This window comes from Macrosteles quadrilineatus, unplaced genomic scaffold, assembly GCF_028750875.1.
Source record: "Macrosteles quadrilineatus isolate MER2022 unplaced genomic scaffold, UCM_ALF_1.0 Scaffold_6__1_contigs__length_79288215, whole genome shotgun sequence".
Classification (NCBI taxonomy): domain Eukaryota; kingdom Metazoa; phylum Arthropoda; class Insecta; order Hemiptera; family Cicadellidae; genus Macrosteles; species Macrosteles quadrilineatus.
Window position 1 is genome coordinate 58,419,639 of NW_026542599.1, and position 144,179 is coordinate 58,563,817.

Sequence of the window (144,179 nt, forward strand, 5' to 3'; positions counted from 1 at the left end):
ATGGGGTGAAAATAGGACTTTTTTTACTTTTTCGCAAATACCTCAAAAACGGTGCGTTTTTCTTAAAATATAATGAATTACAAAAATAATCTACATTAAATTTCGAACAAAATGATGCCATACAATACCTATCTACTATGAACGGTTCAGGTAATATTGAGGGGTAAATGTAATTTTTTTCTTAAAATTCTAAAAAAGTTGTTTTTTAAATGGAGGAAACCCATGGACACCCATAAAAAAAGTTTCTAATGAGTGCCAAATTGTTCAATTAACCTCCCTTAATATGTATAAAAAAGTTACACGGATTTGAGTGTCGGATTTGGGAAGGAGGGTTAAAAGAAAAGGGGGGGAATGGGACTTTTTTTGCTATTTTCCAAATATCTCGAAAACGGTGCGTTTTTCTTAAAATATAATGAATTACCAAAATAATCTATATTAAATTTCAAACAAGATGATGCCATACAATACCTATCTACCATGAACGTGTTAGGAGATATTGAGGGGTAAATGTGATTTTTCTTTTTAATTCTAAAAAGTTGTTTTTTAAATGCAGGAAAACCATGGATACCCATAAAAAAGTTTTTGTTCTTTGCATTTTCTCTATTAACTTACTCGTTTATGAGCTACAGGATGCGGAATGTACACAACAAGCCTTTTTCCATAAGTGTAACATGCTGTAACTCCTAAACGAGTACCTTTTAAGAGAAAATGTCAAAATTAAAAATGTTTTTAAATTGGATTTATATACTAAAACAATCATAAACTACAGGGTGTTCCATAAGAAATAACAAAGTTGTCGGCCATATTGGAAAATGGCGAATATATTTTTAAAATTGGGAACCATTCCAAATCATCTAAAAAAATAAAGGGGAGTGTCCCATAAGAAGTCAACTAACTGTATAACCCATGATAAAAAAGTTAGCTATTGGTTCACTTTAGGTGAGACATCTTGTATACAGGGAGTCCTGTAAGTAAACAGCCAAACCCCAGGAAATGGTTCTATGGGTGAAAATAAAAAGAAAATCAAGAGTATTTTTTTCCAAAATCGCTTCGTTAACCAGATATTTGCCATTTTGTTTTTTTCACAAAAACATTATTTCATCTCTGAATTTTTTAACCGATCATTAACAAACTTGGTATGTATGTTGAGGTAAAATAGACCCACGTTAGAAAAAAATATCTTAATCCAATAAAAATTTTAAAATGGCGGACATTTAATTTTTTAAAATTGAAATTGCTAGAAATGGCTAATTTTATGAAAAAATGTCTGTAACACTTTTATTTAGCTTTTAAAATAATAAAAAATAAATAAATATTACGATTTTTATTTGTAAAATGAGGCAACCCTGAATAGCGTAGCCTTAATCACAATAATTTTACAACTAAAAATCGTTGTAACTTCAGTTATTTTTTATTCCATCTTCTTAAGAATTCAAACGGTAGAAATTTCACCGTGTTCCCGTATCTAGGTAGGTTTGTCTTTTTTAGGTAGGTAAGTCATATTTATTTATATTGTAGTTATATTTGTGATAAAATGAAAAATAAAAAGTGTTACTTAACAAAATTTACAAAATTACTTATGAATAAAATTTCCAACCCCGTTTTCACACCCTCCTACACAAGACCGGCACGAAAATCAGTGTAACTTTTTTACACATATTAAGGGAGGGTTATTGGACAATTTGGCACTTGTTAGAAACTTTTTTATGGGTGTCCATGGGTTTCCTCCACATAAAAAACAACTTTTTTTTAGAATTTTAAGAAAAAAATCACATTTACCCCTCAATATTACCTGAACCGTTCATAGTAGATAGGTATTGTATGGCATCATCTTGTTTGAAATTTAATATAGATTAGTTTTGTAATTCATTATATTTTAAGAAAAACGCACCGTTTTTGAGATATTTGGAAAATAGCAAAAAAAGTCCCATTCCCCCCCCCCCCTTTTTCTTTTAACCCTCCTTCCCAAATCCGTGTAACTTTTTTATACATATTAAGGGAGGTTTATTGAACAATTTGGCACTCATTAGAAACTTTTTTTATGGGTGTCCATGGGTTTCCTCCATTTAAAAAACAACTTTTTTAGAATTTTAAGAAAAAAATCACATTTACCCCTCAATATTACCTGAACCGTTCATAGTAGATAGGTATTGTATGGTATCTTTTTGTTCGAAATTTAATGTAGATTATATTTGCAATTTGTTATATTTAGAGAAAAACTCACCGTTTTTGAGGTATTTGCAAAAAAGTAAAAAAAGGCCCATCCACCCCCCCCCCCCTTTTCTTTTAACCCTCCTTCCCAAATCCGACACTCAAATCCATGTAACTTTTTTATACATACTAAGGGAGGTTTATTGAACAATTTTGCACTCATTAGAAACTTTTTTTATGGGTGTCCATGGGTTTCCTCCATTTAAAAAACAACTTTTTTAGAATTTTAAGAAAAAAATCACATTTACCCCTCAATATTACCTGAACCGTTCATAGTAGATAGGTATTGTATGGTATCATTTTGTTTGAAATTTAATGTAGATTATATTTGTAATTTGTTGTATTCAGAGAAAAACTCACCGTTTTTGAGGTATTTGCAATAAAGTAAAAAGTCCCATCCACCCCCCCTTTTCTTTTAACCCTCCTTCCCAAATCCGACACTCAAATCCGTGTAACTTTTTTATACATATTAAGGGAGGTTAATTGAACAATTTGGCACTCATTAGAAACTTTGTTTATGGGTGTCCATGGGTTTCCTCCATTTAAAAAACAACTTTTTTAGAATTTTAAGAAAAAAATTACATTTACCCCTCAATATTACCTGAACCGTTCATAGTAGATAGGTATTGTATGGTATCATTTTGTTCGAAATTTAATGTAGATTATTTTTGTAATTCATTATATTCTAAGAAAAACGCACCGTTTTTGAGGTATTTGTGAAAAAGTAAAAAAAGTCCTATTTTCACCCCATTTTTACCCCCTCCCCCCCAAACCCGACACTCAAATCAGTGTAACTTTTTTTTACATATTGAGGGAAGTGTACTCAACAATTTGGCACTGGTTTGAAACTTTTTTTTTGATGTCCCGGTTTAGGTCTAATTGCACCGTACTATAAGGGAGGATGTTTAATCCATGTTACAGGTTTGTAAGTCATTGGTTAATATTTTCCCAGTGTTGAAATAGTATATTTAATCACTAGGGCTTAAAATGACTCTTTTCGGCCCGAGCTCAAGTCATACGATCGAGGAGAAGCTGAGGATTGAAAAGGCACTTTTTGTCCGTATGTATAACTATATTTTTCGTCATACTGTATCATTAAACTAAGATAGAAAACGAAAATACTTTCATGAAAAGAAATCCTCTCAAGACGTTTTCCGGCTTGTTTTAAATTCTGCTAATGTAATGGTTTTAAATAAGCAGCTGTTTAGTAATGGGTTCATTCATACCTATACTGATTTGCCTTCCACCGTAATACCGATTGTGTAACTGTTACATCGATATATTGAACTACTAGCTGTTTGCCCGTTCTACGTACGGAAATCTTGTAGTAAGGTGAAACCTTCTTATATTCAGAACAGGAGTTAGTTTGCATATGAATATTTCCTGATATGCTGGCAAAACTATTACTGTACCGCATAGGAATACATATAAACCTTCGCAAATACAATATCAGACAGTGTCAAAGCCAAAACGAATGTTTCACAATTATATGTCACCCGATCGTGTTAGTCCATATTTTATATCTAATGATAAAAGGAATTGCTTTATAGATCTATGAGGCATAGAACTAAGGTAGGCCTGTAATTGAAAGTTACGTTTCACACTGGTTAAAAGTAGTTAAAATACTACCTCAACCTCACTACTGCACACATTATTCGGGTTAAAATTTTCATTAACAAAGGTGCTTAATGTTAATGCTTAAAACATCTTGTCTTTTCCACGAAACACTGAGAAATAATGACATTAATGCGTTTCCAACAGACAGCATACACACACAAATACAGAATTGAATTAGGGGATTTCATACGCTTGAACATTACAAACAAAACAATTATTTGAAAGTTTTTATAGTGTCATCAAATTTTATGATTATCGTTTTTAGGCCTAATCAAACTGAAAAATTGGTGTAAATCGGTTTGCGAATATATAAATAAGAAAATAAATACACAGTCCACAAAACATTTATACGTTAATAACGCCAAGCTTTTAAAACTCATGATGGTTTGCTAAAAAAATCTTTCAATAATGTTTTATCATTTTCATAGCATAAACTAACATTTTGGAGTCCAGACAAAAACGCAAAAATTATACAGTAAGACATCAATTAAATTTAATAAGAAATAAGGTGCAGCACTAACGACAACTATAGCCTAGGCTAGTTGTAAATAGTGATGTGTTTGTACGTAAAAATGATTTTTGCTGCTACCACCGGTTCTAGGGAAAAGTAGCAGTACCAAAAACCAGCGTTTACATTTAATAAAATAACTATAGTACTTACAACCAATTCAAACTGTCCTTCTAATCAAACTGTATTATAGGTGTTAATCCGTTGGCAAATATATAAATAAATAAATAAACAGGCCACAAAACATGTAACATGTAACGTTAACAACGTAAAGCTGTAAATAATCACTATGGTTTGCTCAAAAAACTGTCACTTGATGGTGCAGTACCGAAGTTATTAACCTCCCTTGGTTTTAATTTTCTTTTTAATTTTTCGAAAATCAAAGTTATTTCCCATTAATAGCATTATTTGTAAGCAACTTTTAATGTTAACATATTAATGACAATTTGAAGAAACCACCTTTATACAAACAAAGGTTTCTTATTTAAAATATTACGTAGTCTCTAAACGATAATCGGTACATATTATATCTAGCAAACATTCGGAGGAAATGTTACAAATCGCACAAATCTGGGGTTTTGGACGTTTTTAGTTTTACTTCCTAGGTTGGAAAAGTACCGATATCGTTGTCGAAATGTAAGTAGAAACCAAAAGTGACACATTGGAAAAGCGAGTTTAGCTACATCTGTAAGTTAAACTTCTGTTACGATCACAGCGAAATCAGATAGATCTTCCAAGATTTCAGCAACATCCACGATCACCCCCTGCATTTATGATTTTTTACTTTGCACTTAACACAACTGTCCTTGAAGCGCCGTCAATAAGTGAAAACCTGGTGACGATGATTAAAAAATTTAGGTAAGTTTCCCAGCACTAATACAACACAGATTCACGGCATTGTCCCCGGTTATCAAAACTCAAGAACAATCGTTGCACTTGCGATTAACTAAACCGGTTAAGTAAGGCACATCGTTTTTAATCTCACTTGGTTTGGATGTGCTAACAAACCTTGATCGGAAATGGTTGCGGTATTTGTAAACAACTTTTAATGTAAACATATCAGTGACAGCTAGAAGTGAGAACTAATCCAAACAGCTGATCGTTATTTAATAAAATGTAATAGTAAACATTAGGAGAAAATTTTACAAAAAACGAACGAAATTGGGTTTTTGATGGTTCGTTATTTTGTTTTCAAAGAAGCGAGGCCATGTTTTTATAGCCAAACACACTCTCACCAGTCCAGTAATTACAGAAAACTGATTAGAACCTTGATCGGTAATCTAGTTTTCTAGGAGTAGGCCGCGTAAAATGACATTTTGGCGTTACAGACGGAGTCACAGAATGGACAAACAGACAAACAGACATACAGACAGAAATTGAGATAAGGCTCGTTTCGGCTTTCATAGGCTATGAAACGTAAAAATAACCAAAAACTGCATTATTCTAAGCAATGTACAGACAAAACTCTAATTTTATTTATATAGATTGACCATACAAAGTAAGTATTTTAAGTATGAATGGAGATGAATGTAGGATGAGCATAAAAAAGGTAGTGTCTTGCAACAGTACAGTATGAGAAAAATAAAGGTTTACTTGCCATCCTAACAAAATCTGAAGTATAATGACTTATAATCTCGATGTGTGTTTTGTGGGTGGTTAGGTTTGAGTGCCCTGGTTTCAGCCAAATATAGGCAAATTTTCTTATTTTAGGGTAAATTTGTAAAATGGAGTAGAAGGCTAAGCTAGTGAGGTTTGCCTCATTTTACTACCAAAAAATCATAATACCTATTTCAGGTATTTTTTTTTGTCGATCATTTTGAACTTTTGGTATTGTTTGATAGGGAATTTAAAATGCTAAATAATTAAGTGTTCTGGACACCTTTTCATAAAACCAGCCATATTTTAGAAATTTAAGTTTAAAAAAGGAAAAGGGTCGCCATTTTGATAATTTAAGTTTTATCAAGACCACTTTTTTCCAACATGAGTCTCTTCTACCTAATCATACATACCAAATTTTATAAAGATCGGTTGAAAAATTCAAAGATGGAAATCAAATTGCAACCCTTATTTCTACGGAACAGTAACAAAATCTATAACAAAAGAGATGGATGGCGAATTCTGTATCTCAAAAACAGCAGAAGCAACGCAGTCAGATAGTTACATGAGAAAGTTTGCTTTCACTTTTTAGCATATGAACACTTCAAATAAGCTAGTTGAGCAATTGGTCTTCGTTAGTCTAAGAGTCTACAGTCATTCAAAGCAATTATTCAGTTGGCTGGTTAGCAATGGTATAAGTTGTTACACGATATTTTTGCAAAATTGGCCAATTGGAACAATACAAACAGGGATAACTTCGGAGTTTGAAATTTGCAACATACACACTACCCACTACCAAAATTATTAGGTAGCCTACAGACTAAAAAATAGAGTTTTTTTTACCTACTCACACTCACAGACACTCACACTTTTCTTCTGTATAGCGATGAATCAGAATCTATAAAGAGGTCAGTTGGAATACATAAATAAGAAATAAGCTTATTCCGTATAATATAACAGGGACTGCAGTACTATGCAAATATGCAGTAATTCTTGTACAAATGCGATCTGGCCGTCGAAATAAATGTAATGAAATGAAGAGAAGAAAGGTCTTAAATATTTAAACTTATTATTAGCATTTTTATAACCTTAGAATCTTTTCAGACTATCTACCTTTTGTTTTGTACTTCTTAATGCTTGTACGTAACTCATTAGAATAAGAAATAGTTGACGAGTAAAAATTTAAAAACGTACGTTTTCAAGAAAAACACTTTATAATAATTTTATTTCTCTTTTTCGGAACGTTTTTAATTTTTTTATTTAGTTTCCATTTCAAGCTTCATAAAATGTCTATGGTAACGCAATACCTTTGATGGTTTTTTATTAATACAGCATCTTTGACGGAAAACACAAAATTCTGTCACGACCATAACGAACGTAAAAATGAATATTACAAATAGTTAATGGTATTTTTATAAATATGTTTTGCTGAAAATATATTTAGTTTTAGGGCCATTTTGCAACAAACAGCTCGCTAAGCTTTTGATATATTTGGTATTAAAAAAAAAATCTAAAAACTACAAAAATTGAAAAAGCTGAAAAAATATCGTTTGTATAGCTCCGAACAAACCTTCCCGATAAATGAAAAACCTTTATGTTTTTTAAGAGCCGTCCTTCTTGTGTGTATAAAACATTGGAATATGATGATTTTATCAATTCTTGAATTTTTATGATACAAATCATCAACGTTGTGGTCCGGGACAAGTGTTACGGTCTGGAATTGGTGATTAACGAGAATCACTATATTGTTTATTTAGGTTATCCTTTCACTACTCTTATTATTATAATATTCCACAAGACTTGATAAACCATAATTAATTTTTTAAATGTAATAGTTTTCAACATAACTCCAATACACTATAAGCTTTAACTTATATGAGGCAATAAAGATACCTGTCTATGTAAAAATAGTTAAACATCTATTTTTTACATCCTTCAATCAATTGTGCTGTTATAAAAAAAATTGTGTTGCAATTAAACTAAACTGTGCAATTTACAATGATAAGAAAATGTATTTTCACGACCATAACACAGTACAATTGACAAAACTATTTTGGTCGTGAAAAAAACGTGATGGTCGTTATGCCCTGGTCGTGAAACCACGTATTATTAGGCTCTGTTCTGGTGGCAGCCTTACACGTCATGTTTGAGGAGGCAAAGTGGATTTCTAGAATAACGTAGCAATTAAAATATCATATCAACAAAAATTAATACCATGTCTACTTTATTACATGACTACGTACGGTTGCGGACACACCAAAAAAAAAAAAAAACACAAAGTTACCTATATTAATCTTGTACTTCATTTTTTACTGTAAACCCACCGGCACAACCAAACTAACGCACATCCCGAACCAGTCTCTAAAACAAAACCAACTGATGTTATCGCTGCCAGGATTGCCACTGTCGTGTTCCAAAGTTGCAAATTTTGCCATTATGGTCGGGACGTCAAATTGAGGGACAGACCTATTTTGTCATGGTAGTCAGTTATGAAAACAAAATTATTATATTCTCCTTTTTTGTAAGTTTAATAACTATTGATGGCATAAAAATATGGCTTTATATATTTTGGCATGAATGATTAGTCTAAAAACATCGTGAAAGTTGAAAAATGTACCCTAGGGACACGTGATGGTCGTGAATTTTGAGACTTTAAAAATACGTAGAACCTACTTAAAACCAAATAAATGTTTGTAACATGTTGCCCCGCCTGTCCCAAAAAAATATTAATACACATAATAATATACTACAAATACAGTATCTACTAAGTAAAAGACCAGGGACATTAAAACGTTTGTTTCAGAATTTTCACTCTGACTTATCCTATTGCATTATTATTTTTATTTATTTATCTTTTTCTTTATGGTTTTAACCAATAACACAATGCGTCACTAGTTTCGGAGGTACTTTCCTGTTAAAGGGAACATTCATTAGCCTACTATTGATTATTTCTTTTCGATATAACGATATGTTATTGTGTTTGTTCGGTATATTAATATTAAACAAATTGAAACTTATCAGCTGACAACTACGATAAAAAATATTATTCAGTACCAACAAACAATGAAAAAGTATTATTTAGAAATGATATGTTCTAAACTAACCTAATTAACCAAACTTGCTCTAATTAAAATAATCCGTTTGATGGCCTATTCTCCATATGACTTCTCTGTTATCAAACGGAATTTTAAAACGGTAACTTAGCCTACAGTAAGTTTGGTTAGTTAGGTTACTTTAGAATAGTTTCATTTCTTAATCTAATAGGCTATTATTTTTGCCTAAAAAGATTAGTTCTTAATCCTATATTCTCTAATACGAGCCATAATTTAAGAACTCTGTTATTGACCAAGTAGGTATAGCTAGACATATTTGCTATGTCGGTTTGTCTGTCTGTCTGTAATTTATGCGTTTGAAGATATTAAAACAGATGTAATATGGATCGTAAAGAAAACAAAATAATATCGATATATCGAAAAGAAATCATCGATAATAATGAATCTTCCCCTTAACAGGAAAGTACCATTTCGGTAGGAATTTTACCCACTGGCCATATAACAAGCGTTTAAGCAACTATAGATTTACGGCCCGGATTTTTAACCCTCGGAATTTTACCCCCTGGCCAGATATAGAAATGATTGAGACACTGATTAATTTTCAGTTTAATTTAATAGTAAACATTTTGTTATTAAGTAGTCCATCTTTAATTAATTTTGATATTCGGGTTTGGGGCAAATTGTTGGTAAGTATGTAAAATGTTTACTAAAATGTTAAAACTGAACTGAACTAATCCGGTATACGAGCCATAATTTAAGAACTCTGTTATTGACCAAGTAGGTATAGCTAGACATATTTGCTATGTCGGTTTGTCTGTCTGTCTGTAATTTATGCGTTTGAAGATATTAAAACAGATGTAATATGGATCGTAAAGAAAACAAAATAATATCAATATATCGAAAAGAAATCATCGATAATAATGAATCTTCCCCTTAACAGGAAAGTACCATTTCGGTAGGAATTTTACCCACTGGCCATATAACAAGCGTTTAAGCAACTATAGATTTACGGCCCGGATTTTTACCCTCGGAATTTTACCCCCTGGCCAGATATAGAAATGATTGAGACACTGATTAATTTTCAGTTTAATTTATTAGTAAACATTTTGTTATTAAGTAGTCCATCTTTAATTAATTTTGATATTCGGGTTTGGGGCAAATTGTTGGTAAGTATGTAAAATGTTTACTAAAATGTTAAAACTGAACTGAACTAATCCGGTATAGTGACTGTCGTGTAAATAAACTTTGTAGTAGGATGTAAGCGTAGCATTGGCATGGTGAAATGCGCATCAGGAATTGAATAACATCTAGAACTTCAAGGCAAAACAAAATAAAGGTAATTTAAATGAACTGAACTCTGTTTATGTTAAAACTGAAAGAAGAAAATTAATCATGTTTACTATAATTTCTATATCTTGCCAGGGGAAATATTCCCCGGAGGTAAATCCGGGGGTAAAAATCTGGACGTACATTTTGAGCTGACCTCATGAAGGGGGTAAAAATCCGGGGTTAAAATTCCGCCCGTGCACTCTAGGTTTTATAATTTGATGTGTTCTGATTAAATTCACAACCGTGAAAATATATCGTACGCTTCCACCTTTAATCTGTTGAACTAATGTTGTGCAACTCAAAAGTTCGCCGGAATTTTACCCCCTGGCCCTGGTTTGTGACGTCAATATCGCCCAGGGGGTAAAATTCCAGGGGGATAAAATTCCGCTACCCCTATCAAAGCTAACTAACAATATTTCTTGGCTTAACGGTTAGTAGGGTCTATATGGTTTTCCTTTTTTTTATTTTTTTTGTTAAAATTATTTGTGTTGTTAACTATGGGAAAATATCCTAATACTGTAGCGTATTACGGACTAGACTGACTGTTTGTAGAACTGTACTGACTGAACCTGAAATGAAAATGAAAATACGAAATTGACGAGAAGAGAATAAAAATAAGTCAATCAAAGACATTCAAAGTACATGTGCTACAAACATCTATCTAAGAAACAACACGGCATTGAATAACTTATTTCAGAATGTTTTATTTAGGCATGTGCGGAAGGCAAGTCGGGCTTATGCAGATTCGTTACTGTATTAAGTGTTTTGAAGTTAGGTTAGATTAGGAAGGTAAAGTGTAGGTTATAGTGAACCGAGTTGATAATTTATATTACACACAGGCAGTTGTTGTGCTATTAAAATAGTGTGTTAAACACAACGAAATAACGACTTCTAAAATACTGCAAGCAATAGACTAGTCAGTAGACTTACAAAGGTAAATAAAACTTTAAACTGCCGTAACTCCGTTAATATTTTGTTAGCGCGGAAACATTTTTGCACCATTATTTTAAGCTAAAAATCTAGTTTCTGGTGATATATAAATCTATATAGGTTCCCATGGTCACTTTCGTCACAATAATTACCGAATTACCGGTATCGCGTATTGTAAAAATGTGGTTGTGGTATATTAGGTTGGTTGTGTTTAATATCAACTCATGTTGAATATCCAAATGTAGAATAGAGTAACAATCTTCCTTTACCGGTATTCGTTTAATGGAAAGAAAGAATCATGCAAATTAGATCACACTTCCTAAACACTTAATTTGTTTTGGAACAAAACTATTTACGTATATAGGTGAAAATATATAAGTAGTAAACTATTTCTTAAAGAGGTACTCTATAATCAATGGGTTAGGTTTCCTGAAATTATGTTTTAGATATATTCCCTTACTACTGCGCGTAAACAGTAGTCAGCTGATTCCAACCAATGTCTGCTAGCAGATTTGGTCTTTGGGAATTTGGTACAGTATCTTCGTTTCGTTTCATGGGTTTTCCGCCTGAAGCGAAGCAAAGCTAAGCTACCTTGTGGGCAGAGACAAACAACAAAGAGCTGTTGGGCTGTCTGCTGTGTGTGTTGCTGTTTGGAAATTTTACATAATGTCTAGTTCCTTTGCGTGTTATGCTCGAGCTCGGTAACTTAATAGTTTACAAGATAATGTAGTTTTCTAGCTGGGATTAGGCCTATTGCTCTTGTGTGCAATTGATTAACTACAATGTGTTTCTAAATCTGTTCTGTTCAAAGGCCATTGTTTTTCGGTGGAAGTGCTGTGAAATTGAATTATTTACTGTTTTATGCATAGAAGTTACTCAATATGACTGAAATAAGCCAGTCTCTGAAAAATAGGGTTTACTACGCCGCACGTGATGGGATGGCTGTTACTTTGTGTGCTTTATTGTCGGACAAAAGTGAGGACGTTGTTAAAGAATTACTTAATCAGGTAAGATCATTATTAAGTTACCTAGCTTTATATTTTAGTTAGGCCTAGGTAGGCCTAGGCTATATTTCTATGGGTCTAGGCCTAGGCCTATCCTTAGTGACTTTGTCCCGCGAAGATTAGATAGCTAACAGCAAATATAATTTTATTTAAGTTATAGAATGATTAGCCTTTGTTACATAAGATGTGTCAACTTAAGAACCCTTTCTAGACACACTCCTACCCTTCTGTTCCTCAAAAATATAACATAACTTAGTCCCTACCTATATCTAGGCTACTTTTCTTTGCTTCAAAATTCAGGCTAACTTATTCAGAAAGGCTGCGTTTACATTGGAAGCACGCTTGGGTAAGTTACATGGTGGTGCACGCTTGCGCAAGCGTGCAGTTGCCGATGGTGTGGTTATACAAGAGCAGAGCAACTAAGAACAAGTGGTCGCCCCCCACTAGTCATAGTAGATCAGGATCACAGATCAGTCAAAATTGAGATGTATTATTAAGTAAGACTCCGAACGTGTTGGGGGGAACGGGATACTGTGGGAGTCGATGTAATGCTTGTATAATGAATTATTTTATAAAAAACAACTAACTTATACCGACTAAAACTGTATAATTTTAATAAGCCTAGAGGAGCTTAATTTTTTCATCATAAGTTTAGCATTATTACAGGTCTATTTTGATAGAAAAATAAAATTCAATGTAGGTATTTTGATTAACAAGTTAAAACTAATTTGCAAATATCGTACAACAGTAAAAATGCTGTAACTATAAAAAATAACTGTATCAACCAACGCCTCGGTATCCATTTTGAACAATTAAACAACTTATAACAACACATAAATTAAAAAAAACAACAGTTTTCAGATACGTACAACCTATGCTACTTTGTCAGTGAACCACAACAAACTGAGGCACGCTTGCTTCAAAAACAAATTTATTTGTTTCGTGATTTGAGAAGCGCAAGCTTGTCCCTGCGTGCGCTTGCTAGCGGCGAGCACTGTAACCATGACTGGACAAGTCGCCACCAGTTTCCAGTAATCTGCTACAATTTTGTTTCAAAGGGCAAGCTTGGAAAAGCGTACGCCACCATTTTACTTGTCCAAGACTGCCTTCAATGTAAACGCAGCCAACACAGTGAACCTTTTTAACGAGACCCTCGATAACAAGTCATCCTTGATAACAAGTGTAATTTTTAAATCCTCTAGAATTTATTTTACCCCTAATCACACGTTCCTACGTATTGAAAACCTCGATAAGAAGTCAACCTTGAAAACAAGTCTTTTTTAATAATTCCCATGAGAGTCTTGTTATCAAGGATCTAGGCTACTGTATTTCAAAACCTCAGACATATGGTAAGACATGTAGGCCTACGGGTTAATTGTTTGCTCACAATTTATCATTAACTTAGGCCAGGCCTATTCCTAGGTTTATAGTAAACATTAGATCGGATGAAATTACTGGTAGCCTACAGTTACTTAACCGGGCTACGCTAATATCGATTGAATTGGAACTATTGATTGAAAATAAGTATCGATTAAACTTAATAAGTTAATCAATATTTTTAGCTATATAAATTATAAAATGAAACTGTCATATTCTAACCTAACCAAACTTGCTGTTAATGAAAATACCTCTGCCCCAGCACACCTGCAGAATAAGTGAATTTCCATTTGCTTGATTAAGTAGTTTAACAAGTAGGCCTACTTAGGTTTGCTGCAACAGGGAGGGTTTAAAAAGGTTTTTTGGTAAATGATAACAGTACCAGTATGTAGACCTAGTTTAGTATGAAATTAATGCATTTTCTAAATTTGATCAAAATATGTAGGGACTGGTAGGCCTACCTAATATAAACAAGCAAACTAAGTAGGCCCTATTTTTCACGCACAAATGCAGCGTGAAAAAAAACGCGAAAAATGTTAGCAGCATTAAATGTAATGCGGTATGCCACACACGGTGTGTTTTCCCGCAGTTGCGGGCGCCCATTTGTTTCAATGCTACAATAATTTTTCGCGTGTTTTCACGCTGCGTTTGTGCGTGAAAAAACGCCCGTGTGGCCGCAGCCTAACAGTTATTTATTCTCCATAAGAATAAAATAGAAATTTTGCTTTAAAGCATTGTTACGTTACGTATCATCTGAATGTCTTGGCCTCATCTAAAAGTATGCAACTTATATTTTAGCCAAATATTTTTTAGGAATTTTATAAAGGTTAAAAACTACGGTGGTTTGCCAAGTTAATACATCCATTAAAATAAAAAGTAACCATCCATGAAACTACTTTTTTCCCTTGTTGTCTTCGCCAATAGCACAATTTTTTCACAGGGTGTTCAAAAGCTTTTAGAGAAAGTGGTCCAAACCCATGTTTTGTGGATGTGCTAGGAATCAACCTGTCCCCCCCACTCCGCAGTTCGAGGACGCTAACTTTTAAGCTTGCGTACACGTACACTATCTTCTATAATAGGCATACACAGTTCTAAAACCTAGTATGCTGCAAGAATCAATTAATGTTATATTTGTTCATAAGTTAATTCAAGATTACCTGTATTGCCTAAAAATATGAACTGGCATTTTCAAACCAAACTTTGGTAAAATACTTAATCTATAAGTGAACATTAACTTATAATTAACTAGATGTTTGACTCTTAGAAATGATTCTATATTTGTTTATTTTCTGCCTGGTCATCAAATTGTTATCACTGGACTCTTTGGACTGTATAAATAAGGGAGCATAGTTTGGCATGTGAGCTTATTAGCTTTGAAAGGTTAATGTCGGGAGATATTGGAATGTAGAACTTCACTAGTAGCTAGTTGACAGACATGGGTGTGTGTTTGGCTGTCTACCTCTGGCCAAGTTTTTGACAACACACAACACAAGTACCAGTATTTAAAAACATTAGCAACTTAAATTAATACAGTACTTAGAGTTAAAGTGCTTTACTGGAGCTTCAAATCCAGCCTCAGTTAGAATCCCTCTTATTACAAATAATATAAAGGTATTTTATTAAATAAATTACATCCTTCTTGCTCCATCAAGCAAGCTTCTTAACAATTTATTGAATTAATTTATTAACTACGAAACCCTTCTTTTACACCTCGACACCTTAAATCCAATGTTAGGTAACTTAGGTCAAATACTAGTCTTTAAAATATGAGCACGCGGTTGAATTGACAGACATTGCAGCTACCCATCTTTGAGGCAATCAACAATTCAAAATGTTCCCATTACAAGATATGTTTCCTACATTTGTCTCAACATACAAAATCCAAAGCGTCAGATAAAGTCAATTTTACCTCGTTTTTTAAATAGGAGAAATACACAATACAATTTGGCTTCACTTCGTACTTTTAAAAATAGGTACCTAGCACTCACACAAACCAGGAATAGCTCTGCCTCTTTTTAATCGGCACTTTAATTAAAATGGTTTGATAATAAAGTTCAGATTAATGAGCGTTTACGGTGCTGCAATTAATTATTTTGATTATAAGCCTACGTAGCTTTTTCTTCTGAATTCAGGAACAACTTATAAACCAAACACAAGGTCTGGTGTATATTTGTTAAATTTTTAAAACATTAGAAAAACATACAGTTATGTAATTGTGTGTACAGTACCAGTAATACAAAAGTCGCTCTGTTTGTATTTAAAGCAACTTGTTAAATTTGCCATTCTACACTTGGTTCAATTGTTTTAGGCAAAGTTCCAAAATGTGTGTGGTTGTAAATCTTATGCTTGCACACGCAAAAATCAGGTCAGCTGTTATTGTTTCGACTCTGGACCCGAAATTAACTAGAAATATATTGCTGTTGCGTCTAGTTCAGTTGGTAAGGTCACCATTCTAGTGCCATCTAATCTTGTACAGCCTAGGCCTTCAATTCTAAAAATATCTTAATCAATAATCTTCCTCAAACATTAGTTTATCTAAACCCTGGCGGCCAAAATTCTTTTTATAGCTTGTAAAAATTGTCCACCACGATTTCTTGTTTGTTTACTTTGTATCTAGCGTATTTTGTACTCGATTGAAAAAAAGAAATGATGAAATATTGATTTATTTTACGCAGAGGGAATCTGGTTTTGATAACCTTTTGCTTCATGATTGTGTTTGTCTTTTACAATTAAAATCTTTTCGCTGATGTATAAAGAACACATGGAGTGTTTTGATAATTAATTATTCCCAACAATAATTATTTTGATTTTACGTCTAAAGAATGTAACCGATCAATTTGTATCCAGTCAAGAGTATTTTCTCTTGTCATAAATTATTATATCAATCGAACTTAAGATTTTTGAAAGACCTTTTAGTATTTATTTTTCAGTTCGAGTTGATTATAACTTAGGCTACATACTAGAATTATTCTAAAATTTATAATAGACTAATACAGAAGAGCTTCATACGTGTCAACCTTTTTGATTGGACCAGATCCGTTATTAACAAGTGTTTTTAAATCTCAAAACTTACCGGTAATAATTGTTGACTATCATCAACGTGTTTATACCATGGGATCAATTACCTAATTATATTTTACTATCAGTGTTTTATTTTAATTATATGAAACATTGTTCACACATTCTGCGACCCCCCCCCCCCCTTGCTGAGCTATTAAAGCGTTTGCCTTCAATTCTGTAGGTCGCTGGTTCGATCATGATGAATGATATAGGTAGGATTTTGAACCTATATATGTCAATTGCCATTTTGCTATCAATTAAGGATGCTAACCAAAAAGTCAATAGTAATTAGTTGAAAATGTTCAAATATGTAAAACAAAACTCTGGTAAAATATTTCTGCTAAATGGATTGTTTTAAAATTGAACATTTGTCTTAATAACTTACAATGGATTTTGACTTAGGCTAAGTACTTCCAGAAATATTTACTATTAGGATTGAAAAAAAATAAAGGTAATAATAGTAAAAAGATTTGAGAAAAAGTAATATAGGCTGGTAATTGAACTTAAAAGTGATCAAGGGTTTTTAACTCTAAGTTATTGGATCGACAACAAAATGTAATAGGCCTACAATTTACAATCAGTTTTAACTCAAAGGTCATTTTGTTAAATAGTTGAGTTTTCATTTTTCCTCTTGAAGGTCAAATCAAACGTGATCTGTAAGTTGAACGAAACTGATAAGAACTATTGACTGTAAAATAAACGTTAACGGCCAACCGATATAGATAAATGGGTTCAAGAATTAGAAAGTTATCAGTGAAATTATGTCACAATCACTATCACGGGAGATGTACTTATGATGAAAAGGTTGTAAAAATGTTGCAATATATTAAAAATGTTTTAAAAATAAATATTTGCCTACTTCCACCTTGAGTTCCTAGCAAAATTCTTGTTTGATGAATCAATACTCTCCGATCAATTAGTAAAACTAATAAATTGTAACACCATTGTTACTACAAAATTTATCTGTTTAAAATTCTCTGATTTAGTGTTATGATTCATTATTACAGCGCTCAGTTCTTCTCAGAATTATTGAAAAATTAATGTAACTTAAATTGAAATTAAATGGTTATTATTTGATCCATTTAGGTGATTCAAAATTGGCAGCATTTTATCACCAAGCTTAATGAGGTTGGTTGCTATATGTGGTTATATTGTTCGCCGTATAATCTACCGTCTCAAAGTCAGTAGCTTGAAACTGGACTTTGACACAACGACTCTTTACATTAGGGATTTTCCCATTCAAAAGCTGCAATAAACCGTAAAGACTTAAGAAATAATTTATCTTAGTCAGTCTTGAGCGTTGCAGGACTTTGCCTTAGACACCAGCCACTAATACTAGCCATGTACCATTGTGTACCATTGAATGTTACCTCTGTTACCTTACTTCTCTGTAGCCTAAAACAAAGCAGTATATATGTGAACGAATCATTGTACTAGTCCGAACAAATAGATCTGAACAAATAGAGTCAAGAGGATTGATATACAGTAGAGAGTCAATAATCTTGAACAATTAGGAATCAAATGATTTAAAATGTATTTTTTTTTAGGTTTTGCATATTTAACATTCTATCTTTACTGTTGAGAATACACCCTTATTTTTGTTATAGATTTACGGTTCTTTTTAATGTAAGATACAGTTTCATTTCCAACTCTATAATATTGGGCTGAACTTGATCCATTTGCACCTTGTTTAACTGTTTCAATCTCTTAAACATATGCACCAAACTATACAAAAAAAAAAAAATACTAAAATCACTATACACCACACTTTTATGTTTAGAAACATCTTAGATAGAATCAAACTATAATGCACAGCTTGCAAACTCGCTGAAGAATGCTTTAGGCAAATGAATGGAAATGGGGTGCTCAGCCTTAGCAGACGAGAATTTATTCTTTAGCAGCATTTGCTTGCTGAGCTAGTGATCGGTGCACAATTTGATTTTAATTTTTTGTTTCTTTCTTCCTTTTGGTTAACCGACGTCGGATTGTTGAGCTTTGCGTAATTGACGCTGTAACTTCATAACCTTGCCAATGTAAATTTTTCTGTTGTTATTTAAGACAGGAACGTTAAAAAAGTTCAAAAACACGGACATGGTTTTCATTTGGAGTGTATTGTAACATATTGTTTGTGTTCTAGGAAGTCATAGACCCAGAAGGCCAGAGGTGCACTCCCCTGATAGTAGCTGCCAGGAACGGACATGATAAAGTTGTCAAGGTGTACCTATCAAAGTTCTCCCTCGATATTGAACAAGAGGGCTCAGTCAAGGTGGACAGCTATGTCATCGAGGGAGCCAGCGCTCTGTGGTGTGCCGCAGGTAGGCTGTAGTAGACTAAAAAAGTGTTCCTGTGCGTAAGCTCTTCACGGAAGTTGCCGGATGTTACCAATTTTAGGAAGTCAGCCACAGACATTTTCTATTAAAAAACTGTTTTGTCAGGGGAGACCCATGTTTTGTTACAAAAATACCCCAAAGTCAGGTGGGGTTAATTTGTCTACAAATTTCTCAAAACATTTGATTTGTTGTTTCGAAAAAATACTTGTAATGACTCAAAATTGCAGTCTTAGTTCCACTAAGTCTCTTTGAGGCAAGACACTTTTGAGCTTATACATTCAATGTGATCATAGCACGATTAGTGGATCCTTTAAGCTACTTACGTTTCCTAGAGCTTAAGGTTAACACTAGGTTTTATCATAGATAAAACATACTCCCTTAGTAGATTTCTCATCCTAATGGAACAGCTGAAGAAAATTTTTTTGTTAGTTCTGTACGGTTTATGTAGAGGTCGTGTTTTGTTTACAATTTGTTTCCCGTTAATACAGTAATTTAAAACCTTGTTTAACCAAATAATACGATCTAATCATAAACAATAAATTGCCCCCTAGTTATTTAACCAAACAGTAAAGCACAAATCAAGAAATTAACCCTAAAATAATAGAAACAAAATTTCGTCGACACTAGCGCCCAGTGTGGCGTACATGAACTAGACATGAAAAACGAGCTTCAAAATTTACAATGGGATGAGAAGTCCTCTTGTGTTGGTTAGTCCATGGTTTTATGCATTTGTTGTTGGTGTATATTCAGCTCCATTCAGCCTATCATAGGGCTGTAGGGTTGATCATAAGGGTGGAGGGGGGGGGGGGTCCTAGCTAAAGAAAAAGCGAATCATTACTAAGGAACAAAGCTACATTGGTCACCTCACTCTATTCCACACTGTGAAAGAATCTGTGTTCGTATACACAATGAAAAATGTGTGTTTTTACTGTGTGAAGTAATGATCATGTCCTCTACAGCCACAGAAGGGATTCTAGCTGCGGCAGGTACGTGTATTACAAAAATGGTGTAATTATGAATTGAAATTCTGGCGCAGCCACTGGTTAGGGTAAGGTTAGTTAGTTTTTGTTTTATTTGAGTGAGGATGGTTGTAGGGTGTGGTTCATGGTAAGGTGGGTTGTTGGGGTTGGGATGGTAATCAATTATGAGAGGGGGGTTGCTGTGTATTTATTTAATTATTCATACAATATACTCATCTTGGTGACACAACACATAAATGTATTTTTGTTTAAAAATAATGGTTTTAACTGAAACGTAGAATCGCAGAAAATAGTTTATTTTCAAACATTATTTGCACGTACACAAGGATGTGAATCATTCAATAATTTTTAGGCTTATTCTTAAATATTAATGAGCAAACCATAATTCAACTCTAGTGAACAATAAAAACAAATTAAGTGTCATCTTTTGTGGTATTTGGCACACACGTCATAAAGTATCTGTTGAACATTTGTGTAAACAGATGATGCAATTTGCAAACTGATACGTCTCAGGAGCGATAAACATTGTTGTGATATGTTTTAAGTAGTTTCAATTTATGAATTATAAATCATTTTACAATTTAATTTTATGTGTTTACCAACCATAGTTGTAGGAAAAAAGATTGTATACAGTGAAGAAGCTAACAAAATTAGTTCTTAGGTTTTTTCAGCTGTTGAAAATTAAGTAGAGCTATGCCAAACTGATAAAATATTCCCAGATAATCTGAATATCCAATCAAATGTCAAAACATATCATTAGGCTAAAGTGTTCTGGTGAAAATTTTGATTTCTCCTTGAAATAATTATGAAAATATCAAAAGTTTTAGTTACAGTTGTAATTTGTTTGGACGTGCTTAAAACTGAATTTTTTTTACACTAGGGAAGTGTGATGTGTTTAAGGTGAAATAACACAGTGAATTGAGCATTAATTTTAGTGAATAAATAAAATGAGAGCAATGCCAAATTTTTGTAGATCCAGGAAGGAGAAGTATAGTTGGGTTAAGTTAAGTGTTCCTTAGCACAATGTAAACTCCATTTGCATGATGCAATTTAGTGACATTTATCATTTCATTAAGATACAGTTCTGCATATTTTATGTTGCATTTGAGGGAAGAATCACAGAGAGCTGCGTTCTGTATTTTTGTTACTGTCTAGGTTTTTAGCTGTTAACTTTCTCACTAGAATAGTCATTTATTGACTTTTCTGTCAGTTATTGTCAGTTCTAGACAGTTTCAATAGTCTTAAACAATATTTAAAATAAAAGTCCAGATGGTTGTAGATATAGCCTACAAAAAGGTCTTATAACATAAGTCTGAGATTCCATCCAATTATAATACCTTCTTCATTGAGTAACTATCTGATTACAGATAAAGTAGATTCAATTTAGGCATCTCTAGTTCTAACATAAGGAAAACTATAAGTTTTAATTGTTTGTTATCTTTATCTTTGTATTGAAGCTACTGAATACAAATCTCCTCAGGAATACTGTACTAGCCGAACTCTTTATCAATAGAGTTTAAGAAAAGAAAGGAACTGGGCAAGAGGCAGATGGTTAATACTTAAGACTACCAGCTAGTCCCACCCATTGCCTTTATCGAATGCAAATTACTTCTAGCTTTCAATCTCTAATATTTTCACCATGAAGAGTGATGAACACCCTTCAAATAATGAGGACAGTTCTGCAGTCTAGTCTTATGACTTGATAACTACGTAATCTTCAAGTAAGGGTAGAGCCTATTGTCAATGCCTATCCCCTTTCCCTATCAACAAAAATCTTCTATAGCCCCAAAGATTTCCCTTTAACATCTCAAATGACTCTTTCCAGGAGCGGGTCACTTAAACGTAGTCAAAACTCTAGTGAAAGCCGGCGCAAATGTGAACCATGCAACCCTGACCAACTCCACCCCCTTAAGAGCTGCATGTTTCGACGGACGACTGGACATTGTGAAATACCTGGTAGAACACGGCGCAGACATCCACATAGCGAACAAATACAACAACACGTGTCTCATGATTGCTGCGTACAAAGGTGAGTAAAGTGAAATATGAGGACAATCCACCTGCGACAGCTAATATGTGCTGATTTTTCACAGCCATTTAAACAAGTCATGATATGATTATTTTAAGCTGTTTGGCCAGTACAGATATTATTGCTGTGTCCCTTTGCTTTGTATATTACTGCAATTTATTACTTTTGCACCTGTGGATATTAGAACTAGTGCTGGTGTAACGGTAGAGCTCAGGGCTTCGGCCCTCGAGGTCTTGGTTTAGTAAACCAATAGCTTATTACTATAGTCACATTATCATATACTCACTCACATTATCACATACAGCTAAAGAGCTATGTGATAGTGCCGCAACCCTCTAGGCCTTGCCTGAGGTATTATGTAAAACAGTTAAGGGTTAGAGCTTAGCGTACTAGTTTGTGAAAAAGTGCTTTTGTAACATTACTGTAGCAACTTCTGATAGTTAAGACTTTTTTAGTTTGGACAAAAGTTCAGTCTCAAGCTGTCCATTCCAGAAAGAGAGTGTAACCTACTGTATTGGTTTAGATTATTTATTTTTGCTTGATTTATAATGTTTTAATGTTATTTAAAAAAATAGAGTATAGTTGGTCCACACAGATGGGGATGGGATGTTTACTCCAGTATCCAAAAGTCTGATGTTAATATTTGCAGGCCATCTGGACGTGGTGAGTTTCCTGCTGGAGAAGGGAGCTCGGACGGACGAGAAGGCTCACTGTGGCGCTACGGCGATGCACTTTGCGGCTGAGTGTGGACACTCTAGTATAGTCAAGGAACTGTTGGACTACGGTGCTCAGATGTCTAAGAATGAGATAGGTTAGTTGGAGTAACTAGCTTAAAACAATCTGCTGAAGATAAAGGTTTTCCTACTTTTTAACTACAGTAGACTCCCTCTTATCCGGACACCTTTTAACCGGACATCGGTTTAACCGGACTACACTCGACGGAAATTACATCTCTTTAACCGGACAATTTTTATCAGCACATTGGCTTAACCGAACTAGATCGACAGGATGTGGGCGGTACTGAAATGACAGTTCTCGTGGGAAAGATTTGAGAGCAGTGATCACATGTCTAAATACAATGCTCTCCTAAATTTAAGTTGAATATCACAGTAAACAGTCCATTTAACGAGTTTTTGGACGTTGGCTTAACCGGAAAACTCGTTATCCGGACTGGCCTCGGTCCCGAGGAGTCCGGATAAGAGAGAGTCCACTGTATCATTGCTATTGATTTACTATTGCTATCATAATTATCTCTATTGAAATTTTTTTTTTATAATTAGATTTGTGGTCTTCATAAGAGAAAAATAATTATTAAGTAGGATAGTAAAATTGTCAACATTAGGGCTGTAGGTTTTTAGTTAATATTATAGGCCTATATTTGGAACGCAATATTAAAAAAAAATCACTTGAATTCAGGACTAAACGCTGGCCCTAGTAGTATACTAGATTAGTACATCTTTTGCTCTTAGGTTTGTCGCACTTCAAAACAAAACAAGCTGCTATACCTGTGCTTTGCAACGGGAAGAAAATGTGACCTAGAGAGCTATTAAAGTAATTTTGATGGGTGTTTTAAAATACGACAACTCAATGATTTAGTTTGAAAATATAAACTGATTTAAAAGTGTAAACTTACTTACTTTCAAGCCCCTACTTTTTATGTTAATAGATCCAAAAGAATATGACAACATACATTAGTGTAATTGTAATAGTATAAATAGCCTTCTTTTTATAGTAAAAAAATGGTAGAAATAAGTTAGAAAACAGTTTTAAGTTATAATAAAGAAAGAATCACTTTTCGACACTGTTCAATGTAATAAATATGTACTTAAAGAATAAAGATTGTTTGAAATGAAATAAAATGTAGCAATAGCATCAATTTTTTCATATTGATGCTTCACGAATATGTTTTACCATAATTCTTCAACTTTTGTCAAGGCTCTTTACATGTATCTTACTATATAAGTTACAAAATGAAATTTTGAGCAATACTTAACAAAACGTATACAACCTTTCTTTAAAACCAAACATAACCCTCCTAAATCTAAAGCGTCACAAACATCTTTTTCGAGTAAATAAACAAACACCAGTTCATTGTACTGACCAGCTGTTTCATGAACTAAATTAAATTAAATCATGTAAACTTTGTAAGCATTCTAGGCGTAGCCCTTTGGAAATCAGCCTGTGGGGCAGACCCCTTAGGAAATTTGTCCATATCAATACTTTTCGGCAAATCTACACACTCTAAGCTTCATTTTGATGTGTCATATGCCTATATTTTTATTTGGTAAATGGCCTTAACCGTTTACATAAAATTTGATTGTATCACTTTAATAATATAATTGATTAGATCAAGATTCCAAAACTGTGTTGAACATGTGACATACTAACTGGTAATAGAAAACATTACCAAAATTTAAATTAGGCTCTGGTGTATGCGGTCACAGAGACATCTTCATTTCCTATGATTGGGCTGCAATCCTAAAAATTAAAGTAATATCAAGTCGCTTGACTGCCTCTGACCCAAACCCCCGCTGATCTAACATTTTTGCAGGAATGACACCGCTTCTTGCTGCTGCTGAAAGGACGAGAGCTGACGTTGTACAGTACCTGGTGACTAGACCCGAGGTGACACTAGAGGAGAAGATTGATGCTCTTGAGTTATTAGGAGCTTCCTACGCCAATGACAAGGACCATTACTGTCTCGTATCAGCTTACCAGTTCCTACATCAGACCATGCAGCTCAGGTTTGTCTCTAATCCCTGGTCTGCTGGTTTGATATCAATCATGATTGATTCTAGGCCATTCAAACAAATCCCTTTTTCAAAGCCTTTCTAGTATTTGGACCATTCCCTTTAACATGTTCACTGCAGTTGCGCGATGGCCGGCCGTAGCCGGGAGCAGAGACAAAGGCTGCGGAGATGAGTGTGCAAAAAGTTTTGAATTTAGTTTCATACATTAGGAGAGCTATATTATAGCATGTACTGCGTCCCAGTTGTTGTGGACGTAGTTTTACAAGAACCCAATAGATAGCAGCACTAAACAAAAATCCTAGCCGGCCCTCAGTATTGCCAAATGGAGGGAAAAAGCAAGGGCAAAGTACCCTGATATACCATAAAAGAATACCACAAAAAAGGGGTCAGGCACAATAATTTTGAGGTTAGGTTCCTTTCAAAATGCTACAGACCATTATCGTTATTCTATTCAATGTCATCAAATCCTAGCCTAAACCCCACAATATAATAAATTTGTAACAGTCCCTACTACCGATAAAATAGTAATATCTGGAAACAAATTATACCAGATTAAGAAGGACTTGCACAATAAGCGTCAATCGAAACAACATTCGACGGCAGTGGGTAACCTCAAACTGGAACAATAGTACCTAAAGCCTGAAGTGTACCTTCCAAGTACACACAGGGGTGGCAAATGAGATTGTCTCGTTAAATCCACTATGGTGTACAGTCATGATAAGATAAGATAAGATAAGATCTTTATTTCCATTAGATATTCTTTTGAATACATTGGATATGTCAGGTTACAATATATAATCTATACAATAATAAATTGAACAAAGGCCTCACCCATCTTACACAAAATCATTGCAAGTAAATTTTTTTGTCAAATATTCATCAATTGAATAGAATGCATTTGCAAGTAAGAACCTGATTACAACAGTTTTAAATTTAATAATGTCCATGTCCATGTCCATGTGCAAGGGGTAGCTTATTAAATAACCTTATGGCTAGTACAGATGGCTTTTTCATTGATTTACTTAATCTAACATGACACAGGGATGTAGCACAGCATTTCACACAACTCGACTAGGGAGGGTTGAATAACATAGATGGATGGATAGCTAAAAGTCAGATGAACAAGTGTGTTCTGTAGGTCTACTATTTAAAGGGAACTTTGACAAATAAAGAAGGTTTGTTGAGTTACTGCCAGATCAATCCACTGTAGTTAAAGTAAATTAAAATGCACAATAACTAATAAGCTTCAGTTGACGTACTGGGACTCTTCAGTCGGCTACTCAACAATACAAACCATAATAGAGGGTTCCTACGGTAAAATTACCATCGCCTTTATTTATCAATTCTGTCGACATAGAGTTCAATCAATACTAAAATTTTTCTTTTACATGATTATTCAGTTTTATTTTTGTTTCCACTGTTGTAGGTGGGGTGATCCTGAGAAACCTATCATGAAACCTACATTAGCTCCGATTCCTGCCTATCAAAACTGGATTGAATGCCAAAACCTAGAGGAACTGGAGCTCATAAAAAACAACAGTAACGCCCTGCACATGGAGTCTCTAGCCATCAGGTAGGTTAAATATTTCATTGCTAGAGTTTGAAATATAGTTGAAATATAGTTTGAAATTTCATTGATTAGAGTTCATTGAGAGGTCAGTAATCAGTCTTTTGGCTGGTGTAGGACTTACACTTTATTTGTAGTCGGGTGATTGTGGTCCAGGGTGGGTTTTATTTTTGTGTGCAAAATTTTCTTTAAAACTGTATTTTGGGAGTATTGGTGTTTTGAATTTTGCTTGGATCATCCAAGTTTATGTTATGCTAATGTTTATGTTATGTTTAGTTTATGTTATGCAAGGTAAAATGATGTTTGATAGAGTTTCACTTGCAGGATGGAACTACATATTTTCAGATTATTTCATGAGCTCTATACTCGGCTACCAAGCCATTTCTAGTTATGTTAGTTTAGTTTGTATATTAATTTTTTTTTTACTAAGTCATTCAAACGAAGTACAGTAAAGCATCGATTATCTAAAGCAGTGTTTCCCAACCTTTTTTCGTTCAGGGCACACTATCTAGAACCCGTTTGTAGTCACGGCACACTTGTCTACAAAAATATCGTTGGTTGAAATTACATTTAGTAAGTGCATAAAATACTCTTTTTTTCAATTACATCTTACCCCGTAAAACCTGTTTTTTACTAGTAAATATATATATGTGTATAATATAAAGGTGGGTTTACCAAGGTAAAAAATATAAAACTCCCGATTGTTATCTAAAATATGTACATTATTTAGTTTTTATTAAAAGGAAAGTTTTAAATAATAATAAAACATGAAGCTTGATTAAAATGTATGAATTAACCAATAATGAGTAAGAAATGTTTAATAAACCCAGGTTCAGTTCTAGTGGGAAACTTGTGCTTGACGTTTGTTCATTAAAAGTTTCTTTCTTGGACGAATGGTTGACAAGCAGACTCTCATATCGTCTTCCAAAGACTTAAGTTGAGAACGGGTTTTGGTCTTGATTGCGTTCATTGATGAGAATGCAGCTTCACAAATGTACGAAGTAGAAAAGGGCAATATTGCTTTCATGGCCTTCTTTGAAATTAACGGATACTCCTTTAGTAAAGGAATCCAAAAGGATGAAATATCAATATTAACTTTGGTTTTCTTCAGTTTTGATTCTGCTTCCGAATCTTCAACTAATTTGGAGTACTGTAGCTTTAAACCACAATAATTTTTTAAGTCAATCAGCTCACTCTCTTCATCAGTTGTAAACAATGCAGTCTTGTAAGCAGCTTCAATGAAAGGATTTCTCACCCAGTCCATTGAGGAAATATCAAGGGATGGGAAGTACTTTTTTATATTTCCTTCAAACAGACGCAGACTTTTCAAAATTAGCTCGGAAAAAGTTGAATCAATATCACAATCTTTTGTCAGTTCAAACATGTCCAAGGTTCCATGTTTTTCAATTTTAGTTATCCACATCGAAAGCTTCTGCTGGAAAGAACTTATTTTGTCAGTGGAAGTGAGAATGTTTTCTTGCTTTCCTTGCATGCCTTTGTTCAAAAAATACAATTTCCCAAATATGTCAGCCAGAAAAGCTACTTTTGTACACCAGTTTTCATTATTAAGGAAATCAGCATACTCAGATTCTTTACAAGTAAAAAATATCAGTAACTCATCCCTAAGTTCATAAAATCTTTGAAGGACACGTCCTCGTGATAACCATCTCACTTCTGTGTAGAGTAAAAGCTTGGTGTGCTCAGCATCCATAGCAGAACACAAACTGTCAAAAAATCTGGACTTCAAAGGCCTACTCTTGATGAAGTTAACCATTTTTATGACAATTTGCAAAACATCATTCAGCTCAGGTACCAAAGACTTGGCAACTAGAGCTTCCCTGTGAAGAAAACAATGTGTAAAAATAATATCAGGATTTTCTTTCCTAACCAAGGCCAGAAAACCTGTTATATGGCCAACCGTTGCAGGACAACCGTCTGTGCAAACGCTCAAACAATTCTGCCATGACAAACTATTAGCGGAGAAATAATTGTTCACTAGCTGAAAAATATCTAGTCCAGTTGTATTTCCAGGAAGGTCCTTGCAAAATAAAAACTGTTCAATTAACTCACTTTCACAAATAAATCTAACAAATGTTAGAACCTGAGGTTTCCCGGTTATATCTGTGGACTCGTCCAACTGAAGAGCAAAAAAATCTACAGTTTTAAGTTTTTCAATAACTTGAGCTTCAACGTCTTTGGACATGTCTTCAATGCGCCTACTTATTGTATTGTCAGACAATGGGATTTTCCTAACTTCTTTTTCACATTCCTCACCAAACATAATTTTAACAATTTCACAGCAAGCTGGTAAAATGATTGATTCAGCTGTTGTGTGTGATTTCATTTTTTTAGCAACTAATTCAGCTACAACGTAACTGGCCTCCTGTGCTTTTTCCGATACAGAAGAGAGTTTTTGTAAATGTTGAAGCCTGTGCGGATTTAACAAAAGTCTTTTAAAATATTCAACTGGTTTTTCAGCAGCAAAAGCATGCTTCGTAACTAAATGTATTTTCAACTTACTTGGTACCATAGCTTCATTTGACAGCTGGTCACTACAAATTAGACAACGGGGTTTCGGCTCTTCTCCACCAGACGACGTAAACCCGAATGACAAGTAGCTGTCATGGTACTGACGAAACTTAACCGATCCACCATCGTTATTTTCGTTATGTTTTCGTTTTGTAGGCCTACTTGCCATAACAGTTTTGTTTCCATTAAGGGGAGTCCAAGGTCCTATCTTTAGTAATGTTAACTAAATGTCACTTTTCTCAGGAGTTAGATTAGGTAGGATAGTGAAACTTGGTATACTTTTATATTAACTAATTAACTAGACACAGACACATGATTTTTCATTTAAAATTAAAAATAACTATTTTATGAGTTTTTATAATTTAACAAAAATTTGTTTCAAAAAATAAAATTTATTATTTTTTTTTTACATGCTTCTACTAAAGATATGATGAATTCCTTATGTCTGTGTTTAGAATAAGTCACTAAGACTACATGGTAAAAATTTCACAGCTGTAAGTATTACCAGTCCTGAAAAAAATGACATTAAAGTTTAAAAAAGTAAAGTTGCGGAAATCGGCAAGAAAATCCTCCAAGGGTCTACGAGTTTTACCTTTAAAACGACACTGTAATGTTATGGAAAATATATATTTTATACATTTCTAGGTTAGTAATTAAAAATGTAATTATACCATTTTAAAGAAGAAATTCTGTGCTATAAAAAGAACATAAAAAGTAAAAATTGAAAAAAATTAAAAAATTTCGACTTGGACTCCCCTTAACCTCAGCACTACTAGTCTCTTCACTTGAGTTAGAACAGGTACTAACATCGTTTTTCTTTGTTAAATAACGATCCATGTCACACAAAATCAATACTAACGACGTACAAAACAACACTAGCACTGACAGGTTAACTGAAAATGAGTATTCTGTTCTGTTGCTATGCTATCGCTTCTCTACGCCTAGCGCTTACTAGTGGATGATTAGTGAACTATTGGAAGGCAGATATGCCGTGCGCTACCGAATTCTACCGGCAAAGATTCGAACTATTTGTTAATGTTAGAAGCGGAACGTAGTGAATGGTAAAGGCGGTTTCACACTGGCGTCCGCGGACGGATGAAATGATTCGGATGGATGCTACGCGCCCCCTTCACATTGCGAGCTACGTTTCTTCAAACGTCCACTCATTCGCGCATGCGCATAGGGAAGTTGGAAGATTGGCTTGTATGGTAATCCACACTCGTCTGGTAAACACTTACTTTCAGAAATAGTGACGCAATATATACTATGTAGCGTCAGCTGATGACGTTGTCATAGCAACGCATTAAGTTAGTCTGATCTTTGTTTTTCTACAGGAATGTACACACAATTTAACTCTTATTAAAATACTTTTCTATTAATTATTTGGTCATAATTTTATTCTATGTACACGAACAACCACGACCAAAATGGTGACCCCGACTACAACCGTTATCTAAAGACTTATTTTCTTTGAAGAGTTTAAATCTTTTGTGTTTCCTCCTTCGAACGATGTCATTAGAAGACCTGCAGACTCAACTCGCCGAACTTAGAACTGCGAATGAAGAACTGCGTCAACGGATTGGACAACCCAGCACTTCTCAAAACATGTCGGTGAACAGAGTAGCCGTCAAACTTCCGCCCTTTTGGCCTGAAAGACCAAGTCTGTGGTTCTGTCAAGTTGACTCGCAATTTCTTATATCTGGAATTACCAACGACGACACCAAGTTTCACTACGTGGTCTCGCAATTGGACACAGGAATTGCTGCTGAAGTCGAAGACATCATAACAAACCCTCCTCAAGGCGACAAATACGGACATCTAAAAAAGAAACTGATTGAACGCCTCTCTGCATCCGAAGAGCAACGTGTGCGGCGGCTGCTGAGTGAAGAGGACCTTGGAGACCGCAAGCCTTCTCAGTTTTTGAGGCATCTTAGGTCTCTTGCGGGCTCGACTCCCCTTCAAGACAACATGCTTCGTCAACTGTGGCTCAGACGACTCCCTCCTCATTCACAAGCCATATTGACTACGCAACTTGAGCTCTCCTTGGACAAACTGGCAGAACTGGCTGATAAGATCATGGAGGTAGCTGACATTCCTTCAACACCTGGTATTTGTGAAGTCTCTTCAGGTAACACTTCTTTATTAAATGCAATAGAATCCCTCTCTAAACAAGTTCAAGCATTATCAGAAACCAGAGTACGAGATACACAGGTGAGACCTAGGGGTCGTTCCCAGTCTCGTGGTGGATCAGGAAACGAACCTAATCCCTCTAAGAACTGGTGCTGGTACCATAGAAAATTCAAAAACAATGCTACCAAATGTCTTTCTCCGTGCTCTTTTCAGGGAAACCTCAGCAACAATCCGTAGAGGCCGCAACGGATTGTTCAAATGCTGGCGGCCGTCTCTTTGTGATGGACAGAAATTCACGAACTAGGTTCCTTATCGACACCGGGTCTGATGTGTCGTGTTTTCCTAAACGCCTTATCAAATATAAACGTTTTCCTACTAGCTATTCACTAAGTGCTGCCAATAACAGTGAAATAAAGACTTATGGTACCATGCCTCTCACCCTTAATTTAGGCCTTAGACGTAATTTCCCTTGGAGTCTAGTGGTAGCGGATGTTTCAATACCTATATTAGGTTCAGACTTCCTTTCACACTATCACTTATTACCCGATTGCAAAATGAAATGTTTGGTTGACAAGAAAACGGGATTGAATGCCGAGGGAATAGTTTCTAACAACAATCAAACTAGTATTAAAGTTATATCTTTCTCTTCGCCATTGGCAGAAGTTTTTTCTGAATTCCCTGATATTATTCGTCCTCCAGGCTTACCTCGTGCTGTGAAACATAAAACAGTTCATCATATAAATGTTACACCTGGTCCTCCTGTTCACTGTCGACCACGTCGCTTACATCCTCAAAAATTGAAAGCTGCCCGGAAAGAATTTGAGGAGATGGTTAAGCTTGGTATTGCTCGACCCTCTGAAAGCCCCTGGTCCTCACCTTTGCACATGGTGCCTAAAGGTGAAAATGGATGGCGTCCTTGCGGTGATTACCGCGCTTTAAATGCTCGTACTGTTCCTGACAGATACCCTGTACCACATATTCAGGATTTCTCGTTCAATTTAGCAGGCTGTACGCATTTCTCTGCCATTGATTTGACCAAGGCTTACCACCAAATTCCCGTCCACGAAGATGACATCCAAAAAACAGCAATCACCACTCCATTTGGTTTGTTTGAATTTCCATTCATGACTTTTGGCTTACGCAACGCGGGTCAAACATTTCAAAGATTCATAGATGAAGTTATTCACGGCCTTGATTTTTGTTATGCATATATTGACGACATTTTAGTATTTTCCCAGTCTGAAGAAATACATAAAGAACACCTAAGAATGTTGTTTGAACGACTTTCTGACTATGGAGTAGTTGTAAATCCATCTAAATGTGTAATTGGTGTACCAGAAGTTAAATTTTTAGGTTACTTAGTCTCATCTGCTGGGACACGTCCACCTCAGGAGAGAGTCACTGCTCTACAAGACTACCAGTTACCTCAGACAATGCGTGGTCTTCGCAGATTCTTGGGAATTATGAACTTTTATCGTAGGTTTCTGCCAAAGGCCGCTGAATTTCAAGCACCTCTGCACTCCCTACTTAGTGACGCTGATTCAAAAGGTTCCCTCCCTGTGCCCTGGACTCCAGAGACAGAAGAAGCTTTCCAAGCATGCAAGGCTAGCTTATCATCAGCAACACTATTGTTTCATCCTAAACCTGATGCTCCTCTTGGTCTCTTTACAGACGCCTCTGGAGTAAGTGTAGGTGCTTGCCTCCAACAGTTTGTCGATGACTCTTGGCAACCACTAGGTTTTTTCTCCAAGAAACTATCATCCAAACAGTGCATCTGGCCTGCATACTACAGAGAACTCCTCGCTATTTATGAAGCTGTGCAGCATTTCCGTCATCTCTTGGAAACAACTTCTTTCACTATATTCACAGATCATAAACCACTTATTTATGCCTTTCAACAGCGCCGTGACAAGTTGCCTCCAGCTCAGTTACGCCAACTTTCATTTATCTCTGAGTTTTCGACAGACATAAAGCACATCAGTGGTTCACAAAATATAGTTGCTGATGCTTTGTCACGTGTTGAAGCCATTTCAACTGTTTTAGATCATGAATCCTTAGCCAAGTCACAAGAGTCAGACGAAGAACTTCAAAATCTCATTTCAGAAAGTACTACATCTCTTAGATTGGAGAAAGTTCCGATTCCTGGAACCCATTTGAGCCTTATCTGTGACACCTCAACAGGAACTCCTAGACCCTTTGTGCCATCAGAACTGCGACGTAGAGTTTTCGACCAGTTCCACAAGCTGAGTCATCCTGGAATACGTGCCACAACAAAACTTATCTGCGATCGTTTTGTCTGGCCTTCCATTCGTAAGGATTGCCACAAATGGACTCAAACTTGCCTCTCATGCCAAAGATCTAAGATAACTAGACATGTTTCTACTCCCCTTGGTGATTTTCATACACCTACAGAACGTTTTTCTCATGTCCACATTGACCTAATTGGCCCACTTCCCTTATCAAAATCTTCTAGGTACTGTCTAACTATCATAGATAGATTTACTCGTTGGCCTGAAATTTGTCCTATTGATCAAATAACTGCCGAATCTGTTACTGGAGCGTTTGTCTCTACTTGGATAGCTCGATTTGGATGCCCACAAAAGTTGACATGTGATCGCGGATCCCAGTTCACATCGACTTTGTTTAAAGACCTAGCACGACAGTTGGGCATAAAGCTCCAGTTCACTACCAGCTGGCATCCACAAGCCAACGGTATGATTGAAAGACTCCACCGCCAGTTGAAAGCTGCTATAATGGCTCACAGCAAATCAGACTGGACCGAAGTACTGCCGTTTGTCCTTCTCGGAATAAGATCTGCCTTCAAGGAGGACATCACTGCTTCATCAGCTGAACTGGTGTACGGAGAACCACTGCGTCTTCCGGGAGAGTTTTTCGTAATACCTTCCCACGAGAGCAACGAGCCACAAGAATTGGTATCAGGGCTGCGTAAGCATATGAATCGACTAAGACCTACACCCGCATCACGCCACATTAAACCAGGGTCGTTTGTGTTCAAGAACCTCAATACTTGTGACTTTGTATTCCTCCGACAAGACAGCTTAAGAAAATCTTTACAGGCTCCATATTCTGGTCCTTACAAGGTCATATGCCGTGACGAAAAGACAATTACCATCATTGTAAGAGGCCAAGAAACTAAGGAATCTTTGGACAGGGTCAAGCCAGCCTATATTATTGCAGATGAAAGTCCTATTCCTGAGCCCACGAAACGTTTGGTGCCGACTGGACAAGCAGAGGAATCCTCAAAACTACCACCATCTTGTCAAACTCCATCTACGAATTCTTATACAACTCGTTCTGGAAGACAAATCCGACCACGGGTTACTTTTCAAAATGATGTATAGATTCCTTTTCTCCGTGGGGGGCTGGTGTAGCGTCAGCTGATGACGTTGTCATAGCAACGCATTAAGTTAGTCTGATCTTTGTTTTTCTACAGGAATGTACACACAATTTAACTCTTATTAAAATACTTTTCTATTAATTATTTGGTCATAATTTTATTCTATGTACACGAACAACCACGACCAAAACTACTAATACCCTACAAATCATTATAATAATGATTTACTGTACAGTAATTCGTATAAATATACATGGTTATTGGTTAGGACTATCTCTTTGGAGTGTAGTCGCAATTTCCAACAAAGCTTTATCTTTCTCTTGTTGATCCCTACAGATTTCTATAGTTGTATCCCAGATAACTGGGTAGGCACGGACAGCCTAAAATAATTCAGCCATAACAAACAACAAGGGAGGACACAAAACAACAACTAGATGAACACTATGACTGTAAACTCAAAGTACTAAACACTGTGATGCGAGTGACACATGCCTCGCTAAGAGCTACACGTGGTTTGGTGCTCTGTCTGCGCATGCGCGAGGGCGCGATCGTCCGCGGACGTTTTAGAAAAATCGCTCCCAGAGCGATTCCGCCAAATCGTCCACGGACGAATTTCTGCATCCGCGGATGGACGCTACATTTCAATGGGCGGTGTGAACGATCCCATCTGATAACATGGACAGCGATTTATTTTCGCATCCGGATGCCAGTGTGAAACCGCCTTAAGGAGTGGAAGTTGGGGCATGACTTCATAGATTCAACACTGACAAGTAATTGTACGCAAAAGAACGTGCTGTCATGAATGCGCAACAGCACTTAAAACACGTCTATTATGAGATAAAAAAATGTTAACTACTTAAAATTTCGCGGCACACCGGTTGGGAAACACTGATCTAAAGTACGGTGGATAGAAATGTCGATTAGCGGAAAAGCAGAAAGAAACAAAAGAATTGCTGTTAAATTGCATGCCAATAATTAGTTCGTGTTACTGCTACACACAGATGGTCTGTGATATTAGGAGGTGATCACTGGTGTCACCGAGACCAAAAGATATAGAAAGATGGTTAGATTTCATGGGTGATGCTACAATTGAAATCTTGGTCTTTGAACAAGTTAATAAGTATTTTGGAGAACAACTTGTTTAATGTATCCCAATTTGGATTTAGAAAGGGAATGTCCACTATTGATGTGCTTGATAATCTAATTTGTCAAATTCATGAGTAATTTGAAAATAGGTTATTTGCTCAGGGCACTTTTTGTGACAAGTTACAATTAATTAGTGATAAGTTTACAATTTCTCTGGTGGTGACAATGGTGATGCAACTATGTGAAAAAAATTAACATCGTCTTGAATACAAAAGTTCACTCATAATGACATGATTTTGTTTGTAATTTTTGCCATTTTCAAAAACTTTTAAACAAACTAAATTTATGTTCTTTCACAAGAGAAAGATCCTGCCCCGTCCTTTCTAAATTAAAAGTACCTACAATAATGTCCATCCCTACTTCTTGTTTGTATCTCATGATAAATTCCTCTATAGGGAAAGGATCCTAGGTCAACACAACCCCGAGGTGCCACACTCAGTGATATTCCGTGGAGCTGTGTTTGCCGACAACGCAAGGTTTGACAGATGTATACAGTTGTGGCTGCACGCGTTGTACTTGTGTCAACTCAACAAGGTTTCCGTAGTCAAGGATCTGCTAAGGTTTGCTCAGGTAACTTATTCTTAGATTTGTGATTTGTTAAATAAAGAAATAAGGGCCTATCAGATGGGTTACCTTAAAAAAGCACAAGTAGGTCATAAAACATACACAAATACCCAAAATGTAGCTAGGGGTTACACATACTCGTAGATTTAAGGACGTAATTTGGATCAAGAAGGACGATGTTACGAGGGTTTTTGTTAGGATAGACTTACCTGATTGAGCGTTCATATCCATGCAGGTTCAAGAAACTCTAGCCCAAGAAACAAAAACCTTTACACTACACAAATTAGAATTATTTCTATTGCTCCTCCCATACAAAAACTTCCTAAAAATTCCTACCATGAACTGTAAATTATCCTTATTTTTGATTACTGTGCAAGGTTAAACCGTTTCTTATATTTCAGAGTAGACTCCTCAACCCTTCACAAAAGCCTGCAATCCTCACTAAAAATCTAAAAAAAAACTACCTCTTACGCTACATGTTCCATCTTTTATGCTAAGGTTTGTCATCCTCAGGGATAAAATTTTAATGTATGTTTCTGATTAGTTAACGTTGTGCATTTTGAAGTTTATTTGACCAACTTTAAAACTAGCTTACCCAAATAAATTGATATATTTTTGGACTTCCTGGTTGTATCATTCATCCTAACCAAGGACTTAAAATGAGGTTACTAACCTGTTGTCAATCAGTCCTCTATTGTCTTGGATGACTAGGCCTATCCATCGGGGTTAAAACCCCATTTTAAAATCTTCTCTTCAGTCGTCAAATGTCAAACATATTCTCTTGCATAAGCCGTTGTCAAAATTACTTCACACATACACATAAATACATACACAAACATTTATAATTACAAATCATGTACATGCGCGTGGGCCAAGTACAAAACCAGACAGTCAGAGAAGATTTGAAAATGGGGTTTTAACCCCAAAGCTATAGTCATCCACGGCAATAGAGGACTGATTGACGACAGGTATGTAACCTCATTTTATGTCAATAGATCAATCCTGCAGGCAAATTATGTATAAACTAACCAAGGAGTGAACAGTTTTGGCCGTCATTAGTCACAATTGACAAGAAACACACTTTATAAAAAAAGCCTAGGCTTCAAATTTCACAACAAGATGAAACGAACGATAACTAGTAAAGTAATAACCAAGGTCAATGGTTGGAATAGGACTACCCAGTGTAACTTAGCGGCTGTCAACTTGTCACAAAGTATTATAACAGTGGTTTTACAAATTTGCTTGGTTTTTCAGGTACAAAAAATCGTACAGTAAACATCTTGTTAGGGTAAATTGGAAATTTCAAGTCCCTTTCTTAGTGATATTTGATATTTGATTTAAACTATTTGAACAAATGTCCAAGTATTCTATGTTTAACATGTGACAGGTGTAAATATAACTGGTAGTGGTGTCGGAGCAGTTGTAGATTGTGATAGCATCGTAGTGTTTCCGTAGTAGAATGCTCTGGCACGCAGCCATTTGTGTCTGTCCTATTTGGCTCTCGCTCATTTCCTATCTGCGTGCTTGCCATTTTGGTTAAAATATCCGCCACACTTTCCAAGATTGGATACTTTCCTTTTCTAATCAATTTGAGTAACGTTTTATGTTTTCTAAGGAAGGTTTGATTAACTTTAGCTGTTGGGGTAGAATATTGATAAGTTATTCCAAAACAAACGCATAAAAATTAATATAGTAAATTGTAACTACCTCTAGGAGAGAAGTCATCTTATGCCAACTTAGTGGCAGTTTTGGTTTAATGTCGGTTTATGGGACATCAATCAACCTACCTTTCATGGAAAATGGTGATGGATAAAGAGCATCCCAATAACATTTACTGGTTAAAAAAAATTATTTAAAATTGAAGTTAAATAACATTTAGGCTTAACAAGCACCTAATGCAGAGATGATAATGAGAAGTGTCCTTTTTTACTAATTTTAACTACGGTATCAATAAAGACAATTAAAATCAATTAAATTATATGAAAAACTTCAAATTTAATTAGTCTTTAAACTCATGTATAGGTCTACTGTAAAAAGTTACAACTTAATTTTGTTTTTATCTACTGTATTTTGTAGTTTACTTGAGTTATCATGATGTCAAAGTATAATTTTCCCTCTTCACCAATGATCATTTTGATTGGTCTTCTCTTTCATCTTTTTTCAAGTTTTTCACTTGTTCCTCACTATTTAAGTGATATTTCCTCATTAACGCTATAGCAACCAGTTGGCCCATTGTGACCAAAGATACTACTGGCAGCCATTGGCTTTTGCCCACATACCTTTTGGTCCACATTAGTACAGCCCTGAAAGTCTCACTTAAAAAAAAAAGATTCTGCCTATTTGGTTTAAACTTATAGTTTAGTTTTGGGTTCTGAACACTTTGTGTACTATGTGTTAATGTGCACTAATTACATTTGTGTAGTTGTATACAATTTATATCCAAATATGTTTTTAACTCTTGGAGGTTATTGTTATCTTGAAAGATTTACATGTATTCATTGTTTATTGTTGTCTAAATTATACAAAATCAGATGTTTTTAAGTAGGTCATTAGTTAAATGATCTGTATGGAAGTACTACATGACATTAAAACTAAATCAGTTGGTATATTCAATTTTAACTAAAAAAAATACTAGATTAAGTTTTTGAATACTTGACTTGAGTAGACAATCACACCAATCATGTTCAGCTTGTTATGTTCATATGCTTCTGGTCTTGTTGTTATATGTTGATGATTATTCAATCTGCTTAGGAAGAGTTTTGATAAACTGTGCTGTGTGCTAGGTTCTACCATGAAAATGTTTTAGTCATTTGCTCTTCTTGTGTGGCAGAAGTGAAAATTTGCATAACATAGAAGGGTTAGCTGGCTGCAAACATTACAACTGCATACTATTTAGAACACTGATAGTTATAAATTTTAGAAGATTTAATGATTCAAAAGCTAATGGGAAGTAGTCTCTTTGCGTCAAGGTTTGTGTGTGAATGTTTTAAAGGTGTTTGTTTACCCGTTTCAGGACTATAGGTGGATATATTCGCTAGCATTTTGTGCATAGCAGACGGTAGGCGAATATATCCGCCGATTATTACAACAGTTATTGTTGTAAATGATTGTCTAAAACTTAGGGATGGACAAGATTGGATTTTTAGTTCGAGACGAGACGAGACGAGATTTTTTATTTCTCATAAAATTTCGAGACGAGATCGAGACGAGATTTCTCTTCTCATACACAACGGGAAATGCACGTTCAAAATTTTTACCTGATTTTGTAACATTGTTAGATGACTGTTTAAATACTAAAATAATGATAATAGGCAAGAATATTTACAATCTTTCATTAAATAACATCAGCATAACATTTTTTTATTAATCACGCCTAACTTATTAAAAATGCCTACGATTAGGAAACATGGTGATATCAGTTAGGATAGAGTTCAACTTATCCTAAAATAAAATAAATCATAAAATAAAAGCAATATTAATTTTTATAAAATAGTTACTTGTTTTGACTTTTTTATAGTAATAAAACATTCCTCACACTGCTTACACTTAACAAAACTTCTCAAATGTTATTAAAGTAATATTATTAAAATAATGAAAGTAATATTTACATTAAAAGAATTAAAGTAATATTTACATTAAAAGAATTAATTAAATAAGAACGCCTTCGAAAAGGAAACGCAACTACAACACGCTCCTGTATTGCGGGTATTGCATTGACTTTCTGCAGGCGTTTTTAATTTTTTTTTTTTTTTTTATTCTTGTCTCGATAAAAATCTCGGCCAAAAAGTAATCTCGTCTCGTGTAACGAGATTGAAAATGTCCCGAAAATTTCCCGAAATTTCGAGACTTGACCATCCCTACTAAAACTTAATTATTAATCATTCGTAAAACCATCTTTTTATTCAATTATATCGTTAACCGATGTACTAGGAATGTTTTTCGAGAAGGAAGAAATTTAATTTAAAAAATTGTTTTTATGAAAAAAAGTAAAAACAATTATAAAAAATGTAAAAAAAAAATATTTTGGACAAAAGTGCTGCATAGATCAACTATTTACAACATTCCATAAATTATAGATGTACAAAAATATTTTATGGCTTTTATTTAAATAAAATAATTTTGCTGTCTGTAATATGTATGCATACTATAGGCCGTCTGAGAAGGGTTAATTTTGAGGGCCAGATAGTTTTTTTTCATAAGATAATTTTAATGTGTGTGGTTGTAGGTGTTTTCTCAGATGATCCATGTAGGCGTAGACCTCTGCTTCTCGCATGTAGAAAGTGTGTTGGCAGCGGCTGTGTTAGAACTGGAGAGGAACAAAGAGAAACTGGCCAATCCTGGACCTAAAGATGACGTTGCTCAGATCACGGTAAAACCAACTGTTTAGTATCATCGTGAATATAGATATTGCATGTTGTGTGTGTATACATTGTTGCATAAATTAGATCATGTCTTAAACTATTGATAGAACTTCACATTCCATCATCTTGTTAAAGTTGTTGCCAGGTTTTAAAATCAAAATGGATGTAGTTGACGTCATTGCGCTGATATAAATCACTGATTTCTGACGAATATGCGGAGTTTTCAACCAAGTCAAACTAATAGGATGACTTGTAAGCTGTAGCATCTGTTATGCTCCATCAACAACCTTGGTAACAAATAATAAGAACAAATATATAATTTTAGATACTAGCGCAATCTATGACTGGATCACAAAACTATGTTCATTTTCAATAAACAATTGGCTGGTCCATATAGATGGGATATCTAGTATCCAAAAGTCAATGATGATTAATTTAATTACTACACTGGAGCTTTTCAATGGCTATTTAGATTTTATTTGACAAAAAGCTGCGTACATTTTTCCATGGATGTTATTTTGTCGAATACACTTATTTAGTCAACTAATCAGGTTCCTAATGGTTAATGTTCTTGATTGTGATTTTTTGTATTTGCAGGAAGAAATGGAGAGCAATGTAATCACAGCTCTGTACATTCTGGTAATTCTTACAAAGCTGATGAAAACCTGTAATGCCAAGGAGGAATACAGAGTGCATCAGTTGGTGTTCAGGCTCAACAAGCTTGGGGTAAGCCACCTAGAGAAGTTTCAGTTTTATAACTGTTACTTAAATCTAAGCACAGTCCTGCAGTGATGCGCTGTCAAGAAATAAAGTAAGCTTTGATAATGCTAAGGATTCAACTACTTTGTGGTCTTTGGGCTGAAAATCACCATTTTTGGATTAGCTAGATTAAAAAAAATGAGTTAATAGTTTTAGTTACTAAGTAAATATTTCAATTTTAAGTGTTATATTTTAAGTGAATTTTTAATTTAATTTACTTACAAATTTAGGAGACAATAGGCAGGATGAGCAGGCTTCTGAAAAAATTGTAGGCATCTCACTTAACTAAACTAAAGTAACACAGAATAAAACACAAAGGAAACATTGAATATTCCTAAGTGAATTGAGAATCTAGTGATGTTCTGGAAGTCCTTTACTGGTTAAGGAATCAGTGTTGCCAACACAATATGAATTTACAAATGGATATTTACAAATGTATACTGCAGTAACTTTGCCTATAAATTATTTTTTGCATTTAATAGAGTAAGTTCTTCATTCAAATATCTCTTCACTCTAGAGAGACCTATGTTTTCAAGATAGGTTGACTTACAGTTAAAGGTGGGCTCTTAACCTCTGGTTGTTGACATTATTAAATATTTAAAAGGCTAGCCATTGGTGTTTTTAAGAGGGATTTTAACGAGGCCTCCATTATGCCTAGTTATTAACATGTGTTGGATTTTTTATTATTTCCCAATTCATACACACAGTTCACTGCTGAAGTAACAGTTCCCAAACAACCCCTGAATCTTTGGAGGAAAAGAAATCTTATCCTGAAAAAAGAATAAATGAAAATTCATCAGAAATCAGAAACGTTTTATTGTCCTTCAACATTTACAACATGCAATACACAAAAGTCAAGAAAATTCATCAAAAGCAACCCAACAAATGAAAATAAGCAATATTTTAATTAATTGTAATGTCCTTGTCTAAAACATTAAACTATCCAATCCATGGCCTCCTAACAAACCTAATTGTATTGTGTTCTTCGTAGGTTGCTTCAAGACACGGTCAAACTCTACTTCATCTTTGTGTCAATGCTGAGACACCAGTAGACAACTTTCACACAAATGATGTCTGCAAGTATGAGAGAAATAATTAAATAGGCCTATTATTAATTAGCCTACGTTTAGTAGGGGTTTAGGGGAGCGAGCTGGTCTAGTGGTTAGAGCGCGGGACTCCGGTTCATGGGGTCCCGGGTTCAAATCCCGCTAAATCACCAATGGATTTTATCTAAGTGATAATGCCGGTAACCCCTTGGTCCAGCCTGAAGTAATGTGAAAAACAATTCTGGACTCATGCCTAGCGTCCTAGGACAAAAAAATTAGATTTAGTTGCATTTGTCATACTACTCATCAATAAAAAATTTTGTAATAATACTCATATTAATGTACTCTCTGTCTCAATTGGTCAACTCGAGGCATATCCTTATCCGTACTAAAAAGAGTTACATCTTACAGCCATGAAAATACAAAAATAATAGGTCTAGTGTTTCAGAATAACACATGATTTGTACAAAATTTTAACTCCCACAGTAATAAACATGTACTTTAAAGAAACAGTTTAAAAATCTGTATGTACTGAACAGCGCTTGACAAACAGCTGTTGACTTATTGGTTGTGTAGCGCATTTATGGAAGAACTTAAGTCATGAAAGACTTAACCAAAGAAACCAGTACAAAATTCCATAATTTAATCTCTCTCACTTAGCTCTATGGGTAAATCTATTCGGCGTTATTTTCCAAAGTTTTTTTGATATTTTGGCCAATTTAATATTGAAACGTTACCCTTCCCCGACGGGTGAAATTGTGACATAGGACGGGGAAAAAGTAGAAGAAAAAATAAAAATTAATTTTCCTTATTTGTGTTTTGTTATACAAGTATACATTAAATAAACAATGGAACACTTCATACTGTCAAAATAATTTTTTACTCGTTTTTAACTATGCGGATATATCCGCTACCCGTCCGGGGATGAGTATAAATGCAGCGGATATATCTGCCACCCGTCTTTGAAGATATGACCATGACAACGTTAGGCAATAAATAAAGAACAATATGTAAACAATAAATAAAGACAACGTAATGTTGACTAAATTTGCCTGTTGAAATAAAGGATTTTTCATTTCATTTCATTTTTCATTTCATTTCAATGTTGAGCGCGAAACGTCGAGGGGGCGTAGGAGTGGTGATATGTGCGTGGGAGGAGGGGGAGGCGCAGGAGAGGTGTCGGCGCGGATTAGAGGGGGGAGAGCGCAGTCATGGAAAGAGCAGGAAAGTGGTGCCTTGGTACCGTGAAACATCTGGTTACTGCTCAAGCACCTGCCAGTCTGTCTGAAGAGAAGGCGAATATAACCGCTTCCCGTCCGGAACGTCAAAAACCATAAGCGGATATATCCGTCACTAGTCCTTTATTGCCAAAGACTTTGGCGGATATATCCGTCACCCGTCCGCGAAGGGTTAAGTGAATGTTACCATGCTATTGTCTAAAAGCCCTATGTTTCTCTACAATTTCATATGTAGGCCCATGTCCTCATTTTGTTGGGCAATTAAGTTTCAAGACAAAAACTATTTACATTCAGTTTCTAAGCAGAATCAAGCTAAATTAAAAAAAAATTGATTGCAAAGTTTGTACCGGACAAGAAAGCGAGCTAATAAAAACGTTTTAAAATTAACATTACTTTGATAGAGCCACTTGTCAATAATTCATTTTTCACTACACCACTGTAAAATGAACTGTTTTTGTTGCATGTTTATCATCCGCAAAAATTCATCATTACATTGTTTACTACGGCAAAAGAAGGTTTACTATGCAAAAGTAATTTTTAGGGGTGTGCGATGCATCGAAAATGCATCGAAATTTCGATTCGATTCGATTCGATGCATCGAATCGCGATTCGATTCAGTGGTGGTCAAAAAACGATTCGATTCACGAGGGAGTCAGTATCCATATACGAAAAACGCCTGCAGAAAGTCAATGCAATACCCGCAATACAGGAGCGCGTTGCTGTTGCGTTTCCTTTACGAAGGCGTTCTTATTTAATACATTCTTTGCATTAAATATAGCTTTAATTGTTTTATATTTTTTTGTTTTGACATTGCAAATGATTAGAGGTTTTGTTTTTTGTCTTGATGTAAGCAGTGTGTGAAATATTTTACTACTGTGAACCTAGCCAAAACAAGGTAGGTTACTCCAAAATCATTTGAAAAATAAGTCTGAAAAATTGTTACTTAATACTTAACTAGTAAGATCAATGTTATAGACTGATACATTTGGTATTTTTGTTAGGTGTCTGTCGGTCCCCGTCCCCGAATTTTTGTTGGGGCAAAAGAAAAAAAAGAATAATTTATTTCCAAAGAAACACTCTTATATTATTATATCTATTACAGAGGAATTAAAATGTTCAAATGAGAATTAAAAATTAAGTTGGCTCACGACCTTTAAGAATAAAGACACAACAGAGCAATTGCCGCACTGCCACTAGCCAGAGCCAGGTCTAGTCGTCTACTGATAAGAGTAACAAGACAAAAGCCGTGACGCAACACTAACAGTGCAAAGAAAACAGAGTCAAAAGAATAGAAAGACTATTTATCCAGACATATTAGTATAACCATTTATTGTTCATTCAATACCTAATTAAAAATATATTTAGTATTTTACATAATAAATTATAAACAAAAGAAATATCTGATATAGTAAACAGATCTGTATCTTGGTTAAATAGTGTTAAAAAAATATATTTCTAAGATCCAATACAATATTTACAACTCACAAATTACATTGAATTAATTTCTTTGAAAATAATCTCTAACAGTTTTGTGTTTTTGAATAAAGAAATATATTTCTTTGTCTCTACTTCCTTGTTTCATCACTTGCATTTTGTCAGCAATTGAAGCAACTGGGTAGCAACCGGGTGGTGTAAGAGGGGAGGGGGAGGGTCTATGACCTTGAATTCACACATCGTTGCCCGGGCCTGGCTGGTGAGACTGATTCATTGTTTTTGTTGACATACTACTACCCTTCCTTAAGAGAAAAAGGCCCTGCTGTTCCAAAAACATTGAGGGTAGTTTAAAAACATTGACCTGTGTTGCCAAGGGCACTAGAAGATAGCATTTAACTTTCTTGTCTCTTGATTTAATATTATTTTAATCTTCTATATATTATTTAAGAGTTACTTTTCGGGTACCTAATTAGTTGTGATATTGTTTAGCTTCATTTTATGGATTTTTAATTCTTTTCATTCATTAGCTATCAAAATCAGTTGTTTTAGGATTTTAATCTCTTGCAGTACCGGTAGGTCTATACTACTGTATGACATTATATGCATTTTTTAGTCCTTATTAATTATACCATAAACAATGTTTGTATGTTATTTACTGTTTTTGAGTTTTATAGGAAATTAGTTTACACAATATCTTTTCTTCAATGAGTTCTCTACTTGACATGTTGCTTCCAGCCTATTACTATTTTAGGCCCTATAAAAATAATGCCTATGTAAAGCTGTAGGCCTACTGATGCCAATAATAATTCTTTATTTATGATGATGTAACAAATAATGTAAGTGTGAGGTTATTATACTAAGGAGGTTAGGAGGCAGGGAATGAATGATACATGTTGCATGGTGGAAACATATTATTTTTATTTTCTTCTTGCTTGCAGTCCTGAAGCCGGTCCACAGGCCCTAAACTTGTGATATGTAAATTTATTTCTTAATGGTCTTTTTATATTAAGTTCCATTCAAATTTGTTGTAATTTAGCTACCGGTACCTATTTAGTTATTTAAACAGTTATTAAAATGAGAATGAGTGTCTTGATAAAAAAAATATTTTCTTCTTTCTTGCAGTTGAGCCAATTCCAAGTAAAAATTATGAAATAGGCAAGTAAAGCAGCTCACTGGTATTTCCAGCAGTTATTCTAATACATATGATTGAAAATAAATATTTTTTCACCTAAAATTCATATGTAAGTATGAATAGGCCTAATACCACATCAACAAAAATTTGTATTACACAAATGTGATAAATTTTAATTATTGTTAATCCACTCAATTGACAATTATGAATAGAAAAATACCGTATTGCTTCGAATCGAGTTGCATCGAATCGAATCGAAAATCTTTTGAATCGAATCGTTGCTTCGAATCGAAAATTTTTTGCTGCTTCGCACACCCCTAGTAATTTTTACTATCTTTTATGGATTTAGCCGACGTAAACAAACAAATATTTGTTATTGTTTTGTCAAATGTTTTAATTTCCAACAACCAAAACTGTACAACCAAAGTAAATATTAACTGTTTATTTAATATTGATGTTATAACCTGAAAAATGCTCTGAGTTTTGTAATGTTCGAGAAAATAATTAGTCTTTAAGTAGTGTAGCGAAAAGTAACGTTCAAAACACGAGTGAGAGTGTTCTCAAACATGGTCTCAAATATGTAATGACTTACTTTCTACTCTTGTTATGAAATATACTATTCCCTAATTGTAACTGCACATGCACAATAATTAAACTGGCTGTTAAATTTGCTGCAGAAATAATTTACAATACCTTGCATTCTGCTAGTTCAAAAACATACTGCATACTTTTAAAACAAACTTTCTAGTTTTACTATACTTTTACGATACTTTCTAGTTTTGCTATACTTTTACGATACTTTCTAGTTTTAATTAGAACTCAATACATTTTTTTTGTTACACTTTACAACCAAATGTGACTGATAGTTGCAACATTACTCAGTCTAACTAATGATTGGTGTGTTCACCAGGTTCCCCTGCTCTGCCACTGCTAAGCTTCTCATTCAGTGTGGGGCAGATGTGAATGCCATGGATAGAGACAGGAACACTCCCCTCCACATCATAGTGTGTTACCAGAAACCTATTAGGTAGGTGTAGTCATGTTTGACAAGTTAATCCTAAGTGTTCAACCTTGTAAGCCGATATTATGAACCATCATTAGTGACAGAACATAGGTTGTGTTACTACTTGCAATCCTGGTGGTTAGCATTTCAGATTTTATCGCAACAGGGTCAGCTACAATCCTCAGCATATCCTTCTTGGGGACTTTAAAAGGATTTAGCATGCTTTTTCAAAGAGCTATCCCCATTGTTCGTAGGGACAGTTTGATTTGATCAATGGCCGAACAGACTGAGGGGGTGTTTCCCCAGCTAGGAGACATCACTGTATATCATGACTCAGGCTTGAATCATGTCTCAGATCAACCAAAACTTAAATATAGCTGGGCTTATGAGTTATACAAATTAACAGGCATTCACCAGGTAGTAGAGGTTGGTGGAAGAGACCCACTTGAGATAAACCATGTGTAGGCTTCTATGATTGTAAGTTAACGAGACCGATGGGTTATCTGGGAGTTGCAATCTCATCTTGTATTTCTTACACTATACCTGTAGTTTGTGTTCATAAAAAATATGATTTACAAGAATTTAGATTTTCTTGTTCATAAGATAGTAAGACTATAAAAATGGGCTAGTTAAATCATTAAATAATTCCTGGGGGTCATAAGAAGGGTTAACCCTCTAGTCCTTAAATCAAAAAAAAAATATCAAGGCTCGCACACCTCTCCTATTGTATCAACTGTGTATCTTTTACTTTATTGCTGGTGCTTATATCTCAGTCAAACACTCTGTATTGTTTCAGTGATTTCCTGACCCTTCACTCGATTATAATGGAGCTCACAGAAGCTGGAGCCCACATGGATTCTGTCAACACCATGGGACAAACACCTTTCGAAGCTGCAACCACTGGTAAATGTCTTTTGTCTGTTATAAATACAGGCAATAATAAAAATATATATACTCTGTTTGTAGTATTAATACCTGAAGTGATTGAACGATTGAAGATTAAGCAATGTACTAGTAATGTGTAAGTAATTACTAGTGATTTTTAGGCGACTGCATATTTTTTTATATACAGGGTCGGAACGGGAAAAAACTTTGGCCTAGGGGTCTTGGATCAAAGGGGGTTCATTGGAATGTATTGATTTAAAAAAAATATTAATTATAATGCTACTATTGGCCTACACAAAATTGTAGACTATTTCTCAATGTCATCGCCATATTATGTAAATCTTTCAAGGTCTTCAAAGGCAAAATTGTGAATGTCCTCCGCAGACACGGCAAATCATGAATATCTACTACGATTACGTCAAAATTAAGAACATTTTCTGCAGTCAGGGAAAAATTTAAGCCATCTTCTACGATCACGGCAAAATGAGAACATTTTTTGCTCTAACGGAGAAATTTAAATCTATTGTGAGATCACAGCTTAATTTTGAAGATCTACCTTGGTCTAGGCAAAGTGGTGAACATTTTTTGTGGTTGACAAAATCAAGAACATCTATAATCACGGGGAAATCAAGAACATCCTCCATTGTCACAGCGAAATATTCCCACATTACCCCAAAAATTACGGGGGTCTGCAATTTTTACTGCATTTTCCATACTTCCAGTATCCAATAGTCAATGCTTCCATGTTCAATTAATTGGTTGTTTCCTTGTAGTATACCTAGCAAATGTTTACAGGTGTGGCTGAGATCATATTGCGTACGCAGACACAGTTGAGTCTAAAGTGTCTGGCAGCCAAGTCTGTTCAGATGCACAAGATTCCGTATGTAGGACAAGTCCCTCAGTCTCTAGAGAGCTTCATAGATCTCCACGGACCAGGAGAGACTCCTCCAGAAGATTCATGAGTCAGGTAAAATCTTGTTAACAGATTTAAATTCATTTAAAATAGTTTATTAATTTTACAATTTGTTACCTAATGAAAATTTACTCATTTGTCACTGTGTTATCTCTCTTCCACTGTGTTGTTATATAATTTGTGTTTTTCACTTATTAGAAGTAAATTTTTGATTTTCATAGTCCACAACTCTGTACATGTATTATGTTGTTTTTATATTTTGTTGTTCCTGTCCTGGGGGAAGAGTGGACCTTTGGTGTAACTCAGGGCAGGTTAAATAAAGAATTTGTCATTTGTCATTCCACTATGAACATCATTTAGACTTAAAAAAATACTAGTTTTAGTTGGTAAACAATAAAATTGCAGATGGTCAGATTTTTTAAAGTTTTATTGAAAACCAACAAACGATTATATGTCATGATAAAATGTTGTTTTAAAATTAAGTTCAATTTATCTACGGAATTGATCTAATTTATGTTTGAGTTTGGGTTGGTAACAGTTGAATTTTTCTTAGTTCGACCAAAAATTTCCACTATTAACACCGAGGGACCGAGCCATGGCTTGGTATAGTTTGTTTCAATTGTAAAAGCAATAGGGATGGACGGGTCCCGAACTTTTGGGAATTTTTCTGGAAAAAAATATTCCCGATTATCGGGACGAGATTACATTTGATTCGGGAATTTTTCGGGACGGGATTTGGTACGATCGTCGGCGATTTTGCCGCTTCGCGAGTGCCGATGACGCCGCTATTGCGAGCGATAAGTCCGCGAACGCAGGAGACGAAATCATACCGACGATCATGCCGTGACCGCGAGTCATGCCGACGATTGTGCCGTGATCGCGAGTCATACCGACGATCTCGCCATGACCACGATTCATACCGACGATCACACCGTGACAGCGAGTCATACCGACGATCGCGCCGTGACCGCGGAGTCCTACCAACGATCGCGGAGTCATACTGACGATCATGCTGTGATGGCGAGTCATACCGACGATCACGACGTAACCGTGGAGTCCTACCGATGATCGCGCCGTGACCACGGAGTCATGCCGATGATCGCACCGTGATCGCGAGCCATACCAACGATCATGCCGTGACCGCGAGTCATGCCGACGATCGCGAGTCACACCGACAATCGTGCTGTGATCGCGAGTCATACCGACGATCACCCGGTGACTGCGGTCATTTTGACGATAGGTACCTGTAAATTGTTACCCATTTTTTGGTTTTTTTATAGATCAGTGCCACAAACGGTAAAATTCGATTTCATTTCGTAGGCTTATGTCTTTTTTGGTAACTGCAATACTCAAGACTTTCTTTTCATGCACAGAAAAAAATCCCGTCCCGTCCCGTCCTGAAAATCGGGAAGAAAATAAAAATCCCGTCCCGAACTAAAAATTCAATCCCGTCCATCCCTAAAAAGCAATATATAAAGTAAATCACGTTTTATTTACAACTAATTTTGTGCTTTTATTTTTTTAAGTTTCAATGGAATTTCAATCTATTATGATGAACATTTTAACCTGGCTATCCACAACACATAAATTTATTTTACAGTCGATGGTAAAAATATTTGTTTTTAATAGCTTTAATTGGGGCTACAGAATACAGGGGCTGGCCAAGGCCACACTAAAAAACAGGCCGCAATGCTCGTCAAGCATGACGTCACGATAGAAGACGGCAATGACGTAGGTATTTATTTATTAATTTTCCAAGGAAAGATTAAAACAAGCAGCTGATCACAAATTGTCACAAACGGCAAACATTACGAAATTGCCGTCTTCTATCGAGACGTCATGCTTGACGAGCATTACGGCCTGTTTTTTAGTGTGGCCATGGCCAGCCCCTGTATTCTGTAGCCCCAATTAAAGCTATTAAAAACAAATATTTTTACCATCGACTGTAAAATAAATTTATGTGTTGTGGATAGCCAGGTTAAAATGTTCATCATTTTACAAGCAAAGTAATTCCACTGCCATGTGGCTGTGACGCACAGAGCATAGAATAAATAAAGAGTCGCCACACCTATACCTACATCTATACCAGTGTTGTGACCGTACTATTAAAATACACGCGCATTGTAACTTATATTTTTACAAAATAGATGTTTTTGTAATGTAATGTTTTTAAAAAGTAACAATAACAAGTGTTTTCTATTTAATATTTATCAACAGCTGACTATATAGAATAAAGATTATGACACTCTCCCTCACTTATTGAGAAGAACATAAACTATTTTTGAACGATAAAGTCTCGTAACCAAGGTGGCTGTCGTCGTTGTCTTATTGGTCGTGGAGAGCGAACTGGAATGTTAACTTCTGTAGGGTGGTCTGGTTCTGGTTCAATATGGTCGGGTATTTGATCAGGATACGATGGAGTTTGGTTTGGAAGTCTTGGTACATCAAATGATTGCTTAGGTCCAAATGTTACCATCTTTTCTTTCATTACTAGAGTTGGTCTAAGCTGGTTAATGTGTCTCTTGATATTTCTTCCACTATCGAGTGTTACTATGTAATGTCTTTTTCCTAGCTTCTTCTTTATTACTCCAAACTGCCAAACTTGTCTGTTGTTAGTGTACATTTGAACTTGCACTCTCTCCCCCTCTTGAATCGATCTGACAGGTTTTAAAACAGGCTGGATATTTGATTTAGGGTGTTGATAAGGAAATATGGCATCCAGTCGAATCCTTAGTTTTCTATTGAGGTAGAGTTCAGCAGGGGTTTGGTTGCTAGCTAATGGAGTAGCTCTATAACGGAATAAGATTCTTCTCACTTTGTCTGTCAGGGTTCCAGGTTCTTCAGAAGCTGACTTTAATTTGTTCTTCAGGGTTTGTACGTTGCGTTCTGCAAGGCCATTTGTCGCTGGATGCCCAGGGGCGATGAACTTTTGGAATATGCCGTTGATCTTGCAGTAAGCTCTGAATTCTTCACTTGTAAATATTGTAGCATTATCAGAAACGCATTCTTTCGGATACCCATGTGTAGCAAATATCTTGTTTAACAGATTGATTGTGTTTGAAGATGTTGGAGCTTCCTTCAACACTTCGATTTCAGCCCATTTGGATCTTGCGTCAATACAAACAAGAAAGTAGTGATTTTCATAAGGGCCGGCATAATCTATATGTATGCGGTCCCAGTTATTTTCAGGTAGGTTCCACGGATGTACTGACACTTTAGGTGGACTTGCTTTCACTAGGGCACAACTTTTACATCCTTTAACTAGTCTTTCGATTTCACCGTCAATTCCTGACCAGTCTAGGAGGATTAAACATTAAGGAGAGGGCACGCGAATAGGAATACACGTGTTGCGGTGAAGCCAGCTTTAGCAGAACACTAGAGGGGCACGCGGAGCCGTAGAGTGGCAAAAAGCCTCGGCTATAACATGGGAGAGATAGGGAAAAACGCGACGCGCGCTGTTTCGAATTAAAATTGCCGCTAAACTAAAACACCTGTGTTATTCACCGATGGCATTCTTAAAGTAAATTAAATTTCCTACCGAACGGTGTCAATCATTCCTATAAAAAATATTATTTATTATTTATTATTGAAGATCAAAGTTGAAAGAATTGACCTGAACTTTGAACATATGATTACTTTAATTACGTTTTTGAAAAAAATATGATGTATCTACACAAATTAACAATTTATTCGTGTTCCTTAAGAGTTTCTGGAAATAGAAAATATATATTTACCTATATTTAAAAGTGGTATTTAGAAAAATAATTACAAAAAAGTTTTTTTTAATCTTTCCAGTTTATAAAACAATCTTACTAATAATAGGTTAAAATGAAAATTTTAATTCGGGATGAAATACATTTTAAATTTGCATTTTTCATAGTTTTCTCGATTTGTTAATATAATTTTTTACTAGTTTTAAGTCATTTATGTGCTAGGCAGGTGATTTTAAATAGCCAAAGTTAAGAAAAAATGCAAAGCCGCTCTAACTTTTTTTACACCAACAGCCGTTACAATTAAATTACAATCATAAAAAGTAAAACAATTTCTTGGCAATCAAATTCTTGATTTTTTAAATATCATATTGAACTATATTTGATCTGTTTACCTAAAGAAACTTCGAGTAAAAAGTGTAAATGTTCAACAATCATCGCGTCTTCTGACCGCCAAAGTGCGTTTATCATTCTTTTAAAGGAAAAAAACTTATTTTATTTCTCTTTAAGAAAATGTTCAAATACACATACAGTACTACTCATGATTTGAGTTTTAATTTATGAACAGTAAAATCCATTGGTGATATGGCGGGATTTGAACCCGGGACCCCAGGAACCGGAGTCCCGCGCTCTGGTTAGAGTATTATAAATAAAACACAACACAAGTATGACAAAAAATAAAAACAAGGACAACGAATTCTAAAAAATAAGTCATCCTTGTGTAAATTACTCACTTTTGAACGTACTATTGGTTCATAAATATGACTTTCCTCTTAATAGGTTCCTAATATTACGGTTAGAATTTAACTTTTTAATTTTCGTAGCATGATGAAGTCTAATTTTTAAATAGTTATTTGATATTTCTGTTATGTACCAAATCTTCCAGTAAAGCATACAACGCAGTATGAGAGGGGGCGGGAGAGTAGCGCTGCCTCCCCCCCTCCCCAGTACGCTGGCTTCAACGAAACTACAGCGTGTCCTCTCCTTAATGTTTAATCCTCCTAGTGACCAGTAAACATAACGTCGAGCGAGTTGCTTCATTTTGGTTATTCCCAGATGAGTTTCATGAAGTTCACTGAGTATTTTGGAGCGTAAAGATGTTGGAATTACAATTCTGTCTTTTCGAAACAATATACCGTCAAGTAGGGTGTATTCTGAGTCAGTAGAATTGTTTTTCAGGGTTTGAACTATTCCATTCATTTCATGGTCTTTTGCGGTTTCTTCTTTGATTGTCTTTGAAGTTATTTCACGGTTGGATACTTGAAAAAGTGATTGAGAATAAAGCTGGTTCACTTCTTCCCCGATTTCTTGATCTGTTGAACTACTGCATGTTTTGACTGGAGATCTTGATAAACAATCTACATTTTGATTGCTACTCCCCTTCTTGAATCGAACAACGTAATCAAATCCGGAGAGGAATGAAGCGTATCGCAACAGGCGAGCTGACGTCATCTGTGGTAGAGCTTTATTTTGGTGAAAAATCCTTGTCAATGGTTCATTGTCTGTAACTAAAATGAACTTCTTGCCAAGTAGGTAGTTGTAGAAATGGTTCACACCAAAGATTATCGCCAATGCCTCTCGATCAAGTTGACTATAGTTCATTTCACTCGGATTCAAAGAACGAGACGCGTATGCTATCGGACGTTCTACTCCTTCGATTTCATGACTTAGTACAGCTGCGACACCTGTAGGACTAGCATCAGTTGTCAGGATGAGGTTTAGGTTAGGGTCGAATGGAATTATCACCCTGTCACTGCAGAGTTCCGATTTGAGTTTTAGAAATGCAGATTCACAAGTAGCTGTCCAAATCCATGGTTCTGATTTCTTCAGTAGACATCTAAGTGGAAATGTCATTGTAGAAAAATCTGGTACAAATCTTGAGTAGTATGTAACCAAACCCAAAAATCTTTTGAGTTCCTCGACATTGTGTGGACGTGGCATATCTTGAATCGCTTGAAGTTTGGATGGAGACTTGCTGATTTTGTTATGTTGAACAACATGACCAAGGTATTCCACTTTTTCAGTCATAAAAGTGCATTTATTTCTGTTAACATGCAAGTTGTAGTCGGACAGTCGTTGAAGACATGCTTGTAGGTTTTGAAGGCACTCATCGAATGTGTTTCCATGAACAATGATATCGTCAAAATAGGCTTCTGTTTTCTTTAGTCCCATGAGGATTTGAGATATGATCCGATTGAATTCGGCTGGAGCAGTTTTTATTCCAAAACTGAGTCTGTGGATCCTGTATGTACCTCTGTGTGTCGAAATAGTTTGAATTTGACTACTATCTTCATCAACTTGCAGGTGTAAATAAGCTTTAAATAAATCAAGCTTACAAAAGTACTTAGAGTTTCTCAGGCTGTTGAGCACGTCATCGATGCGACGTATTGGATGATTTGCTTGTACTAATCTGTCGTTAACCCCACATTTGTAGTCAACGCATAGGCGGATTCCGCCGTTAGGTTTGGGTATTACAACAAGAGGTGATCCCCAATCCGAAGTTGTGACTTTGGAAATTATTCCTTCAGCTTCAAGTGTATCTAGTTCCTTTTCAACTTGTTCTCGTAGTGCATATGGCACATCTCTTTCCCTCGTAAAGATCGGTTTTGCGCCTTCTCGAAGTTGCAGGGAGACTTTAAAGTTCGGAACGCATCCTACCTTTTCTTCAAAAATGGGAGCAAAATTACTTAAAATTTTGTTTATTGAATTTACACTGTGAATCGGAACGTGGTTTGAAGGTCTCTGAAACATTTCCTCATACACCTGTCGAAGCTCGATTTCTAACCCTCTAATCCACTGTCTACCTAACAAAGCGTCATGTCCTGCAGGTACGATGTGTAGTTCACCATCTATCTGTTTACCATTGTAAGATACAGTAACAGATACCTTCCCAACAGGTTTAATGATGTTACCTGTGTATGAACGAAAGCAAACATTAGAATTCTGTAGGGGAAGGCCAAGCTTGAGTTTCTTGAAATCACTTTCTGAAAGTAGGGAAAATTTTGCACCGGAATCGACTTCAAAACGTTGACGTTTGCCGTTTAATTCTACATCAATGAGGTATTTGTCGAGATCAGGAGTCATTTCAAAAAGATCTACTACAGTACAATTCATGCTATGAATGCCGTATGTTGGGTCATGAAAAGGTTGATTGAACTGTTCACTATTAGTATCTGAATTTAAATACGGTTCAACTGAATCTACTTTTGAATTTTTGAGTAGTGATTGAATGCAAACTTTTGATACATGACCTTTCCTTTTGCAGTTATTACACGAGAGCGTCTTATAATCTACTCTACAGTTACTTGCCTTGTGACTATTTCTACCACATCGCAAACATACGTTTTCAATTCCCAAGGCCTTGAAGTCAATGTACCTTTTTCGGGAGACAGATCTAGACGATCTAGACTTGTAGTTTTCAGGTGAAGATCTGTTGTTTGAATTTAATCTTCTGTTTCCTGGATCTTTCGAACGGTCTCTAGAAGTTCTGTAACTGCTGGAAATCACATTAGTAGATTCGGTAGAAGTAAAATTGTTAAAACTTGATGTCTGATTAGGTTTAGAAAGTTCTTTGCTGTCAAGTTTTGATGCCTCTAAAGCAATAGCCTTGTTGAGTATTTCGTCAAAACTAGAGAGATTTGATTGTAAAATCTGTTCTTTAAGCCAATCATCTCGAAGGCCACGGATGAACTGGGCTCGTAAAAATACATCAGAGATTGAATTTGTTTTCTCGCATTCACATTTAATTGTAAACTCACAATCGACCAAGTCTCGCTGAAGTGAGGCTACGAAATCTGATATTGATTGACCATTCTTTTGATAAATATTCAAAAAGTAATGTTGAGAAACGACTACATTTTTCTTAGGAACAAGCAATTGAGTTAGAACTTTGACAAGATCATCGTAAGGTAAGTTTTTTATTGGTTTCTCTGGGCCTAGAAAAGCTGATAGGGCATTGTAATGTACTGACCCAATAGATACACATAAGAGTTGAGCAATACTTTCCTTTTGAGTCAGGCCTTTCAGAGTATAGTAATTTTCAAAACGTTCTAGATAATTACAAAACTTTTCACGTCTAGGTTCGAAATTTTCAAATGGAGCAATATTTGTAAGACTTACTGATACCTCCGACTTCTCATGCCTTGTGAAATGTGAGAATAATTGTTGAAACTGTTCTTGTTGTTGCTGTTGAAAAACTTGTAGGAATTCCTTGAATTGGTTAGCATCCATTGTGGTTCAGTCAAATGTGATGAAAGTAGTGTAGGTTGAATGATTGAAACAGATTGAATAATAATTACAGATTATTTGAACGTGTAAAATGTCATTATTTCGGTTTTTACTCGTCGCCAAAAAGTGTTGTGACCGTACTATTAAAATACACGCACATTGTAACTTATATAACTTTATTTTTACAACATAGATGTTTTTGTAATGTAATGTTTTTAAAAAGTAACAATAACAAGTGTTTTCTATTTAATATTTATCAACAGCTGACTATATAGAATAAAGATTATGACAACCAGTAGTGAAGCTGAATTCCGCCATCTTGGTATGAGAGTCGGGCTCGGAACTTAGAAAACACAGCGTCGTTACCACTGTGTTATTCTATGCTACTTTATGAATTAGATGAAGCTGCGGGCTTTCAAAGTTCTGAGGTGAGAGTTTTAAAAGTAAATATGGATTGGTGGTTTCCATGGTAACTATATAATGGTTTAAATGTAAATGCAGACCGGGCCGGCCGCCATCTTGCTACGAGAAGCCTGCTTCACTCCAGACGGCAAGTGGCGCCTCTATATTTATTCTATGCTCTGTGCTGTAACGTCACCGGGAGGACTCCACAGGTTGAGCTAGCGCGCGGCCCATGTACATACCGCTCATTTACACGCTTCCCTAAATTTACATAATTCAATTGTCCGTATGAAACTTATATCGCTGTAATCTATATTTAATACCGAGTCTGACGGTCAAAAAATATTTTATTTATGATCAAGGATTACAAACACATACTTGCATACATATACAAATTACAAATTACATTTACAATAATTAATACATTTACATCAAGAATGATTTTCACCCTTTTAACAAACATTTGGCTTGTTTTAGAGGGAGAAAGCAATGGCTTGGGCCTGCATTTGACTGAACTGTAAATATCTACAAGACATATTCATCTCGACGAAAGATGACTAATGTTTACGTAATATATTTTAATAAACTATTTTTGTGTACAATTGGTGGTGCATTTACTTCTGTAAGTTGTTTGTTAAACTAACATGTCTATATTAGTAATGTGTTGAATTTTTTAATAATTACAATACTGGAAAAGGCAAACTTTTGACGTCATCATCCTTGTATTGTTGTTTGTCAAACAAATTATGTTCCTATCTTTTTGTTTCATCCTAGATAGATTTTATTTTAAACTTCCAATCTCTTTAATACATACACAATTAATAAACCAAATGATGTACTGTATTTTGAAAATTTTGATTTATTGTTATATTTCAATGTGGCCTAAGAGGTTAGCTGTAAGAAATTACCTCGATATTCTAAATAGGCCTCAACAAAGAAGAAATTTAATTTGTCTATTGAAAAATGTGTTTCAGAGTTTTCTTCAGATTTTACATTAAACTTTCATGTTTCATGGGGTCATGAACAGGTGAACTCTTACAAAACTATTATTATCAACTCTGAATACTCATTACAAACAATGTGTTGTGCAATATTATTCTTAAAAACATTATCATATGGATTTTGTGGAGGGGGAAATCTTAGAAGGGGTGCCTAATAGAAACCTATATTTTTTTCTACCTGATGAGTGAAGAACACTGGCATGGCATTATTGTATGTTAAATTGCAATCAGTAAATGTTTGAGTTGAAATGCAGCCATTTAGAACAGAAATTCAACCCTTTTAGTGAATTTCCATACAGGGAAGTAACTATTACCGCAAGTCTCATGATAAGACCTAAACCATAGACAAAAGAATGAAATATAGACTGACAGCAGTGCTGCGATTTGCATATATTCTGGTAATATATCTTGGTCTTAGTAATAACCTAATCAGGCAAATGGAAATTCGCTTAATGTGTAGATTTGCTGCAGCGGGGGTATTTGTTCTCTTAACATAAGCACTTTACTTTATTAAGGCAATTATTGCAGACATTTTGATGACAATTTTGTTGTTTACTAACTCAATATTAGGAAAAATAAACCCAATCAAAGAAATACACATCTAACTCAATTAAAAACAATATATAACAATATAAACAAATAATTGTAAAACTCCTTAGTTGGGTTTTAAATTTCTGTCATAATTTTTTTTCTTGTAAATGCACCATATATGTGGTGAAGTAATTTGTGAAGCGTTTTAGAATTGAAGTTTTTTAGTGACATTGAATATTGTTACTCATTAAGAGTACTTTAAATATTTTAAACGCTAAAGAGAATGTAATAGTTATACATCGAGTACAGTGTAACTTAAGATCACTTTTGTGCATATATTTAAATATTGAATATTGTACATTTTGTATAGGGTTGCTGATAAGCTGTGATTTTTAGGAAATGTTGAAGATCGTAAGATGTAAAAACATGTTAGTGGGAAGCTCAAAATAGTTTCTTTGTAACGTCAGTTTTTAAGTAATTATTTTACTAGACCAGGGATATTCAAATTGAATTATTGCTCTTACAAAAGAAATTTTAATGTTTGGGCAAGAGGTGTGCGAGTCTGAGATTTTTGATCGAGCTGAGCTTCGAAGCTACACAATACAAATCAGAGAGATTTTGATAGGCACATTGCACTATCATTTATGAAACATAAGTTGTCTTGGAACTTGAAGTATATCCTCCTTTATTACAAGGCCCTGGCGTTGGTGTGTAACAAAAACGTTGCCCTGGCCAACAAATTGCCTTTGTAATAATAGTAATGACAAAACATGTTATCATAAAAATTGTGCACATGTTCCGTTATGAATTAGTTCAACAGCTGTGTCAGTAGGTAGATTCTGCAGCAGTGCAACTTTTGTCTCACCGTGGCCTCGTACTACAGGTGGCTTATTTGGGTTAAGCCGAGTTTTTCTGTACTTATAGGTCAAAGATAGGACCCAGAGATTTTTTTTTTTTTTTTTTTTGCTTGGATGCACTATTTTGAGCTTCACATTTGTTAAAGTGTGACTTTGCTGTTTGAAAATGCTTGATTCAAATGGTTTATGAAGTTAACTTTGTTTAGTCAATATGTGTGTTACTACTAAGCGTAAAATGTGATATTGAGCTGAAATTTTTATTTGCTGCATAATTTTAGCAACATCACAAATAAATTATCCTATCAGTGAAAGGTTTGATCAAATAATCATAACCTACCAATGGAATATTATTATAAAAAATAGACTTTTGATTTGCATTGTAATCAATTTATTTACTTTTTTGTTTACTTTAGTTGAGCTGTGTCAATTCATACACACTTATTATGATAAAGATTAGAATCTTCCTTTTTATCTTGTATAAGGTTGGTTTGCTCATGTTATTATAATGTGTTAAATGGTTGACTTTTTAAGCTCTACTGTTCACTGTGCAATTATACTTTGATAAGCATTATTTATTTTGATTGCATAATTTCAATGATGTAATTTTGGAAATCCATCTTGTATGTTTTGATAGTAATGGTATTGATTGTAGCTTGGCACAAATGAGTAGTTGTACAATATGTTCTACTTTGTCTTACAACCATTTCACACATATTTCAACCAAGTTTAAGAGCATGCTACTAATATTGTACGGTTGGATTGAAATGGCACATTAAAACGTAGCATAATGTTTTTTGCCCGTACAATGTACACGGAAGCTTTGACTATTAATACAACTTCTGTATCCAATAGTCAATGACGGAAGTAAAAATGCTTATAGTGGAATAATTCAGCAGGTTTACATATTGTTTTGCTGCTCCAGTTTTGCATTTCAAATTTAGAATCAGCTTGTGAATGTCATTTGATTTACATATTTGTACTTGCAATACTTTTGCCTGTCAAAGACACATTTTATAATAATGTAGAAAATATAAAATACAAAAAGTGTTGAACCATTATAGATATCATTTAGATTGTTTCTAATTGGTCCAACTGATTTAATCAAAAGAAGTTTCTAGCTATTCTAAAGCAAACATAAAAATGCAAGTTACTTCAAAAGGGCTTTTGTAATTTTTAACCTGTTTAAATTATCTATAAAATTATCTTGATCTTTATCTTATCTTTTTAACATCATTTTTAACAAACGGTTGCCTTTCTATTTTGTTTTTAAAGAAACTGTAAAAAGTGTGTACACTTACGTTAAAAGTATCAATTTGTTAAATCTTCTCTTTAATTTATGGACAATGTAATAGCAGTTTCTGGCTTTTACCAACAACACTGTCACGTAAGGCTAGCACAAATGTGTGTGTGGTTTATAATTTATTTTCAAATGTGTTTTATATTTTTTCATGCTGTGTGATAACGTGATAGAGATATGCTTTATGGTTATATATTTTATAAGCAATTCTGTAGATATTATTTGTTGATGTATCACCATTGATGATCAAACATAATAAATTTGCCATACAGTTGATGTTTGTTTTCTCTATTTTTCCTGCTATGTTTTGATATTCTTGTTGCACTGTGTACAAATAAGCTTTTGAAGGAGGTAAATTTATTGTTTCATTACAGATTTTATCATTCACTTTGAATACTGTAAGTAGACGGGTATTGAAACCAAAACCTGTGTTATTGCTGTTGTGGTTCTGTCAGATAACATTTTAAGCTAAACGTTTATTTTTTTAAGGTAAATTTTATAGTGTTGAACTCTTTAACTCGTTGGTTATATATTTTAACCAAAAGGAAAACCTTATTTAAAGAATTAGCGAAATAATGTATGAATAAGAGAAGGCATCGTTGAATTCAAGCGATACACGACAGATACATACAGGTACTCTAAAGTTGTATTCACTTGATTTTTAAAGTTTGATGTTTCACTGAAATGAACACATAATGTTCAATCCAACACTATAATAATAGTTTGTTCACAGAATTTAGGAGGTTAAAGGTAAAGGTTTCCTGGGCTTCCCCACCATGTTTTAGCTTAATTTGTGTATCAGCTGACCAGCTGTAGTTATGGTTTCAAAGTTAGGGTGCAGTGAAGGGGGTGGAATCTTCAAACCACTTAAATTTTGTGAAGGAGTGTAAAATTGTAAGACAAACAAACCTGAATTATTCATCAATTATATCATTTGCATTTCCTGTGTTAAAATGGTATGACCTTTGATCAGAAGGTAGTATGATCAGAAGGTTCCCAGTTCGATCCTTAAAAAAAACAAATGTTTAGTGGATCAAATCTGGGCCCAGCTGTTCTTGATTATTGGGCTGTATTGATCCTGGCTAAAAAGAGCCAGCTGATTTTGGTTAGTAGGGTACCAAAGCTTAGATGGTTAGTTTGATCAAAGCTTTCATTTAGTCAACACTCATTCACTCATATACACTCTGGTGTGGTGATGTTGTAAAAATAAAACCTAATTAATTATCAATTGAGATAGGGACTCCTAGGTGCATATTTTAACCAAAATATCAGAAGTATTAGAAGTAGAATATATCAGAAGTAGAATGGGCTGAAATGATTGTGTAGCTTTGTTACTAACTAAGATCAGCTGTTTCATTTGCCAGAACCATTTATTTGAAGCCCAATAAACAGGGACAGCTGGGTCCAGTTTCGTACTGTACCATCTAAAAGCTAATGACTTTTCTCTGGATCATTTGATTGTTGTTGTCACTATAACCTCTAAGCTACAATATTATAGATGGGGCAGTGATAAATTCAAACAAGTAAATGTCAATTTTATTCACGATGTTAATTTTGAGCTGTAGCCCATCAAACACTATTTTGAATCTGAGCTGTGGTCATAGAGCACATAGTATTTAAATATGAATATTATGTGCTGGATGGCTGTGGTTGATAGTTATCTTAGAATCTGATATCAGTCTAAGTGATATGGCAAAGAGCCTGTGTATACATACCAGGCCTACAGAATGTAAGATACATGAGTGTGAAGTAACAATTTTTCTTATAAATGGATATACAGTATAATACAAACAGCAGTATAGACAATTGGTTTGATAAAAAAAAAATATTGAATACAAATCTAGTAGAGGAAATTTTTTGAAGCAATACATACCCGTCAATGCAATTTTAATAGCTTCTTATTTTATAAAATAAGTATTTTTCACTTTTATTATTCTGATAAGATGTTCCACTAAAAAATATATGGTAGGCCCTAAAATACAAACACAGAGAAAAATAAAATATTTAATGATGTACTCTATTTACCTGATTTGAACTACCCCTAACACAGAAACATTTACTGTAATTTCAAGTACCGCCATCTTACCTAACTTTAGTATGAAATTTTAAAATGGTAAATTATCATTTTAATATTTAAAAAAATGTTGGATTTCAAAATTTGATCATTGGTACAAATAAACAACACATTTGTCACTTAGAGTACATTCTCATTTGGGCGATGAGTAAAAATACAAGAAAAACATGTAAAACCAGTAAAACTAAATGTAACAACAATTTGTTTATTTACGTTGTACAGTATTTTATAGAAACAGAGTATACGCCTGCAGATTGTAAAACACAGTTTCTCTACATATAACAGTTGAGATTGCATCAACAAGTTTGTAGGTAACTGCATCAGTTGGAAGCAGAGCGTAGGCTGACGAATTGAAATCATATTAGGGACGAGTCTTTTTCACAGTTGTCCTCTATCTATTGAGTTCTGACAGATATAATCTTTTGAAACCACCTTTACTGGTTTGAAGTATAGTTTCATGTTACAATTATTATACTTATTGTATGTACAAATGTAAATCCACATTATAGCCCCAACATCTACTAACACTTAGCTAATCTTCTATCTATCTTATTTCTATACATTTAATTCCGTAAGCAATTCGGTCCCCACGAAATATCTCGAGCTAGGAAAAAGCTGTTGAGGAGTTAGCATGGCTGTTGAGGATTCATTTTTAAGCTTAAGGTCCAAGGACGGTGGGGAAAATATCATAAGTCAAACCCCTGCTCTGCCCCACAGGCCGCCAAAGATCCAGTCATTTTCCAATGGAAATACTGCTACAGTGTTTTTATAAGCTGTTTTTAAATATACCAGCTAATGTAAACACGTATGTGTATGTTTGTTGATTTTATTGTTCTGTTTTAGGTTAGAATGGTAATGCAGTGTTGAAATGTATTCGTGTTAGGGGAAGACCGCGACAATGAAGGAAAGTATTTAGGAATGGTGCACAGAATAGGGAATGGTTAAGGACAAATTAAAACGGAATGGTCCCCTAGTTTTCTGATTAAAACCATAACAGAGTACCGGGGTATACTGTATACTAATTCAATTTTAAAACGGAGAAGGCTGCAGAAGACAAACCCAGCATAGATCATCTTCGGTGGGACAAATCATTGACTATAACTGGGCAGCTGAACAGTTAAAGTTCTCGCCTGTCATGTCAATCAGAAGATCGTGGGTTCAGTCCTAACGTTCATAGCTTTTTAATGGTTCAAAACTGGACCAGGCTATTCTTGAGCATTAAGCTTATGAACAATCCTTTTGAAGAAAAGAAACAGATGATTTGTACAGTAACAAAGCCACTCAGACAATCTACTCCATTCTACAACCTCGCTTCTCTTTAGACTTTGGGAAAATGCTTACCTATACAATGTGCGTCTCTATCCAAACGAAGAGATGTGATTAAGAAATACTAATCCCATCTTTACTCGCAACCAAAGCATTTCTATGACATCGCATTATATCTATACACACCCCAATCATCAACCTAGTAAACTATGGGGAGTTATCTCACCCAAACAAATAGTTTCTCTGCGGTCACATTTCAGAGGAGGTGCGATTGTGAACCAAACAAAGAAACAATGCAGCGAAGCGAGAGCGAAAGTGGAGGGGGCGAGCACCTACCTTCCTACCTTGTCCCGCCTGGCCGCCTAGTATGGCGTTGGTTTGCTGTTGGTGCTACAAGGACCAGTCTTAAAATGAGTGCGGGCCTGTGAACGTGGCGTAGGTGCGACCATGACGAAAAAACTCGTCAAGTTTTTGATTCTGTTCGACAACACCAACCTTCTCTACTTCCCCGGACAGTTTCTGACTGGAAGAGTCCTTGTGGAGCTAAAGGATGACACACCGGCACTCGGTGAGTCACTTTGTATAAGTGTGGATGTGAATTGATGTTGCATTGATGATTTGAGTTGAGACAACCTGTGTGTATAGTTACTGACTGAGATCAGCTGTTCCTTCAGTCAGGAGCACTCAGGACATCTGAGTCCGGTTTTTTACCTTCAAAATACTTAACTAACTTTTCTCGTTTTCAATGTATATGCCTAATTACTTGGAAATATAGATAGATAAGCTGGATGTGAATACATAAACAGCATGTGTGAATGAATTAAAAGTTCTCAAGTTTGGCCGCTGCCGACTGTTGACTTGACTCTTTATTATAAAACATATTATACTGTTTCCACAGTACGAAGATCAACATTCTATTACTTGTTTGTTTATCACTTAGTTTGGATAGTAAATAACAAAAAAAATGTCAGCCGAGAGCAACAAATTTGGTGAGATGAATCAGTGAATAAACTATTCTTCATTTGTTGAATAATACTCACCCAGGTGGCGTTCCCATCTCAATGATTGATTGATTGAATCTGTAGTTTCAAATATTTTTGATATATTAATTCTTGGTACCCAGTGGTAGAGGTATTGAGATTTTTCATAAACATCTTATTTTAATTTACAAAGCCATCAAATTAATCAGATTTATTAAGTGTTGTCTATGTACCTATCTAACGAAAGCAACTGGGCAGTCAGCAACAAAGCTACACAACGCATCTCCCTAATACTTCACTTGTTAAGTCAAAATGAAAATACACACCTAGGTTACGCACGCATCTTAATTTGTAATAATAATACAAAAAATACAACTAAACTAGGTACCGGTACAGTAAATTGTACTCTCTGGAATATCCTTGACGTCAAATAGTTTTGGAATTGCTAGTATCATTTTTTGAGTGCAGCGATCTAAACGCATTTGAAATATGTAGTACAGTAATCACATAGCTTATACAGTAATCCTACATACGACCGCCAACATAAAAACCAAGAAAAATTCTTAAAAATACGTTTTTGCCAAACTTTCAAAGTAAAAGTGTTTGTTTTAAACACATTTTTAATTATGTATTACGAAACCTTATTACACAACCTATTTGGGTTTATTCACTCTTTTAAGCTCTTAAATTTGTTTAAAAATGTCATCTATATTTTTTTCTATTACTAAACGTTGGTGTAGTGGTACATTTGAAGGTATTTTTTGGAAAGGACGCCTTTTCATTATTCTGGGATAATTTTAGACATTTTCGAACACCGTGTACATAAACATTGAGATGGGCTGAGTTTAAAGTTGTTTCATGAAAATGCTCAGTAAACAATTGCCTTTAATATCACTTAATCTCTTAACCTACTGTACCTTTTCATTTTCCAAAAACTACCGCCACCTCCCAAAAACTACCCGTTCGGTGAGTTTGGGAGACTTCAAAATAATTTCCCCAAATTTTACGGGGTTAAGTCATTACAGACTATCTACCTCGATTGGTTTGGCCGCTATACGACGGTAGTGTACTGGTGGTCTGCATCACCCTGTATAAGATTCCTATGATATATTTAACCATTTATAACATACATCGGACCTCAGTAATCCGAAGGCTACCTTAAAAATGAGATCTACAAAGTCTTACATTGAGCCAATTTCATATCAAAACCATTTTTAGCCTCAAACTTCTCGAAGGACTTAACACTTGATATTTCCCGTCAGACTGGTCCCAGCACCTTGTAAGGTGTTGGTCACCTAGGCGTCGCAAGTAGGCGGATGTGGCAACGCCTAGGCGCTAGGCGGCATCTTCTGTTGACACAATTATACCAGAAAATGGTATTAACCCGAATTATACTGAGATTGCGAATGATATTCGCCTAATCTTTTTGAAATAGATCAAATCCTAATGGCTTGTGCTAGGTCATGATAATAATAAAATTTATAAATAAAAAACGTGTTTAAAACAAAACGTTTTTAAACGCACAAAAAAGTAGAAAATAATTTATAAATATGTCGAGAGTATAAATACTTGTAAGATTTAAAACGAAAAACGTGGGGTGCATGCAATAGATAATTTACAATTACCTTCACCTATTGAACTAATGTATTATTATCAATTAATTGCATGCACCCAACGTTTTTCGTTTTAAATCTTACAAGTATTTATACTCTCAACATATTTATAAATTATTTTCTACTTTTTTGTGCGTTTAAAAACGGTTTGTTTTAAAAACGTTTTTTATTTATAAATTATTTTCAACTTTTTAGTCTTTAATGTGTAAATATGTTAAATATATTTTATATGGCCTGTTAATATATAACCAAAACCTGATTATTATCTCTAATCAGATGTTTTATCTTGACTTTAAAATGCTTGTTTTATATTTTTAGAATATATCTGGAGCAGAACTGTACCTCTTAACCTCTGCTCTTCGAACTGTCAAATTTAAGTATTTACAGCTGACTTAAATTAACTGATATGTTTACATTCTTTCAAAATGTAAACATGGAAAATCTGGAAGCCCATAGGGCATAGCCCAAGGGAAATGTGAAGCTTAAATGATATAATATTGCATTGTCATCCATTTGTGCGCTATGTTTCAAATTTCAAGTCTCTAGCTCATCGGGAACTTTGTTTAAAATTGATATCAAAATTTGTAGGAAAGCGAGCTAATAAAAACAAGCCCATGGGGTGTAGCCCAAGGGAAATATGAAAATTAAATTATATAATATTGCATTGTCATCCATTAGTGAGCTATGTTTCAAGTTTCAAGTCTCTAGCTCATCGGGAAGTATCACAATTTGCAAGAAAGCGAGTTAATAAAAACAAGCCAATGGGGTGTAGCCCAAGGGAAATATGAAAATTAAATCATATAATATTGCATTGTCTTCCATTTGTGAGCTATGTTTCAAGTCTCTAGCTCATCGGGAAGTTAGTATAAAATTGATGGCAAAATTTGTAACGGACAAGAAAGCGAGCTAATAAAAACGTTTTAAAATGATTGAAATTACATAGGTACTCATGAAGGATGAATTTATTTTTATGGGCTACAACCAGTTAGAAAAAAGAAATAATAAGAACTCTGTAATGTAAAAGCATGCAATTAAACAAAAATAAGATGCATTTTCCTGATATTGCTTAAAAGTTTAAGTGCTACTCGCACAGAATTTTTCTCCCCTCTAGTCGTTGAAACCCGTTGTTCTACTTTTACTCTCATTTAAGACAACATATAAAAATATGATACAAACAAAATCATATTAGTTTCGAAATGGACGATTTTCCGACAACGATTTTCCGCTTTTTCGATACAGTACTATTTTTCAAAGAAAAAAGTCTGTTTTTTTCATTGTGATTTAGCATACGGTAATAGTTTTATGCCAATTATAACCCCCAGATGTAATTATTATATTGGAATGCCTTTGTACTTCAGGGATTAAGTTTTGGTTGGAGAGGGCTAATTAAAATAATCAGTATTTTTCCCTATACGGTATCGAGTAATCTTCAGTGTAATCTTAATCTTTGCTCAACACAGATTATAATATGAATATGAATAATACTGTATTAACATCTTGGAATAACCCAACTGTCGTTTTTCCATTTTTACCGTACCTATTTTTTATCACACTAATATTATAAATGAGAAAGTTTGGATGTATGGATGTATGGATGTATGGATGTATGTATGTTTGTGACAAGTAAACACGAAACATACTGGTCGGATTGGGCTGAAATTTTGCATGATGATAGCTCACATTCCCGATTAACATATAGGCATATTCTTATCTCAAAAATCCTTTTGGGCTCCGCCCCAGTGGCTCTGCAGTTCCCCATGTTAACCGTATGAGTATTCATATTTAAAGGGAATTAAAGAATTTAGCCAGCTGTTTCAACTAAAAGAGTTGGTTCTATGATATGCAAAAGCATTAAAAATTTATAAGATTTACCAACAGGGTGCAGCACTATAATTTTTTTCATCTATCTATATATATAATACGCTAAGCCGATTTTTGTAAACAGAACTCCTCCCACATTTTTGGACCGATTTTGATGATTAAAATGTTAAAACAATGGCCCTGATCTGTAGTTTTGCAAAGTGTTTTTCGTTTTTCGATATCTTTATAAGTTTGGGCAGGATCTTCCATCAAAGTTGGGTTTTCTCCCATAAGATTAACATGGGGGAATCTAAATATTTAATTGGAAACTTTGTCCCCACTAATTTGAGAGAACGGCTGGGCGTAGAAACTTGATAGAGGTGTCCAAAGAAAGGTCTTGGTCTGTAGATGAGTTATCAAAAGATAAACGAAGTAAATTAACAACATAAATTTATTGGGCTCTGCCCCAGACGCCTTTAAAGATCCCTCGACAGCTTTGTTTACATTTTGGCCATATAATACTTTTTAATGAAACAGCTGTTAATTTTTAAATTATGTTTTAAACAACACACATTTGTTGGGAGTTACTGACTGAGTTGTCCAGAAGAAGTATTTGCCATGTTATTTTCTGTTTTTAAAATTGATTTTCTTCTGTATCATGTCATATTTTGCAATATAACCTTTCATTACGAAATCAGTGTAAATTCCTTGTATCACAGAACTCTTACAATAATTCCTTATTGAACTATCTAATATCTGTTGTAGGGGTTGTTGTCTGCCTTTTTCACCACTTTTTCCTATATTTTATCATATTATTCTACAGATCATCATAGGTTCATCAGATTATTGTCATACATGTTTTCAATCATTGGAAAATTAGTCGAATGTGTAATACAATACAAAATAATACATGTGCAGAAGGGCACGTTGTCCATTTGAGCCGTGTCTATATTTTGTTAAATTAATAGTAGTTTACAGCAACTCGATAAAACATTTTACAATATTTATGTAGAAATATGTGCACGATTTAGAAAGTCATTAAGCTGTAAATCTGCAATTTACTACAGACTTTTCAGAGAGGTTGCTATAAAGTATTCATTCATCATAGTGAACACATAATATAGATATGTATACAAATAAGAATTTGAACTCTTAGAGAGCCTTTTAATGTTATTAGAATAACAAAATGGGTTGTACATGTTTACTAGCGCTACTCAGCAACAAAAACCATTTTATTTATCTCTAAAATATATATTCTTAAAGTGCACTGAGCAGCAGCCTAAAAAATACTATGTAACTTACCCATATAGTTACAAAATGCTTGAACTCGCATTGTAACATTTAAAATTCGGCTTATATTTCTCCAGCAGGTTATTTATCTGCAGAAGAAGTTTATTGTGCTCTTATCATGTCTAATAACATCCAAAGACAGAAGCCTTGCCTAAAATGGTACCTATCTTGAGAAATTATTTGCAGTATCCTATATTACGGACCGCGGCCCACTGGGTTGTTAACATGATTGAAAATAACACGACATTTCGGCCATAAAAAAGGCATAAAGAGTAAATAATATTTAAGCAGCTACTTAAAGTATATTCCACTAAACCTAACTTTCCGTAGATGAATTAGCGTAAGCCTTGAGAGTAACCGTCGATTTCGACGGGTTTCACCTAGTTATTTATTAAAACAGCTAATTTGAACTAAGCAGCAACAAAAAACTGTGATACACAATACGAACTGTCATAGTAGAATTGTTTACAGTTATGTTTATGTTTTAATTTCATGAATAATTTATGATATTTTGCGATTTTTTAATAATCTATCTTTCTCTATTGTGTAGGTGAAGTAGTAGAACATTATGGCTATGGTAGATGTGTAATACTATCACATACCGTAAATTTGAGGAAGCAAATTTTCTCTAGCCGTGTTTTCTCACATCGCAAACGCAAAGATCGGGTATAACTGCAATAAGCATTTTAAACTTATTTGCCAATGCCGGACTAAGGACGGGTACTCTGCTAGTTTGCTAATATATAAACTACTAATACATAAACACATGTGAGTAGGGCCAATTCTTTTGTTTACTTCTTCTTTTATTTCCTTGTTATTTTGTTCAACCAACTAGCAACCCATGAGGCTAATGTTAAATTTTAAATGTTCAAATGAGTTATGTAGCGAAATACGAATTTGCCTAAGGTATTGGCTGTCACCAATCACGTTTTTAGGGTTATAAGTACCTTATTCTAAAATTTTGTCAAAATCCTTCCGCTGGATTTCGAGATAATTACAGACAGACAGACAAACATACACATAGCTCGTATTAGAGAATAGGATGATAGACTTTAACAATGCGTATTTAAAATATTGAATAACGTTGTGATTTTATTAACGTAGTTAAGCCTTAATACTAAGAAAATCCTCGACAAGAGATTAAACTGTGACCACTAGGGATGTTGGTAGAAAGTGCTCTGTGAAGGAGATCTAGTTCATGGCTGGTTTGTTGACATTACGTAGTCACTTCCTTAAACGGCGAAAACGTAAACGAAACAGGTACAAATTGGCCATAAGGTTAGTGAACCGCGAGGGCTCTTTAGCAGTTTTGTTTTTAGACACGGTACAATTTTAAATATCTCCTAGGCTTTCTAACAGAGCGTATTGTGAAATTATAAGTTGTCAAAAGGAAAGAAACTAAAATATTATAATATATTGTTAGTTTTCCCCATCACCCCCTTCATTTTTGTAGCTTAAATTGGTTTACCCATAAACTTGTCGAGAGTGATTTCAGTTATTTTTTCATACATGAGCTTAGTTTTGGCGTTTAATCAGCTAGTTCAGGACAACTGTAATTATTCGTTGAAGGGTACTTATGCGCAAATGTTTACCAATTTAAATCAAACCATAGAGGAGTAGACAACTCCTTTGTGTCTACTCATTTAATCTATGATCAAACCCATAACACTTGTATTTGACCAGGTTTGCCAACTATCCCTATGCGACTATGGCAGTGAAGGGTAGAATATACTACTTAAAAGCAGTGCTTACCCGTACATAGTTCAATCAGCTTTACTTATGGAAAGTGAATTAATTACAGTAGATTGTTTATACTGTTTATAACTATTTTTGAAATTTCGCCAATCTCCTCAATAGCCTATATTGTTTGCCTTTGAAAATTGATCAAAACAATCCAAGTGTACCTCAGAGTAGAAAACCTCAAGTAATTATTGGGCAAATTCTATTTATATACATATATAGATAACGCGTAAATATTAATGCAAATGCTATTTCTGTTTTATTACTGTATGTCACAAACTACATGTTAGTGAGGGCCCCTTATAGCCATGACACATTAAATATTCCCTAGTCGTACGTATCTGATGATGAAATATGTCAATTCAATTAAGCAACGTATGGTTGCGAAATTATAATGGTTTCTGATAAGTCATTTCATATTGTACCGTAGATGTACAGTAAGTTAATAGTAAGTTTATGTTGTTTGAAGGATTATTGAGGTAATTTTCCACCACTGATCATTAAAAAAGGACGGAGTTTAATGTACACTAAACTTGAGTTCGCATTTAACCTATTCTCGTTTTCCGCTTTATATTTTTCCTTTTTCTGTTGACTCCTTAAACGTTTATTGTTTCCAGGTACCGTACTTTATTTCCAGAGTTGCCCAGTTTGTGTACACTTATAACTATCTTGTTATAAGCTCCTTCCCACTTGATGACTTCTTCAAATTTCTGATTACGAAATGTGAATTTTCTGTGATGGCAAATGCTTGCAATAGTTATTTAAACAATGTCCATGCTTCAAAAGGCAGACGCCACCGGATTTACCCACGGTTGGGAATGAACTTGAAACCCTCGACCTTGGTATAGTAATTGTAAGCCCGAATTACATAAGGCTTCCAGAGGTGATTTTATCGTGGGTCGCAAGGTCTCTCTAACCTACTTGGCGGAAAACTGGAGGCGTCTTACCAAACCAAACCCACTAGGTGTTACACCTCTATCGGAAAATTTTAGAATTTTTCGCATCTCTTGAATATAGATACACTGTAAAATATCTTAGTCAAATGGTACATAGAGTATGTTGTTGTAAAATATAGTTTTCTTTCTTATGCATTAAATCTTACAAAATTTGTTGTTCTACTTCTGGATATTGATTTAAACATTGATAGAAAGTATTTCGTTACCTTACATTACCGGTTTGACACCACCAATACTTCGCTTGGCCCGATACAGAAGGGTATTTTAAGGTTAAGAATTATTTTCTATCAACTAAATCTTTTTGTGTGTTTTAAATTCCAATTGCAATTTTTACGTTTTGAAAGGGAACTGTCCAAACCCTGGTCTTGTTATTTTTTAACGCCGACCTTATGGCGAAATTCCCTTAGGCGTTGTAGCTATCGTAGCAACACTCAAACTTTCCAACCACTATTGTTGCATGTTGATTGATTTTTTGCAGTTTGTACTCATCTGATAAAATAGCCACTAGCATATCTGCTGAATTTACAGTTTATTGATCTGAATATTAACATTACGATACAACAATATCTGTACTTCAAATTCTTCATATTTTAACGGTGCTATTGACGTATGAAACGTTTAAAACCCAAATTTTAAATACCTATAATATTCTATAGTTTTATATAGTCTACAGTAATACTGAGAAACCCCATTAAATAGATTTTAGTCTACGAGGAAACCCCTGTATGTCAGTTTCATAAACCACATATTCCTGTAGTTCCAAACTTTCAAACTTTATCCAGTATCGACATTGAAACATTATCGCACATCTCTTCTCGTGTTCTCAGAATAATCTCCATGTTCCCTCTCTCTCTTATCTAGTTAATCTCCCGTCGATTTCTCCCATCTTCATCATTCTCTCACTCTTCATCGCCTCGCTATTGTTACTCGATTAAGATTCCGACGAGTCGTTTTATTTTTCACATTAAATGCTAAACGTGCCCCACTTTTGAGACAGACATGCGTCCATTTATCTTCGGATTAATCTTTCTACCCGGAGGTGAAACATTCTTTGAAATCTCTTGCTTGATAAAGAAAGACGATGAGGAATAGGATTTTACAACAAAGCCTACAAAGTGTGAAATAAATCAAAATATTTTGTGAACCAGTTTTAACAATGAATTAAATGTTTGATTTGGAATACCAAAATTAAAACAATCCAAGGTATGCATTACACCAATCCCACATTACCTAATGTAGGTAAGCATTTTAAGCTGAATAATAAGACTGCAGGGCGAGCGTAGACATATGTTTAACACACTGACACTCCCTTGTGCTTGTGTTAGTTAGTCTTTAGAATGGACGAGTGGGATAATCTGTGTAGTTTTGTTTCTGACTAAGACCAGCTATGTTTCTTCATTCAGGACCCTTACAAGCTGAATGATTAAGGATGACTAGATATAGTTCCAACCCTCTAAAAATCTTCCTGATTTGTGCACAATCGAACCCTGTAGGATAACCCAAGGTCCAAGGTTTACTCTTTCAGGAGAGGTAAAATGTTCTACCTTAAAACCCATACAAGTATTATCAAATTTATTCCTATGGATCGATGTAGAAAGATTAATTTACATAATTCTTGATGATTGCATCAGATTTCTAAAATGAGATGTTTGGATGTTTCATGCATAAGATGCAACATCCTTGAGCATGACTCATACAGTATGGTGATCGTAGGCTGTTCGATACTTGAAGGTTGAAATGACGTAATATTTAACATATCTTCATTTTAACACCACATCACAAATTTATCGTCGGGTTAAATAATGATAGTCTGCTGATTTTTCATGATGCTATGATAAGCTTTATTCACTTAAGGGACTCAGCATTTTGGTGGTTAGCGTGCTTCCATCCTAAAGATCCTGGTCCAAATCTTGACAAACAAAAAGCTTTTATGATGTGTGATAATGTAGTAACCTACATTAGCTTCGGGGTTAGTTATGGAGAACATACCTTCTATATTATTGGACCCCCTCCACCAAAAATCCATACGAAAATAGACATTCTCTGCACTAATTTGTGATACGCATTTCATATTGAATGTATAGGATTTTTTACATATGCCCTTAACCCTTCTTTAATTTATAATAATTTTCCCCCTTATGTATTTTTGTTATTTTATTAGAGTTATTATAAATATCAAAGTAAACAAAGACAGTTGATTGCTAATTTATTGTTACAATGTACTGCTCCTGTTATCATGAGTTGTGAATGATTATTTTAATTACTGTGTGAACCTGTTTACTTTACTTTAAATCGTGGTTTAAAATGCCAATTTCTAATTATAACAGTAATTTGAGATCGTTAGCGTTCTTGTTTAGTAACAAAACAATAAAAACAAATTTTCATACTCGTACATAAGGAAGTTTCCTCCCCTTAATTGGATTATTACATAAATATAGCCCAAATTATTTAGATTTTTTGTAATATTCTTTTGTTTAAACAAGTTATTCACGAGAGTGTTTTTCTGAAGTAACCCAATTTCCACAGTTGATTAAACACAATCTTTTATTTAGGTCACGATAATTATATACTTGGTCAACGTCAAAACTCTTGGAGAATCAAGATTGAAAGACCTTGCTGAGTAAAATGACTGCGTAAAATGTTGTTTTAGTTTCCGCACGTAATAAATATCTAATTCCGTCAACTTACACCAGCGTGATCGGTGTTTGTCCTCAAATCTGAAGATTGCTGGCCCAATTTGGAATATGGTCAATTCTATGGCTGTATCACTTTTGTTCCGCGGTTGAAGGCTAATTTCTTCACATCACTTTTGTTCCGGGGTCAGCAGGTAGATTTCGGCACCGGCCAAAACATTGTTTTTGTTCCGCGGACATCTCTCTTGTTCCGCGAGAGAGGGGGTTGAGTAGAACGCCCTCTTCCTAATTCTTTCTTTCATGCGGGCTTTAAAACTCGCTAAACTATCATTTTCTCCTACGAAAAAATACTAATAATTTAACCTAAACTAACCTATGAAAGAAAGAATTAGGAGGAGAGCGAAAAGGGGGATTTGGGGAGGGAGAGTGCAGTCTCCTGCCTCGCGGAACAAGAGAGATGTCATCGGATCAAAAGTGATGTTTTGGCCGGCCCCAAAATACACCTGCTGACCCCCCGGACCAAAAGTGATGTGAAGAAATAAGCCTTTTGTTATTGGGTTTACCACTCAATGATACCATCTCAAGGGTTGACGTTAGATGGTGACAAGATCGGGGTCTGCGGCGTTCCCTTGGACAAATAACACCAAAAGTCTGTATTTGCAATCGAAATGACCAAAATTAGGAAAATCATTCATGATTGCCGAATTTGGGATAACCTTCAAAAGTCAATTCAGGTCAGAAAATAATGTGAGGAGATTTTCCAGTGGTTGGGTTTGGATTGAACCCCGCCCGCAACTCAAATCTTGTCACCGCGACCTTCCGAGGCAGACAATAGCTTGGTTGGGCGGACTAGTTTAGCTGTCAAATGAATCTAAGCTTAGCGAGGTAACAGTGACACAATGCAGTCACTGGTACATGCAACCGTTACTGGGGTTGTGTAACATGTTATTTTTCAAGTGAAACCGTATTACTTTACAACTCGTTTTTCGTGAATGATTGACTGATTTTAGTTTTGATATTTATAGAAATTCTAATAATTTTACTGTTGTTTTTTGAGAGTATCTGATTAGATAATCACTCCTAAATCACAACCGTTTACTTTTGGGCATGAATTTGATATCCTAACCGGAAATCAGATCTTTTACAACAAAACAATGAGTAAGATTTCAATAATGTAAAAATATGGAATCGTTGATCCGACATTGACTTATAGATTATTTTAATTATACCGAGAATGGACATAATTTGTTTGAGACGCTCATAAAAGTTTTTAGCTCTCATGCTAATGTCCCATTTTCTCTCCTACAAATTTATTCAGGCAACGTTGGTTGCTGCTGCATAACCATCATACGACACCAACCACGATACGACCGCAGTATTACGATAGATTCTGAATAGGAGATGTTTGCCTGGTAAAATTATTATAGATATTATGTATTTTCAAATTATTGTAAAAAAATATTTCTTGCTAGAATACAGTAAAGAATCAAAACCGTTTACTGAGAAACCTCTTATCTTTATTTTAAGGGTTGCGACACTAATTGTGAAGACTGGTGTCTGGAAAAGGAATTCTTCGTAAATAGAAATATATTTTAGATAGCATCTTGAGACTTCAAGGAAAGCGTGGTTAACCTAAAAGGTGGTTAAGATGACACCTGATGGTAAAAATCTGCTAGAGACATTATTTTGTTTCTTCAATCTTACTTATCGTGATAACAACAATTAAAAACCTTTACGATGTTAAAATGCCACAAATATAATTAAAACATCTGTTTAATTGAGTCCCCGCCAGAGTCGTTTGCAAATGAATACAGCATTTTCCTTACACGTCAAATTTTAAAATATATTTTTTTCCTCCATCGACTACCACATTATGAATGGAATTCAATTGGTTTAGTTTCTTTGCAGTGGTTGTATAATCAACGTTTTTAGTTTACCATCAAAACTAATAGTTTATTTCTTTTATTGGTGATATGAAAAAGTATCTTCTACTACTCTAGAATTTATGAAAAAAACTATAAGTGATAAACACACAGTAAATATGGTTTTACCGATTCACATATTGTTTGCACATATGAATCGCCATTGCACCGTAACGAACGATGCAATCTTAAACTACAAACAATAATCCTTTCTCCAGGAGAATGCAGGTTTAACTATTTACGTATAGGATATTACTGCATCTCCATTGCTTACTGCAGAGCCACGTAACATTTCTCTTGTATCCTGAATGAAAACTAATCTACTTCGACCTCGTCCTTAATGCTCTAGTTGCGAAGGAAAGTAAGCACACTTGATCATATGCTGATTTCTTAGGTAACATTTGTAAAAATATTGTATTCACTTGTAACTCTAGATTATATTCAGTATGCAATTTGGCATCTACATTACAATTTATTTATTTATTTACATTACAACTACCGTAGAACCTCAATGGTTCGACACTTTGGGGACTTAAAGGGGTGTGGAATCATAACAATTTTTAAATATGGGGAGAATATTGGAAATTTACACAATGCATAGAGACCAAACCAATCGAGGTAGATCGTTCGTAACCTTCAACCCCCCTATTTTAACCCCGTAGAATTTGGGAAATTTATTTTAAAATATCCTAAACGCAGTGAAAGAACAGTTGTGGGAGGGGGGGGGTTAGTTCTTTGAAAAATAAGTTAAGTGATACCTCATAAGTTGTTTTTACTGAGCATTTGATTAAACAAATTCAAACTTATCTTGGTGCTTATGCACATGGTGTTGAAAAATGTCTAAAATTCAGAGTCTTACAGTTGGATTTTATTGCAACCGCCTACATTAGTGTAAGGGAACACTATTTTTTGTCAAAGTCCTATGGAGCAGCCGAAATGAGCATGGATCATTGAGGATGAAACTTGGACCATAAGGCGGCAAAAGGTATAACCTAAACCGTTTACCTTTTTATTGGTCAAGTAATTGGTCTGAAAACACCACAACAAAAAGTTAAATAAAATTTTAATTTACTGTGTGCAGAATTATCCTCTCATTGAACACTTCTTAAACAAAACTATGGGAGCTCTCTTCCTTTCGATATGTATTGTCCATAAGTGTAAATATGGTTAATCCAAATACATATCTTTTAACCCACCTTGTTCATTCAGAGACATCCTCTATATATGACGCCGATATTGACTTTACAGCAGCATTGTGTATTCGTGATGATTCTTAAAGAAAGGGAAGGGGGTCAAAGCCCAAAAGGCGGAACCAAGCTCCGTTACGATGCAAATGTAAAACTGCCCTGATTGCACCAAGGTCACAGTAAGTAGGACGAGATACAAACCCCAAACCGGCAACCAACACCAACCAAAACCGGTCTAAATGTCGCTGGAACTGGTTACAAACATGGAGTTAATAGAAAGCTCAGTCATGCACGCTCTTAATTAGGCTGTAATGGAGACAAACTGGAATAGTCAGTTTTGACACTTAGCTAAACGTGTATCAAGTGGTTTATGATTAGGATTGCCACCTTTCGAGGATAGCAAAGATGAGGAAAGTGGGTTCAAAAATGTGTCCCTATGTGTGTTGTAGGACTCAAGATAGAACCTGTAAAACCTTATGACAAATGTTTAGACTCCTTATTTGGGTTCTGTATGAAATTTATAGTTATATTTTACGTATTTTTAAGGTAATGGTCCAAACCCCTATAATGATGTCAACAAACAAAAACAACAACAAATGTTCATAATATAAAATACTAGCAAACGTTTTTTTACAGGTACAGCCAAGTACAAACCAATTTCGTAAGGTAGTTAGTTTCGTAACATACGCGTATGTTTAATCTATGATATTACCTAGTCAAAACACAGGCAAAAGCAACAAAGGTCACAAGGTAAGGTACGCAAAGGCTGATACCATTGACTATATACAGAATAATGTTCTGTGTATAGTCAATGCTGATACTTATACAGTTCAAAGTAGTGTGTATGGACTCAATCACGCTTTAACAACTGTTCGGATTGGGCTGAAATTTTACATATCAATAGCTCATTTTTCCCCAGTAACAAAAATACCCATTATTATCTCCTTTTGAACTCCTCCCCAGTGGCTCTGGAGTTTCCCATGTTTATCTTATGGGTCCAGTATTCGTATTTTAAAAACATCAACAAATCTTGACAGTTAAGCAAATAAGTTACCTTGATGTTGTAGGTTCTATGATGTTTAATAGCTTTGAAAAGTTACTGGGCTTAACAACGGTGTGCAGAAATATAGAATTTTTGGTTTGCATTTTTTAAATGCGTTAAATATTAACAGCTGAAGATACTGAGAACACAGAACAGAAGAGAGCAGATTTAGCAGAGCTGGACTACGGATAACTGTTAGCAAAAACCGTAAAAGAAATTTTTCCTTGCAATTCGATCTATTTGCACAATTTGCATATTCTTGTTTCCGCACATTCTTCTCCTGATTTTAAACACTCATTGACTCAATCAACATAGATTGACGTACTATTAAAATGGACAAAAGTAAAAGTATGAGATGCAAAATAAGCATAATACAATAACAACAAAGTTGTGTCGTAGAACAGAAGCTGAGATAGTAACGGTAGTCGTCTCAGCCCCACCACTTAAGTCGACTCTACAATCATTTGGTCACGCACTATAGGCAGACCATGAATAAACAATAATTATATCACTGTCTTCGCTACGAAGGTCCCTGGTGGGAAAGGATACTTGGAGAAACACCAACAACTCTAGAAGTTTGGAGCAATAATGACTAATATCGGGAACAATGTAGTATAAGCCTATATTCTACAATTGGTTACGGGTTGTTTGTTTGTCATCCGCACCTGTGGAATTTTCCGTTTGTTTTTAAAGAAACCCGTCCAAACCATGGTCTTCTTAATATCTCATGTCAGCCTTTTGTTAAATAGCCTCATAATTGATGGTCAATAAAATGGCTGTTTGCTGGAACAAAAGTGTGCTGATAGTCCTATTAACATTATTATGGTCTAGTTCTTTTGTCTATGCTATAGTTATCATTTTACGGTTCTAAAATTTCAGTGTGTATGATCTCTACTCGTTGGTTATAATATGAGAAGAACAGCTGGTTACAGCCAGTACATTTCGAAAGGCGTACACTTCACTACCCAAAATCTTCACTACACAGCCAAACATTGAGACCTCTTTTGCGGTATCATGATAACTTCGCCCATATGTCAAGAGTTTTGCTCCCCACTTGAGGAAGGTAACGGTGTCCAGTCGGACCTGGGAATTTCGCACCCGGAACTAGAGGTCAGAGGTCAAGTAGTGACCTGTGGGTTCATGACAACTGCTTGACCTTATACACATTAGTTTGATACAGAACGTACCTTTACTTTGCATACTTTTACTCAACACCATCGCCAGCTAGACATTGTATTTCTACTTAAAATAATCTGCTTGGCTCAGAGACTTTTTATGTTTTCTCGTTGACATTTTATTCAAGGTGGGCTGCGAACCACCGGGTCACCGGGTATGACAACATACTTTAGTCAAAAGTAATTGGTGATTGGCTGGATTTAAGCCTGGGCATCTAGGACTAAACACTAAAGTTCCAGAGGGCTGCCTGCGCTTAATGTAGCAGAGATACATAAAACTGTTGGTAGGCCTAAATTGTCCCTCTAAACATCTAAAGTCTCAATTACCTTACTGAGAAACAACACACAAAACACCTTTTAACTTACATCTCGTTGACAAAGTCCCTAAATATCTTTGTGTAGGTACCAATAACAGAATGAAGTTTCATTGTTATTTTGGGCCTACACTAATTACCTCTAGATAACCGTTCCTAAAGGCCTTTTCACACCGGCGTACTGGACGTACTGTACGTTTGGTACGTTTTTTTTTTAAACAAATCGCTGTCCATGTTATCATATGGGCTCGTTCACACCGCGCGTACAGAACGTACTGTACGTACAGTACGTACGCGATGGTTTTGTGAGAATCGCTCGGAGAGCGATTTTTCTAAATCGTACGAGGCGACGGAGGCGTACGCGAGCTCGCGCATGCGCAGTGGTCACACCAAAACCACGTGCTCAGCCAGTGTTACTTGTCTGACTGCAAACGAACAAGTGTACGTTTTGGAAGTTTCTGTGCGGTGTGAAAGGACCGCGTACTGTACGAACTGGCCGTACCAAACGTACAGTACGTCCAGTACGCCGGTGTGAAAAGGCCTTAACAGTTTTATAAGTGAAAGCCAAATGTTATCCTAAAATAACCATATGTCCGTGGAATGCAGCCCGTAGCACACCGGAACGTGGGTGCGCCCTCTCGCCTTCGTCCAGAGCTACAACCGGTTTCAGTTTATGTTGTGTTGAAGGCGTACAGGGCTTGCAGGAGTGACAACATAGCGATGCGAAAACTAAGTGATCAGAAACCAACAATAGTCGGTTAGAAATTCAGGAACATTTGCGAATTGAGGGTATTCCTATGTTAGAGTATTTCATGCGAATTATTGGGTAACATTGTCGGTCAATTTGTATGTTTGTTTACATTGTTGCATCGATTTAATATTGGTTGTCCTTATTGTTTTGTAAATGATCCTGTTAGGCCTATTACGTAGCTTACCGTACTTTTTCATCGTCTGAATTGTATCAGGGTTGTTATTGAATCACTTTTATTTCTTACTGTAATCTTAAGAACGTTTCAGATTTTTTGAAAAAAATTACGGAAAATTTGTTTATTTTATAGAGTAAAGTTCGATTAATGAATGATCCATTGTTTTGTAAACACCATCTGGAATCTTCTTAGTTTGTTTCCTGTGGCTTTCGCTTCCAATAATAATTAGGAACACACTTGTTTGGTAATTAGTAAACAAACTGTTGTTAATATTGACAGCAATTTCACGACGGGTTGACAACAACACTCGCACTCAGTGAGAAAACAAAGCAAACGTATGTAGAACAGAATTGAGGTTAATAATAGGCTAGATGAGTTTTACGGGTTACAAATAATTGGTAGTTTTATTTAGTTGATGAAGAATCAAACTGATTTATAAGGTATATAAATAAAATACTGCTAAATCCATGGATAAGGCTTTCTACAGCAAATTTGAATGTCAAATACGTTCTTACGGACCTTATGATTAGATTAGGTAATGAGTATTAGATCTGTGTGCTATCCAATTGAAATTTTAAGGTTCATGTTTAGATGGTCCAAACCACAGTTTTGTATATAACTTCTAACTTATTAAGGTAGCTTGGATTAGACGGGACGACAAACGGAATACGAGTTCAGAATCGATTCTGCCAAGGATTAAGCCAGCAACATTCAGATTTGAGTGCGAACACTATAATTAAAAATAGTTATTTTCCTTTGTCTACAGCTCAATCTGTTGCAACTTGTGTTACGGCCGTTTCGGAATTAATGCCATCATCAGGCGTGAAATATTTAGATGATGTAGCGTCGTCATTGTTAATACACACAACACGAACATCAGTTTACCACAGACTATAGAGTCCATAGTCTTTGATTTTATTTTATATTTGATGAAAATACAACGTTTGAATTTAACAGTCCTGTCGTCGCACACACAAGGAGTCCCGGTTGACATTGCCGCGATCTGAACTGATTCCGACTGGAGGCATCATATCGGCTGACCTTCGTATACTCCTGCCTTTGGTCTATTATCCTGGTCTAAAATATTATTGAATATCAATTTTTATTTATATTTTAGTTTGTCATTTAAAATTGTATCAACAACATTATTTTCTGTATAAGCCACGAATACAAATTGTGTATACTTCTAGTAACAGATTAAGCTGTAGACAAAGGTGAATACCTATTTATAACTATGTCACAACTCAGGGGCTAAAACATGGAGTTTAATTAATTACTATAAGTTGAGCGATTAATAACCTTTATTAAAGCATTTTAATACAACGCACAACCACAGGGTCTACCAGTCACGAACTTAATTTTTGGATCCCAAAAGTCACGAAAAAATAGGGCATAGAAATAAAATAAAGTTTCTCAAGCCTGTTCTTTGTTTGCACCTTGCTACAGGCAATGATTAAATTCATAGTGCAGAATCAGAGACCGAACATATTTTGGGAGCAGGCAACCAGCTCAAAATCGTTACAGCACAAAATATTGTAGGCCTCCTATGCCGGATTATTTCATGTTCAAGTCACTGAAAGCTATGGTCTTATCAGAACCAAAGATCGTCCTGAAGGTCACTAAGTGCAAGTCAGGCTCCAGATGTTACCTTGGTGTACGTAATCAGTGACTGCGCTGCGACTCCACCCAGAGGCTATGTCGGCGACCTACTCATCCTCATGACGTAACAAGATGGCCGTCACCTCGTGGTGAAAGCTCACCATAACCTCAACCACAACATAACCTAACTATAACAACAGTGCGGTGTTGGCACGACTGAGCAATGTGGAGCGTAGTTTAGCTGATTCCTCGATACTTTAACAATAGGATTATCCTTCAAACAGTTATTACATTTAAGTAATAACATAGACACATTTTTGTCTATGGTAATAAGTAATATTTTGATAGAACCACGGGGGTTATTGTTATTGATTAATCAGTTTGGTAAATGATATTTTTGTGCATATTTGGCAAGCGTCAGGTTTAGGTTGAGGGAACATAGTAGGCTACTCGAAACGAAAATTCATAAAATCACCAGTTTCATTCTGGGACAATTCAAAAATTTTTGATGGTCCGAAACAGGACCAAGCTGTCCTAGATAAATAGGCTTAATAGTAGCTTGTGTATCCAATAGTCAATACAGTACAATGATAGTAGTAGGCCTACATAACTTTTCCATAAATCATCTGTATAAGGCTATTATCTATTGAGAGTCAAAGATAAAACTGAAAAGTCCATCCCAAAGTTGTAGCATTGAATATATATTCAATGGCTGTAGCCAGTAATAGCAATAATAGGCCTAATAATTGGCGTTTTAAGTGATGACAATAAACGTTTAAGGATTGTAAATGAACTACCGGATTGTACTTTTAAACAACTGCTTCGTTGATGAGATTCCCCAGCATACTTTCTTCACGGTATTTAAATGTTTATGGTCGTAGTTAATCCAATCTACAATTCCGTAACGGACATTCATATTTGACGATATGGGACTACTTGCAATAGCCAAAGTAAATTTTGATTTTGAATTATACGGGCTCGTTTCCTTATTTGGTAGTTTCTCTCACATACCCGATATGTATCAAATTCCAAGGCCATCAAAGACCGAGACCGCTAACCACTTTAAAAGTCTAATTCATCATCATGTGAGAGCTGAGAAGTAGTTCACGCTACCCAACGTTTTCTGCGATTATCTAACGTTGTACGAAATTATCCGACACGTTATCCGAAATTATCCGACAACCGACACTTGCACGATAACGTTATCCCAATTTAGCTCCGGCATTTCAACACTCCAGTCCGGTTACGCTTGGATGCGATAAGTGCCAAAACTGTTTGACCTGAACGCCTTTCCGACCATCTGTTTGGATGGCGCACTTATGCATATGTAGTCAATGTATTCCACCGTTGATTTTTGTCACATAACCTCATCTAATAGCATTGTGAACTACTAACTACTTAAATAAATGTTTAATGTATAGTCAATGATCTTACAACTTAAACCTCAGTCAGTCTACATTACGTACGTATATTTGACCTAAAACATTATCGGTGATAGATGGTAGTAAACAGAATAGCGGTAATTATTGGTTTGTAATTGCATTTCAAAACAGCAAAAATGGTACATCCTATTTTAGATCCTGTTTTAAAAGTAAATGTTCAGTTAAATTCTGTAGAAATTGTACAAATAATTCGTATAGGACCTATATTTTGTGGTTTATTTTGTTACAATACAATTTGCTTTATTTATACTATAACATCATATCAATAAAATCGTATCAGTGAACAGACATTTTATGTTAAAATATTGATGAATAATTAGCAGTTCCTCTAACATTTTTGACCTCAAGATGACTATATTTTGTCAAAAATCACCTACTTTTTCTGTTTTGTATGAAAGAATAATTTCGATATTTTGTCTGATTACTGACGAAAATAAGTTTATCCAAGCTGAAATTTCTGCTTATTTTCATAAGAGTCTACAATTTTAGGCTATCAAAATTTCAAAATGCATCCCCGCTTTTAGGTATATATTATATGTTTCTGAGCCCGAAGGTGGCTTTAGTCCTATAGATGACGTCCACGGTTTAAAGCTGATGAATCAACCCCTCCCCTTTTCTTCTCCTACTTCTCAGGCCCCCCATACACGTAACGATCGGCCGGCCGGCCCGGCCTGAACAGTCCACGCCGGCCGGCCGATCGTTACGTGTGTCGTCCGGCCAACCCCCGCCTTCAGGCCGATCGTTACGTGTATGGGGTCGCCGGCAGGCCGCCGGAAGGCCGACAGTACAGTAGTAGCATTATTTTGTTTATTTACGTTCATTTTTAAGTTCAGGCACGGTCATTGACATAACCTAACTTTATTTTTTGTTCAGTATTTGTACTAATATGGCTACGTGGACTAATCAGCATGTGCTAGCCTTTATAGAAGAATACAGAAAGCATGAATATCGGCGGAGGGTCAAAACAAAGGCATACCACAACAGGGACTTGAAAGATCCAGCTTTTAGCAAGTTAACAAAAACGTTTTTGCCGTACGAAAACTGACTGCACACTTGCCACTAGGCGGAGAAATTTCAGTCCGGCCGGCAGGCGAATCGTTGCGTGTATGGGGACCGACCGTCCTTTCACAGGCCAAACTGTTCAGATTGGCCTTCCGGCCCTCGCCGGCCGGCCGATCGTTACGTGTATGGGGGGCCTCAAGGTGTTTTGTCGGATGATACAAAAGCACATCTAGAGATGTGTGTCAAATTAGTTCATCAGACAATAGACACAAAAACAGGCCTACTGAATGTCAGGCATATGCCATCAGTCTCTACTGACAGACAATGTGATTGTGTGAGATGGGACGAGACATTATGTGAGCTGTTCACAACCATGAGATGCTACTATTATTGTCCTGCTCTTGCTGAGCTGAAAATCACTTTTTGGCGAAGGAAAAAAATTATAAGGCCTTATTGTCTATTTGTAAACTTGTAATGACTTATTTCTTTGGAAAATGTATTTGGACTTAAATGTCAAAGTTCTGATAATCCTCATCATAATGTGTGCAAACAATTGAAACCATTGAGATTGAGAAAATAATTGACACTATTGAGATACAGACTGACATTGAGCAAAAACGTATTTTTTTTAATGTATGGAGAATTTTAAGTCAAATTTGGATAACAGTTAATTTAAAAAATATACAGTTCTAATGGACAGCAATATGACAATTTGGAGTGGCTGCTAAGTGCTACCCTTTCAGCTGGGACAACCATCGGAATCGACCACTGATTAAGCTATTTAGATGTTCTGTCTCTGTGTTTTATAAAGTGTTAAGACAACATCGTTTTGTATTTAAATAGTCTCATTATTCTGGTTGTCCGCAGGGCTACATTTCCACGTGGTGGGGGAAGGAGTTGTCCGGTTGCACAGTCAAAGGCAAGAAAGAGTTTATGACAGAGAAAACTACATAGACTTCCGCATGAGGCTTTTAGGAGAACCTGGTAAGTACCGGTACTTAGCTTCTATAGCAGATATAAGAAGTCAGAAGTCAGAGATGTGTTAGGTACCTTAAGGCCATTGTGGGCTTGGTTGCCTGTTGTCCCAGGTTTACGCTTAATATTGTTTCCAAAAGGCTCTTCTACTAATTGTCCTAGGTTCTATACGACCAAGTGATCTTAGATATTTTACTTCAATCAATCAATCAATCAATCAATCAATTATTTAAGATGGGGACGCCACTATGTGCGTATTTTAACCCAAATATGAGTGAAGGATGAGTGTAGGATGAGTGGCGCGATCTTGTAGTCTTGTTAGTGACTAAGGCCGACATGTTCCTTAGACACAGCTGTTAATTAATAGCCCATACAGCTAATGGCAACTAAGGGACCTACAGTTTATAGTGGAATCCGAACCACATTTTTCCTTGTAATTTACGAATTGGTCTAATTATCAGGATAGTACTGCGGATAGTCGTAGTACTCACTAGTGCGGACGTTAATCCACACCAGTGAGCATCGCATCCACAGTGCATCCCTATAAATATCCACAATTCGTGACCTCCTAGTAGCTGGATTACAGGACGACGCCACCCGTCCCAGTCTTATTTTATCTATCTTCTTTTAGGACTGCCTTTCATCCTTATCATATCTATATATTGCCTTTAGCAACTGTTTTGGTCCTTTCTATGTCCAGAGGTGATCTGTGTAGTTTTATTGGCTGGATGAACTTGTTCTTTAATCAGGACCATTTATTAAAAAAGGCCAATGATCAAGGACAGCTTTGTCCAGTTTTTAAGTATCAAAAATCTATTGAGTTTTCCCAGGATCGAACCAAATGACTCTCTAATTAAATAGTGCTATAACCACTCAGCTATCCAGCTTGGTAATTAATTTCTCCCCATTTATCATAGGCGACACTCTTTCATAGTTAAAACACAAGTCACAAAAATTTTATTCAGTTTAAATAATTTCCTTACAGTTTCTCATGGACCTCTACTTTTACTATTTTCCTATCATATCTGGTTGGATATCTCTCATGATTCTATCACCAGACATGCTTGTAGGCTGGTATTGTTTGACAGCTGTTTGTCTCTGTTCTAAATCTAACTTTCTCCATGCATTGCCATCATTCACATGTTAGTAGTAAGTAACGGTAGTCTAGTACAAGCACAAGCACATGTAAAAACCACTCTCTGTCATTAGATTGCATTGCAGCAGTGAAAGCTGTGGTCATTTATGATGCTACACATGTGGACATTTTTTACATTGAAATCCTTGATGGAAGAAATACATGACTATGTTTCTGATCTTTTATCTTTCATACGTTTGGTTTTTTTTTAACTATTGTGGTTTCAGATATAGTTGGATTCAATATTTTTTGTGTGTACGGTACATCAATCTTGACATAAAAAGTGAGATTCAGTTTTTTGCCATTTATTACTCAACTCACCATATTCCATTATTGAACAACGCTTACACTAATAATATACAGACGTATAAGAAGAGCTAGACCAACACGGACAAGCACGGTCAAGGGGGTGGGGGGAAATGTTCCATTAGGTACTGCATTTATTTGTGATAGAAAGTTTACATTATCACATGGAATCCTATTAAAATCATCTTTATGCTTTTTTGATGGTGATCATTTACGATAATGTAAAACTTTGATAAGCCTTCCATTATATGTGGACTTCCTTTTGCTCACTAGTTTTCAAGAAATAGCCACAGGCTTACCAATACAGAAAACAATCAACGATTCATTTCTGTACTAAAGTGTTGCTGTCTTCACACTCTAATTAGAATGTGATTAGCTCTTATAGTTCGGCCGCTTAGAAAACGACCTGCGCGCTAATGCTAAACCAATGCTGGAGGAGGTCGCTTTCTAAGCGGCCGAACTATAGTATGTTCTCTCAACAAATACTTTTTTCAGCAGAAGATTTAAAATGGTAAACATTTCTCTCTTTGATTTAAGTTTGTCACTTAAATCAAAGAGAGAAATGTTTACCATTTTAAATATTAAGAAGGAATGGAATCTACAACTAACTAATCACAGAGAAGAATTTCACGTACCCTGGTTAAAACAGTTGAACTCTACTTTGTACTACAGTTCTTCTATAGAAGCAACCTCTTGTGAGACCAAAAATATCAAATTAAATCTCTCAACTTTTTGGATGAGTTATTAGTCCATTCCTTAAATTCATTGTAGTTCAAATTGAATGTATACTTTTGTGCAATATAGTAGATACTAAAAGTCTTAAGAATAAACTATGCCAATTAAAAACAAATTGCTGTAACTGAATTAATTTTTTTCCAGGCCAGGGACCAGTATTACTCTCTCCCGGAATCCACAGTTTTCCCTTCAAGCTCGGGCTACCTCTAGGTCTACCCTCCACCTTCCTGGGCAAGCATGGCTGGGTCCAATACTTCTGTAAAGCAGCACTGAGGGAACCCAATGGTCTAACACATAAGAATCAACAGGTCTTCATTGTCATGAACCCCATAGATCTCAACCTAGAGCCCAACATCTTGTCTGTAAGTTTTGAAAATTGAAAACCCGTTTAAAGACATGGGCTGTACCTTTTATCTGCACGTATAGCTTACTTCACTTGCTTGTATGTCATATCCTTATCTAGATCCTTTAGCTTCAGGCCTGTTTGCCTGGTATACTAGAAGATATTTTTGATTCTTACTGGTTATTTATTTTTATTTCAGTAACTTTAAAACTATTTTACCACATAACATTTATTTATAGATCATATTTTTTGTCCTCTGGTAATCAAAGAGCAAATAAACCTTTTAGTGCTCCCCCAGAAATAAAATAAAAACATTCAGTCAACAACAGCTAAGTCAAGCATTCAGTCTTATAAAAAATATCAAAACAACTTCTGACACCCCACAACTTATCAACCATTAATAGGTCTGATCTAGTTGCAACAATAAAGTAACTGTCACTTAAACCCTACAGTTTATGCTTGTATAATTTTGACGTTTATTGGTTGTTGATCTTAACAGTCTAAAAAGGAGGAGATACATTTATTTGGTGAGTCAGTGGCGCCACGAAGTCCGTGTAGCAATATCCTGGGTTCGGATACTGGTACCTGCCACTATTTTTTATCAGTACAGTCCACCCCTTGCTCTGCTGAATAAATTCCACGCACAGGCCCCTGTGGCCCTTGTGGATGGCCAAATGCTAGGTAAAAGGCTGCCAACCTCTAAAAAAATATTACAAATTGAAAACACAATAAAAACATGGCCTTTTCATCATTCAAAGATTAATCAAGGGGGTCCCTACATCCCTATATCCTATAGTTATATTCTATTACCTATAGTTTATTATTTAATTTCATTCAATCAAAAAAATTGCAGCCTGCAGAATTTGTTCCTAAGATCTAGGAACTCCAATTCAAAATTATCATAATGAAATCCTTCTAATCACCAATAGCTATTAGATATTTGATAATGCGGTAATCTAGTGGTTCGGATTCCACTTTCCACTGCAGGTCTACCTATTTAGAAAAGAAAAGAAGTTATAATCTTTCTATGTATTGAAAACCCCACCAAAAGATTCCATAATTACTTACTTCCGTGGTGGCTTTTTACACTCAAAGTGTTATTTGTCCTCACCAACAATTTGCTTTGACGGCTCACAGCCTTAGCATCTTCTTCAACTCTCATCATGGTCTCATCATCTTGCACTTCTCTTTCCACCTCTTCTTAGGTTGTCCAGGAGGTATCCACCCTCCTGTGGTGTTTTATCTAATCCCTGGCAGTTCTTCTGATTCTTAAAGCCAGACAATTGATTATAACTTAACAACAACATTTTGCTGTTGTTTCAAATGTTCATCTTGTTGCAGCAACCCTTCCGCTGTGAGATAGAGCACAAGTTGGGAGTCAGCTGTGTCAACTCTGGTCCCGTCGTCTGTCGGGTGTCTCTAGACCGAGGTGGCTACGTACCTGGCGAGACCATCGGCATTTCTGCAACTGTGGAGAACCACAGCAAAGTTACCATTAAATCCACCAAGGCATCACTTACTGAGGTATCAACAACTGTCACAAGTTAGGTGTTTGAAATTCGGTAATATGATATTTTTAGTGATTTTACATTTAATTACATTATCTTTTAAATTTACAACTTGTATAACATTTTCTCAATAGGTTGTCTTTATGACAACAAGATTGGAAATAAAACATCACATTTTACTTAGAATAAAAGCGATTGAACTATAAATTACACACAATTAATATCAATATTAAATAAACAGTATCAGCAATCTGACAAATACTTTCTGCTATAAACTTGTCAACAACCTTAATCATGGGTAACTAAGCGGTGGGAGTAACTATGATATTTTATAGGAAAAATCACAAAAGTTGCAATAACCTTTGAACTGTATTGTTACAGCAATTGGGGGTTTCACTATATTGTTTGGAATTATAAGGACCATAACACATTAATTTTAATCAAAACCGGCTTTTTTCATAAAATGAGATTTGTTGTTTTTTTATGGGGTTTTTATTGGAAAATACCCTATGTTACAATAACTTTAGAACTGTATTTGTACCATTTCGTTCAGAGTTTAAAGAACTATAACATACTAAATTTTTATCAAAATCGTTTGGGCCATTTTAGAGAAAATTCAATTTTTCTGTTATGTAATGGGGAAAATCACCATTAAAAATCAAAATTTTGAAAAGATGAAAAAAGCCTGGAGATACCATGGATTAGTACCGACATACCAAATTTCAACAAAATCGGAGTACAGGTGTGGTCTGTAAATCTGTACACATCCACACACACATACACACACAGACATCACTTTGAAAACCACTTTGTGGGTTCAGGGGGGGGGGGGGGGCGCAAAACGGATATATCCACTCAAAACTCAAAATTGAAAATTTTTACAAAAACTATATGTGTATAGGGGAAGAAAGTAAAAAGGCAACTAATGTAACAAATAAAACAGTTTATAAGGCTATTTGTTTACAGCCAATGTAATACATTGATTTTTTCCTACAGTCACCCAACAAAGTGGGCTTCCTTGTACCTACTGATTATAGTACAGAAAGCTGCTAATTAATTGCTGCATTTACTTACTTTGCCTCACACTTTTTACTTTGTCCCACAGTTTTTACTTTGTTGCACACCAGTATTCCAACCAAACGACACAAAAAAGGGTGCTTTTACTTTCCAAATAATCCGTGTACGCTAGGAAATAGGTTGGCAACTACACTTCAACAGGTGAAGATATGACTACGATCAGCTGGTGCAGCGTTTCCCATTTTGTTCAATGTTGGGATTTAACCTAACCTAAAAACGTGTTATGTACAGTGTTTCAAAGACTAATTATTTATATGCTTTAGTAACTGTAGGAAAACGTGTAACGTGCAAACTGCCTTTGCTGCACTCAAGAAACTTTCCACACTCGCCTACGGCTCGTGCGTAAACATTTCCCTCATGTGCAGCAAAGTGTCACTTCGCCCACTAGTAACTAGTAGTACACAAATAATTATTCTGAATATTTACATAATCTCTCCTCTCTCCTCTTTATAATTAGGATGTACCTACAGAATGTCTGTTGCAGGATCCGTATTCACTGCTGGTACTATAAGATTAACTATCTCCCTTATTACTACTTCACAGCAGATTAGAGACTTGCTGTGGTACTATTTTTGGATACAGGAGTGTGTGTTGTTATGACTTTACATAAACTTAAAGCTCTTGGTTGATATTAGTTGGGTCATGATTTATGCACATCTTATAAACTATGCATAGCTATACTGATTAACCTAGAGTCCACTGACACAACCAGTTCAATTTATCTTTGTTCATTTCCTTCCATTTATTTTCAGATGATGACGTTGATTAGTCCTTACCCTTCTCCTATTTCCTTACAGTTTCTCTTACTATACCTATCTAATCTCTTCTCCACATTCCCTTTGAAGTAATACTTCCACATTTTCTCAGTCTTCCTCTCATTCTCCCTCTAATATCATCAGTCCACTCAATTTTCTTAAAATTCTTTCTTATTTTCTTATCATTTCTTCAAACAAAACTATCTTCCTTTTTATACTCTTCCTCTCAACCTGCAATCAAAAACACCACCTCTAATCTCCTAATTTATAATTCAATTCCAACTTGTTTTGCATTCAGTAGCTCAAACAATGTTCTCCAGTCTGTATTCTACTATCATTCTCTTCACATCACACTGTGCTGCACAGTCTAGCTTTGATCTTCCGTCATCCGCCCATCAGTTGACATTTCCGAATTTAAGAAAATCAACCACCCTCCATTAAAACACCATTTTTACATCATTCTTCACCTAACCTAATTTCCACATTGCTTTAGACTCATATTTTACCTCTATTGCAGACAATACAGTACAAAGCGAGGGGGAAGGTGCTGCAGTCGGAAACCAGAGAGTTAGCATCCCTCTCGAGAGGTAAGATAAGACCTGGTGAGAGTGACGAATGGAACAGCGAACAACTCTACGTTCCTCCTCTTCCCCCCACCAACCTACGTGGCTGTCACCTCATCAAGATACAGTACGATGTCTATGTAAGTAATGCAATGTGTCGCTTCACAAGAAGCTCAGGGAATATTTTGAAGGCCATGTCGAGGGCGTTAAAAACATTAATCTGCTGCGAGGTCTCAGCTGGGCTCTATTTTAAAAAGCTTTAGTCAGTTTTAGAGCAAGAAGAGACAGAGCAAGAAAATTTTTAATTTTTGCTTATAAAACAACCATGTTCTCGAGTGGTTGTAGTGCTCCTTCTAGAAATATGAAGGATGTCAGTTTGATCCTGAGGACAGTTGGGTGCATTATTCACAAGGCCCCACTAGAAAAAAAGGCCATGTTGCAGGATCCATGACGGCACACTTGTGGATAGGACTGCCATATCCCATGTTTGAGGTAAATAAGCTGGCTGTTTGTCAGATTTTAATGCTATTATGTCTTACAACTAGCCACCATTGTGATTTGTGATGTAGTGTTGCGCTGCCCGCGCTGCAGCATGGCCTTTTGTTTCTAGTGGGCCCTTGGCCTGCGACTATCGCTATAACGTGAGACCTTGCATAGGGTAAATATTTACCACACCAAGTCTTGATGGATTTTATCCAAAAACAACAATCAATTTATTAGGAACACATTACAAGCAAAATCACAATAGCAAGCTTAGTGTTTACCCGCTAAAACAGTCAGAACAAGTTTTCAACTTCGCATGGTCTTTCCAAATGCGTTAGCGCAATTAGCACAGCTGGTATGTGCTGGTAGTAGTTTCTCGGTCTTAATTTATTGTAAAAAGCTTGTATCTCCCATTATTTAGAGATTTTTTTTCTATTTGGTTCTCTTTGCGGTTGTCGTAAAGTCAGCTTTATCAGCGTTTTTATGTCTAAATATAGTTCAAATCACCATTTCATAATAGTGATTTGGCTCTTTTCATGGAACAGTCGAAATGGGATAGAATACATTCTGAAAAAAGGTCAAAATCTTTTTGATAGTTCCAAAGTTGGGCCCATTTGTCATTGATCATTTGACTTTTAAGAAATGGCCCTGTCTAAAGAAACACCGATTCCTAGTATAAATGGGCGGGTTTCAAACTTTTGAAAAATTTGCCAGATAAAAAAATCTTGTTTGTTCAAGCAAAATTATCTCTACTCCGAGATTTTTTTGAGATAAAAAAAATGTTCACAGTTAAAATACTGCAATGTCCACAATACAGGAGTGCGCTGCTGTTGCGTTTCCTTTGCAAAGGTGTTCTAATTTAATTAATTACGATTGTACCTGTTGCTCGGTTTCGAAGAATTTCGAAGTATTACTGGTGTTATTTCAAAATGAATAACAGTCATAATCACTTTAAAATAATCGACTCAAAGATTATAGAATACTCCTCAACATTCCTTGTAAATATCTGATAATTTTTCCAATGCTGATCTCGTTTTTAGTATTTTTTACAAATAATGTTTCCCACTCATGGCCGCATTAGGATGTAAATCTATTTAATACACAGTTGTAACACTGTTTTCTCAGTCATTACTGGACCAATCTACAAGAATAATGTCTCAAATTAAAGGGGATAGTGCGTAGATTTGCCTAACTTCCTTAAAATTTACGTTTTTTCTAAGGGCTACGACCTACAGCCCTTCAAAGGTTGTGTCACTACAAGTCTTATTGAAGAATATAATATACACAGTTTATGAACTATTCGTCAGCTGTTTAGTGTTTGCCAGACATTTGTTATTATTTTTATAACCTCACTTTAAGTATGTCATTAAAATCTAGGATTTCCTGTTAAAAAACCACGATTTTGAACAAGGAAAATTTAATTTTTTAACTTTTTATACCACAATGTATTATTTTTATATGTATTTGAACATTATTTATAGCCTATGATTTGTGTAAACTTTGTATTTTCAAATAATGCGTTAGTTTTCCTGCAAAGCGATCTGAAGTAAAGTTGTAATTGAGTCTAAGTTTGAGTATGGAATGTGAAATAATACCCATGGTAGGGGACGGAAATTTATTGTTTTTTTTATTAATATAATTTATTCCTTATTGCCACCAGAATAATCATAAGGAAATCCGCTTGCAAGTTGTAGCCTACATAAAATAGCTAATGAGTGGAAAACATACAAACATTTTATGGTGATGAGTTTTACTCATGGTCAGTGTTTGGCGTTCAGCAGCTTTAAACATTACATTCTAGAGATAGCGAGTACGCTGGATACGTGGAACTACAATGTAAATTTTGTATTTTCAAAAAATGTGTTACTTTTCCTGTTAAGTGATCCAAAGGAATGTGGTAACTGAGTATAGGTATGGATGTTATAGGTATGGAACGTGAAATAATACCCATAGTAGGGGACGGGAACTTCAGCAGTACCAAACTTTACTTTCTCGAGATGGCGAGTACGCTGGATACGTTGAACTACAATGTAAATTTTGTATTTTTTTTTAATGCATTTGTTTTCCTGATCGATCCGAAGGAAAGTGGTAAATGAGTAATTGAGTTTGGAGCATGGAACGTGAAATAATACCCATAGTAGTTGAGGAAAATTGTTTGTTCCGATCAAAATTATTTATTCTCTACGGCCACCAGAATAATCATGGGGAAATACGCTTGCAGGTTGTACAGATAATTGCTAATGAGTAGAAAACATACAAACATTTTATCGTTGGTGATGGAATCTTACTCAAGATATTCTGCATTTGCAATGGCGAGTTCATAAGTCTCATCTTAATGAATCAACATCATTCTGGTAGTCTATACAATTTTAAGAACCGGGACTCCTTTTACAATTGGATTGGACAGTTAATACCCTCTAACATTGAGCCAAAGTATTGCCAACTTTATATCTACGACGCAAACACAGCTGTTACTCACAGAATGGGTCAAAGATCCGATAAATGCGGGACGAAGTCGAAGTTGGACAACGTTAAACGCGGACTAGGATAAAAAAAGACACTGCCTTAATCAGACAACGATAAAAGCAGACTGCAATAATGTGTCCTAGTTCAACGTTGCATGCAATCGACGAACCTGGACACGTTTTTAAGTTGTCCAGTGTTGTTGCAAGACACGACAAAACTGGACACATTCAAAAGTGTCAAAGTTTAACGTTGCACGCAAACGAATATCCTGGAAACTTAATCTGTCCAAGTTTATCGTTGTCCGCGTGTGTCGTTAAACAACCGCCAACTTCGGTGCGGTCCCGATAAATGCGACTAACTGCTGATGCGTGATTTTAATAACTATCTTTATTCCACACAATGAATATGCACGAACAAATTATCCCCATAAGTAGCTTAGTACGTTATCATCATTGCGCAGTTCATACATTATTTATTTTTCAAAGGAAACTGGAATTAATAAAACATTAATTTGGTTATACTAATATAACGGTTTGATAAACATAAATAGGCTAGCTCTTACAGGTCAACTATCAGTTCTATTTCATGGAAACAAATCAATCAGCCCGTAAATAAAATACATAGCTAGATAAACAGTTTTTGTTAATTATTATGTCTTTTTATTGCTGACAATATTCCCGTGGCGGAGCACGGGCGGTTAACTAGTCCATAATAATGATGATAAATAAAAAAATACATTATTTCTATTTCTTTTACTTGATGTTGTTCTATGACTTTCCTATGTTACCATAGTTTGCAAATCGGCTCTTTCAATGATTGCTCAAGAAATGCAGCACAGTATTAATTCAGTTTTCTTTTTGTTTTAGTAGGTATATCAAATCGTCCAGGCTTCTTGCTTTTTCCATTGTGATAATTTACGCCAACCCAAATTCAAGGTAGTAAATATTTCATTTAAACCAAGTCAGTAAATCCTTGTAGCACAGGTTTTCTTAAATTGCAGCTAAAATATTAAGAGAAATTAAATTATTCAGCTGATCATAATGTAAACAAATATGTTCTTCATAAGGATAACATGGGAACTTTAATACTGGGGCGCACATCCCTAAACCTGGGTTTATCAATTATCAATTATTTAAGATGGGGACGCCACTATGTGCGTATTTTAACCCAAATATGAGTGAAGGATGAGTGTAGGATGAGTGGCGCGATCTTGTAGTCTTGTTAGTGACTAAGGCCGACATGTTCCTTAGACACAGCTGTTAATTAATAGCCCATACAGCTAATGGCAACTAAGGGACCTACAGTTTATAGTGGAATCCGAACCACATTTTTCCTCGTAATTAACGAATTGGTCTAATTATTTAGGATAGTACTGCGGATAGTCGTAGTACTCACTAGTGCGGACGTTAATCCACACCAGGTAGCATCGCATCCACAGTGCATCCCTATAATTATCCACAATTCGTGACCTCCTAGTAGCTGGATTACAGGACGACGCCTTTCCTAGACACGGAAGAGGAGCGCGGAGAGCGAAGGGCGGAGAGCGGAAAAGTGATTAACATGACATTCCGCTCCGCTTCTAGGAAAACAGTAACAATAAATTACCTAAGACATGAGGAGTCCGCTCTCCGCGGTACGCTTCCGCGCCTAGGAAAACCCAGCTTTATTCTTAGTCAGTACAAAGTTAGTTACTCAAAGCTTGCCTAGTATTTTTTCTGATAAAAATATTGTTATTGAGATAAGTTTTGGCACTCAAAGGCTTTACGAGTACTGAAATATTTTCAACCAGTTTTACAAGAAAATATATACCTTGATTGACTATATTATTGGTTTCAGTTTATAATCGATCCGAAGAGTTTTGAAAAGGAAGTGAAACTTCAGCTGCCAATTATGATGGCCACTTATCCCTTGAGAAGTACAGATGGAACTTTGAGAAGAAAGCAAGGGACACACTATCCTTCGACTCTTCCCATCTTCAGACCTTGGTTGGACGAGAAGACTTTTCAGTGACTAAAAAACAATTAAGAAATATGTTTAACAATATTTTTCATGCCTTAGATCTATAAAAAATGTTTTTAGACCTGTTTAAATTCTATCTGGAATATACTTTCCCCTTTAACAATCAAATTTTACCAAAAAAAAATTGATCGGCAAATCATATTTTGTGATATGTGCTAAGTATAAGTATTTTTCTTATTAACCATTATTTTTACTTAAAAATTTTTACTCTAAGTGTATGTTGATTTCTGGTAAATTGCAGTAAACAAGTCTTTAGTCTTGTAATTATTAATGAGTACTTGACATATTAGTCAGTGTTTAGCATTCTGATTAATCATAATGTTGGTTTACCTCATTGATAAAAGCTATGTTTTAATAATTTAGAAGATTTAATAAACTAACAAATCATGCTTTCTGTATGATAAACAAGAATAGCTCATAGCCTACTAATTAATTATTAGAACACATTGTAAAAAATATTTCTCTGTAAATAGATTATTGTTGGCACAAGTTGAGTATTCATATTTTATGACGATACGTGTAGTTTGTGCTTTATTTTATGATGGTAACTTATTTATAACTTACTTAGTCAAAGGGTCTAAATCTTATGATTGCCATAGAATGAATTGACTCGTCCAAAATCTAGTAGGCTTTGGATGATTTGAGAATGGGAATCATTAGATAAATTTAAATAATTTAATTAAAATATAATTAATTTGTTAAGAGAAAATGTTGTACTAGCTGAAATGTCCGGATACATATGTAGATTGAAGCAAAAATAAATATATTGTAATGTTCTACTATTCTGGTTTACTTCCTACTAGTATTATAATTGAGGAAGTTTGGATGTATGGATGTATGGATGGATGGATGGATAGATGGATGGATGGATGTTTGTGAGAAGTAAACGCAAAAAATACTAAACCGACAGGTTTGAATTTTGCTATGATGATAGCTCACATTCCTGATTAACATGGTATAGACAAATTCTTATCTCAAAAATCCTTTTGTGAAGGACTTTTATGTTCAAAAGTTCATGGGTACCTACTGTGGTATTTATATATAGATGAAAATCATGCAGGTCCTAACCCTAACATTGTAAATGACAAATCTTTTGTGATCAAAGGAAGCATGCCTTCAGCTGAGTAAGATTTACCATTCAACCTAGACATGTTTGTTGTTGTTAGGTTTCTTAACTATGATTTTGGGGATGGATTGAAAAACTCACTTTTAATTAGATTGGTATAACATTTATTAAAACAAAGTATATTTCAAATTCGTGACGTCTAGGTATAATATTTAAATGCATAATTAATACTGTTGTGATATTAAATGAGTCATTAAGAAGGCAGTTTTTTAGTCAGACATTCATGATTTCTTAGAAAGACTTTTCTCTTTCCTCTGAATAATTAAGCTGGTAATCTTTTCCATTAAAATTATTCTTTGTTCTTCACTTTCAACAATAATGACTTCGATGTTAACCGGAGGATGGAAGCGTCTTCTCCTCACTTCACCAATATGGATTTGTATTCCTTTGGGATGTATGACTGGAGGTTGTGTAATCTCTTCCCATGTAAATGTGAAGACCACTGCATTCCTGGTAAAATCATTGCTGTTAAGAAGTATTAATCTCTTGTCAGTCAATAGCAGAGTGCAGCGATTTTTTGTAGTCCCAACGTTAGCGTGGTACAGATAAATATCAGATGAATAGTATTTACCTTTCCCCAAGTCCTTCAACAACTTGTTACCATCAGCTTCCAGCTTGCAGTATGGTCTCACGATGTTGTCAGAGTGTATATATCGTGGGCTCCTCAATCGTTTTACTTCTTCTTCTATCCCAGCTCCCCTTATTGCAGCATTCAAGGAGCCACTTAAAAGGTCCATGGCACCAGATATTGGTCTAGTGACTAAACCCACCATTCCTGTGGCCAATCCCTTAAAGAAACCCCCAACTCCTTCCTCCCTAGCTCCCGATATGGGCTTGGAAACAACTCCGCCAACTCCATCCACAACTCCCATTACAAAGTTTTTACCACTCTTGGCCAAGTCTTCTTTGGTTGTTGAAGGATAGTTCATAGCTTCACGACGATTTCTTTGATAATCTTCATCAAACGTGAGAGCCGCTACGCCTTTACCAATTGCCCCAGTTATTCTTGATGCAGTCCTGGCTGCTCCTCCCACTGTGTTACCAAATAGACTTCTCACGCCAATCACCAGTCCTTCAGCAAACTCTTCTGGACCTTGTATTGCTCCCTGAATTGGCTCGTAGAACAAATTGTGCACTCCTTCCTTGATTCCAAACACAAGCCCGAAGGGATTCCCGAGACAGTCGAGTCCCAACACTAAAACGTGAATTTGTTTGATCAGCTGTCCTCGATAATGCATATACAAATCTGATTGCAGCTGCTTATGGCTTAGAAATACACAATTCCGCTCAAAAAATGATAAACGAAGCACAACATCATGGATGTCCGTAAGAGTAACACCTAGACTCTGTAAGAGCAAATTGAGCCCTAGAGGTGTCTGTGATTGAGTTTGAACACCTCCTTGACACAGTGAAAAACTGAAATGGATTTTAAGAGGAGAAAAGTGTAGATAGTCAAAAAAGTTTTTTTGATCTTTAAAAGACAGAAGCTCAATGTGTGAAATCAATGCTGAATCTACAAATGAGAGGTCTTCTTGAAAATATTTAGCCTCATTATAGTTGGCCACACCTCCCTCAAACATTTTAATTAAGGCATTGATAAATCCTACATCAACCTTGACGTGACATTCTTGGACAAGAACCTTAAAATACTTGTACTGCTGAACCGCGCTGTGCTGGTTCACTCGCCAAACTATTGATACTTCTGCAAATGGTTTCCTCATTTCATTGAGTTTGACAGTCTTGCGAGGTGAAAAAGGTGCAAATACTACTGGAAAGACACAATCATAATTTTGATAATCTATCTGCAATTTGTCGACTTTTGAATGCAGTTGCCACTGGTGTTGCGATCTTTTCAGCCTAACCCACAGACCGTAGGTGTATACACGTTTTAACTCTTTCCGATTCGGCTTTTGCATCTCCATTGCTGTAAAGTCAACTATATAGTCATCAACTTGGACAGTGTTACTTAAATTATTATCAAAGGACAACTCTTGCATGTACAAAGCCCAAGCTGTCTCAATCAGAGAACTTGTGTGTTCAGAGATTGGTTTAAATTTTCTGCCTCCAGGTTTCTTAGCCTCCCACTTTGGACCTGAGCTTGTAATACTGAGATACAGAACTTCTTGGTGAGAAATGTTATCAACTAGGGACAGACCGATCCCATGGAAACAAAAAAGAAGTTCCCTGTCAAATACTTCCATCTCACTAACTAACTCTATATCCCTGGCTATTTTTGCATTTTCAGTAAACAACAATACTCTCTGCATTCCATCAAGAAATGACAGCCAATATATCTTGACCTGCGGATTCACATCAAAATCTCCAATTTCATCTCTTCTAAGATTAGTGGAATTCTTCCCACCCCAAGTCAAAAGATGTTGCTCTGTCATCGTTGACCAATTAAAGAGTAGTTTGTGGCTGGCAGGTAGAACTAGGTTTCTAGATCGGATATCTTTTTCCTCCAAAGGTATATAATGTGACGAGTGGTTAATAATAAGCGCTGGAGCCATACCGAGTTTATAGTTAGCAAATGTGATATGGACTGCTCCCTCCATTACTTGAACGTCTACATTTATACCACCATGTTTATTGTTTATTGTTAGAAGGTGGGTACCTGTTTGGTTGTAAGGGAAAGGTAAAGTTGTTTCAGAAAAGTCTGCAATTTTTACCACTAACCCAGAAGTTTTGCTCTCTTTACTCTTAGGCCAAAAGGCTGACACATTACCTGGCTCCACACTGACCCAAGGGTGTGTAGGTCTTGAAACTTCTTGGATATTAATCGTAAAATCACAGCGGTTCAAAAGCACATGATAAGGGGTGAAGGTAACTAGTTTGGTAAGTGAATTATGTGTCAGCTTTATGTTGACTCCAATCTGGTGGAACATATCATCCGATTTGCTAGTCAAACATCCTGAACTTCCTGCCACATCCAGAGGAAACATGTCCGACCATTCACCATTTTCCACCATTACAGAAGCTTTTTTCTTGCCCCAGAATTCATTAACGGGAAATGAAAACATAATTGGACCTTTGTAGTGAGGAGGGTGATAGGAAACACTGCTCGTGTCGTCAGAATGTTCTGAAAAATTTAATGTTGCCTTCCTTTGCCAAATACGCTGAGATGTATTTGGTTTCCAATATGCAAGCCTCAATCCTGTTTTATTTATCATCCAATATGGGCAGTATAGAGTAAACCCTAATGAGGCATTCTCGTTAATACAAAGTACTCCTAGGTCTAAGTTTAACTGGTATTTGGTGTCACTAGATTGGAACGTCCAAACATCCAGCTCAGGTGGGTTGGCTGCAATCTCATGTTTACAAGACCAATCCTTGTCCAGATAACCTGATATTCTAATAACAATAGTTGAAACTCCCGGCTCGGCTGTATGTGCCTGCTCTTTTTCACCTGAAGGCACGCGTTTTTCCATTATAAGACTCTGAGTGCAGATGAATATTTCAATTGGTAGGAAGTTTTTGATGACCAAAGTAGGTCGTAGCTGAATGTTGTAACAATTAGAGCCTGATGTATGACGACCAGACTGTTCATAAAATATTTGCTCTGATCTTCCCTCAGCCCAAAAAAGAAATGGTACTTTATCCTTGATATTCTGAGAACTGCACTGAATTAATTTGGTCTGTGCTACAGGTTTCTGCACATCTTTCCACACAAAAGACGTGCTAGATATGGCAAATCCTTTGACACTAAAAAATAGCTCACTAGTAGCTGTCGAAATGGCTCGCAGAGGAAGGTTCAGGTATTCGTTTGGTTCAATTGTTCCTGAAGGTTCCAATTCCACGTTTGTATTTGTCATGAAGTGAACATGTACAGGAATATCTAAATAATTCTGAATCTGAATGGTACCTCTTAGAAATATAAAAGTTACCCTATCCCGAACTTGAACATCAGAGACTAAGCCCCATTTAACATTTCTTGCACTTCGGTGATTAAGACAGAAATAATGCTTGCCTGTCTTAACTACAGATAGCTCCAATTCATATTGCATGACTGGAACTATTATTTTAAGATAATTTTCTTTTGTAAGACGAGACCCACTCAGTTTTTCTTCAAGCTGGTCATAAGTTTCTTCTTCGACAAAACACAAGTTTAACTTAGCTTTTGGCTCCAAAACAATTGTATGGACCTCTTCTTTATGTCCTTCTGGGAGGTACATCTTAAACCTTGTTCCAGTAAGAACTACAGTGATAGATAAACCAAGATCATTCTGTATCTCATATGGCGCTGATTCTGACATAATCTTTATATCTGGTGTTGGAATTGCATTGTTGAAGGACCCAACAATATCCTCTAAAACATCTAAACCAGTCTTAGTGACAGTTACTTCCATTATTTCCTTAGAAGCCATTGTAATCATCATCCGTGGTTTTGCTTTTAAAACACTATTGATGCTTTCAACAATGTCTGTATTACTTCCGATACTTTTGAACTCGTTTGTTTCAACCTGTACGCTCATCTGCCAAGGAATGTGTTTAGTCGGTTTTATGGTGCTTGTTGATTCAATAGGCTCTATCAGCGGCTCCCAAACTTCTTGTTGACTATTGTAGTAGGACACTTCCAGCAAAACTATGCTATCTAATGAAATCTTAGAACTCCAATTGTGAATGAGAATGTTTAAATTTGACTTCAGTAGCAACAAAGATTTCGTCTTGGAACCTAGGCCAGTTTCTAAAGTTACCATCAAAGTAGGCACAGCCACATTGCACACTTCATCCAGCGTAGGTTGTGTCTTTTCCATATTGACCATACCGGCACCTTCTTCTGTCATTTTACCTCTTAGAAACCAATGTTCTGAAACATCTAATTTCTGCATTTTCCAGATACTGGTTTGGTCTACATTCTCGTCCAGTTTTAAATCAGCATCTTGTTTGTCTTGTGCCATTGCAGCCAACACTCTGTTCAGAATCCCTATTGCACCAGGAGAAACTACAAGTCGAATGCTAGAAATATTAACATCCACATGAAGACCTAGGCCTTGAGGGTTGGAACCCACAAAAGTTAGTGTTACTTTCTTAAGTATCTTAGCCTTGAACTTTTCTCTTCTTTCAGGATCAAACCAGCAAGAGTACAACTGAAGGTCATTCAAGGATCCACTAATAATCATATCACTTCCGGTCATTCGAGCTTGAAAAAATGTTTCAACATTCATTACTATAGCATTTGTATCAACATCGTCCATGTTCTCCACTAGTATAATATCTGGTTGCTTCAAGATCAGCGACACAGAAATTGTATTATTCTCAGGTTGTGTTATAGTAGATACTGTTACACCTTTATTTCCTTGCGGACATTTTGTGTGTATTACTGTAGGAGATTGTGATGTGTACTCAACATTACCAGTAAAAAACTCAACAACTTCCATCAGGTGTTGCATGTTTAGAATTAGTGTGTAACTGTAAAGGCGGACATCGAAAAACAAGTTGTTACCTTTCCACCTTAGTATGATGTCAACTAAAGATCCTTGGTTGTTATCATCAGTTTTTCGCTGCATGTATCTGGTTATCTTGCCAGTCTGTGAACTTCGAGTATCATCCAAAACACAGTCTGACAGCTGCAAACTGAAATCCAAAGTTCCATCAGACAAAATTGAACCTTGTAATAAACATTCACCCAGAGTAAATCTTGCCAACCCATCCCCCTTTTCAATGGCCTTTTTTGATTTTTCTTTTGTGTTTCCTTTGATTAAATCTATGACTATACATTCTAGAGTAAATATAAGTGTTATTTTAGTTTTACCAATGTCTTTTAACTTATCTTTTGCCTCTGATCTATATTCCTTAGTTACTCCAGCTATATCCCTTTGAATGGCTACTAAGTTATGGATTGGGTTTAATCCTATAAAAACAGCAGAGCTACGGATGGATGAACATTGACTGTTTCTGATGGTTGAAGGGGGATATTCTCCAAGGTTCTGAAACAGTATGGACATAACCATCACATAATCTTCCTGAGTCAGTTTTGCGTAGATTGTTTCTAGCCGCCCATTTATATCTATGTTAATGGCATCGTTGAACCAGTCACATGAGACGTTTCGCTTGGCTGTAAACCAAAAGCTGATTGGATCAATAATATGCCATTCCACTGCTACTTCCATTTCCTCATTCAGTTTTACCCTGGAAACTTTAATATCATAAAGCCCCAACTTCAAGGTGTCAATGACTTTAGGAGGTTCCTCAAAATCATTTGTGACATGATGGTCTAAGAAAGTATTGCAAATTGTCAGCGTACCAAAGTCCAGAAAAATTGCATCATAACTCATTATAGTAGCTGGCACTAGTATGATGGGTGCTTTGAGTTTTATATCTAACATCACCCTAAAAGAAGGATTATAAACTTGTTGAATGTTGGCTTTAGCTAATTCAGCTGCAGCCAATGAAACATCTCTGATGGTTTCTTTAGGAACATTGAATTCATTAATAAAGTCTAGCAGGCACATCACCAAATAGTTGACGAATATAACACGGCTGCGAGCAACTTTACTTTTGACAATCATATTGATACCGTCTGTTTCTTGGACTAATTCACTGTCTAGCATAGTCAAGTGAAATTTTAAAGCATCCTCATCACCTAAAATACTCAGCACCTTAGTAAAATTTGTTTCTCTACTTAGGTCAATGAACTCAAAGTTACTGAGAGTGGCATCGACTTTAACAAAAGACTTGTTTACAATTGTATCAGATTTACCCCCTATGATTATCATCTTTCCGATTTGTCGGAATTTACTTTCCATGATAATAACAATCTCGCCAAAGTTAGCTTTTATTTTAAGGTCAATAATTGCATCCACAACTGGGTTTAAACTTTTAAAATCCCTGATACTGCGTTTTGCTAGGGGGATGTTGGGTGGGTTTTGACACATATTGTTCGTTTGGGATGTTTGTCTAATTTTCTTTCTATCAGTCCCTAAACCTACCGACTGGTTTGATTCAATTGATCTCTGCCTTTTGATCACCTCAATCATACAGTCTTGCACAGCACTAATCCACTGAACAGCATCAAGGAGGGCTTCTGGGTAAAGTAAGACGCATATACTAGAGAAATTGATTTCCAGTAGCTGTTTTATAGAGCCATGATTGCGATGAAATTCAGGATTTTGCTCCTTGGCTGTGGAGAAAGAAACTACTAAAAGATAATCTTGGATCCCATCTGACAATGGAGTTTCGATTATACACAAATTTTGTCCATTGTAATCCTGAGTAAGACTGAGACCACCAAGTCGAACTTTTACATTAAGATCGCTCGTCATTTGTGCCATCTCTGTTTCCAGTAAAAGTACCTTAAACTCTCCCAACAAAATATCCCTTCCCTCTGAACTTTTCAACACTGTCAACGACACCTCATTAAGGAGGAAACTTGCCTCAAGTTCTGTAAACTGTACGGCATCATCCTTTGATACTGGAGACAATTTCTTAATTTCGTGAATATGGGTGGTTTTATCACTTGATTTTAAAAGAGAAGGGTGAGAGGTGTATATGTTAATTTCTTGATCTTCTTCTTCCTTCTTTAGCTCTGGCAGAGGTATACTCAACAACAAAGATACTAAGCTTAGTAATCTAGTTTCGGCAAAGGTAATTGATATGGTTGGAAGTTCAGCATGTATCTTAAACTTAGGCAGCCTATGATCTTCAAGAAAAAGACTTACACCTATGTTAACCTTAAGGCTTATGGGCCTGACAAAAGATTGGTCTGGTATTACTACTTCTAGTTGTGAAGGCATAGGGCGCCTTGTTATTTCATAATCACCAGGTAAGATTATCTTAACCTGACAATCTTTCAGTTTAATTTCATACCTATCGTAGCTGCAATCCAAAATTTCTTTAATCATATCGGCCTCAGTAATGCCCCGTCTAAACATGTTCTCCATGCTCAACTCATTTTCAGGGCGTGCCTTGGATTTGATGGTAATCTGTTCTAGCTGAACCACTACTTGAGACTGGTTGTTGCCGGTAAATCGCCCTCCATGTGGAACTACTCCATGGAATCCCATAAGTTTAACTTCAATATCCAATCTTGTGTGCTTTTGAATAGCATATTGCAAACCGAGGGCTGATTTTTGCTTAACTTCAGCAAACTTTAGATTAGCTGCCGTTTGTAGCCGGGCAATGACGGAATTACGCTCTACGGTAAATATATCAAATACCCTGTTGATCGTTAAGGCGTCGTAGGTGATGTGTAATGGCAATGATGCGATGTGAATCCTCTGGTCACATGATCTATCTAAAGGATTAATTTCGAAAGAAACACTAAACATGGTGTCATGCCGACCTACGCATCTGTCCATAAAAGTCCTGCTTATTCTACTCTGGACCAACTCCGGCTTGATATTCTCCTGCTTCAATCCTGAGATCACAATGTTTTCCATTTTTACCGTCACCTTAAGGGCTTGTGCAGCTGGTCTTTGCTGCAGTCTGGCAATTACATTTGAGATTATCCCAAGGAGCACCTGAGAATCCTCATCCTTGACCTCAACCTCAAGGCATCCCATAAAGAAGTTAAAGTCCATAGCAACAAATTCAACAGGAGTTTCATCAGGCGCGGCATTCTCTTGATATCCTATGGCTCTAAAGAGTTTTTCTTTCTCTGCTGGAGTCATTACTTTGTTTAACTGTTGGATCAAACTACTTTGAACAGAACTGTCATCTTTTGGACTACTGACCCACCAATTTGAAAACCACCCTTGGGGCTTTTGGATTTGTCCTCGTAATGACTTGGTCCGCTGTACCTCATTTTTGACTTTTTGTCGTAGTAAAAGTAGGTTAAAAACATCAAGACTTTTCTCACAATGCTCACATTTTTCTAAAACTTCTGCCGGAGGTTTGGAAAGGAAAATCTTCTGTTGGTAGGCTTTGGAGTATTCTTTGCATAACTGATGGTGATTTTGTAACTTAACCCATTTCCAGTTACGTCTACGTCTCCGAATTTCATCTAATGTACAACTGTATATGTATTTCCACCAAAGCTTAGCATTGTCCTTGTAAGATGCGACGTTTGGATGGTATTTGCGGTATTGGGCGGCTCTTGACATCCGATCTAATGAGTCCAGGAGCAAAATCATGTCCTGGTATTGTAACTTGCTGATTCTCACTTTCAGAACTGGTAGTTCAAGATGACACAAGACTTTAGGAATAGTAAAATACACACTGTCAGGGCTAGGATTTATTTGCAGTTTCAAACTGGCATTTAAAGGTCCTACAATATATTGAAAGTTACTTACAATAGACCCAATAGGAGCAACTTTACTTTTGAATTGGTTGTAAAGGTCACTTTTAGAAAGACCAAAAAAGGATTCTTTTGGACGGGAGTTCCAATAAATAGAAAATCCTTCTATTTTTAGAATCTTATAAACCATGGAACTAAGATCCTGGCTAATGCTACTTTGCCATGAGGAGTTTGTTGTTGTGATTTGTAGGTTATGTAAGGTTACACCAAAAGCAAAAGGTTTTCCATCAGTATTTACTCGATCCTCATACCGAATATGAATATCTTTGATCGATATTTCAATATTCCGTACAATTTGTGTAGCCAATTTTTCTGCCAGAGTATTATCAGATTTTAGTGCATCGGTATTTTTTTCTGTTTTTGAGGCTTCTTCCACTTCTTTTAATTTAGCCATTTTGGCATCTTGCTTCCACCTTTTTTCTTTTTCAGGATTGTATTCAATTTCCTTGTTTGGCACTACCAGCAGATAAAGATCTTCAACTGATGCTTCAACTGGAGCATTGTACAGATTTTTCCAAGGAATCTTCAAACTTAACTTTCCTAGAAAGCCTATCATGGTTTTCACAGGCAGTTTTAAGTCATCTAAAGCACTTTGCTTTAGATAAAGATCTTTCAGAACAACATTCCCACCCCAAATTCCAATTTTCAATTGGGATCTATCTAAATTGTCCACATACTCTCCAAGATATTTGTTCAGGAGGTCTGCTACTAGGGATTCAAAAACCATTTTTTTTATCGAATAGCTATTTATAACAAACTATTCATAACTTTGTCATTACTTTCAAGTTCTATAGATTTTTAACTACATAATACACTTTGCACTATCAGCAGATAAGCAAACAGGAAAATAATGTTTTGCTTAACTGCTACTATTCACAAGCTTTATGATTGACACTGGGCAGAACAAATTAAATGACAAATATCAAATAAGTAAAATGACATAAACAAACCATTACTCTTCACGAACATAAATAACTATCCTGCCATATAGAAATTCCAACAAAAGTTATTATTTAAGGTATACACATCCATATTGTCAAAACAATTTACATTTTGAAGCTTCATATCAAATCAGCTGATCGTGATTTTCATTAAAGTTATTACAAAGTTTGCAGTATATTAGCAAGAGTTGACAGTAGGTTATCAGCTATCAGTCGTTGGTTTAAGTTGTTGACAAGAATTACTATTTTTGATATATTATTAAGTACTAGTGTACATGTTGCTCGAAATCGAGCAATTGCAAATAAGTTATTTAAAAACAAACAACTTAACTTAATAACTATAACAAATAACTAATAACCATACACCAAATACCAAACGTACAAATAACAAATAACATAAATACAAATAACATAAATACAACAAAAACACATAACATAAATAACATAAATACAAATAACGTAATAACTTATTTAAGAACAAATATAAGTCATAAATTCAGATGAGTTTAAAAGAGTCAACTCAAAGATTACGTAACTAATGATAATACTCACAACATACTTAACAGTTCAATATAATCAACATTTCTTGTAAATATTTTATCATTTCCAAAGGCTGATCTGGCTTTTAGTGTATTGTAGAAATGTTTCCCACTTATAGCCGCAATAGGTTGTCCATGTTGGTCTTTGTCAATGATAATGTAGTCTGCATGGTACCTATCACTCATTGTCACCAGTAGGTTTGCAAATTTCAGTCTTTATTTCATAAACTACCTGATTTTCTGCATAACCTCTCTGTCATAATTTTACAATTGACATATGTTCTTCTCACTTTTAATTTCTGACAACAGCTGGAGTTTCATAACAATGTTTGTTTCCCATGTTAATCTTATGGAGGAATACAAAACTTTAAAGGGCCCCAGGGTCTCACTCTCTAATTATTTCCCTAAAAAGAGAGTTTCCTGCACAACTTCACGTTACGCTCTTTCCAATGACACCAAAAACATGTCAATCGGTTCAGTAGTTTTGGAGGAGTAATTGTCACAAAAAACCTGCTTGCGTATTAAATAAGTACGAGAGGTCGTCCAGTGGTCGAAACTCGACCAAAAATATGTAATGTACTCACTTAACTATTTTCACCCCACACTGTAAATAAAACATGTGATTGGAGTTTCCTCCATTTGTTTTGATTTTCTGTTTATATTTCGTTGTTATTTCGTAACCAGCATAGCAACGCATAAGATCCATGTTAATTTTTTACAACTTTTAAACTTATTTTTTGTGCTTATCTTTGAGCCTATTAAAATTTATAAAGGGATTCTGCACACCTACAGGAAAATAGCTTTCTAACGGTATGCGTAGATTTTCCCTACGATGCACACGAGCTGAGAAAAAAGGTTTTAAAGAAACATGCTTGCCTATTAATAAATAGATAGATAGATAGATTTTAAAATTAACAGCTGTTTTATTGAAAAGTAATATCCACATGACCAAAATGTAAACAAATCTGTGGAAGGATCTTTAAAGGCTTCTGGGGCAGAGCCCTAAATGAATTTATTTGTTTTTTCTTTTGATAACTCATCTACAGACCAAGACCTTTTGTTGGAAACCTCTACCAAGTTTCTACGCCCAGCTGTTCTCTTAAATTAGTGGAGACAAAGTTTCCAATTAAATATTTAGATTCCCCCGTGTTAATCTTATGGGAGAAAACCCAATTTTGATGGAAGATCCTGCCCAAACTAATGAAGATATAAAAAAACGAAAAACATTGACACTTTAATCATCTAAATCGGTCTAAAAATGAGGGAGGAGTTCTGTTCACAAAAATCGGCTTAGCGTATTATATATATAGATGATTCCTGTAAATATGAAAATATTTGCTTTATGGTTATCAATAACCTGTCTAGGGAGCTGAATGGCTATAGAGGTTGACTTCAAATCTGGAGGTCCCTGTTTCAATTCCAAGCAGTATCGTAACTCGACCCTGATGCCACTTGTCACTGGGCTATCATTCAATGTTGTATCCAGCAAAAAGTCCTTGTTAGATACAGTAGTAACAAGACCAGGGCTTAAAGTTTTCCCTTACAATATACGTAAAAAATGGCACTAGCGTGGATAAAAAGTGCTATAAAAGTTTTCCACACTGTGCATAGAATATTTTGAAGAGTTGACATTAAGGATAGGGTTCTTTTTACAAATTACCTAAAATTCTCTGCAACCATCATGAAATGATAATGAAAAATATTATGGGTATCCGAGTGGTACTCACTTTATAGTTGCTGGTTTGGTCTTGAAAAGGATTCTTACCAGTAGCCTAGTATGAGTTAGTTGCTGTTTGAGATTCATTTAGCAATTGAGTTTTTTCCCTTTGGTTTGGTATTTACTCCTCCAAGCAAACTTTTTTCTAGTCACCTTAAGCTTAAAGCATTATAAAATCCATTGGTATATGGAAGGATTTGAACCTAAACCTCTTAGAAGGAACCCAACACTCTAGCTCAGTGGTTCCCAACAGGTGGTCCACAAAACAAAGGTAGTCTGAGAGAGTCTTGGAGGTCCACAGTGGACTTGAAGGTGACAAATATACTTATTGAATCAAACTATTTTGAAAATTAAGAAAAATAATTTATCACAATAAAATTCAATAGGTACAAATTATGATTAGTTGAAATAAGTTTTTCAAATAAGTCTCGCACCATTGCCACAAAATGACAAACGGTGTAACTGTATTTGTATCAAACTGTAAGTAAACTGTCTGAAAAGGTTTGTAAAATTGTCAAAATAACTCTGGAATGAGAAAACTTTATATTTAAATTTAACTAGTGTACCTGTTGCTCAAATTCGAGCAATTGCGAAGCATTAGGCGTTATTTTCAAACGAATAACAGTCATAACTTCCGATGACTTTATAAGAGTTGATTCAAAGATTATGAAAATACTCACGATGTACACGACAGTTAGATATAATCAAAAGAGTTGATGTTTGTAAATATCTTATGTTTTTTCAAAAGCTGATCTTGTTTTTTAGTGTTTTCTACAAATGATTCCTACTCATATCCGCATCAGGTCGTCTATAATAACGATTATAAATGAAAAAAAAAGAAAAAACAAACATTATTTCTATTTCTTCAACTTGGTTATGTTCTATGACTTTCCTATGTTTCCATTGTTTGCAAATCGGCTCTTTCAATGATTGCTCAAGAAATGTAGCACAGAGTTAATTCAGTTTTATTTGTAGTATATCAAATTGTCCAGGCTGTCTCACTTTTTCCATTGTAATAACTACACCCACCCAAGTATCGTCTACAGATGCAATACGCCAAAGAATATCGTCTATGTGCAACTAAGAAGTGGTAAAAAGAGCAGAAACCAAGCCATAAAATAGATATTAAGTTAACTCCATAAGAAATAATTTTAACAGTTACCTGTGATATTAGGATTTTCCACTGATTTGGTAATAGAACGTTACATTGCAAAACATGACATGATGCAGAAGAAAATCGATTTTAAAATCAGAAAAAGTCATTGCAAATACTTTATTTTGACAAATTCAGCAAATCGCAATTTAAATATTAACAGCTGTTCATTAAAAAGTAGTGTAAAATTACGCATATAGTCGTAATGTAAACAAATCTGAAGAGGGAACTTTAAATGCCTCTGGGGCAGAGCCCCAAGGGAATTTACCTCGTTTCTCTTTTGACGGTTCATCTACAGACCAAGACCTTTCTTTAGAGACCCCTACCAAGTTTCTACGCCCAGCCGTTCTCTGAAATTAGCAGTGACAAAAACCCGTTTTTCTCCCATAAGAATAACATGGGATGGGAATTTATAGGCCACTGGGGCAGAGCCCCAAGGGAATTTCCCACGTTTCTCTTTTGATGGCTCATCTACAGACCAAGCCCTTTCTTTAGACACATCTACCGAGTTTCTACACCCAGCCGTTCTCTCAAAATAGCTATGACAAAGAAAAACAGTTTCAAATTAATATATAGATTATAAAAATGTAAATTTGCTCAGTAAAAAAAAAAAATAAAAATTACATTTCTATCAAAGTATTCTTTTTATTGCCTTTTAATATTAAAACAATTGTCTTGGTAAAAGGTGGTTTGCAATAAAAAACTTCACTAAACACTGAACTTTACTGTCAGAAGTAAGCCGCGGACTCCAGCGATTTGGGAACCCCTGCTCTAGTTAACCTCAAGATTGGTAGAGCCCTGAACCACCGAATATGGCAACAGGTCATCGACGTTTTAAACAGTACCAGTATCCAAAATTTAATAAAGTTGTGTTAGATGGTAAAGCGGTTCAAACTGTTCCCTTGAAAATAAAAATTGTTATTGGCTTCAAAATACACTAATAAAAGCACAACAGTTTGTACAAATGAAAGTAAAATATACACAAAGCTAAGGCGATTTTACATGAGTAAAACTCCTTAGCACAAGAATGATACTTTGATCATCAAATGTATCAGAACTTCAAGCATAAAACTTTGAGGGAAATCCTTCAAAGACCTGAGAAATATTTCAAAGAAGTATGATCAAAAGCTTGAATGATCCAATTACACCAAAGACTGTTACTATAATGGTACTAGTTAATTATCCTTCAAGCAGTAATATCAGCTGCTGCTAATCTTCCTAAATGTCTCCAGACTGACATGGTGTCTTACTTAAGCTAGCTCATACAGCTATTTATTGCCATTTCAACAAATTATCTTAGTTCGCAAGAACAACTAACGGTTAATTTATTATACATTATGCTAATGATATATCAAATCAAATAAACTTTTATTCAACACATACATGAATGCGTCATTAATTGATGAAATGAATGCTGTTATTTTAATTTGTTTCTCATAGTAAAACTAAAATAAATAAGACTATTTACTGCATTTCATTATACACAATATTGCACATTGCATCATTTACACAATTTTAGTTATTAGTTATTACCATTAGTTATATTACATTGTTTTTAAGTTATTTTTTATAAGTTCTTCTAAATTATAAAACTCATAGCCGATTAGATATGTTTTAACTTGTTTTTTGAATGAGCAAAATTGTCCCCAATTCTTATACTACAAGGGAATTAATCTTATTTGGGAATGAATACATTTATTTCCAATATAATTTGGGGCTTTGTACAATTTTTCTTCTTCATGTGCTATAAATGTTTCTTGAACAGGACGTAATAGTAGCAATTAATCTTCCAAAACTGCAGTATTTATTGAAACATTGTATTGCTGAAGACAAAAGTTCATGTATTTATATTTTATATTGTCGTGTTTCTCCGTGGGAGCACATCAGGGACCTGGTTGCTGAGGATGTTCCCCAGCTCCGCCCCCAGAACGACTACAGGTAGCTGAGCTACCAGGGCTTGGACCCACAGCTGTCAAGAAGTATATGCTCCTAGCGAGCAGGAGCTTCAGAGGATGTGGCGCTAGTCGCCACGGTCAAACAGACTTGGACTTGGACATGATCAGAAACATTATGAAATGAAATGAAATGAAATGAAATGAAATGAAATGAAATGAAACCAGTGCTTTATTTTCATTAAAACAATGCATTACAAAATAATAAGATTTTTTCATAAATAACTCTTCCATATACAAAGAAAATATCTACATACAACCTTGAATCACACTTATTCTATCGTGTTTTACCTTAATATCATTTTGTTTTGTTAAACTGCACTATATCAGCATTAGCCCAAAGGACTGTCAGCTGGGCTGGCAGCTTTCATACAAAATATTTTTTTATTTTCTCCTTATTTTCCATATTCCCTGCAACACGTTAGGATGGCAAACAATGTGTTTTTGTGTTTTTTTATGCAAAATTAAATTCTGACACAAGCTCATATCTATATTTCCATGCATTAATTAAATAACATCCTAGACTTCGCCAGTCCCTACCATTTAAATATGAGTGTAAATATTCCCTAGTAAGTTCTTTTTTTTTGAAGAAAACGTTTCCTTACACCTGCAAGGATTGGACACCTACAGATATAATGAAATACATCCTCGTTTTCCCTTAAATGACATAAACTGCACACGTAATTTTGATCACCTATCCAAGGCTTGTAGTTTAGATAAATTACTCCAACTCGTGCTTTGTAAATCCATTTTATCGCCCTTAGAGATAAATTAGCATTGATATAGGACGAGTTACCCAATTCCAAGTTCAAGGTCGCATATGTTTGGTGATAACGCGATCCTAAAGCCGCTTCCAAATTCGCCCGATATTCTGCCTCTCTGACTGATTCTAGGACACCTAACAATGCCGATTGTATACTTACCGGATCAGTATCCATTTCCACCACTACGCCATGCGCGCGCCCTAGCTTCCGCCATTCTTCACACCAATACACATTCTTTTCAATTACCTGTTTCGCCAGTATATGCGGTAACCGGTCTTCAGCAAGGGATAAGACTCGAACTAAGTAATTTAGATTACTATGTAAAGTGTACAAATATACTGATTCTGCTCCTGTTTCTAAATATAGCGCATAATTAGGTGTATTATTAGGCAATTGAAAGATTTTCTTAATAAACATTTTCAAAACCCCTTCAATTTTATCATTCTTTTGATATCCCCAAACCTGACAGCCATAACACAGAATTGATTTATCTACCGCATTAAAGCAACTAAACTTTCTTTCCAACGAAATTCTACTACTGACAAAGAATTTATACCAGATATTATTGATTTCCAACTTTGCACTTCTTGATTTTGTGCTCATCTGATGTTCCCACGTTAACTTGGAAGTTAACTCTACCCCTAAATATTTATAACTGTTCACTACTTCAATATCTCTTCTTTTAAAAGTCCATTTTTCGTTTTCCTTTAACTTACCTCCATTTCTAAAAACAATAATTTTTGACTTATTTAGATTTAGTTGTAAGTTCCATGTATCACAATACTTTTCTAGATTATTGATCATAAACTGTAAACTTGTGGCAGTCGGTGCTAGCAGAACTACATCGTCTGCATACATTAAAATGTTTACTTTCTTTCGCCCAAAAATACAGCCACCATTTATGCTACTAGACATATCATTTATAAATAAACAAAATAACAAAGGTGAACACACGCATCCTTGCCTCAGACCTACTTTAGTTTCAAAGGATTCTGTTACGTTTCCGTTGTACCACACACCTGATTCAGTACCGTCGTACAAAGCTCGCAGTGCCGTGCGCATGCGCGTTGATAAACCCAGAGCCGATAACTTATAGAATAGAGCGTTTCTGTCAACTGTATCAAACGCAGCGCTAAAATCTATAAAGAAACTATACAATTTGTTACCCTTAGAAGCTAGTCGTAGTTTTATCATACTTGTAAGATTAAACAAATTATCAATAGTGGAGTAATCCTTACGGAAACCTGCTTGCAACTCAGTTAAAATTCCTTGACTATTCACCCATTCCCATAATCTATTATGTAATAAGCTTGTATATAATTTTGAAATACAATTGATGAAAGATAGGCCCCTGTAGTTTTGAGTTAAATTCCGGTCACCTTTCTTGTGCAATGGAAAAATGATAGATTTTTTAAAACTTCCTGGTGCGACATCTGATTGAAATATCCTATTAAATATATCTAACATAGTATTTAGTAATGCTTGAGGCGCATTTTTGAAAAATTCATATGGGATGCCATCATACCCTGGAGCCTTATTATTTTGCACTTTAGTCAAAATTAACTGCAAATCTTGTCGAGTAAAATCTCTATCCACTAATTCATTCATTATAAAAGGCTCAGCATAACTTATTGTTCCCGACATTATTGGAGGATTCAATAAAGTTTGGAAATGTTGTACCCACTGTTCAGGTCCAATCCCTGCAAGCGTATTTTTTTCCGATACTCGAAATTTGTTTATGGCAGTCCACAATGTTTTCCCATCCTTAGCGTGATTAATACAATCTATAATATTATTTTGAAAAGCTACCTTTTTGTTTTTACACATTGAATTATACCTCCTGCTTGCCTCTAAATATGCCTGCTTGTTTATTAATGAATTAGTTTTTCTAAACAATCTCAGTAGACTAAAGACTCTATTTCTAAGTGAGAAACATTCCCTATCAAACCATGGTTGTTTTTTTATAAACACTGTACCTGTTTTACTTGTATTTTCAAAGGCCGACTCTTTAATACACCTCGTTATCTTATCTATACTATCCGCATTATCATTTGTAATATGAAGGTGTGCAACCTTTTTATCTACATTCTGTTTGTAAATATTTTTATTTCGTTCACTCCATTTTAACCTTGGAAGTGAGTTAAGGTTGTTCGTTAACCTTTCCTCAGATCAGAAACATTATTACCAATCAATTGCTATATATTTGCCAAACATATCTCAAAGGTGTTTAAACGTCATAAAAGGATAACATTTGTTAGGGCTTCAATATTAAACCTTTCCACTCAGCTTTGATTGGTACTCCACTTCCTGGTTGTCACTCAAAGTTCAGATAACTAAACATCATTATGCCTTAGAAACGCAATCCCGAAAATTAACTCCCAATTTGAATTACTTTGTTTCTTTGCCTACCTTAATTAACTTCACTTAATTTGCTTGCTTTTGTTTTCAAATTATTTCTGAGAAAATGTTAAGCTTGATTTTAGTATGGCTTCTCTCAAAGTAAAGTTCTTGATTTATTCATCATACATGAGTTATGGTGTCAAAGAACCAATCAATCTAGAATATGTCTTCATAGAAACGAAAAAGCTTAGTGGAAGTAGATATCTCATCTATGGACCAACTTGAATAAATTTAAAACAAAAATAAACTAATTTGTTAATTCAAAAGAACCTGATTGAATGAATCCCACTTAGGGGTGTGCTACTTTTATGATGAAAAATTAAAAATTATTTTTTCTAAAACTTGATACAACATCAAAATTGGACTGTAATGTATTCTTTTACCATTGTGCATCCATAGTCAATGGTTGGTACGATATAAAAGCGCAAGAAAGTATCAAAACGTTATATCTTATAGCGTTAATCCACTAATATTAGAAAAGAAACGGTATGGATGATAAACATAAACAAATGATGTCACTGGCCTGAAAGTACACAATATTGAACACTACTTAAATTGAACTGTCAAAACCATGCTAATGTTATAATTATTTAACTGTGAAAGATTAATATTTAAAAAAATCTATAAAAAAATAGAAAAAATTTTATTATAAAGGTACAATGAGAGTTTAGTAGATGAACACAAACCAATGCATGTATTTAATCACTTTAATGCATCCCAGCTACTGCCATCCGGCCAAAGTTTTAGTTAACGAGGAAAGTTTAAAACAATAGGAATGAATTAACATTCCCATTAATGTTTTGTGACTGTAATCTGTACTTTAGTAATTACAACATTATGTGTTTAAGACAGATTAAAGATTATGTAGTGACCATCATTGGGTTTCCTTTTGAACCAAAAATGTTTTCAATATTTCACTACGGGATCTTTTAAGTTAAATAATATTTTATTTCTCATGAAGCTCGTGTGTATTGACTCTAAAACTCTACAATAAAACTGATAACCGAAATAACCTCATGGTAGTTTGCTACCCAATTAGTTTTGGTTTCGCATTCTTCTTCAAATTAATATCAACCCTTTTTTCAAGCTCACAATAGTGCAGTGAAAATATACAAGTAGTGAATTTTCATTTCAACCCAACAACACATTTTACTAACAAAACTGTTAAAACGAGGAGATCAAAGTAAAAGTGTTACAGAAGGCGACAAGGGCAAAATAAGTATATGGCGGATTTGTGTAAACACATAGACAAAGAACTGTCATCAAACAAGAGTCAAAGGAAGTTGAACCGTGTTATCTTCTGTTTTGACAAACAGTCTGTTGGCGTCACATTGTATTCGCTTTTCTCGTCTGTGCATGAAGAAAAACTATTTTCTTTGCGCGTGCTTGAATAATGCAAACTTTCTATATGTATCACGAAGAAGTATTCATAAGGTTTGTATCTATATTTAGGATACGAATATTATTTTTTACCACCTTACATAAACATTCACATACAGTAATCAAATCATTTGCAGGGCGGGTGAAAACTTTCAAGACAGAGATAATACGATAAATTGTTTTTTGTTTGAGATCATTTCAGTAAGGCTATACACCATGATTTAACTGAAAACTGAGAAAATAAAACTAAAACAGCATTTATAGCTTTTAGTAAACGATGCAAAATACAATGCTTTGTATAAAGTTAGGCGTGCAAGCTATGCCAGACAGTAACGAGCTAGTACGCTAAAGTTGTTTATTTTAAACCACTACGGTTTTAAAGTTTAGAGTTAAATGCAGCAGTAAAACAGTTCGTGTTCAACCTTTTTATGTGGGTTTCCTGAAAAATAGTAGAACGCCTTAGGTTTTTGTGTGTTTTATTATGCTGTTAACAATTATAGCTTGTTTATAATAAGTAAAATGCTCATATGGTGAATCGAGAGCTATGTGTTGATAAGTGGTGATCACAACCTTGTGTAGAAGCCTCACAACAAAAGCTATGAGATAACTTTCAAGATAGATTGGGTGGATTCCGTTATTGGATTAAGGGCTATTGGATCTCGATTGACTAAGAGGAGTCAGTTTTTCTCGTTGAAAAATCTTTTCACTTTATCTGATAATGAGAATTCTTTAAAGGAAAATCTTAAATTAAAGACGATAAAGCATGATTTTGTGCATCAACGCCAAAAGAAATTCGTATTTGTATAAACAGGATCCTTGTCGTGTTCTACTGTAAACCTGACCTTACAATAATAAATAGTTAAATACGAGGGGACCAGTGCGCAAATTCGCATTTTAAGTAGAGGTCAAAACTAGTTTTGAAGGCAAAACACATAATGCAATTTAGCCTTTTACCTTTCAAAGATTGTGTTTGTTTAATGCAGCTATTTGGGGAATAAACAAGCTTATTTACAATAAATTAAATGTTTTAATTGTTAATCGATACCATAAAGAGTGATTTGCCTTACTCAATCAGGTTGCAATCAGCACTACAAGTAGTAGAGGGTATTTAATAGTATGTTTCGTACCTAGGGCCGAAAATGAGGTTTTGCCGGCTCGAGATAGTTTTTAAGTTCGAGACGAAGTCGAGAACTTAAATCGATCGAGAGCTGCAAAACCATTTCTGCCCGTGGTACGAACGCTATTTTTCACCACACTATACCCTATCCACTATTCACCACTATAATAATGCACACTGATAGTCAACACAACTACAACATTAAGGTTATGTAAAGAAATAATTTGAGGAATCAGCAAAAATAAAAATAAATAGTTGCTAGGCAACGGCGACAATAACACAATTCTATTGCAATGCTATGGATTTTGATTGTGTATTTAAAATGCATTCATGTTTTAAGTAAGTAAGCGGACAGCTGATTTTGCGGCCCCGGCCTGTAAAAACCTGCTCGGTCCCCAAATTTCGATGACAGCTGGCATGGCCAGCAAAACGTAACTTTCAGCCACCAATTAACGTATGTAATACAGCCAAAAACATCATAGTGTGGTGAAAAATCTATTTTCATGGATTGTTCAAGAGTCTTGCTTACCGTCTGACTGTAGGCTACAACAGAAGGATCAGCTGTTATTAAATTATAATTCACATTTAAAACCGCCATAAAGAAAGTAGGTCAGTATCACTTGAACTAAACTCTAGAAATTTTCAAACTCTAGGGGACAAAGAACTAAATGAAATTGCCTTTTTAGTTACCATTATTTGTCTCTTCGCTTTACAATGTCACCTCAATCGTAAAAATAAAACAATTGAGTTCAGACGGATGTGAGGGATGTTAAAGAGAAACCCTAATTTGATTAAGTGTGTAGGTAATTGATTACAGTATAAGTTAAACAGTCGGGTCGATTATTGCAGTGACAATTGTTTCGGCAGATAGAACCTGTTAAACAGACAGATAGAACTAAGTTGGCTAAGGCACGAACGAACAAACCTTAGGAACTCATCTTTCAATCCGGATACAAGGAACAATTCTCTCGTACAAGTTTTCTTTGTTATGACTAACTCACTAAAAGCACCGATTCTATCAGCAAAATCTGCGTATAAAGACAGTCAAAGATCCTGTTAAAATAAATACCCTGCATAACACAAAAGCATTAACAAGAAAAAAAAACGTGCAATTACATTTTAGGTTTTTGTTGTGTACGAAACGTGTGAAATATATATTTTGATAAAGCAAAGATGCATAACGCATGAATCAAACATGATCATTGTTGTGTAGCTTAGCCTATAGAAAGAGTTTAACCCATGTTATATTGGTGCTACACGTTTTTTGTTTAGTTACAAACTTTCTGATGAAATAACTGCCAAAACATATTCGTGTGATCAAATAGCATTTCGTAGAAAAACTCCGAGGACGAGATAACGAAGTAGCATTAGCTAAATGCCTCAAAGGGAGCGACACATTCTGTTATCTCGTGTTTTGCGTAACATACTTTGAAGCTGGGCTCGTTAGTTATGTGGCCACTGTTTTTCTTTACAAAATTATCTTTTTATATAGAGTTTGTGATAGCAGCTTCGATGTAGGTTAATTAAATAAACACATAACTATACAGTATTAATATCTGAAGGTTAACATTTATCAACTGTTAAAATGTATGGATTGTAAAAAATGTATTCCTTTGCCTTATACAAAAGACTTAGCCCATTTTAAACATGAAATTAGGTCATTAAAATCAAAATGTAGTAAGACACAGTAACATTGCCTTAACAATATAAATATTATATTATATACTTACATTTTTAAAACAATAGAGCAATGATTCAATAGATTTAAGCGGAGCACCATTTTAATCTCAACTTAAAATGTATTACAGTACGTTTCAAATACTTTGTAATGGGTATAGGCTACAGATTACTGGGTACAGATGGTTCGTTGCCTTATACAGTTTGTGTACGCTGATAACACAGTTTAATTTACTAAATGGTATGTATAAATAAATTACCATAAATTACAACATACATTTGAAGAACTATTGAAACACCAAGATGTATTGTTGCAGACTGATTATTTTATTATTTCTTTGAAATGTTTTTAAACTAAATGTTGGTCCTCCTCGTATCAAAATTCCATTTAGATGGTGAGCTTTTTGGTTGAAAACTCAAAAGCATCTAGCAAATTGTGAGAGAAGTAGGTGTATTAGACAATTTTTATTTGTTTGACTAACAATACTTTTATTACTACTAACTGTTTATCAACTAACTTTGTCACCGGTAATGAAAAAAATAGTATATTTCGTACCTAGGGCCGAAAATGAGGTTTTGCCGGCTCGAGACAGTTTTTAAGTTCGAGACGAAGTCGAGAACTTAAATCGATCGAGAGCTGCAAACCCATTTCGGTCCGTGGTACGAACGCTATTTTTCACCACACTTTACCCTATTACCACTATTCACCACTATAATAATGCACACTGATAGTCAACACAACTACAACTTTAAGGTTATGTGAAGAAATAATTTGAGGAATCAGCAAAAATAAAAATAAATAGTTGCTAGGCAACGGTGACAATAACACAATTATATTGCAATGCTATGGATTTTGATTGTGTATTTAAAATGCATTCATGTTTTAAGTAAGTACGCGGACAGCTGATTTTGCGGCCCCGGCCTGTAAAAACCTGCTCGGTCCCCAAATTACGATGACAGCTGGCATGGCCAGCAAAACGTAACTTTCAGCCACCAATTAACGTATGTAATACAGACAAAAACATCATAGTGTGGTGAAAAAATATTATTCTAATCGTTGAAACCTTATGTCAAAACCCTTTGGAAAAGAAAATCAAGCTATGAAAATTCATATAAAAACCTTGACTGATGCATCTCTGTTAAGAATTTAGCGCAAGTTGTTAACTAGATTGTTATCTCACTTTGAAGTATAAGGGAATTTTTTCATAAAAATCATTGAAGTTCTGACTAAAACGGAATCTCTGTTTCCAGTAAAAGTACCTTAAACTCTCCCAACAAAATATCCCTTCCCTCTGAAGTTTTCAACACTGTCAACGACACCTCATTAAGGAGGAAACTTGCCTCAAGTTCTGTAAACTGTACAGCATCATCCTTTGATACTGGAGACAGCAATTTCTTAATTTCGTGAATATGGGTGGTTTTATCACTTGATTTTAAAAGAGAAGGGTGAGAGGTGTATATGTTAATTTCTTGATCTTCTTCTTCTTTCTTTAGCTCTGGCAGAGGTATACTCAACAACAAAGATACTAAGCTTAGTAATCTAGTTTCGGCAAAGGTAATTGATATGGTTGGAAGTTCCGCGTGTATCTTAAACTTAGGCAGCCTATGATCTTCAAGAAAAAGACTTACACCTATGTTTACCTTAAGGCTTATGGGCTTGACAAAGGATTGGTCTGGTATTACTACAGCTAGTTGTGAAGGCACAGGGTGCCTTGTTGTTTCAGAATCACCAGGTAAGATTATCTTAACCTGACAATCTTTCAGTTTAATTTCATACCTATCGTAGCTGCAATCCAAAATTTCTTTAATCATATCGGCCTCAGTAATGCCCCGTCTAAACATGTTCTCCATGCTCAACTCATTTTCAGGGCGTGCCTTGGATTTGATGGTAATTTGTTCTAGCTGAACCACTACTTGAGACTGGTTGTTGCCGGTAAATCGCCCTCCATGTGGAACTACTCCATGGAATCCCATAAGTTTAACTTCAATATCCAATCTTGTGTGCTTTTGTATAGCATATTGCAAACCGAGGGCTGATTTTTGCTTAACTTCAGCAAACTTTAAATTAGCTGCTGTTTGTAGCCAGGCAATAGCGGAATTACGCTCTACGGTAAATATATCAAATACCCTGTTGATCGTTAAGGCGTCGTAGGTGATGTGTAATGGCAATGATGCGATGTGAATCCTCTGGTCACATGATCTATCTAAAGGATTAATTTCGAAAGAAACACTAAACATGGTGTCATGCAGACCTACGCATCTGTCCATAAAAGTCCTGCTTATTCTACTCTGGACCAACTCCGGCTTGATATTCTCCTGCTTCAATCCTGAGATCACAATGTTTTCCATTTTTACCGTCACCTTAAGGGCTTGTGCAGCTGGTCTTTGCTGCAGTCTGGCAATTACATTTGAGATTATCCCAAGGAGCACCTGAGAATCCTCATCCTTGACCTCAACCTCAAGGCATCCCATAAAGAAGTTAAAGTCCATAGCAACAAATTCAACAGGAGTTTCATCAGGCGCCGCATTCTCTTGATATCCTATGGCTCTAAAGAGTTTTTCTTTCTCTGCTGGAGTCATTACTTTGTTTAACTGTTGGATCAAACTACTTTGAACAGAACTGTCATCTTTTGGACTACTGACCCACCAATTTGAAAACCACCCTTGGGGCTTTTGGATTTGTCCTCGTAATGACTTGGTCCGCTGTACCTCATTTTTGACTTTTTGTCGTAGTAAAAGTAGGTTAAAAACATCAAGACTTTTCTCACAATGCTCACATTTTTCTAAAACTTCTGCCGGAGGTTTGGAAAGGAAAATCTTCTGTTGGTAGGCTTTGGAGTATTCTTTGCATAACTGATGGTGATTTTGTAACTTAACCCATTTCCAGTTACGTCTACGTCTCCGAACTTCATCTAATGTACAACTGTATATGTATTTCCACCAAAGCTTAGCATTGTCCTTGTAAGATGCGACGTTTGGATGGTATTTGCGGTATTGGGCGGCTCTTGACATCCGATCTAATGAGTCCAGGAGCAAAATCATGTCCTGGTATTGTAACTTGCTGATTCTCACTTTCAGAACTGGTAGTTCAAGATGACACAAGACTTTAGGAATAGTAAAATACACACTGTCAGGGCTAGGATTTATTTGCAGTTTCAAACTGGCATTTAAAGGTCCTACAATATATTGAAAGTTACTTACAATAGACCCAATAGGAGCAACTTTACTTTTGAATTGGTTGTAAAGGTCACTTTTAGAAAGGCCAAAAAAGGATTCTTTTGGACGGGAGTTCCAATAAATAGAAAATCCTTCTATTTTTAGAATCTTATAAACCATGGAACTAAGATCCTGGCTAATGCTACTTTGCCATGAGGAGTTTGTTGTTGTGATTTGTAGGTTATGTAAGGTTACACCAAAAGCAAAAGGTTTTCCATCAGTATTTACTCGATCCTCATACCGAATATGAATATCTTTGATCGATATTTCAATATTCCGTACAATTTGTGTAGCCAATTTTTCTGCCAGAGTATTATCAGATTTTAGTGCATCGGTATTTTTTTCTATTTTCGAGGCTTCTTCCACTTCTTTTAACTTAGCCATTTTGGCATCTTGCTTCCACCTTTTTTCTTTTTCAGGATTGTATTCAATTTCCTTGTTTGGCACTACCAGCAGATAAAGATCTTCAACTGATGCTTCAACTGGAGCATTGTACAGATTTTTCCAAGGAATCTTCAAACTTAACTTTCCTAGAAAGCCTATCATGGTTTTCACAGGCAGTTTTAAGTCATCTAAAGCACTTTGCTTTAGATAAAGATCTTTCAGAACAACATTCCCACCCCAAATTCCAATTTTCAATTGGGATCTATCTAAATTGTCCACATACTCTCCAAGATATTTGTTCAGGAGGTCTGCTACTAGGGATTCAAAAACCATTTTTTTTTTCGAATAGCTATTTTAACAAACTATTCATAACTTTGTCATTACATTCAAGTTCTATAGATTTTTAACTACATAATACACTTTGCACTATCAGCAGATAAGCAAACAGGAAACTAATGTTTTGCTTAACTGCTACTATTCACAAGCTTTATGATTGACACTGGGCAGAACAAATTAAATGACAAATATCAAATATCAAATAAGTAAAATTATATAAACAAACCATTGCTCTTCATCAACATAAATAACTATCTAGCCTTATAGAAATTCCAATAAAAGTTATTATTTAAGGTATTCACATCCATATTGTCTTAACAATTTACATTTTGAAGCTTCATATGAAATCAGCTGATCATGATTTTCATTAAAGTTATTACAAAGTTTGCAGTATATTAGCAAGAGTAGGTTATCAGGTATCAGTCGTTGATTTAAGTTGTTGACAAGAATTACTATTTTTGATATATTATTAAGTATGATTCCTGTAAATATGAAAATATTGGCTTTATGGTTATCAATAAACTGTCTAGAGAGCTGAATGGCTATAGAGGTTGACTTCAAATCTGGAGGTCCCTGTTTCAATTCTAAGCAGTATCGTAACTCGACCCTGATGCCACTTTTTTTACTGGGCTATCATTCAATGTTGCTATCCAGCAAAAAGTCCTTGTTAGATACAGTAACAAGACCAGGTATTAACATTTTCCCTTACAATACACGTAAAAAATGCCACTAGCGTGGATAAAAAGTGCTATAAAAGATTTCCATAGTGTGCATAGAATATTTTGAAGAGTTGACATTAAGGATAGGGTTCCTTTTAAAAATTATCTACAATTGTCTACAACCATCATGGAAAGATAATGTAAAATATTATGGGTATCCGAGTGGTACTCACTTTATAGTTGCTTGTTTGGTCTTGAAAAGGATTCTTAGCAGTATGAGTTAGTTGCTGTTTGAGATTCATTTAGCATTGAGTTTTTTTCCCTTCGGTTTGGTATCTACTCCTCGAAGCAAACTTTTTTTCTAGTCACCTTAAGCTTAAAGCATTATAAAATCCATTGGTATATGGAAGGATTTGAACCTAAACCTCTAAGAAGGAATCCAACACTCTAGCTCAGTGGTTCCCAACAGGTGGTCCACACAACAAAGGTGGTCTGAGAGAGTCTTGGAGGTCCACCGGGGACTTGAGGGTGACAAATATACTTATTGAATCAAACTATTTTGAAAATTAAGAAAAATAAGTTTATCACAATAAAATTCAATACAAATTATGATTAGTTGAAATAAGTTTTTCAAATTAAAAGTCTCGCTGACATCATTGCCACAAAATTACAAACGGTGTAATTGTATTTGTATCAAACTGTAAGTAAACTGTCTGAAAAGGTTTGTAAAATTGTTAAAATAACTCTGGAATGAGAAAACTTTATATTTAAATTAATTATAAAAATGTAAATTTGCTCAGTAAAAAAAATAAAAATTACATTCTATCAAAGTATTCTTTTTATTGCCTTTTAATATTAAAACAATTGTCTTGGTAAAAGGTGGTTTGCAATAAAAACTTCACTAAACACTGAACTTCACTGTCAGAAGTAAGCCGCGGACCCCAGCGATTTGGGAACCCCTGCTCTAGTTAACCTCAAGATTGGTAGAGCCCTGAACCGCCAAATATGGCAACAGGTCATAGACGTTTTAAAACAGCACCAGTATCCAAAATTTAATAAAGTTGTGTTAGATAGTAAAGCAGTTCAAACTGTTCCATTGAAAATAAAAATTGTTATTGGCTTCAAAATACACTAATAAAAGCACAACAATAAGTACAAATGAAAGTAAAATATACACAAAGCTAAGGCGATTTTACATGAGTAAAACTCCTTAGCACAAGAATGATACTTTAATCATCAAATGTATCAGAACTTCAAGCATAAAACTTTGAGGGAAATCCTTCAAAGACCTGAGAAATATTTCAAAGAAGTGATCAAAAGCTTGAATGATCCAATTACACCAAAGACTGTTACTATAATGGTACTAGTTAATTATACTTCAAGCAGTAATAGCAGCTGCTGCTAATCTTCCTAAATGTCTCCAGACTGACATGGCGTCTTACTTAAGCTAGCTCATACAGCTATTTATTGCCATTTCAACAAATTACCTTAGTTCGCAAGAACAATTAACGGTTAATTTATTATACATTAAGCTAATGATATATCAAATCAAAACCTTTATTCAACACATACATGAATGTGTCATTAATTGATGAAATGAATGCTGTTATTTTAATTTGTTTCTCATAAGATTATTTACTGCATTTCATTATACACAATATTGCACATTGCATCATTTACACAATTTTAGTTATTAGTTATTAACATTGGTTATATTACATTGTTTTAAGTTATTTTTTATACGTTCTTCTAAATTATAAAACTCATAGCCGATCAAATATGTTTTAACTTGTGATTTGAATTAGGAAATTGTCCTCATTTCTTATACTGCAAGGGAGGGAATGAATACATTTATTTCCAATATAATTTGGGGCTTTGTACAATTTTTCTTCTTAATGCGTTATAAATGTTTCTTGAACAGGACGTAATAGTAGCAATTAATCTTCCAAAACTGCAGTATTTATTGAGACATTGTATTGCTGAAGACAAAAGTTCATGTATTTATATTTTATATTGTCGTGTTTCTCCGTGGGAGCACATCAGGGACCTGGTTGCTGATGATATTCCCCAGCTCCGTCCCCGGATCAACGACTAACCCCCAGAACGTTGACGTCTACAGGTAGCTGAGCTACCAGGGCTTGGACCCACAGCTGTCAAGAAGTATATGCTCCTAGCGAGCAGGAGCTTCAGGAGATGTCGCTAGTCACTATGGTCAAACAGACTTTGACTTGGACATGATCAGCAACATTGTTACCAATCAATTGCTATAAATTTTCCAAACATATCTCAAAGGTGTTTAAACGTCATAAAAGGATAACATGTGTTAGGGCTTCAATATATAACCTTTCCACTCAGCTTTGATTGGTACTCCACTTCCTGGTTGTCACTCAAAGTTCATATAACTAAACATCATTATGCCTAGAGCCTTAGAAACGCAATCCCGAAAATTAACTCCCCATTTGAATTACTTTGTTTCTTTGCCTACCTTAATTAACTTAACTTAATTTGCTTGCTTTTGTTTTCAAATTATTTCTGAGAAAATGTTAAGCTTGATTTTAGTATGGCTTCTCTCAAAGTAAAGTTCTTGATTTATTCATCATACATGAGTTATGGTGTCAAAGAACCAATCAATCTAGAATATGTCTTCATAGAAACGAAAAAGCTTAGTGAAGTAGATATCTCATCTATGGACCAGCTTGAATAAATTTAAAACAAAAATAAACTAATTTGTTAATTCAAAAGAACCGGATTGAATGAATCCCACTTAGGGGTGTGCCACTTTTATGATGAAAAATAAAAAATTCTGTTTTCTAAAACTTGATACAACTTCAAAATTGGACTGTAATGTATTCTTTTACCATTGTGCATCCATAGTCAATGGTTGGTATGATATAAAAGCGCAAGAAAGTATCAAAACGTTATATCTTATAACGATAATCCACTAATATTAGAAAAGAAACGGTATGGATGATAAACATAAACAAATAATGCCACTGGCCTGAAAGTACACAATATTGAACACTACTTAAATTGAACTGTCAAAACCATGTTATTGTTATTGGAAAAAAAACTGTGAAATATTAACATTAAACAAATCTATAAAAAACAACAGAAAAAATGTTATTGTAATTTTACAATGATAGTTTAGTAGCTGAACACAAACCAATGCATGTATTTAATCACTTTAATGCATCCCAGCTACTGCCATCCGGCCAAAGTTTTAGTTAACCAGGAAAGTTTAAAACAATAGGAATGAATTAACATTCCCATTAATGTTTTGTGACTGTAATCTGTACTTTAGTAATTACAACCTAAACATTATGTGTTTACAACAGATTAAAGATTATGTAGTGACCATCATTGGGTTTCCTTTTGAACCAAAAATATTTTCAATATTTCACTACGGGATCTTTTAAGTAAAATCATATTTTATTCCTCATGAAGTTGTGGGTATTGACTGTAGAACTGTACAATAACCATAAACAACCTCATGGTAGTTTGTTACAAAACTAGCTTTGGTTTCTAATTCTTCTTCAAATTAATGTCAACCATTTTTTAAGCTCAAAATTGTGCAGTGAAAAATATACCGCGAGTAGTTTATTTTCATTTCAACCCAACAACACATTTTACTAACAAAACTGTTAAAACGAGGAGATCAAAGTAAAAGTGTTACAGAAGGCGACAAGACTAAAATAAGTATATGGCGGATTTGTGAAAACACATAGACAAAGAACTGTCATCAAACAAGAGTCAAAGGAAGTTGAACCGTGTTATCTTCTGATTTGACAAACAGTCTGTTGCCGTCACATTGTATTCTCTTTTCTCGTCTGTGCATAAAGAAAAACTATTTTCTTTGCGCGTGCTTGAATAATGCAAACTTTCTATATGTATCACGAAGAAGTATACTTAAGGTTTGTATCTATATTTAGGATACGAATATTATATTTTTACCACCTTACACACAAATTCACATACAGTAATCATTTTTAGGGATGTGGTGGGCGAAAACTTTCAAGACAGAGATAAATTGTTTTATGTTTGAGATCCAGAAAGGCTATACGCCATGATTTAACTGAAAACTGAGAAAATCAAACTACAACAGAATTTATAGCTTTTAGTAAACGATACAAAATACAATGCTTTGTATAGAGTTAGGCGTGCAAGCTATGCCAGACAGTAACGAGCTAGTACGCTAAAGTTGTTTATTTTAAACCACTACGGTTTTAAAGTTTAGAGTTAAATGCAGCAGCAAACAAGTTTGTATTTAAACTTTTTATGTGGGTTTCCTGAAAAATAGTAGAACGCCTTAGGTGTTTGTGTGTTTTATTATGCTGTTAACAATTATAGCTTGTTTATAATAAGTAAAATGCTCATATGGTGAATCGAGAGCTATGTGTTGATAAGTGGTGATCACAACCTTGTGCAGAAGCCTTACAACAAAAGCTATGAGATAACTTTCAAGATAGATTGGGTGGATTCCGTTATTGGATTAAGGGCTATTGGATTTCGATTGACTAAGAGGAGTCAGTTTTTCTCGTTGAAAAATCTTTTCACTTTATCTGATAATGAGAATTCTTTAAAGGAAAAGCTTAAATTAAAGACGATAAATCATGATTTTGTGTATCAATGCCAAAATAAATTCGTATTTGTATAAACAGGATATAACCCTTGTCGTGTTCTACTGTAAACCTGAACTTATAATAATAAATAGTTAAATACGAGGGAACCAGTGCGCAAATTGCGCATTTAGGTAGAGGTCAAAATTTGTTTTGAAGGCAAAACGCATAATGCAATTTAACCTTTTACCTTTTAAAGATGATTGTGTTTGTTTAATGCAGTTTTTTGGGGAATAAACCTGCTAATTTACAGTAAATTAAATGTGCTTATTGTAAATCCATAATATAAAGAGTGATTTGCCTTACTCAATCAGGTAGCAATCAGCACTACAAGTAGTAGGGGGTATTTAAAATCCATTTTCATGGATTGTTCAGAGTCTTGCTTACCATCTGACTGTCCAACAGAAGGATCAGCTACAATTCACAACCGCCATAAAGAAAGTTGGTCAGTATCACTTGAACCAAACTCTAGAAATTTTTCAAACGCTAGGGGACAAAGAACTACATGAAATTGCCTTTTTAGTTACCATTATTTGTCTCTTCGCTTTACAATGTCACCTCAATCGTAAAAATAAAACAATTGAGTTCAGACGGATGTGAGGGATGTTAAAGAGAAACCCTAATTCGATTAAGTGTGTAGGTAATTGATTACAGTACAAGTTAAACAGTCGGGTCGATTATTGCAGTGACAATTGTTTCGACAGATAGAATCAAGGCAATCACTAAGTTAAGTGGCTAAGGCTTGAACGAACAAACCTTAGGAACTCATTTTTCAATCCGGATAAAGGAACAATTCTCTAGTACGAGTTTTCTCTGTTATGACTAACTCACTTAAAGGACCGATTCTATAAGCAAAATCTGCGTATAAAGGCAGTCTAAGATCCTGTTAAAATAAATACCCTGCATAACACAAAAGCATTAACAAAATACCCCCGTCAATATACTAAATTATTTTTTTTTTTAAGCTGTTCACAAAATGGTTTGGAAAGAAATTGTGAAATTTTGTGTTTTTAGGGTAAAAAATGGGGAAAACCAATTTTTACCCTATAAAACCCCCATAAGCCTCTGCTCCCATAGTCCGATCAGGCTGGTTCGCGAACTTGTTCGAATAAATGTAGGTTTACACGTTTGTACCAAATTTCATCAAAATCGGATAATTTTTGTTCGAGTTATCGCGCTAATGGACACATATATATTTAAATATATATAAGAATTTGAACGGATGGTGTTTTTGGCCTCTAAGGACCTCAAAACGAAAAAGTAAATTGGTCCCGGGTCCAGGTCTTACCATGAGTGCTACGGTAATTGCTTATTCCCTATATGGGAAATTCACTAAAAAAAACGTGCAATTACATTCTAGGTTTTTGTTGTGTACGAAACGTGTGAAATATATATTTTGATATATAAAGCAAAGATGCATAACGCATGAATCAAACATGATAATTGTTGTGCAGTTTATAGAAAGAGTTTAACCCATGTTATTTTGGTGTTACACGTATTTTGTTTAGTAACAAACTTTCTGATGAAATAACTGCCAAAACAAATACGTGTGATCAAATAGCATTTCGTAGAAAAACTCCGAGGACGAGATAACGAAGTAGCATTAGTTAAATGCCTCAAAGGGAGCGACACATTCTGCTATCTCGTGTTTTGCGTAACATACTTTGAAGCTGGGCTCGTTAGTTATGTGGCCACTGTTTTTCTTTACAAAATTATCTTTTTATATAGAGTTTGTGATAGCAGCTTCGATGTAGGTTAATTAAAAAAACACATAACTATTCAGTGTTCAGTATTTACATCTGAAGGTTAACATTTATGAACTGTTAAAATGTATGAATTGTTACAAATGTATTCCTTTGCATTATAAAAAGGACTCAGCCCATTTTATACGTGAAATAAGTTCATTAACATCAAAATGTAGTAAGAAACAGGAACATTGCCTTAAAAATATAAAGATTATACTACATACTTAATTTTTTAAAACAACAGAGCAATAAGGCAATAGATTCAAGCGAAGCACCATTCTAATCCCATCTAAAAATGTATTACAGTACGTTACAAATACTTTATAATGGGTACAAATATTTTGGCCTTATACAGTTTGTGTACGCTGATTACAGTTTAATTTACTAAACGGTATGTATCAATAAATTACCATTAATTACAACGTAGATTTTAAGAACTATTAAAACACCAAGATTTATGTTGTAGATTCATAATTTAACTATTTATTTGAAATCTTTTAAAATTAAATGTTGGTCCTCCTAGTAACAAAATTACATTTAGATGGTGAACTTTTTGGTTGAAAACTCAAAAAAGCATCCAGCAAATTGTGAGAGAAGTAGGTGTATTAGACAATTTTTATTTCCTTGACTAATAACAGTTTTATTACTAACTAAACTAACTATATATCAACTAACTTTGTCAACGGCAATGAAAAAAAATATTATTCTAATCGTTGAATCTTTATGTCAAAACCCTTTGGACAAGAAGATCAAACTATGAAAATTCATAGTAAAACCTTAACTGACGCATCTTTGTGAATAATTCAGTACAATTTGTTACGTTGATTGCTATCTCACCTTGAAATACAAAGGAATGTCTTTCATAAAAATCATTGAAGTTCTGACCAAAACGGAAAGTGTCATCAATGTGCTCAATCTTATCTATGATTTTATTTTCGTTATGTTTATGTTAACCCTTTTTTACTTTCCACTTAAATGCTCATAATTTTTAATCTTAATACTCTTGATTGTTGATATTTTAAATTACAAAAAATATTTCGTTGCATTATTGGATATTTAATATTAACATAGATATCTAATAACTTTGAATATTTGAAGTCTAGTACATAATCCTTAAACATGTTACACCTTGTATAGTCTAGTGATACAATTTACTACAGTTAATTACCTTATTTAATTCCCTATTTAAGTTTTCAAGGGAATTTACGAAATACGGCGCTGATTGTCAATATAGAGCCATGCTTGTATTGCGGGCCTTGCGTCACAAATATTTCACGGCGCTGACCGCTAACACTGGTTAATACAATGTCATAACAATACTACACACACCATCTCAATGTGGCATAGCATATGTAATCTATTAATTTGTTTCTATGTTCTTTCAATCCAGCGTTTTTTCTATTGCACCTGTATAAAAATTTTTTTTTATACTTTTTATAGCTTTGTATATACAAGTACAATGACTCGCAAACGAGGTAAAATGTAATAATACGCTTTTGACATATAATTCAAACTAAATATTTATCTTGCCAAAAGTAGTTTTAGTCATAATTAATATGTAGTTACTTGATGTAAACTAAATCTCGGGTTTCCACCTATTTATAGTGCAGTAACATCACTTCTTTAAACACAACAATTGTTACAAAGTATAAATAATCACTTGGATTCGTTTGCAATTCCAGATACGGCACCTTGTATTTATGAAAAGTTTTACCTTCAATGAACTTAGTCTCTATTATTTATTTGTCCAACAGGTGCTGTCTGTTGTTATAATCTGAAGTACCTAGATTTGTTTTAATTAAATGTGAGGCTCATGTATGGCATAGTCTTTCTCTGGAATATTAAACTGTATACAATAAGTAGGTGTACAATGCAGCTGTTTGCTTGCAATATTGAACAATATATGTCTATTTGCATTATCCAAAGTCAATGATTGACCTGTTTCTCGTAAACGAGATCTCGTCTTCAGCTTAAGACAATGGTACATTTGTTTAACATAAATGAGAAATCTACTTCCAGTAAACAAATCCAATGGCAAATTTGTTTAACATAAATGGAATGTCTACTTGCAGTATCCTATGTCAATGGTATATTTGGATAAAATAAATATATTGTCTTTTTGCAGTATCCAAAGTCAATGATACGCCTGGTTCTCGTAAATGAATAGTCTACTTATAGTATCCAAAGTCAATGGGATATTTGGCTTGCATATCCAAAGTTAATGTTACGTCTGGCTTACGTCAATGCGATGTCTACTTACAGTATCTAAAGTCAATGGTATATAAGGTTCACATAAATGAGATGCCCATTTGTTGTATCCAAAGTCAATGGTACGTCTGGTTCACTTAAACGGAATGTAAATTTGCAGTACCCAAAGAAATGTGTTACAACTCTTTAGTTTACCTTTTTCTTGTTATCTTGCAAGTTTCAAATAATGTCACAGCAATCAATAAACTCATAAAGTCCCATGTTAAATTTCTAAACATTTAACTTCACGTATGGAGAAGAAGCTTTAGTGCGATTTGTAGCACGATTTAGCGCTACACGCTCTTTCCAATGAGACGTCAATGGATAAAATCGATTAAGAAATGGCGGAGGAGTTTAATCGACAAAGTTTCATGTAGCGTATTAATTATATAGATTTGTAAACATTGTAGTTCCAAAAGTCTGACATTGGACCCTTTAAAACCCTCTGGGGTTAAAGGGGTTAAGGGCCAACCCTCTGAACCAAATAATAACTGTCATAATATAGTCAACTGATCAGATGAATCACCAATGAGAAATGACGCCATTCACATCAGAAGCCATCTAACGAGAAAGTCTGCAAGATTGATGCGAATAATCATCGTCGGATTAAAGGAAATTGGATTTCGACGATCTGAGTTACGCAAGTAGATTATTTTTGATGAATACTTTCTAAAGGTTTTTAAGGGATCACGTGCGGTTCCTCTACTTGTAAATGAAGAAAGAGAAAGAGAGAAAGATAAGTAAATAGTATAAATAAATTAGTTAAAAAATAAATACATTTAGAATTCAGTGAATATTCATTTTAACTGTAGTTTTATATTGAACAGGTTTCCACTGACAGTCAAGTTAAACAGTAAATCAAAGGCTAAATAAACCCTGTAGCATAAATCATAAACGAACAACAATATTACCTCGGCCCATACAGGTAATTGCAAATACTTTGACAAAATGCGAAAGAAATATTCTTAATGTCCATTGGGACCTCCATCCAAATTGAGATCGTTTTAAGGACTTTATTCATCTTCGTGGTCGTGGACTACCTTGGTCATGGTCGACGTTCTACCATTACTTGTAGAATTAAATGGTTAAAGTCGGCCTACCGGCCCAAGTTTAAACAGGTATACAACCTACTTACGCTATGAGGCTGATTAATTCAAATATATATATCCTCTATTATTTTGAGCTCTTGCTGCTTATATTTATTTCTATTGAATAATAACATTAGGATTGCATATTCACACCTACCTTAAGATCAAAAGAATTTACCAATCATTATGAATGTTTATATTTTTCACAAATACTACGTAAGAACCTATTTATGTGAGTTAGCAGGCATTTAATCAAATAAGCTGTAATGGCCAACCATCCAATTGGTCATAACACTCCTCCATAAGGTATCATTATCCTGTAATTAATTAATACCCACAGCGTCCATTAAAAGCATGTGAAATAGAGATAGTTTAACTTTTAATTCATTTAAAGGTGTTCATAATACGCTTTACTATTTTAAAAGTTAGTAGCTCACATATAACAATTTTAATATAATTTTTTTTTATTCATGCAATGCAATGCTGTATTACTCATTTCATAAGCTTAACATTAAATATATATGCTTAAACATACGAAAAAACGTAAATGGCTCCAAATAATAAAATAACCCAGGCGAGCTTTACGCAGCTAACACATTTAATCAAGGAATCAATCTAACAATATGTAACTCAAAGGAATGATACCGACTCAGTTCTTGATTAAATCTCAAGTTATTCCGTTCACTGACTTTGACGTCATCAAAGTTCCGTCTGTTGTAATTCAAAGCTTGACGTAACAGGAAGTTCAGTAGGTTAACGTGCCTGCTTTCAATAGAAATCATACAATGTACCTAATATGCATTAATACTGTACTATTTTGCAATATAAAGGCGAAGAAAATTGAGGTTAATACCACCAATTAAAATATACGTGATATTTGTTAAACCTCCAGTTGGTGTCCCGTTAAACATAAGTGATGATTACAAGGTCGTCATTAATGCTTTTACGCAAAAACAACTTGTAAATATCAAGGGACAGTTAGTAATTCAAGACTTATAAAATAAAGATTGAAATATTCCTTTGTTTATCTAACATTTCTAACATCCATAAATTTTTAAACGTATGTTTATTGTGTTGTTGTAAATACTTTAGTCCATAACAGTAGTTTTGATGTATAAATGTTTAGCCCGAGGGGATTGTTTGATATAAATTAAACAACCTTTTATGAACTTTAAAGCTCTTGCGAGCTGATTTGGAGGCGGTAAAGTTTTGGTGTTACAAAACTTTGTTGTCAACAATTTCTTAAAGTTTTGGGCTAAATTTACAACATCTTACAAAGAATTAAACTCAGGAAAGTGTTAATAGAAGCAGTTTGCAATTAACATGCCGTAAAACACTTTACCACTCACTTTTAATCCGCACTTTAATTAAAACAGTCTCAAAATGAAAGTCAACTTTAAATGATTAGAAAACCTAACCTTATTTTAAAATGTTCCGTAAATATTTAACATATTGAGTATTGTAAGAAAATAATTAGTAAGAAAAGGTATTTGTAGTTTAAATTTAAATAGTTTAATAAATGTGACTAACCTTTAGGGATACAAATATTTATAAATATGGTGGGACCATGCAAAAATTCCGCATTTCAATATAGATCAAAACGTAACTCCAAGGTATAGTTTTATTCAATACTCTTTTGCTTTTCAGAGATTATATTTACCCTGTAAAGACTGAAGGGGGATTTGATACCTTAATTAGGTTGCAATTTTGAAAAAGTAGCCTTTTTAAAATACACGTTCATAAACTGTGTACAGTCTTTTGTTTACAATAGGACTGTGTTTGAACGTTCAAATGAACTGTTAAATTACAATTCACATCTAAATCGGTATAAACAAGGTTGGTCGGGAACACTGAATCTTTGAAAATTAACTATAAAAATGAAACGAAAGGGTGACGAAATTCTAATGGAAATCACTCTTTCCTACGGTCACCCGACAAAGTGGGCTTCCTTGGACAGATTATAGTACAGAAAGCTGCTAATTGCTGCATTTACTTACTCTGCCGCACACTTTTCACTTTGGCGCACAGTTTTTACTTTGGCGCACAGTTTTTACTTTGCCGCACACCGGTATTCCAACCAAGCAAAACAAAAGCGTGCTTTTATTATGCACGTGATCCGTGTACGCTTGAAAATAAGTTGGCAACACTTAAAGATATTACAACTACGATCAGATGGTGCAGCGTTTGCCATTTCGTTCAATGTTTGGATTTAACCTAACCTAAAAACGTGTTGTACATTGTTTGAAAGACTAATTATTTATATGATTTATAGTAACATATAATGTGTAACACGAGTGAGTTTCTCTCGTGTGCAGCAAAGTGACCCTTCGCCCACTAGTTACATAATACCTATTTCCGTTACTATATGAAGGTTTGCTAGATCATAAGCTTTAAAATGCCACCTCAAACATGGTAATCGGGTGTTTAGGACGGCTGTAAAGGGGACGTAACTAGGAAAACTGGGTTGGTCCCAGCTTCAACATCATTCACCGTCTCCAAGTCAGTGAAAGATGCAATTTTTAAAATAAAATCTACAAACGGAAAACTTATTTGAGCTATTAAAAAATCTGGTACTTACGTATTAAACGGAGGCCACATTTTGTCAGCGCGCTGCGGCGGTTATGTTAGGTTGGGTTATCGTAAATATTATGTGTGTAGGACTTTCCTCGCTTCGTTATGAATCGATACCAGACGAGTTATACTTTCTATTATGATAACCCAACCTAACATAACCGCCGCAGCGCGCTGACAAAATGTGGCCTCCGTTTAATACGTAAGTACCAAAAATCTATTTGAACATTTCTTACATATTGAAAAGGTTTTCTTAGATTAATTTAATTTATGGGTAAACTTTATTTCCGCACACATTTACTATAAACAAATTATACTTAGATTGCAGATGTTTTTATAAAGATTAAGATTAAAGCTTTATGAAATATTTAGGCAAATAAGTAGTTTTAATGATAATAGACTTAACTTCAAACACATATGTCATTATAAACACATATTATATGTAGCTTAGGAGTTCCCTGTTTACACAGTATTCTAATAAAAATGCCATTGTTATTGTTGTTGTTGTTGTTGTTTGTTGTTATAAATGTTATTGTTGGAGGTACAGCACCAAAAACATATTGAGAAATAGTCAGGTTATTTATATTCGCAACAGAGTTTCCAATGTCCATGCTGTACAATGACTACTAATGTATACAAATATATGAAACAACCATGCCACATTTACATCCCTTACATAACAGCGAAACCCGGTAGTGCCCTGATTATTTTATTGTTCCTTGGTTAGAGATTGGCTGATCGATGACTTTGAAAAGATCAAATTTTAGTTGCCATGTTTTCCTTAGAAATCTCTCTTTAATTCTTTACGTTAACTTATTTTGTAATACAGGTACAGCATACATTTTTATTTTAATGTAACTAAGTGTACAGTACAATTCTCTTCTAGCAATACTGAGCGGGGAAAACACATTTTAAGAAAGGTAACCAACTACAAATAGATTTTTCCCCAATGGAGTTAGGTTCACATAAATGGGATGTTTAAATGCAGTATACAAAGTCGATGCTAAATCTGGTCCACTTCTCTCGGTTATTTACTCCCAGTACACAAAACAATGTTAAATATCTGGTTCATATAAATGGGAGGTATAATTGCTATATCCAAATTCAATGCTGCATCTGCTTCAAATTGGATATCTTTAATGGTACATGGTACATCTAGTTTAAGTAAATGCGATGCCTACTTGCAGTTTCCAAAATTGATGAGATTCACATAAATCGGATGTCTATTTGCAGTGTTTAAAGTCAACGGTGCCTAGGCTCTAATTGATTATTCAATTTGTAGTACCTATACTATGCTCAATAGTATTTATCCGATTGTTCCTTTCTTTTGTTCTGTAATTGTAATGTGCCTGTATAAATTGCTTATAATAAACATATGTTATGGCACTTTTGTTTATCTTTTCAATGCTATCTCTCAAATACATCACTATCATGGCTACTAATCAATCCATAAGGTCATAAGACTCATGTTAAGATTCTACAACTTTGAATTCACGCAGGAAAAATACTTGTATCTATTTAGTACTTGTACCCTATTTAGTGTCATTTCAGATTTATATGTTCCCGTAGTTGTTTACTATGACTGAGCTAAATTTCATGCAAATCGTTTCAGCCGTTTAGGAGAAGGATTTGGAAAACAAAAGCAGGAATGTAGAATAAGGGATTCACTCACTCCACTCACAAACTAAATTATTCTACCTTTTCTTTACAATAGTTGTTACTATTGTAAATTTGCTCCTAAACAGAAAGGCACATTTAATTACAGTGTAAGTTTACGCCTGTTTTCCCGTGAAGGCTTATTTGCAAGTGTTAGAATCTGAACTTTTGCTCTATTCCTTAGTACTTGTTCCATATTAAAGACAATAATTGAAACTGTAAATTTTGTCATTGACATGTTTAATACGTTACACAAAAATTGAAGTAATAAGTAACGTTTAAACAATAACTATTAAGCTTCATTATTATTAAAACGCGGAGAGAAAGAATTAATGAAAATTAAAGTTTAACATTTTAATAAAGTCGAATCACTTTAATTACTTCAGAGTAAAACAACAGACGGTCGCTAACACAGGTTTTATTTACAATTCAAATCAAGGAAAGAGACGCTAAGCCCAGGTGTTGATAATTATACTTTTATAAATATTAAATAGAGTAACTTGAAATGCGGATTTATTTAACGTTCGTTTAATCAATTTTTACAAGTGTTGGGTATAAAAAAGAGATGGAAAACACTAATAAAAATTATGCTTTACACCTAAAATATTTTACCTTATAGTGTGTTTGGTTGCGTTAAAAATTTTTAGAATTTTGTTATAATAAGAGATTTTGTCTTAAATGATATATTTTTAGTCTTGTAGAGATTATTCGAGATTATTAGGAGGGTTATTATGTGTATATAATCATGATGTAATGTAGTGGATCTTAAATAAATAAGAAATCTTAAAAAGTGGAGAAAAAGTCTGTAAACACACAAAGATACTCCTAACCCATCCGTTATCTCAGTTCAAAAAACTGTCGTTTTTTTAACGATAGCCGAACTAGAAGTACTGTGAGATGCCGTTTAATGACAAAACAAGCATATAAGATGGTATCCCTGTTTTCTTTCTTCATTGCCTTGTCAATCAGCTGATATGCATTGTTGCATAGTTGCATTGTTGCATCTATGAGCTTTGGTTTTATTGGGGGCAGTTGATGCAAATGTGACTCAACATGGTGATTTCGCAACAGTATGTGTTTGTATATCAACGTTCTATTTTTAAGATCCGATTTTCTTAATATTTTTGACAAGATAATAAATAGGTAATTTATTAGGTACCGTACTGAAATCACACCTTCAATCCTAATTTCAAACTTTTCTTGGCATAAAACCAATTATTTACTTTTTAATTATTCACTTACAATACCTATCTTATGAGCTTGCAAAAATACCATATTAGGGTTTATTCGCAATAACTTCCCAATAACACAAAACCTCAATATATGCAAAAACGCATGTAAGATAATCGACATTGAATTATGTAAAACAGGAATCATGTATCAATGTATGTGCTTGCTTTGTAGTTAAAAGGTGTATCTGGTACTTGTAATTTGGATTGCGTAGAACACTCTGTTTATAAGAGACATGATAGCTTTAGGTTGCCCTTAAAGATACTTTGAAAAATCATCGATTGCAAAATATATACCCGAGAAAAAATTACTGTAGACCACATGAAACTTACAGTAACATAATATAACACATTTTACCCGATAATCTTAAGTGTTTATTCTCATAGACAATATAGTAAAAGCTTAATATATCTGTGCTTTTGTGCTCAAAAAAACAAAACATCAGCTGCTTTTGATGCATTTCTTTGATACGACCCCTTTGTACCTTTTATTCTTAAAGTAAACAACCATAATCACTTCTCACGATTGAGACTCCTTTGGCAAACTCGTCTACTTTGAATTACTCGCTTTTCGCCAAAATCTATTGTGGAAGTTCAGAACTTGATTAAATAAGTTTATATAATTCCACTCCAAATTTATTTCTCCTTAGTAATTTTGAGTAGTGTTTTTAGTGGACCTATTCAATACAACTTGTGTATTTTATAAAAAAATAGCTACATTAAGTCAACGATATAGTTTTGTTTTTGTTTTTGAATGCTCTGTTATTACTAATTCACCAATTTCTCAACCTAGATGGACAAGGTATGTGGATAAGCTACATTATCAACTAATAACATAATTAACTAAAAAGCTCATAAGATATATCATAGTTAAAGATTGTAGTGTGATAAACTACAATAGATAATATAAACTATAATAATCACACACCCTATACGAGGTTAGCGTATCTATGGTAAAAATATAATAAAACAATTAATTATAAAAATTGTTACAGTAGGATAGGATGTCTACATTAGGTCCTAAAGTTATTGATAGCAATCAAAGCAATTTGGCTATTTTAAAAATTCTATTGTATGTATGAACAGTACCACTGTTGTAAATCTAAAATCTACACATTAAACAAATTATTACTTATGATAATAGTTTTATGTTACAAGTGGTTTGAAAATTCACAGGTGAAGTCCAATGTAATATTTAGAATTCACCTCAACCGCCAACACTATAAGGTTGGGATATAGTTAAATGACATATTGAAATACAGTGGTTTTCAGCAAAACGTAATAACGCTTGCTCTTATTTACTATCGCTGAAGCCTGCTGTGACAGTGCTTTGTACTACACATAGATCAACCTTATTGTTTTTTTTATTAATGAGGAATTCATTGAATAAGACGCAAGACTCAACAAAGGAAAATTATAAAAGTTGAACATTTATACTAATTAAGCGTTTAATGAGTTTTAGGAAAGGTATGTCTAAAAAAGGGAAAGGTCTTCTAGCATTGGGGACTTTTTTGTAAACAGGCGTTTTTTACAGTTTACACAGTATAAGGGAACCTCTGTAGGCTACTATGTGTAGCCACTGCAGTAGATAATATATGCAAAACTTGTTTATTGGAAGGATTTTAACCCGCGTCTTTCAAACGTTCTGGCTGTACAATAGTGGTCTTCTGGTGACGACCGTGTGATTATTTGATTTGTTATCTGTGCGGAGTCAAGACGCCTTGAGGATGTCATTCTACATCGAGGCCGAAACGTCGATGAATGATTAGACAATTTTGACACGATCGTCCCCAGGCATAATTCTGCAATAAGTGATCTTGGAAGCGTATACAGGGAAATGTACTCGCTATGCACTATACACCTCGGTATAACCATACAACAACTATTTTTATACGTCAGCCAGAAATCCATAGATAATTTTCTTATAATAATGTCGTGTTATGGATCTTTGACCTATGTTTTTATAGAAATTTAGCTCAGATTTCTTTCATAGGAGACAATTAATTTAAAAATTGTTTTTCAAGAGTTTCTAAAATAAAGACATCAAATAAAGAAATACCCCCGCCGCAGCAAACCTGCAGACTAAGCGAATTTAAACTTGTCTGATTACATGTTTACTCAAATATTTCCATAAATAAGACGTATTTATTCCCTATTTAAATAACATTAAATTTAACAAGTGCTTAGGTTTGCTGCTACGGGGGAGGTAAAAAGTGTTTTTTGACCATACGTGAATAGTAT

At 34.9% G+C, this 144,179-nt stretch overlaps 3 protein-coding genes across 3 annotated transcripts; 2 read left to right on the forward strand and 1 right to left on the reverse strand.

Annotated features, from left to right (window-relative positions):
• Positions 1-11,816: 11,816 nt before the first annotated feature.
• Positions 11,817-61,140, forward strand: LOC128997243 (protein fem-1 homolog B-like). The gene is made up of 14 exons (XM_054422855.1): positions 11,817-12,251; positions 18,823-19,000; positions 21,821-22,024; positions 22,674-22,835; positions 24,576-24,768; positions 26,201-26,347; positions 35,900-36,074; positions 40,294-40,437; positions 41,027-41,155; positions 42,180-42,268; positions 46,949-47,065; positions 47,838-47,944; positions 48,722-48,893; positions 57,656-61,140. The coding sequence occupies exons 1-13, from the start codon at positions 12,126-12,128 to the stop codon at positions 48,886-48,888; spliced, it is 1,938 nt and encodes a 645-aa protein (XP_054278830.1). The 5' UTR covers positions 11,817-12,125; the 3' UTR covers positions 48,889-48,893; positions 57,656-61,140.
• A 3,439-nt stretch (positions 61,141-64,579) lies between these two features.
• Positions 64,580-98,961, forward strand: LOC128996459 (arrestin domain-containing protein 4). Its single transcript, XM_054421802.1, has 6 exons — positions 64,580-64,772; positions 86,693-86,809; positions 89,121-89,338; positions 90,661-90,843; positions 93,177-93,362; positions 98,008-98,961. Exons 1-6 carry the CDS (start codon positions 64,652-64,654, stop codon positions 98,179-98,181), a joined length of 999 nt encoding a protein of 332 aa, XP_054277777.1. The 5' UTR covers positions 64,580-64,651; the 3' UTR covers positions 98,182-98,961.
• Positions 98,962-99,454: 493 nt separating this feature from the next.
• On the reverse strand, positions 99,455-107,925 carry LOC128997548 (intermembrane lipid transfer protein Vps13). Its single transcript, XM_054423188.1, has one exon. The coding sequence runs from the start codon at positions 107,923-107,925 to the stop codon at positions 99,538-99,540; it is 8,388 nt and encodes a 2,795-aa protein (XP_054279163.1). The 3' UTR covers positions 99,455-99,537.
• Positions 107,926-144,179: the final 36,254 nt, after the last annotated feature.

Bases quoted from the DNA above. Each gene is read 5' to 3' on its own strand.
- LOC128997548 (XM_054423188.1), bottom strand. From the start codon at position 107,925: ATGACTCCAGCAGAGAAAGAAAAACTCTTTAGAGCCATAGGATATCAA.
- LOC128996459 (XM_054421802.1), top strand. From the start codon at position 64,652: ATGACGAAAAAACTCGTCAAGTTTTTGATTCTGTTCGACAACACCAAC. The intron at 64,773-86,692 runs GTGAGTCACTTT...GGTTGTCCGCAG, and splicing joins GGATGACACACCGGCACTCG to GGCTACATTTCCACGTGGTG. The intron at 93,363-98,007 runs GTAAGTAATGCA...TATTGGTTTCAG, and splicing joins AGATACAGTACGATGTCTAT to TTTATAATCGATCCGAAGAG.
- LOC128997243 (XM_054422855.1), top strand. From the start codon at position 12,126: ATGACTGAAATAAGCCAGTCTCTGAAAAATAGGGTTTACTACGCCGCA. The intron at 22,025-22,673 runs GTGAGTAAAGTG...TAATATTTGCAG, and splicing joins CATGATTGCTGCGTACAAAG to GCCATCTGGACGTGGTGAGT. The intron at 22,836-24,575 runs GTTAGTTGGAGT...ACATTTTTGCAG, and splicing joins GATGTCTAAGAATGAGATAG to GAATGACACCGCTTCTTGCT.